Source organism: Nuphar pumila, chromosome 3 (assembly GCF_984573655.1).
Source record: "Nuphar pumila chromosome 3, dmNupPumi1.hap1.1, whole genome shotgun sequence".
Taxonomy (NCBI): Eukaryota; Viridiplantae; Streptophyta; class Magnoliopsida; order Nymphaeales; family Nymphaeaceae; genus Nuphar; species Nuphar pumila.
In genome coordinates, this window is record NC_143251.1 from 109286212 (window position 1) to 109430390 (window position 144179).

The 144179-nt window shown below is 37.8% G+C and overlaps 1 protein-coding gene and 1 long non-coding RNA gene across 4 annotated transcripts; one reads left to right on the forward strand and one right to left on the reverse strand.

Moving 5' to 3' along the window:
• Positions 1-37020: 37020 nt before the first annotated feature.
• LOC149843261 (uncharacterized) lies at positions 37021-45940 on the reverse strand. The gene is made up of 4 exons (XR_016431125.1): positions 45542-45940; positions 37729-37853; positions 37541-37612; positions 37021-37347 (listed from the first exon to the last, which is right to left on the reverse strand). It is a non-coding gene; the product is annotated as an uncharacterized LOC149843261 (long non-coding RNA).
• A 14378-nt stretch (positions 45941-60318) lies between these two features.
• On the forward strand, positions 60319-94650 carry LOC149843262 (BTB/POZ domain-containing protein At5g48800-like). Of its 3 annotated transcripts, none has more exons than XM_090001759.1 (4): positions 60319-60430; positions 65668-65734; positions 92050-93205; positions 94088-94650. In XM_090001759.1, the coding sequence occupies exons 2-4, from the start codon at positions 65709-65711 to the stop codon at positions 94571-94573; spliced, it is 1668 nt and encodes a 555-aa protein (XP_089857885.1). In that variant the 5' UTR covers positions 60319-60430; positions 65668-65708; the 3' UTR covers positions 94574-94650. The 3 variants fall into 3 exon arrangements, with proteins under 3 accessions (XP_089857885.1, XP_089857883.1, XP_089857884.1); XM_090001757.1 differs by having other exon boundaries at positions 60325-60430; positions 92030-93205; XM_090001758.1 differs by having other exon boundaries at positions 60325-60430; positions 92030-93205; positions 94151-94650.
• The last annotated feature ends 49529 nt before the right edge of the window (positions 94651-144179 follow it).

A 144179-nucleotide genomic window follows, 5' to 3' on the forward strand; every position in this document is an offset into this window, starting at 1 on the left:
TTTAGAAAAGTTCAAGAAAAAAGATTTGTAGTGTGGGGGTGTGGCTTCTTTTCATATGTTATCTCCTGCATTTGCATAAAAGTGTAAGTTAGATATGATTAGTTATTAGTTAGGTTCATTGTGCTTTTAGTTTTGATGTTGCTCGAGGGCTAGCAACATTCAAGCAAGGGAGAATATGATAATGCATAAAATGCATTATAATTTGAGCATCATATGCATGCAATTATCCATATTTTTATAATTAAAACCCATGTTTATATTGTTCCAAGTGATACAAAGTTGTGTTTCGAATTTTTTTCGATTTTGAGTTAAAATGGTGAAGTTATGAGCGTTTTCGTGTAACAGAGTAAATCCAGATCCAGACCCACATAAAGCATGGTATACTATGGATTATGGATCAGATTGGATCACAATACTCAACCCAAATCTCCATTACCATTTTTTCAAAAGAGGTGCCCAAGGCTTGTTAGCATTTTCTGAGAAATAGTGAGATTATTTGAAAAGATTTTTTTATATGAGTGTTTTTAAAGATAAAGCAAAGGAGAATAGAAATAGGGGACGCCCCTTAAGCTGAACCTTTTGTCCAAGTTCTAAGAATTCTCCACCAGCACCATTGTCATCTTCTCCAAGCTTTCATTTCCATCTCATCGCACCGAGGAGTTTTTCGGGCGTCTTCCATATCTTTTCCTTTCATGTTCTTTTTTGTTTTCTTTTTATTTTAGTGTTGAATCTTCATCTGAGTTTTGTTTTGTCTGCAGAAAGCAGCATCCTATTGGAGGGCAATCAACGCATCGAGGAGTTTTTGGGGTGTCTTGCGGCCGAGGAGTTTTCTGAGCCTTTTTTTTTATTTCTGTCACATCCTGGTTGTGCACACATCACATATTCAGGTAGAAGACGTGGGAGAACATCAAGCTTCAGACCAGGCTTGGGACCAATCGGTAGATCACTTGCTTCTTTTTAAATTTTTTTCCTTTTTTTCTCATTTTTTTTTATGAATTCGACTAGATTATGTCTATCGATTTTTTAGATTCATCATGTTTTAATTTCTGATTTTTTTCAGCAGTTAGAGGTAGATTAGATACATGTTTTTGACAATCTAAATCGAGTGTTTTTATTAGTATAAAAATTTAAAAAAAAATTTGTTGTTCGGTTAGCATTTAGCATAAATTCAATAGTGTGCATTTTTTTTTTTAAATTGAAGTAAACACAAGGATGTCGTCTTCTATGGAGAACGACAACCATTGTTGAGCAACTGAAGTTTTTTATTTTGGAAGGTCGTATCATTTTTAGTAATTTTGATTATGCACTTAGTTGCATTTAGGTCATAAATCCTTATTAGTTAATATTTAGCTAAAGTAACACGTGCATATTTTTTTAGTCAATTAGCATTTCATGTTTTTAGTCTATTTGATTTTTTTTTGCCCATTCATAAATTAATTTGGATATTACATAGGTTAGAGTAAGTAGTTTATGCTTGTTATAGTCTTAGAATGTCAGTTTTTATGAGGGGTAATTTGGGCATTTAAAGAATAGGCATTTCTGGAATAGACGTGGTTGCTATTTTCGAAGAGTAAAAATAGGCAAGGCATGGGTCTTTCTTAAAGACACCACCCTTGAGAGAAGATTTCCTACTTAAATTTAAATCTCTTGATTTAAGGAAGAAATCCTCTCCTTAAATATAGGATTAACTAAAAACATGTGGGCCCACAAGGGCTGACATTTTTCTTTCTTAAGGAAGGTCTATCCTCAAGGACACGATCTCATGGGCCCCACTCAATTTGAATTTGGCCTAGCATTAATTAACCTACCTCTCTTTTAGTTAAGTAATCTTGCATACACATTTTCTTTTATACCATATTGCATTTAGGAAATAGTAGTGCATGGCATGTTATCTCATTAATTTTTTTTTTGATAATTTTTTTTTCTTTTCTTTTCTCTTTTATTTTAATTAAGACTTAAGTAGGTCCCACATAGGGGATGACTTACATTAGTCATCTTCCATATTAGTTGAAGTTTGTTTACTTAGGGTAAATGACATCAGTGAATAGCGATCAGAGAAGATTGATGCTCAGAAATCGCTACTGATGATCATAAGTAAGTTGTAAGTAAAGTGCAATCGCACAATAGGATGCCGGCCAGCCAAAATCGGTACAATATTGTTCTTTGTCAGAAATCGCTCATTTGTGGGGACACCTTCAATTCAAACCGCGAAATAGGATTTCAATTCATGAGGTCAACAACGCAAACGACAATGGCTTGTCCCTTTGTAAACGTTGTAAGTCAACAAGGATTTGCGGTGTTAAATGATACTAGTATAAAGCGACAATGAACGTTGTTAAAAAACCGACAACAACTAAGATATGTGGCATGAATATATCGCTGTATCCATGTTTGATAATCAATTGAGTAATCGTCAAAGATTATTCATACCTGAAAAACAGGTTTGTTCTGGTCGGGTCAATCTCCCATTCAACCATTGTTATAATATGAAGTCGAAATGATGGTTTTTTAATTATTTAAAACCCAATCATTTAAGTTGCGGGTTGTCTTCGATAAAGGGCGGTATTCGAAACGACGGTTTTTAATTATTTAAAACGAAATCATTTAATTAACAGGTTGTTTTCGAAAAAGAGCGGCATGAGAAAAGACGTATTTTGTATTATTTAAAACGCAATAATTTAATTTGCGGGCGTTTATCGAGTAAGGGCGGCATGTGAAATGACGTATTATTAATTATTTAAAATGCAATCATCTAGTTTGCGGGCGGTTTTCAAAAAAGGGCGGCATGTTAAAGGACGTTTCCTTTATATTTGACTGACGACGTCAATTCCGTATCTGCGTTGCAAAGGTGTCATCGATATCTTCGTCCAGGCATGACGCCAAAGAAGAGGACTATGGGAGCAATACGACCAGGTATGGCGCCGAAGAAGAGGACGATGTGAGCAGTACGACCAGGCATGGCGCCAAAGGACAGGACGATTGGAGCAATACGACCAGTCATGGCGCCAAAGGAGAGCACGATAGGAGCAATACGACCAGCCACGGCGCCGACGAAGAAGAGAACCACTCCCACAGTACCAGCTTTAGCGCTTAAGACGTATATTTTTGCCTTTTCATGTCGTATTTCATCTTTTGTTGTTTACTGTAGAAAATAATTTCAATGGCAAATTCTGAATACTACGCTCATGGTGCACTCAGTGCAACATCCACAGATAAGGGTGGGCGACAACTCCCTAAGGAGGTCCTAGATTACATCGAGGAGATGCAAGATGAATTTGCAGACGGGAACACTATCAGTAATTTTGTACGTACGCAACCACGATCATTTACTAGGTCTTTGGTTTATATGTTCTGAAGTTTGTAAATTTTTGCAACCAGACAATGTGTGATTTTATCAATTATATTCAAAGCAACGCAACGAGCAATGCAGTACGCATCATCACCCCTTATTTCATGGTATGTCTGGCCTGCCAAAGTTTTAATTGCTTTTATGACTTACTCACTTTTCTTGGTGGTTAAACCTTACTATTACGTGCAACAGATGTACGTCCGATGAAATCCATACACCAGTGGATTCGCAGATGCACTACCTTGTTGGAACAATGGTGAAGAGTTCGTAGACTTTGCGAAATTTGATAAGGTAAGTTAACAAACCTCTTCTCCAAGGTTTAGTCGTTACATCCCCATCAAGATCTGTCTATGGAATTATAAATTATTGTATCGATTCGCAGATTTTACTTCCTACGCTGTGGCAATCCAGAACATTGGGTCTTATACGAGATGAATTTTGTGGAAAAACAACTATGGTGATACAACTCATTGGACTGCCACAGTGATGTAGAACGTGACGCTATGCATTTGGTAAGCTTCTGCTCATAGGTGAAGCGTAGCTATTTATGGTGGACCAGACTGTACTATATTTTCCCTTTATCACATGCGGGATTTCTGAAGGACTATTTGGGTGTTGACATTGCCGAGTGGATGTTGCTCTATGCTGACGATGCTCCTGTACAAAGTAATGGGTTTGATTGTGGCATATTTGTAATGAAGCACATTGAAGCAATATACAAAGGAGAAGAAGCTGTTTTCAACGCTGTATGTTCTTTGCATCCGCTGTTACTGGGGATTCCTGTTATATATTGGTTTCACATTACATATTTTTGTTGCGGGAAGATATACCATATTTACGCAAGGAAATATGCGGAAATTTGATTGAGTTCAAAAAGAACGGGAGACAAAATATGTAATATGAAACCTATCGATTACTTTCTCTGTACAACCTAACGAGCTCTGCCATCACCGTTCTCGCCCAACTACGGCGGTGCAGTCGCAACATGGTGAGGAGCGGTCGACGGAGGTAGAGTTGGCTGACGTGGAGCTGCCGGCGGTGCAGTCGCGGGCACTTAATTTGCGGTCGTCAGCGGTGGCGAGGGACACGGTCGCCGCGTCGAGGGTGACCATCAGGAGCTCCACCGCGTCCTCTTCCTCTCGCGAGGAGGAGGTTTCATAGGAGCGGTCGTTCTGGTGATGGGGGTTTATCTAACCCAGTTCCGTTGACGGGGGTTCATCTTCCGGTAGGCAAATTTTGTAGGACTACAAATATTGTAAATCTGTCTCCGTTGAAATATAATTTGAACATTACAACACACTCTTGTAAATCGTTTTACTGCTTTATCTACGAAAACTAAATCGTATAGAGACATAGTTTTGTGCTGTATGCGCTTAACCAATCCTGGTAATGCTGGTCTTCGGTAATTGAAAATACTGTACAACGAAAGATATTTTGTTGTTGTTCTGAAATCGTTGTATAGCTCGCATTCCGTGAACGAAAAGTGCGGAAATGGATTACCGCGATTCCTAGTAACAAAGGCACGTAATGTTCGCTCTGAACAAAGTTGTGGTTTTATATAAGACCAAAAAATATTTCTACAATAAAACCCACCCGCTACGTGCTACCGTGATTTGAACTACCAGGTCTCATCGCATTGATTAGTTTTGAGAATCGCTCTCTGACATGCCATTGTTCAAATTCATTAATGCGGAGGGTATTTTATTTGAGATTTGCTCTTTGTTTATTAAAACTGTCGTATTTATTTGAAAACTGACGGAGGGTGATAGGACATTTCATTAATATTTGAATGACACATCGCACAGGTTAAGAATGTGTTCCATTTTGCTTCGCGAATAAGGAACCGACAAACCGACAATTCCTACAAAAGCGACTTGTTCTTGAATCGAGTGTAAGGCGCTTCAACGCAGTTGTTGTATCCGTGTAGACTTTTTTCATATGTATGCAATATCATAATTAAAGTAAAAGTCATTTCAAATTAAAATTTTTTACAAATTCTTACACAAGATTTCATGGTAGTAGTAGTGAAGCTGACGTTAGACCACCATTTCTGAACAGCAAACCCGTCTTATCGTTGTGTACTATTTGTAATTACGAAATCGACATTATTGGCTCTTGTTCACTGCATTCATCTCGAGTCTCTTCTGCGATTTTCATTCTGTGCGTGTCAGCAATAAGGCGATGTTTACACATCAAACATTTCATAACGATGTTGACTATTATCATTTCGAACATTACAAGGCTTTGTTCATTGCATACATCACAATCTAATTCTGCGACTGTCAATCATGCGTGTTGGGCACCGCTGGTCGCTGCCTTTTACATCCTCGTGGCGGCTCTGTTTGTTTCACCTCCGCAATTAGGAAGGACGTCAATATTTGGCAAAGTTCTTTGCAGAATCCAGGTATATCAACCTACAAAAACAAATTGTAATATGGAACCAATAGACATGCATTTAATCACTAATAACAAAGGACAAGAAAGGGCATACAATGTCAAAACAGGGTTTTGCACTATTATATATCGCTTCAATGTACTTCATTACAAATACTCCTCAATCAACGCCATTATCTTGTAATGGAGCATGGTATGCCGTGCGATAGATCCACTCGCTAACATCGACTCCCAAAATAGCTTTGACGAAACCGATCTGAGAATAATGCGACCCAAAGTAAATTCATGACCCCAGTACAGGACACGATACTCATATAGATGGAATCTTATGAGATGGGAAATGTCTAGCCGTAAACCACTGTCAACTTCCAACGAATTGTAACACCAAAGTTGTTTTTCGTGTAAATCCATCACGTATAAGACCCAATGCTTTTCTGATTGCCAGAGTGTAAGAATCAATATCTGCAAATGGATCGAAAAAATGTTGTTAGCACTGTCATGCTGTAACCTTGCACTCTAGGTTTGTTTGCTTACCTTTTCACTTGACAAAAGGTCTCTGCAATGATTACCGTTACCCCAATAAGGTATGCCGTCTTTAAATCCACTGGAGTATGGCAAATGATGTAAGATCGTCTGCATACCGAAACATTGCTAACAACAACGTTAACATACAAATCAATCAGACTTAATCAATAACCAAAAGCAACATAAAATACAACCGATATACCATGAAATACGAGCTGACGATGCTTATAGTCTGGCTTGGTGTGTTGCTTTTAATATAACTGACGAAATCAGATATAGTCTGTTTGCAGCACATATGGTGTTGTTAACACACGTACACATGGCTTACGTATATAGACAACTCCTATTAGTTTCATACGAACAAAATTACTGATCATGTTGCATTGTGAGAATTCATTGCGCATTCGTTTGATGTCTTCCAGGAGTGATTGACTAAGTTTTTGCCCAACTTTGTCAGTGGATGTTCTACTGAAATGAATAAGGACATTGCAATGAACGATGTGGAAAATACATTATATAGTACATAACACAAATCACAAATGGATGCATGAAAGAGACGGATTTTGTTGAAAATGGAGACGATGTGAAGACAATATACGCATGATTCGCCATTGTTGGTCGTGTAGCTATCTTCGTCTGCCTCACCGACCACAATTTTCTACGTTCGGGGGAGGAAGTCCAGGTTTATGAAAGAACCGTCGGTTTGATTGTTGCTGGTTCACGAAGTAGAAGATAATCACACTGTTGAGTACTTGTGCGACTATTTATGACCCAAAAGATCTACTGCTCAACCAACATGATCAATGAATAATGTACGACAAATCCAAAATTTATGGCCATCGGTTGGAATTGCGTAATTTGACTACATATTCGCTGCATAGCGAGTTGTGGTTATCGCGGAAAGCGATTTGTGCTGTAATACTTGGTCTTTGTAAATGGTGTTACTCAACACCGAATTGCGGTGTATGGCCATCAGTTGGAATTGCGTAATTCGACTACATATTCGCTGCATAGCGAGTTGTGGTTATCGCGGAAAGCGATTTGTGTTGTAATACTTGGTCTTTGTAAACGGTGTTAGTCAACACCGAATTGCGGTGTATGTCCATCAGTTGGAATTGCGTAATTCGACTACATATTCGCTGCATAGCAAGTTGTGGTTATCGCGGAAAGCGATTTGTGTTGTAATACTCAGCCTTTGTAAACGGTGTTAGTCAACACTGAATTGCGATGTTAAACGATACTAGTATAAAGCGATAATGAAGGTTTGTTGATATAAACCCGAGGGATCTGAACGATCCCACGTTAAGAACTCCAAAGCGATTGTGAGAAATTGTGGAGTACCACTCACACTTGCACTTCCACTATTAAAGCGAACAAGGCTCCCCCTGTAACAGATGAAAAAGTTTACTTACCTCTTAAGAAATGAAGTGAGGAAGAGAAAATACACATTGATTAGCCTTTTATTTACAACATATGGCTAAAAGTTTTCACAAGATAACAATTGGAGGTGTTGGGAACATGAAAGAATTGTTGCAGAAGAAGTTGAATCGACGCTACGTCATAGCTTTACCAACTAACGTTGGTAAATTGACCAGAATTCCTTCTTTGTTCCATGGTTGATCTCTCTTCGTCCAGGAATGACGTCGTTGAAATGTAAGCTTCGATTAGTGCTTATCGCTTGGAGCTGCGTAAGTAGACTTCGTATTCGTTGCATAGCCAGTTGTGGTTATCGCGAGAAAGCGATTGTGTTGTCAGCTGAACATGAATCTCGTGTGGGCTATTAGTTTAGTTGTCTTGCCTCTTTGCATGACCTGATTTCAACATTGTCGGATTTGTTACGAGTTTATAGTGATTTGTCATCGACGACTTGCGGTCTGTGCTTGTATTTTTGCTTAAATCGATAGATAGCGATTTGTGGCTTCTGCAGGAAGTCAATTCATGACATCACCGAATGACGATTTTTTGGTTATCGTTGAATAGCGATATTTGGCATCACAACATAATGATTTGGGGGTATTGTTCGATTGTCAATCTAAGCGGGAAGCAAAGGGTTGTTCAATTAAGTTTTATTTGAGCGTTGATCAAGGTTGCACTTTATTTTGTGATCTAAGTAGGATTTCACCTGTGTGGTGATAGCTTACTCATAGCATAAAATGAATCGCAACCTTGATCAATGCCCCATAAAAACTTACTTGAACAACCTTTCTCAGCCCGCTTAGATTGACATTCGAACAATACCCACAAATCACTATGCTGCGATGCCACATATCGCTATTCAACGATAACCACAAATCGTCGGCGGTGCATTCGCTAGCCACAACGATAACCACAAATTGCTATCTATCGATTTAAGCAAAATATAAGCACGGACCGCAAGTCGTCGATGACAAATCACTATAAACTCGTAACAAATCCGACAATGTTGAAATCAGACCATGCAAACCACCTCCGCCGACCGCTACAACGATAGCCACAAATCGCTATCTATCAATTTAAGCAAAAATACAAGCACGGACCGCAAGTCGTCGATGACAAATCACTATAAACTCGTAACAAATCCGACAATGTTGAAATTGGGTCATGCAAAGAGGCATGACAACTAAACTAATAGCCCACACGAGATTCCTACGTCCCATACCCATATGTTGAATGCATCAGAGCCTGACATGATAGAGAAAATATAAGACACTGCATTAAGTTTCACAAGAAATGCATACCTCCTCACCACATTGATTACATACCAATAGACTTGTAAAACTGAAGCGATCCTTGTCGGAAATCTGGTCGGGAGGAATGGAGGTTTCAACGTTTGCTGGTACTTCTGTAGGGTATTGCTGTATGTTGGACATTACACGAGTTAGATATTGGCAAGCTTCACGTAATGGGAAGCAATATAATGTCTTACATACCTGTTCATTAGAAGGGCTTTGTTGTTTTTTATTACAGGTTGGTTGTTTCTTAGTCCTTTTCTTGCCAACCAATTCTAGTGCATCCTTTGCCCTCCGACGACTGCGATCAGAGGCAGGTTTTCTTTTGATACACTGCGCTTCATGAATATGTCCATCATAATCAACAACGTTCACTACTGACTTGTTGAAGATAATGTTTACGCTTTGGCACAACTTCTCGGGAGTGTCAAGCGAAACATGATTTTCACCTACGCTGTTCGATCCCATTATCTTCGGCTGGTATTCATTCGCTGCAACGAACTTAAGGTGAATTGACTCCACGTTTTCAAGTAACTCCATTGCAGCTTTTCTCACAGATACATAGCATTCTTCACTTCTCGATGCCAAATCAACAACATGCATGAATGACCTACATAGTTGTTGGTAACGAGAGGCTATGTGGCACTTCTGGTCAACACCAGATTTACTCGCATTGTTCATAACGAGCATTTCAATCTTTGCGTGTCTCTTACATCTTCGCATTACGTAAGACTCAGGTATTTCTTGTATCTTCTCTTGATTGAGTGCCGTTAATGCATGACAACATAGAATACCTTTGAATTCATACATTTTGCACGAACATCCAACTCTTTCATTGTCAACATTGTACGTGACATGTGCTTCTTGCCTTTCGTGATGGTTTTCGCCCTGCCATAAAATATGGTATTTGTGCATATTCTCGATTTGCACGAGTCCTTCTATTTTGCAATTCATGACATGTAACACATCTTTCTTTATCCATTCAAATACAGTTAGTGTATACAGAGCTGCAGGTCGCATCAATATTTTCATGCCAAGAGTTAGAGGCCATGTATTGAAGCATTTCACGTCTTGTTCAAGCTCACTCTGTCTTAGACCGTCTACAAATAAATCATATTGTTTCATGAAATGAAACATTGTTAAACATGAATACAGGGTTTTCTTCAGCGTGGCATGCATAGATTCAGCTCTTTGTGTGCTTATCATATCTGCATAAAAGTATTGTCTTCCATATGCCAATGCCCACTTCTCTTTTTCTGCATATAAATTTTGTAACCACAGACAGTCAATAAGGTCATATGTCATAATCATTTGCTCCTAATCTGACTTAAAGGTGACCTCGTCTACGCTATGAAGTACACACCTTGTTAACTTTTTGTCAAACCCTGTATTCTGATTAAATATGTGTCCTATGTTCCTTGATGCATTTTGAAAGATATGCCACAAACATAGGCGATGATGTGCATCTGGCCACACATGAAGCACTGCGGCCGCAATTGCGTGATCACCATCTGTAAGTACAGTTTCAGGATGCTTCCCGTTCATTGTCTGTGTAAATACTCTGAACAACCACTCAAAGCTTTCCTTGGTCTGGTCATACAAAAATGCCCCGCCTAATATACAACTCTGTGCGTGATGGTTCACTCCGACAAACTGCGCAAATGGCCACTGTTCAGTATTAATCTTTACTGTAGTATCAAACACAAGCACATCATTGAAGCATTCATAATCCACTCTTGACTTTGAATCTGCCCAAAACATATTCACAGCATATCCATCTTCGTCCATTTGCATTGCACTAAAGATACCATGTTCATTGCTTGATTTATTCTGTAAGTAATGAACCAAAAAACATATTTCTCCGTTCTTCATGTTTTCTGTCATCTTCCTTCTCAAGTAGTTTCTTAGATCCAAAGGTGTGAATGACACATTTTCGCGACCACCATCCATGCGGGTAAACAAATTATATGTCTTCCTTGGTGCAATGTCGGCGCTATCGGCTATTTCAGCCATTGCTGCATGCGCTACAATTACTTTACGATGTGACCTTAGCATAAGAGTCATAAATGATGCAGATAACTCATGATTATGATCACTGATTAAAGTACGCATGACAAATTTCCCATTCGGATGTCTTCTCAAAACCATTCTCGCTTGACATCCACATCTTGATTCTGGCATGCTCCTTGTTGGATTTCCCATTGATTTCTTCCAACCTTGCTTGGAACAAACATATGTCTTTCTAACCATGACACCCTGTGCATTTTTTGACCAGGAAAACCTTCTCACACTGAAGCCAACTTTTAAGGCATAATCATTATAAAATTTATATGCAGCTTCCTCATTATTAAACTGCATTCCATCTACAGGAACAGAGTCAAGTGTAATTTCATGTACATTTCAAGTTCTGACGCTTTTATTGTGTGTACTGACATCAAAATCTGCCTCATTATTGACTTGCATTTCTTCTACTGTAACATTCAAGTCAAGTGTACTTCCATGTACATTCTCGGTGCCTACACTTTTATTATGTGTACTGTCATGATAGTCTACCTCATTATTGAATTGCATTTCTTCTACTGGAACATTCAAGTCAAGAGTGGGTCTAATGACTGCACCCTTCTTTTTATGTGCATCATTAGTGCAGATGTTTAATTCTTCGGTTGCTTCAATAGTATAGATATTCAATTCTCCAGATCTTTCGATTGATTGAGCTACATCATCTTTATTACAACCTGATGATAAGCTCAATAATGTTTTAAGCAATATATCAATCTGTGTTTGCAGCAAAATAGCAAACAAATCGATATTAACTAACAAAAATGTATCTCACAAAAGCGGAAGTATGTTACTAATACAGGGGTTTAAGATACAATGCATATAATGAGTTAATGTAGGATACCTGATGGGGTAGAGGCCCTTCCTAGCATTTGTAAACAAGCATTCTTGTCAACAGGTCCCAACGTCTTACAAATATCGATAAGTTTCCAACCATCGAAAGAATAAGATCTACCTGCAATAAACAAACAATGCCTTAATGGCACACAACACGACATGCCTTCTTCCTCGATAGCATGATGAGATGGAAAGCTACTCACGCCGCCTTAATGGCACTGGTTGGAATGTTTGTGAATCATTGCTTTCTTCCATAATGCCTACCAGCAACGAAAAAGAAGAGAAGATAGTGGAATGTTTTGTAAGCAATATATCAATTTGCGTTAGCAAGCGTATACGTTTACTACGATTTAATCAGGATGCATATAACAACGGATACCGATAAGGTTAAGCAAGTCAAAGCAACGATTTAATGTATGACAATATCAGAGCAAGTGCGGTTTGATGTTTGCTTATACTGAGCATCGAGTTGTCGCTTACCATGCAAATTGTAATACACATGTCGTACATGTGTGTTGACGATAACGCTCTCATTACATCGACTACGCTCAAAAGCGAGTCCAATAGAAGTCACTGAGAGAGCAGCGACATGCCTGCGAAAATCCCCCCCCCCCCCACATGCAAGTAACAATGTGTTTCTGCACGCACACGTTTTCAATGTCTGTGTACAAATATCTTAGAAATACATATTACATAACATATAATATCTTACAAATCGATATACATATCGATTTGTAAGATATTAAAAATCGATACGGCAGTTCAGCATAATAACTTACAACTCGACAATCAAAACCATACTATCTAAAAGGTCGATAAATATATCGCACAATAAATTACAAATTGATAAGAAAGAAATTGAGCATAATAACAAACAAATTGATACAATGCATATAATGAGTTAATGTAGGATACCTGATGGGGTAGAGGCCCTTCCTAACATTTGTAAACAAGCATTCTTGTCAACAGGTCCCAGCGTCTTACAAATATCGATAAGTTTCCAACCATCGTAAGGACATGATCTACCTGCAATAACCAAACAATGCCTTAATGGCACACCAGACGACATGCCTTCTTCATCGATAGCATGATGAGATGAAAAACTACTCACGCTGCCTTAATGGCACTGGTTGGAATGTTTGTGCATCATTGCTTTCTTCCATGATGCCTAACGACAACAAAAATTAAGAGAAGACACAAGAATGTTTTGTAACACAAGACAGGCACGAGAAGGCGACAATGTGTTGTAAAACAAGATAAAAAACAAGGAAGAAAACTCGACTGAAGACGAAGACAAAGTTTGGGTTGATAATGGGAGCTACTGTTACAGCAGATGGTGCAGGAGTTTAATGAATAGGGAACGTCTCCACTTTAAATAGTTAACATCAAACTTTCTGGATGGAGGACTTTTTTGTCCGTTTCTCGAACCGGAGTTTCAGAACTCTTGAATGGAGGATATTTTTGTCATTTCCTCGAACTTTCTGGATGGAGGACTTTTTTGTCCTTTTCTCGAACGATCGTTTCACAACTTTTGAATGGAGGATATTTTTGTCATTTCCTCGAACCGTCATTTCAGGGCAAGAAAAGCAAGTAAGGGTGATTAAGTCTTTGCAACAACACCAGAGTCCGATGCAAAGGTATGTCAACATACACGGGCATACGAGCCCCATGTGCATGAATACGTGGTGCTCATTCGACCCCCCAAACACAGACGTGGGATTCAGTGAATCATCGGGGACGAACATACACCACCCTCCCTCTCCACACACATACAGTGGAATACGCAGAGGTGGGCCCATAACCCAATCTTGGCGTATGCTTCAAAATTAGAACCAGAATGATAATTCAACACATACTGGTGGATGCCATGATCGATGTGATGTGCAGGTGTTCGGCTTTATCTTCAGCCTATGAGCTCAAGCCTTCAAGTCGATAGTCTGCATGACCCTGAACCCAAATGGGAGTTACGAGGACACATGCAATAGACTTCAGCTGCTCTCTCATGCAGCCAAGCCCTATATTTATAGTGTACATTCTCTTAACCTCTACCCTACTAAATCCCACTAATTGCCCACTAACCCCTCATTAGTGTCAAACCGGGTTGCACTATGGGTTAGACCCAAACCCAAATGTTCAACATAGACTCCTGCGCTGCTCTTTCCTTTCTCTCTTCATCTACTTCGATTTGATTTGAATCCACCGATTTGATTTGAATCCACCAATCATTCACCTTTTCCTGGTGTGAGTCACCGATGCTGGTTGAAGGAGCCGCAAGCAGGTGCGGATGACAATGGACTTGATTGAATTCGCACCAGGAGGATTTGCTTGATTCCAAGCTATTTAAGTTTGCGCAATTCTCACACCACCACCCCCGGGTTGACGGACGGAGTTTGGTGGATATCTGCTTCAGCCTGAGGACTTTCGATTCGTCCCTCGCTGGACCTACCTCTGACTGTCGGAGAGGATGAATCTGGATGTAGTGGTGACCAACCCTCCTCAGAATAGACTGAGCCTCTTTCCATGATATCGTACCTGCCTACACACATCTCACAATCGCAGGAACCCTGCGTTTCCTTAAAAATTCGAGGTCTGTTTGGTGGAGGTTCTTCCGGATTTCATCAATGGCCATACTGTTTATATTTTTTGATTGGTGCCAATGCAGACCGCCAACCCTAGCCCCTCCAATGCAGGTCTGCCTTAGATTCCCCTCGAAACATCCAAAAATTGAAAACTTTACCACCCGAGCCCCTCCAACAGACTTTGTGAGCAATCTTTCCTGGGATTTGGACATCAACAGGTTCGATGTCCATGGTTCCTTGACCAACTACATCGGCATATGATCTGTGCTTCTGATCTGAATGCTTCAAAACACCGTCCGTTGTGTAGGATAAATGCACTCTAATAGTGCCTTGGTCCATAGACACCCTACGTATCCATTTTTTCACTCCAGAAGGTTTCACTTCCTGCAACCGGAACGAATCAGTTTCGGAACCTGACTCCGGGAGGCTAACAGCCGTGGGACGATGAGGCGCCGAGGGACGTCGATATTCCATCTCTCCCCCGTTTCACCTGCATAGCATTTTTTAACTCCCCCGTTTCCCCTGCATAACGGTCTTGAGCTTTCCAAAGAAAATTTCACCCAAACCCACTGAGCAGATGCAATGAGTTATCTTACGTGGGTCATTTCAAAATTCTTGTTGCTGGACGTGCTTCCTTCTAGCCATTCTTCTCCTGCCCATTTGGCCAATAACGCATACATCTCAAACAATGCACTCATGCCATGTTAGTCCAATATAGAAACCACTGAACCTGTGAAACAATTTGTTGTTCTTTTATAATTTGATGGAAACTTGGAAATTGACTTTATTGGTCAACTTTTTATTTTTACTAATGGTTATGAAGAATTTTTTATGAGTTCATACACGAGCATTTGAATAGACAAGGCCTTAGGGGATTGCTTAGTATCATATTAAGAGGGTTTCTGAAGTTGGGATTCTCTTTTTCTTTCTGATTTTTGTGGAATCTCTTGGGATTTAAGGGGATCTTGTATCCAATCCTGAGTTTGTTAGAACTATCTTCGTAGGAATCTGCGCAAAATCAATCATTTTATATTTTATCGATGAAGCTGAATTACAGGTTGATCATTGGACTTCAAACTTTTAGTATATGAATAACATTATTTCGGTTTGTTTTCACAACGGTTGGAATGGTTTCCTTATAGAAATTTGGTTATTCTTGTTTGTGTTGCCCGATATTCTGACATTGTGTATATCATTGAAAATTTAGAAAGCCCTGGCCGCAGTAAAATTTGTGATCTTGTAATTCTCTATGATTTTCCTGCACCAAATTACTTTTCCTTGAAAAGCTACAAAATTAGTAACTAGTAACTAGTTTCATTCAAAAAATAAAATGAATACTAGTGGATTGGGGTCTTAGAATGATTCCACTTGTTGTTCTTATAGTTCCTTTCCTGCTAGCTGCTTGTGATGTTCAAGCATCATGCTTTTCAACAACGAAAATTCAGGAAATAGGCAATTTAAAAGTACGATTACAAGCTCACTCAGTCTCTGTATCTGAGGACAGATCAAGTGCAATCACATTACATATTTCTTATGTGTTAATGCACCTAAGGGCCCCTCCATCTGGTATTGGGCTAGACGGCTTACAAGCTGTATTGGAAAGATGTAAACGAATTCGAAAGCCAACGATAAAAAGAAAAATATGATATGATAGAGTGAGAGGAAGAGAGAGAAATGGATACACGAGATATATGTGGTTCGGCAATGGCACCTACATCCATGGGCTATGTGAACTTTCTTATCCTTCCTCAATGTTTTTACATGTTTTTATATGTATTACATTATGATTATGATAAACCTTTCTATAAGATAAGATATGCTTCTTATCGTCTCTACCTTCTTCCTTATTATCCGAATATTCTCTCTCTTCTAGTCTATCTCTTTGGCAAATGTGATTATCCATATCATTGAGAGATTGAACGGACGGTTGTTGTTCACGACAAATGTAGTTAGCATTATCTTGAATATATCGATCATGTGGTTGCCTATCTCTATCTTGAATAGATCAACCATGCTATTCACGACAAATGTGAATATTGGATCTGGATATGTTAGATCCGATAATACCCCCTTCAAATTGGGCGGTGGTGCAGTCCACAGGCCGAGTTTGGGTCTAAGAGAATGGAAGGCGGCCTTCATTAGTGGCTTGGTAAATATATCGACAACTTGGAGATGTGAAGGGATAAAGGTTGTAATAAGCTGACATTGAGTGACCTTCTCGGGCATGAAGTGATAGTCGATCTCGATATGCTTAGAGCGATTGTGAAATACGAGGTTCATAGTCATATGCAAGGCAAGGAGATTATTGCAAAATATTATAGGAGCTTGTGAAATATAAAGACCAAGATGACGAAGAATAAACGTGATCCAAGTGAGTTCAGCAGTGGTGGAGGCTAAAGAGCGATATTCAGCTTCAGTGCTCAAGCAAGCGACCATAGGTTACGTCTTTGCGCTCTATGAAATACAGTTGCCTCCAAGATAGGCACAACAACAGGAGGTACACCGACGAGTGGTGGGACAACCACCCCAGTTAGCATCAGAAAACCCATAGAGAACGAAAAGATTATGAGCAAGGAGGCAGATGCTAAAATGGATGGTGCGTTTAATGTACTGAAGAATGTGCTTGACGAGCTGAAAATGAAACTCATTAGGAGCATGCGTATATTGACAAACATAATTAACACTGTAAGAGATGTTTGATCGTGTGAAACACTACAAGAAACCTGTGGATTAGTGATGACCTAAATCTGTCGCTAAACAGTTTAGCGATGGATTAGCATCGGATTAGAGACGGATAGATTTCATCGTAGAATTTTTTATGCTAAGTAGTGACAGAAGTTATCCATCGCTAATTTGCGATGGACATGATCCGTCGCAAGTCCTTCGCTATTTTAAATTAGTGATGGATAATATCTGTCGCTAATTCGATGCTAAATTTAAAAAAAAATGCTCCCTGCCAGTGCATTCTCCGGCAGGGAGCAATTTTTTTTGCATAGAACCGACGTGGTCTCCGACGCGTTCTCTGGTGCGTTCTTTTGCACAAAACCGGCGAGTTCTCTGGCGTGGTCTTTTGCACAGAACCAACGCATTCTCCGACATGGTCTTTTGCACAGAACCGGTGCATTCTCCCTGTCAGTGTGTTCTCTGGCATGGTCTTTTGCACAGAACTGGTGTGTTCTCTAGTGCGTTCTCCGGCATGTTTTTCGGTGCGCTCTCCAACACCCTCCCGACCCAGTTCTTTGCTTTTCCGATCGAGCCCGCCATTGCAGGGTCTTCTGCGATGCCCACAATGCTTGTCCGTTGACCTGAAACCATAACCCCCAACAAAATCATTAGGCCGAAAACAGAAAACCATGCTCGAAAAAAAAATCACTTACCGGACTGGAGAGGTCGGGCCGACCTCGTCCTCCAGCGCCGGCGGGCGACTCCGACTCCTCTTCTTCCTCGCGTTTCTCCGCCACCAAGTCATCCTCGTTTGAGAAGTCAAGGAGGCCCTCCGGTTTGGTAAGTGGAACAATTTAAATCTCAGTCAGTTTAAATTTCGAACCGAGGGGGGGGGGAGGGAAAATTTCGTGCCTCAGGTGGGACGATTTAAATAAAAAATTAGCGACGGAATTAGCGAGATAATTTTTTCGTCGCTAATCCATCGCTAATTAGCGACAGAAAAATTCACTCGCTAATTTTGTCGCTGATTAGCATTTTTTGTAGTGTTTTGACGATGGAAAAATGTTGTCGCTAATCCATTGCTAATTAGCGACAGATTTAGCGAGGGAGATATTTTTGTCGCTAATTTTATAAATATTTTGAATGTTAGCTACAAATAGTTTTCTCTCGCTAATCCGTCGCAAATTTGCGACAAAAAAAATTTGTCGCAAATTTTCATCGCTAATTAGCATTTTTTTGTAGTGAAAGTAAGGTACTAGAGTCTCCCAACTAAACTCTGGTAATAGTGAATGTCGGCATAGGGAGGAGAAGTAGGAGGCAGTGATGGGAAACCAACTATAGAGGTGAAAATAGGGCGACAGTCCTTCATTTGAGCCTTGTCAAGAATCTTATAAACATAGCGAGTTTGATCAAGGAAAAGACCTGCATCAAACTGTTGGACTAGAACTCCCAAAAAATGGTGAAGATCCCCAAGATCTGTCATGGCAAAATCTTTACTCAACCGCTGAATAACATCGGTCAAGAAAGCAGGATTACTCCTAGTGATAATGATGTCATCAATATATAATAATAAAAAAATACACCCACGTGCATGTCGACATATGAAAAGAGATAAAAATGCAACACTACAAAAGAAACCCATGCCCAACAAAAAAATGTTGAAGAGATCAATCTACGTGCAAGAGGATTGCGTAACCCACATACGACACGGTGAAATTTACACACATGGGTGGGTTTGGAAGGATCACGAAAATTAGGTGGTTGGCCCATAAAGACATGTACATCAAGAGAGCTATGAAGGAAGACATTTTTTATGTTAAGTTGGCGATTGGGCTAAGAAGAAGCTAAGGCAACAGAGAAGATAATGCAAATAGTAGTGGGTTTGGTAACATGAGATAAAGTCTCAAGAAAATTGACTCTAAAAAGTTGGGTGAAACCGTTGACGACCAAGTGAGCTTTGAATCAATCTAAGGAGTCGTCGGTATGAAGCTTGGTCTTGAAGACCCATTTGGAACCGACTATGTTCATGTCAGGGGTCTTAGGAACAAGTTCCCAAGTTTTGGAGTAGGAAAGAGCATTCATTTCTTTCTGCATGATACGAAGCCAACCAAGGTGAGAGAGAGCTGCTTTAACGGTTTTAGGTTAAAGCGGGATGTCTAACTCGGCTAAAAAATATTTTAGGTTGGGTTTGATGACGTCGGCCTTGGCGAGAGTCAACATAGGATCAACATTACTAGGAAGAGCGTACGATAGAATAAGAGGAAACAAAAGAAGTAATCGATGAAAGAGGAGGAGTGGCGGGTGAGACTAAGGTACTAGAGGATCTGGTGTGGGAAGACGCCATGGGCAACGACTGTTTAGACTTATTCGGGTTGAGAGTAATAGCACTGTTCTCCGAATAATTTGGATCGACAACAATGGTGCTTTGATTTCAGTTGTCAATATGTATTGTTGTACTCTTTTTGACTTGCTCCCAATGAGAAAGATCATGACCATTATACAAATTGTCTTTAAAAGGGAAGCAACTTTCATAAAAAATCACATGGAGACTGATGTAAACTTTGTTACGACAATGAAGCCGTACATGATACTTCAAGTACACGGTTTTGATGATGAGCAAGTGAAATCAACTGCATTTCAGCTAAGGCAATGAAGAAATTGAAGAATTCGATAAAGAATCTTTGAAGACTAGTGTGCAAATGTTAAATTCATTAAAAGTCTTTGATTCTTGTAAGAGCCTTACTTAGAGTGTATATTTAGGTTGCATTTCAGCTAAAAAGTCTTTAGAAAAACTTTTCTAAAAGAACCCTTCATGAAAATCTTTTTAGAAAACTCTTTTCTTAAATTTTCGTGTTTATTAGTCGACCAATAGACTCACCAGTCGACTAATCCTTTCGCGCCATATTTTCTAAAAAGTCATTTTTGTCAAATTAGTTGACCGAAGGTATTATCAGTCGACTGAACAAAATGTCTGTTTTCTGGAAATTTTAGCAGCAGTCGACTAATGATTTTATCAATCGACTGGACAGAACATGTGTTTTCTGAAAATTTAGCAGCAGTTGACTAATGCTTTTATCAGTCGACCGGACATAATGTATGTTTTTCAGAAAAGTTTAGCAGCAGTCGATTGAAAGGTTTTTCAGTCTACTGATGATATTATCAGTCGACTAATTTTATCTCTAGTCAACTAAGTTTCAAAAGTTCAGATTTTCAAACGGCTCGATAAACAGATCAGTCGGCCGACAATAGCTGTCAGTCTACTAATAGCTAATTATTAGTCGACTAACTACTATTCCAGTCGACTAATTTTGTCATTTTTCCTGAAACTTTAAAAAGGCGTGTCTTTTCATTTTTCAAACGTTTTGATCGTTCAAAATGGACTGTTTTGACACCCTTTTATACCCTCAATGTATGGAAACTTTCAACTATAAATAAGAGTGCATTTTACACTCAAAAGCGCTGCAATTCAATCAATTTGAATCAATTACTCTTTGTTTCTCACTCATATTCATTTTCTCACTCACGTGATATTTTTTACTTCAGTTTTTCACTCAAATTCCTTTGAGAGATAGTGAATTCGTGAGTAGAGTATTTCAACAACCTCAAAAGCCAATTGCATCTCATTTGCATTCATAGGAAGGGCTCATAGGTTGTATTGTTAGTTATTACTTGTTTTAATTTTCTGTAAAAGAAAGGACTCCTTGGTTTAAAGGAGTTGTTTGCTTTCAGTAGGTGTGTTACTGAAAGTGGGACCAAATTTGGTCTGTGTATGATCTTGTAGTTACACAAGGTTGATAGTGGAAATCTCAAGCTGGTTTTGCTTGGGGACTGGATGTAGGTCGGGAAAGACCGAACCAGGATAAATTATTGTGTTCTTTGTGTGTTTGCTTTACGAATTGCAAAATCCGTCAATATTCCGCAGACAATTTTTAAAAGCACTATTCACCCACCCTCTAGTGCTCGTTGCCTCGATCCTACTGCACTTTCAAACTCGACCAGTATCAACATGAAGGCAGCAATATCCCTTATAATTATCGCTATAACTTAAAAATACTTATGGTAGAGACTCGAAGAAAATTTATTCCTAGCATAATCATGCAAATGCAAAATACACCTTGACTCGAAAACACGAAGATATCCATATTGAGGCATCTTGTGAAATAGCTTCTCATATGAGGATGCCATTTTTAATGTCGAGCTAAGTAAGAGTGTTGATTAACCAAACTGCTGTGAGAAATGCTTCCATCCAAAATTTTGTAGGCAAAATAGTATAAAACATCATGGCAAGACTTAGTTCAACAATACTATGACATTTCCTTTCTGCACATCCATTTTGTTTGGGCGTGTAGGGACATAAAACATTATGATGAATTCCATTGTCTCTTAAGTATTGTTGAAATTCATGCCCCATGAATTTTCTGCCACCATTAGATTGAAAAATGTTAACAGAGGCATTGAATAACTTATAAAACTCACAAAATTGATTACGAAAATCAAATTTTAATTTTAATGGGTATATCCAAATATATCTGGAGAAGTTTTCGACCATAATGACATAATATTTGAAGCCTTGGTGAGAAACTTCGGGTGTTGGCCACAAAATGTTGCAATGTATCTTTTCAAATGGTTTACTAGAAGATACTTCAGAACTATTAAATAGGAGTCAACTTGACTTGGCCATGATGCAAATTTCACAAATGGTTTTTTTTTTATTTGCTGAAAATGAAATCAATCTTTTATTTTGCAAAAATTCGACTATCGCTATACTCGAGTGTCTCAACCAGCGATGCCATTATTCCTTGCTCACATTGCATTGTCTATTTGAAAAGAAAGCCTCTTTCTTTGTAGATTTCAGGATATAGAGGTTGCCGCTTCTAAGCCCCAAAGCTATCTATCTCTTGGCCACCCTATCCTTTATAAAAAAAACGATCATTATAGAACTTAAAAAATAAAGGTTTATCATATGTTAATTGGCTAACAAAATTCATTTTTTTTTTCATATCAGGAACAAGTAGAACATTATCAAGTCTAAGTTTTTCTTGACCTATTTGAAGGTCAACTCAGCAAACATAGGTTATAGGGAGTTTTTTTCTATTTCTCATCATTATTTCTTTTGCATACTTGGGTCGGCTGTGACATGAGAGATTGCACCCATGTCAGGGAACCAAACATGATCTTGATTATCTGAAACTGTCATAACTGCCAATGCTTGAGGAATGTTGCCAACTTGGTATATTTGATTGGACCTATAGTAACACTTTAATGAATTGTGATTTGGTTTTGAACAAATTTGGCAGACTACATGCTTATCCTTCTGCTGTTTGCCTTGCTTATTTTGGCGATTTTGATTATTTTGAAATTGTTGATTCATTTGGCATGATAATTAATTTCCTATTTGAGAGAAACCTTGACCTCGAGACAAAAAATGGTTTTAAAAACCTTCTCTCTTGTTGTTTTGATTTTTATCTTAGTGCTGGCTTATAAATGCCACATTTTGATTAGGGCGATAATCCTGATAAGGCGTCTGGAGAGTTTTAAAAGTCTCATGGGACTGAAGCAATGAAATTAGATTTTTATATGTAGAAACCAGCGGCTTCATCATGGATATGACGAATGCTTCATCTTCATGTCCAAGACCGTTCAAAAAGGGAGAACACTTTGTTCCTATCATCGACAAGTTTGCCAACAACAACAAGCTCATCATAGGTATTTTTGCAAGAAGCTATATATTTAGAGAGAGAAAGACTACCTTTCCGAAATGTTTGAAGCTTCTGTAGCAAATAGCATTCACACTCTTAAAAGTCAAGAGCAAATGCCTCTTCAAGGGTCGACCACACTTGTGCAGCAGTGTCAAACCCAACGATGAATCTGAGAACTTTCTTGGATAAGGTGCCGATTATTCACTCGCGTAGTAGCCGATTTGATTTCCTCCATGTAATGAAATCTGGATTTTTGTCATGAGCTCCATTATCATCAACTAAAAAATGCTTTGCGACGTGAGATTCATGGCTTATGAATCCCTGGAGATCTTGACTTTTTATCAACCCCAACAGTTGTGTCCTTTAGAGTAGATAGTTAGTGTGTGTCAATTTTAGTGACACAAAATTAACAACATTCAATGTTGCTGGATATGAGAATTTTGTTGACGAAGAAATAGCAGCCATGAAAATGAATTGTATGAAGTCTCGGTTCTAGCTATGATCTATAAAAGAATTTGAAAGCCAGTGATAAAAAAAAATATGATATGATAGAGAGGGAGGGAGAGAGAGAAATAGATACATGAGATATACATTGTTTGGCAATGGCACCTACGTCCATGGGATAATAATATGAACTTCCTTATCCTTCCTCAACATTTTTACACATTTTTATACGTATTACATTTTGATCCTGGTAAGCCTTTCTATAAGATAAGATATGCTTCTTATCTTCTCTAAATTCTTCCTTATTATCTGAATATTCTCTTTCTTCTAGTCTATCTCTTTGGCAAATGTGATTATCAATATCATTGAGAGATTGAATGAACTATTGATGTTCACGACAAATGTGGTTAGCATTATCTTGAATATATTGACCTTGCAGTTGCAGATCTCTATCTTGAATAGATTGACCATGTTGTTCATGATAAATATGGATATCGGTTCTAGAGCTGCTAGATCCGATAATAAGATAGAGGGCGCTCAAGTACAGGAGCACATAAAAATATGCAATTGATTGCACCTGATCTAACCTCCAGTAGCTCAGGCAAGTGGCAGTTCTGATATAGTTTATTCAACAATTGCCACAGGGACTGCTCCTCTGCTTGTTGTACCTCCTCATCTCTTGTCCTTTGATCCTTGACCCCTTGCTCTCATTCACAACTCTTTGGAAGACTAGGGTTGTGTACCCAGTTCTCTGTCTCTGCTTTTGTCATTCCTTGTGGAACAAACAACTTATTGACATGGACGAGGAAATATGTAGGGTTTCTAACTGTAACATGTCCTTAAAATCGACTTACTTTTTTATCTGTGATACGGAATAGCCCTCATCCATTTAAACATGATCTTAGCGTTGATGGCTCGAAGTCTCAAATACAATGGAATTATGCTGCCTCTTCTTCCATGCCCCATATTAATGCTTAAGATTTCATTGTTAATATGCAATTTTAGTTTAATCATGTCCAAAGAGAATTATAGGGGGAGAAAAAGAGATTTTCAGAACTTGAATAACATTTATTTACTTGAACGGTATTACATGTAAATAAATTATGAGACTACAAACTAAATAGTAATCATGAGACAATAAAATATTAAAGTAACCATAAAAGGCATGCACTTAGCTGCCTTATCTCCTCTACGAATACATCAGAGTAGTGAGAAGAAGACAAAACTAAAAAAGATAGAGGCCAAGGAGTAGAAGTGCAAGGTTCAAAGAATTTGTATAAGTAATGAGAGCAAGCATGAATTTCATATTCATGGTGCTCTTTTAGGGGTGGCTCAAGAGAAGTTGAGGCCCTAAGAAACATATTTCTCTATAAAATTTTTTTCATTGGAGGCCATCAGCATGAGGCACATGCATGTGCCATGTTTCATTGGAGGTTCTCAACATGTGAAATATAAGGTTATATTATTTTTTATAATTTGAGGCCTTAGGTGGTAGCCTCAAATATCAAAGAGGCTAGCCGGCATGACCCTTCTCCCCAATAGAGAATAGAGAAGATGCAGAACACACAAAGCACACTCAATTTATATGGTTCAGTTCATGAAGAACCTACATCCACAAGAAACCTCTCTCTCTCTTTCAATGAATTGATCATGAGAAGAGATAGGTAGATGACTTTATTAAGTAATGCCTAAAGAGGTTTCACATTCCATATGAGAATTACAATTGCCTTGATAAGTAAAATTTTCGTCAATCCTCATCTTATTAAATTCATGTTCTTGAGATGGTAGACCTCTTTGCTTAAGGCGCAAATCTACCAACTTCTTTTCTTTGAGAATGATCTCTCTTGAAGTTGCCTTATCATACATAGCTTCTTCGAGTTGGTTATGTTCTTTGTGAATACCTCCATCCTTCTTAGCTATATCCATGGATTTATCATCTTCATTTGGAAACTTAGCTTGCCCACCAACATTAAGAAACTAAACAACTACTGGGTCCACAAGATCCATATCCTTCTTGGGCTCTCTAAAAGCCTCCCTCAAGACCAATGGAGTGGTTGCCACATTGAGCTTGTCACGATGTTCTTTAAACTAGGCAGAAGAAAAAAACTTAGTGAGCATGTCGACAACTTGAACCTTGGATGAAATATATTTTACTTTGAGCTCATTTTTTGGACCTTGTCATGAATGAAGTGAATGTCGATTTGTCAATCAAGACATTCATGACGTTCATTTGTCATTCTGTGAAAGAAATACATGACATTCATTTGGCAATCGAGGTACATGCATATCAAAATTATCATATCAAATGAACATGTTGATCTAATTTATAAATATAGACTTAGATCCAAATATTTGAATATGGGTCAAGATCCAAAAAAGAACTAAAAAAGGGGTGTAAACAAAACTACCTCAAAAAAAGTAAAATTCAATAGCATATACATATAACATTATTAGAACCCCAACAATAATAGGATCTAGAGAAATGAATCAAATAAATATGAGTTTGGATCTAAACACATAACTCGATAAATATAAAATAGACCCAATGCAAGATTCAATTTCAACTTTAAAAACATAAGATCCAAAGCATGAAAGTTGATATAAGTATGAATCCATAATTAAGAACTTATGAACCATGCTACTAATATGACCGCTCTAAAAATTATTAATGATCTTAGATAAGCACAACAAATAATATTGAACTTGCATGGTTAATAAGTGCAAATAAATGAACACTAATCTCAAATGGATCCAAAACATGAAAGTGAATATGGATAAAAAAACCAAGATCTTGAGAAACATGCTACATATAGAAAAGACCCAATACAAGACCTTAAGTAAACACTAAAATTCAGCTCGCAACTATAAAATAACTAAATTGATCTAATTAAATAAAAAACCTAAAGTAGATTAGGACAAGAAATTGGATCTAAGAGTAGATCTAAAAATTCAAATTTGGATCCAAAACAAGGACAAAAAACTAAAAGCATGCATGCATCAATTTTATACATTTTAAATAAAAAACAACCAATATAATCCATCTATATAAAAATGGTTTCAAAAGATTAGAGAAAACTCACTAAAAATCACATAGATCATCTAGAGTTAAGCTCAAGAATGCATGAACATGCATCCACCCAGTAAAAAAAGCATAGACTATAGTGTCTTGCCAAGAGGACAAAACAAAAAATTATATATAGGATTAACAACGTACCTTACTCCATTTAGTTTTCTACGATCGATCAACTATCTCCCTACGTGGTCTCCATAGAGCATGTTGCTTTTAAATTGTTGGAATTTCTGCATGATCTAGATGATGATCATAGTGATGACAAAAACCAAATTGACTTGGAGGCATGCACTATGACGCTCTCTTAAAAGTGATAGTTGTTCCTTCGGGTAATAACCGGGTGCAAAAGGGTGAAGTGCAACTTCACTTCTGGGATACAACCAAGCCCGCACATTCATGCTTTTCTCAATCACCTTTCATACTAAGGTAATCGACTACCATGACACGATTATCCTAAGAAGCCTCGTAGAAAATGAAAACAACTTTTGATACAAGTGTGAAAAGAAAAATGAAGTCTACACCAACAAAGTCGCTACTTGTAGACTAAGGGACCTTCCAACGTATATATAGACATGGGTTAGATGGTTGGTCAACAAGTCCTCAGAGATCCATTGACCAAAATATTTAACATGCTTCGTAATGACTCTTAAATCCATGCATGCACTCACTAATAGCTCTTAATACCCACTGACCTCTAGAACGTAAGGCTAGCCATTAACACTACAAGAAAAATGCGTATTAGCGACAGATGTTATCTATCGTTAATCCATCATTAATCCGTCGCTAAACACATTAGCGACAGATTTTGCGATGGATAGCGTCCGTCGCATAACCCTAGTCGCTAAACTGCGATAAAAATTATTTATCGCTAAGTAGCAACAGATTAGCGGTGGATCATGTCTGTCGCTAAATAGAGACTGATTTGGTTATGCAACAGAATTTAATCCATCGCTATTCTTTAACAAGGGATACGTATTCATCGCTAATGTCCGTCGCCAAATTGGCGATGGCCATTAGCGATAGTTTAAATTCTATCGCAAACCAACGACTGCTTTAAATTGGCGACGGAGTAGCGACGGATCATATTCATCGCTAATTTAAAAAAAAAAAAAAATTAAAATATTTTGAAACTCGGGAAAAATTTCTTGTTATACAATTCATATAACCTGCTTATTAAAAACAAAGTACACATAAAAAATACATATACAGGTGAAACAAATTTAACACAAGTTCTAAGTTAAACAAACTTTAACAACCAAATACAGTCCTTGCCAAGTTATAATTAGTTACAAGTACGTCAAACAAATTAAACAAATGAATCTAATCCTCGTCAAGATTTTGGGCATCATCCTCTTTATTTTCTCGATCTACCCCTCCCTCCATGCCTCCATCAGCTCCTCTACGCTGATCATCTTCAACATCCTACAAGAGAACCAAAATGTTAGTATTTATAAACAAAATATAATGAAATAAAGTATATGCAATGCACCTAATCTAATGCAACAAAGTAAATGGCTGAATGACACAGTTGAGGAGATCAAGATCCCGCAGCAAGTGTAAGTTGGTGTTTATCTTATATGCTTTGTTAATGTGAACAAGTATCTTCTTATTCATAATCTTTTCTGGCTCTTTTTAATGCTTGTACAATTGTATTATTATTGTTATCTGTACAAGATGTATTTAAATTATACTTTCCAGAATGGAGAGAAACTAGACTGGCGAATGTGACTCCACATATTTGGCATAAAGCTTCTTGATGATGATGATGAAGAATTATGAGTTATCGTTACCTTTGTGCAACTTCCTGTTTTTTACAATTCAAGCTTGCAGAGGGCCAATTTAGCCAATTTAGCAAGCATAGATATTAGTTGACTTTTAAGCTAAGTAAATGCGACAGTTCTTTTTCTTATTTATTTGGTAAGGAAGAAAATAAATGTATGTTTAAAACACCAATTATAGTTCTTAGAACCCATGGAGGAAATTCCAGGTTCTATTCTGCTCTGATGTGCAATTTCAGTGTCGTGAGGTAATGGGATCAAGGGATAAGCAGCAGCAACAATAGCTAGAATTGCATAAGATGGTCTCATATATCCGCAGCACTGAAGTCATTAATGAGCAAATATGCAAAACAGTGTTGTTTTTCCAATAATATATGCAAGGCAAGAAACAGACATTATCTTCCTACTGTATGGGGAAGATGTTCTTTAATTAACTTAGCATATAATTACTGTCACATCTGGATCTCTTTAGATAACCACAGAATGTGACATCATTTTGTGCGGTTTTCCTATTTGCTAACTTTTGCAAACTGTAACATCCATTTATTTGTTCTCTATTATTTTTGTTTTTCATCAAATGTTCCACGGAAAGTTATACTTTTCACTTGCTATACTAAAATAATCATATACTCTGCAATTGTTTTCAGAGTTGTGATGATTCTAGCAGAAATTTCGATCTTCATGCTGAGTGAAGTAAAGAGCCCTTCTAAGTGAGTCTAGGTTTGATTAGTTAATCCAAACCTTCTCAAGTGTTCCGAATAGATGCATGTCAATTTTATTACAGGGTATAAACTTGTATATGGCTTTCAGTTTGAAGGCTTTTATGGTTGCTTTGAATGAGATCAGACTATATCTCTTGGCATTCCAGTAGTTCTGACAATGGGAAAATGGATTTCTCAGATACATAGATATAATTACTTTTGAGGGGAACAAATCTCATTCACGTTTTTCCAGTATACATGGATTTGTTGATGGATTGTCTAGGACTGTGATAAAACATTTTCATTGTTTTCAATTGGTTCTCATACATATGACCATTCATTCTATGTGGATGGGTGAATGTCATACAAGTGTTGCGGCTTTATTAGTTCATGAATATTATGTTTCCACGGGGTACCCTAGACTACCATTCTGACAAATATCATAGGTTGGGCCACCTTTTGGGAACTTTATGGGATAATCTTAGTCATAGATTCAATTTTTCAATACTTCGACTACCTGGATGAGCAGTTATTAGTTATAACTCGGTATCTTCTGTTAGTCTAGATGGTGACAACACCACCATGTGGGAGTTGCTGTTGGCACAGAGGAAGTATGAAAGTAAAGGTGCTCTATTGCAGTGGTTTCTACTACCTCTTCTTACTAAACATTGTGCTTCATAAGATGTTGGATAGCTTTGTGTAGGATTTTGTTGTTTAGGAAATAAGTGATTGTAGCTGAGATGCGGATGTTTAGATGGATGTGTGGAAATACAATAAAAGATAAGATTCGGAACGAGGAGATATGTAAGAAGGTAGGTGTTGCACCCATTGAAAATAAGATGCGCGAGAATCGTTTACGGTGGTTTGGACATATTCGGCGAAAGCCTAATGATGCTCCAGTTAGAAGGTTGGAGAAATGGGAAAATATATTAGTTAAAAGAGGTCGGGGTAAGCCTAGAAAGACTTGGATGGAGATGATAGGAAAGGATATGAATGCTTTGAACCTCACCGAGGACATGGCATTGGATAGAAATGATTGAAGGAAAAGGATTCATGTGAAAGACCCAAAATGAATTTATTTTTTGGTTCATATCGCTGACCCCAATTGTTTTGAGATGAAGGTGTAGTTGTTGTTGTTGTAGGAAATAAGTGATTGTTCTTGCATGATGAGATATTGATATATGTTGCGTGCTTAAGTGAGGAGTTTGCTCCTGCAGAGTGAAGCAATATGTAGAACAGAGTCAAATAACACATCATCACATCTTTATTGTTTTGTTTGTTTCTTATCGAAAAAGGGTTCCTTTCATCATATAGTAGGAGGATCCATTGGACATGAGAATACACTAAAAGAGGAGTCGTTCGTGAAACAGTCCTAGAAATAAATGTTGGACATTTCGAGTCTGGATCAAACCCATAAAGGTGACTCAGTTTGACACTGTTAGTGGGCTGTTTAGTGGGTAGTTAATAGGGTTTAGTGGGGTGGAAGTTACGTGAACTTGGAGACGTTCAGGTACCCTATCTCCTATCATAAAAGGAGGGATGCCAACAGCCAGAGCCGTACCTGTGTTTTATGGGGCCTGAGGCCGAGGGGAAAAATGGGCCCCCTAGGAGGGGGGCAGCGCCTCAGAATTTTTTTTTAAAGAATCAAAATAACAATAAAATTTGCATTCACATTAAACAAATATAATATTACAAATATTTATATTATATTAAATAAAAATAAGGGAGCTCGGGCCTTAAAAATGGGCCTCTAATTTTTTTTGGGCCCAGGGGGCCAAGCCTCATTGGCCTCTTTACAGGTCCGGCTCTGCCAACAGCTAAACGCCAACCCTATTGCTCACATTCAGGTTATTTCCATCTGGGCTCATTGTGGGCATTGATAGACTGAGGAGAACGTCGGTCACCCGCATGTCACATCCATGGCATCTACTGGTATGCATTTGCATTCCGGTTTTGTTTTTGCGAATACGCCCACGCATCGCACAATGTCGCTGCGCATATGGGTGCATTGGGAGCGTTCAACTTACGCTCGTCGATGTCAGCGTATTTGTCTCAGCCCTGTTGTCACATTCTCATGCCGCTGACGGTTGCGGTCACCGAGTGGGTAGCAGAATCGGGGCTGGCATGTGAGTATGCCTGTTCTGCTACTGGTGACCGACAACATTTTGGATTCGGTCGCCGGCGATATTAGTGTCGCACCCTCTGTTATTGTTCTTTTTCTGAATAGCAGAGGACATCCGACCTCCCCACGGCTTTCGCCGGGAAAGAAGGGGGAAGGGCTTTGTCAATGGTTAGGGATCCAGTCGGTCCCAACCTTGCCAGCAACGCCGATCGGCTGGTCACCTGCAACGGCAGATGATGCCACCGACAACTCTATATTAAAAAAAAATCAGAGTTTACCCTTTTCGCCGATGGTGTTTCGCTGAGGAGTTGAGGGGCTTCGATCGCTGGCGGCCTCGCCGATGCCGCTGGCAGCTCTGATTCATCGTCGTAGTGCCACCATTGCCGAACCACTGTGCTGGCCAAAATCATAAATCCCTTCGTTGGATGGGGTTTTACAGAGAGGTTTCTGCCATATGTCGTCGTCGAAATAAGGGGGGTTGCCTTTCACCTATGGTCGAACATTCACCGTCGGCCTCACTGGCCGATCAGGGTTTTCGTTTTATAAAAAATCGAAAGCCCTTTCAGTTTTTTCTAGTTTCTCAAAAAAATCATCATCGGAGAGATGAATCGCCGAGGGGATCCGGTGGTTTTCATTGGCCGGCTATCGACGTCGGTCATCGTACGACGACATGGGAGACACCGTTTTCACTAGCGATTTAACGGCGACCTTCGATTTTTGAGAAAAATCAAAGTTTCAGTTTTCTCATAAACTGACTTATTTCCTTTTTATCAAGTTTTCATTATAGCTTTTAAGCTATAGTGAACAACCGTTTCGGCTGGACCCGGTCCAGCTGACTCGATGGCGGACCTGATTCACACCTTTAATGGGTGGATCGGGTCTACCCGGATCCTGCTGTGATGACTCGACCCTAAATTTGACCTGGACCGACCCTAAATTTCGGCTGGACCCGGTCCAGCTTTCGGGTATGTGTCTGATCCGAAGGGTCTTGATCAGATACGGATCCCAATCCACCGGATCAAAATCAAACCCATTTGGGTTTTGGGTTTGGTCTGATCTAGATGTATTGGGTCATGATCCATAACCAATTGGACTGGGTCAACCCGGGTCCTGTTTGGATCGGGCCTAATCCGGATCCTGTTTGGATCGGGCCTGACCCATATCTTGTTTGGACCAGACCTGACTCGTATATTGTTCAGATCAGGTTCGACTCAGGTCCAATTCTGATCGGGTTCGACCCGAATCTTGTTTGGATCAGGTCAGATCTAGGTTCTATTATGGATTAGATTTAGATTCGAAGTGGATCGAATATGATCCAGACACTATTTACACCTAAACTGGATCAGTGATTGATACGACCCTTTTCAGGACCAGTTTAGAACCATTTTTTGATCGATTCTTTTCAGTTTTTCACCGATTTTGAGATGTAAAGAACTTGTTTTCATGAATCCACATTATGGGTCTTGGTATTGTGGACTCTATTGAAAAACCACTAAAGATCTTTTATGATAATGAAGTAGTCATGTCCTTTTTAAATAACAATAAGAGCTCAACCTCGTGTCGATACATGAAGTTAAAATATTTTGTTATTAAATAAATAACTGAGAATCATATGATATGCATTGATACAATTGGTTCGAAGGAAATGATAGCGGATCTCCTTACTAAAGGGATAACACCGAGATTGTATTCCTAACATATAAAAGGGATAGTTTTTTTTTTATTCTTTTTTATATATGACAATACATTATGTGATCACATTTGTGAAAATCAATTGATTCTCTATGGCTTTATGTATTGTTGATTTTGCATAAATGATCTCTCGTTTAGTTAGAGAGAATAACATAATAACAATATGAAAGGATTAATAAAATGGATTAAATACCAACATATTCATAAAAGTAATCTTAACATGCTAAAGCACTGGAAATAAATTATATTGTAGTACATAAAAATATGACATTTCATGAAGAGGTGTTCATCTTCATGACTCATATGATTCATTTTTGTAATACAGGATAGCATGTGAACCCACATGAAGAATTAAATCGAGATAACGGTATAAACCTCGATTTAGTATATTTTTAGTGTCAATGGGTAAAGTGAGAGAATGTTGAACATTTCGGGTTTGGGTCCAACCCATAAAAATGACCCAGTTTAACACTATTAGTGGGTTGTTTAGTGGGTAGGTAATAAAGGTTAGTGGGGTGGAAGTTACATTCACGTAACCACCCCTATCTCCTATTATAAAAGGAGGGATTAGGTTGTATGTATGATGAGAGCCAACAGCCAAAAGCCAACCCTATTGCCCACATTCATGTTATTCCCATTGGGTTCAGGGTTCTGCTCACCATCAACTTAAGGCCTGGGCTCATCATGGGTGTCGATAGGCTGAGGAGAATGCCGAGCACCCACACGTTGAATCCATGGCCTCTACACATATTTGCGCATAATCCATGGCATCTACACGTCGAATCCACGCCAACAATAAATTCTTTTGAGCATAATCAGGCTTCAGGCGTGATTTCTAAAAAGAATAAATCTTCTTTTTTAGTTAGCCTTGTCCCTTATTTCTAATCCATGGTGAGATAGAAGAGTGTTGGATTACTTTTTGCCTAAAGACTTCTTTGTTAGTTTATTCACGGCAGTGGCAATATTCACCGTATTCATTCATTTAGGTGAAAGCTTATGAGAGCTGTGACGATTACGTGGACAGGTAATTTTTGAATTGGTTATAATTAAATTTCTACAACAACAAACAACAACAACAACAACAACAACTACGCCTTCATCCCAAAACAATTGGGGTCCGTGATATGAACCAAAAAAAAATCATTATGGGTCTTCCACATGAATCCTTCTCCTCCAATCATTTCTATCCAATGTTATAATTAAATTTCTAAGTGATATTAAAACAAATGATGCATTAGAGACAAATACACCGGTTATTAACTTGAGTATGCTGCTTGAATATTATAAGTTGATGATATGAATTGTTTTCCCAAAGTTTTGTTATTTTTTGTGCCTTCAGTTTTTCAGGCACTATAGAGGACCATATTTCTTGGATATAATTACAGTAGTTTTACTGCCTGGAATGTCCAGGTATGACATGCTCTTATAATTTTGATGGCCTATCTCTATTTTTGTCCTTGATGTGGCGAAGGATGTAATGAGTTTGGAAAGCAAAATGAAAGCAACTTAAGCTTAGTTTTGGAGCCATGAAATGGAGGTGCATTGCAGTTTCCCCAACACTTTCTGCTGTTTGGGAGTGGTATGATGCAGTTTCCTGAAAACCCTCTGTTGCTTAGGTATCAGAGCATTGTGGTACCTCCCAACACCCTCTGTTGTTTAGAGCTGTGATATTGCCAGCATATTGCGTTGGGGATGGAGTTGGCAAATCCGGCACTCCATTTCGACACCATTTGGGAAAGGATGGTTTTGGCTACTCCATCCCCAACACCGCAATTTGGCAACACGTGAAAACCATGCTTCCATCCTCAACGTCATAGTGTGGCATCAGGTTGGTGGTCTGCAATTTGCAAGTAGCCAAACATCAAGGCTACCAAATTCCAAAGAGTCTGCTAATCAAAATCCGGCCAGCTTAAGTAGGGGTTCAAAAAAGATGTCTGAATTAAAGCCCGGGAGGAACTACAGTAGACCCATGAGTTGGTTCATGGTTGGATCATACATTTTATTGAATGATGATTCAACTAAATCCTAACAGACACCCAAAACAATCTGGTTGGATGAGCACTTGTGGATCCGGGACTTGGACGTCTAAGGCCATTTTAAAGTGTCTGTATGCAAACATGCACGTACTCTCCCACACACAGACATATAATCTGATCCAAGTCTTGTGATTCAACACGATCTGAATCCAGGTTCAAGAACCTTGATGATTAGATGAGCCAGATTTGGTTTGATGATCACTAGGACGATTAAAGTAAGTCCTAGAAAGAATCTACTTTCTCATGTGAGATCCTACAAAGTAGTAGTCCTTGAGCGCTTACCGGACACTGTTGATCTACCATGGAAAACAGCTACTATAAGCTCTTCATTAGATGTCAGAAATCCCAATTAATCATCATTGTGCATATCTGGCCGAGTGTTTTCCTTGAATTCAGTATCATCTCCTAGGCCCTTTGCATGGGAGGTGTAGATTGATTGGGTTTGGACAGACCTCCCACATCTAATACTTTATTATTCTTGGATACTGGTTTTTGAAAATAAGATTCAAAAGTGTATTCGAATTGGATCAACTTTGAAGGAAAGATTCGAACTAATGTTTTCAATATCTTCAGATTTGGATCTTTGGATCTACTCCCAATCTTGCAACTTTTACACGTAAAACACTTGGTTTCAGTTCACATTATTTAAGAAATGGAAGCTCCTACAGTGGTAATGAATCGCCATAACATATGGTGGAAAAAATTCATTTATATGGATATTGCATTCAATGCGTCAAAGAAAGAGGAATGATACTCTTTATCATTTTTTTTTGGGAGTGCTTATGGAGATCTATACCGTTGACATTGAAGTAAGGGCACACAGTCAATGTGTCTGCTCTCAGGCTAGAACATGATATCCAAACCAAAGCATTAGTTTCTTCCCATTATCGAAAAAAGAAAAGAAAAGAAAAGAAAATTCCAGTTGAAAGGAAGCAATACTAGCCTAAGGGCTCCTTCAAAAATGACCTATTTTTGAACAAACACTTCTCACAGAAAAAATGAAAGGGTCTCTTTCTTAATGGGCATGCTTTCATAAGAAAGACCTCCTGCGAAACAAATGGGCCCTTGTGTTTAATTCCCATGGAAGGGAACTCTTTCATCGGAAGTAGCATGACTTTGTAAAAAGTCCTGCCATCATAGCTTTCTACCAAACTTCTTTCATATGCAAGGAAGTTTTGAAGGACTTTTCATGTGAAATGGAGGAGGTGGGCACAACTCGCGTTCACTTTTTTCAACATTGACACTTTCCTACCATGATGATTACATGTCTGTTTAATCCACAGAGGGAAATCGATGCATGCAGCTCAGCATTTTCCCATGATAATTATATGAAACAAACGGGCCCTAAGCACTCTGTAAGTTCTCTCTCTCGATGTAAGTACTGGGATCTGAATTTTCTGAGGCGTGGTTAGGTGGTTGGCCTGAGTACTTTACAAAATACTCGGACTACACAAAACACAGAATCGCTAACTGGTGTAGCGATTAGCTGTTGCTACGTGTGCAGCAAATTTTTTTTGTATAACATAAAACACAGAAAATCACTACATGCATAGCGATTTTCTGTGTAAAGTACTCTGGCCGAATCACTGGATCTGCACCACAATTTGTTAAAGTAAAAGACGGCTTTACCTAAAAAATATGCATATAAAAAAGCTTCCATACAAGCTCCCATTGCATATGCCAATAAGACTTTCATAGAGGTCTACTCCACAACTACTAATTTTTTTTTCGAAAGGCAAGTTGGGGTTAGGCAGACTCCACCAGTTATTCAACGTACCACTGGATTTTGAACCTGCAACGTCCCACCACAAGGAGACGTGCACTGACAGCTCCTACCGACCATGCAGAGCCTCCATGACCTACACCACCTTAGGCTCCATGCATGCGCCCACTCTGTATATTGTCAAAGTGCAGGTTACGTGCTTGATCTGCAACCAGGGCTGGTAAATCCCGTTGTTCATAACTGAAGTAAACATATTGGAAAGCATATCAACATTACAACAAAATAGGAAGGTCTGTCACTAAAAAAAACCAAGAACCATCACTGAACGTCAATGTTTCAGTGACAGGTCAAACTGTCACTAAGTAAAATCTTTAGTGACAGTTACTTCCGTCAAAAGAAAGTACCTACAGTGATGGCTTTGGCCGTCACTATAAGTTTTTATTTTGGAAAACAATCAATAGTGACGATTTCAACCGTCACTAATATTTTTTTTTGCAAAAATTAGATGTTATTTATATATTTTATAATTATGTTTAAATATATTTATATTTTTGTATTTACATAAATAGATATTTAAATATATTTACATAAATAGCATGCATGCTCACACCCACAGACCCACGAGGACTTTCATCTTAAAAGAAAATGAATTGATCAGTCAATGTTACACATATGAACACACGCATGCGCACACGCACACCACAAAAAAAAAACAATTTTATTCCAATCCTTACAAACTCGTTCTAATGAAGCCTGACGGTTGCTGATACGGTTGTTGATACATGTACAGGCCTGACGGTGGCTATCAATCGTATTTGAATGCGTAGATGACGAATTCTGAAAGATGATCCCGTTGTTGAGGTAGCCACTGCTTTTCTACTGGAAACCAGATGTTAAGGAGAAGTCAACGGTCAAAGGGGCTTCAACGGCAGAGTTGTTGAGGAAAGTAGATGCAATATGACTCTGATCTGCTCATGTCAAAGTTTGTTACAAAATTCAGACCTCTAAATTTAATAGCTGCAATATAATAAGCCTCAGCTGAAAGACTGGCAATTCAATTGATTAGGTGTCTCTCTTTGAGTGGCAAAGGTCATACTTTAGCTACATTACAAGTGTACAGATGATATCTTTTCCAAACACACATTCATAAAACTTGCTTACTGGTTTCTTGGGGCACTCCCTTGCGCCAAATATGGTAGATCTGATTCTGACATTTGTATTGCCCATGTTAATCTGTAAAGAGAAATGCAGACATCATCAGTTTATGTATGATCAACATATGAATAAGTTTATGCATTTAAACTCTAATTGGTCCAGCATGAATCTTCAGACAATTAAAGTTTCATTACCGATTGCAGATGTAGGTTCACTTGAAAAAGCTCCAGAAGAATCTCCAATACCACTGAAGAACCACTTGAAGAAGCTCCAGAACAAGCTTATACGCAGATATTTGTTAAGGCACGGAACTTGTTTCCTGCAACCAAAAGGATCAAAGTCAAATATATGTATTATTAGGAGAATATGACAAAGAAAAAGATTTTACTCAAATTGAAAATGAATTTGATGAGCATGTGTTAACTTCTACATTTGTTTGAGGTCTGCTTTCTATTTAGTCCTTTTCCTGGTCATAAGTTTGATTGCAATAACTGTGATATTTGTAGATTTGCCAAATTATCTCCTTTTCTAACATCAGAGACTGTTTCTACTTGCATGTTTGATTCGATTCATTCTGATGTGCCAGCCCTTATTGACTCTTATTCTGGTTTTCGATATTATGTGGCTTTTATAGATGATTTATATTATGTGACTTTTATAGAGGATTTCTTCAAAGTTACTTGGGTAGATATGTTGAAAACCAAGAATGAAGTTCTTTTAAAATTCAAAGAGCTTTACAGTTTGTTGAGACCCAATATGGAGCCAAAATTAAGGCTATTCAATCTGACAATGGAACTGAATTTAAAAATTTGGTCTTTGAGTTTTTTAAAAAAGAAAATGTCATTGATCATCAATTTACCTGTGTTGGAATTCCTCAACAAAATAGAGTCACAAAACAAAAAAATAGGCATCTATTGGAAAAGATTTGTGCCTTACTTTTTCATATGAATGTCTCTCAATATTTTTGGAGTGATGTTGTTCTTATTGTCTGCTATCTTATTAACATGCTTTTCAGTAAACGTCTTGATGAAAAGCCTCTGTTGAAAATTCTCAAAGGAAGAAAATTGAGTCTCAATCATCTTAAGATGTTTGGATGCTCTATTTTTGTATCCACCAATTCTTATGAAAGGTACAAATTGACTCCTCGAGTCGTTAAAGTATCTTTTCTTAGGATATTCTTCATCCCAATAAGGGTATAAATGCTACGATGTCATTCACAACCATTTATATGTTTTTAGAGATGTTAGCTTTGATGAAGCTAAACCATACTTCTCAGAAATTTTTGATGAATCCAAAAATCTTTGTCAGGAGGAGAAAAATATATTTGATACTGTTGTGCTTCCTAATGTCAGTCATTTTGATGATGTGATACCAGTCATTTATAATCATGAAGCTGGCAACACCGAAGCTATAACTCAAATTCAGCCAAGTGATACTCTAAATCAGCTCGATGAGCGATCTATAAGAAGATCAGAGAGAACAATTAGGCCACCTAGTTATATCAGAGATTTTGTCACTTACATGACAGTTGAGCATCCTATTGAGAAATGCATTGACTGTACAAACACCTCTCAAAAAGGTATGTTTCCTTTCTTGGTTCCATTATGAAAGAACCAACTACTTTTAATGAGGCAAAAAGGCAAGATATTTGGGTTAAAGCTATGGAAGAATTAGATGCCTTAAATAAAAATAAAACTTGAGAAATTTACAAGCTACCCAAAGATAAAAAGGCACTAGGATGTCGATGGGTTTATAAGACAAAATATAAGAGTGACAGAACTATAGAACATTTTAAGGCTCGTCTGGTTGCTAAGGGTTTTACTCAAACTTATGGTGTTGATTATGAAAAAACATTTGCGCCAGTGGTTAAAATGAATAATCTTTGTATACTTTTGTTTGTTGCCTGCAATTACAATTGAAAAATGCTTCAACTAGATGTTAAAAATGCTTTTCTTCAAGGAGATTTAGAAGAAGAAGTTCACGTGCAGTTACCTCCTAGATACCCACAAGAGGAAAATCCTGAATTAGCTTGTAAATTGAAGAAGGTCATTTATGGCTTAAAACAATCTCTGTGAGTCTGGTATCTTAAACTCTGTCTTGCCCTTAAGAAAAAATGTTTTAAAAGATGTATTATTGACAACTCTCTTTTTGTCCATAAAAATCATCATAATCTCACTGTTGTGTTAGTATATGTGGATGATATTATAATAATAGGAAATGATAATGGTGAAATTCTCAATACCAAGAAGTATCTTCATAAAGCTTTTGATATTAAGGATTTAGGGAATCTAAGGTATTTTCTTGGAATAGAGGTTGCCTACTCTAAGAATAGTATTTTCATATCTCAAAGGAAATATACTTTAGATCTTATCAAGAAAGAAGGAAAAATAGGATCCAAACTTGTGGATGCCCCTATCGAGACTAATGTCAAGTTTGATATTGATGAAGAATGCCTTCCAAAAAAAGATGTAGAATAGTTTCAGAGATTGGTTAGAAAACTTATATATCTAACTATGACGAGACCTGATCTTGCTTATGTTGTAAGTGTTATTAGTCAATATATGCATGCCCCCCAAGCCATGTCATGTCAAAGCTATCGACCGTATTCTCAAATACATCAAAAGTAGTCATGGACAAAGCATTCTCTACACAAGAAATGACCATCATAAAGTAGAAGGCTACTCTGACGCAGACTGGGCAGGATGTTCAGACATAAAGTCTACCACAGGGTATTGTATTTTTGTTGGAGAAAATATTACTTGTTGAAAAAGCAAAAAACAAAACACAGTTTTAAGATCAAGTGTTGAATCAGAATATCTAGTTCTTGTGAACTGATATGGATCAGTCTCTTCTCACTGAATTGGGATTGACCGTTAAATTGCCAATGAATATGTATTGTGATAACAAGTCTGCTATTCATATTCATTGGCAATTCAACGGCTAACCCCAATTCAGTGAGAAGAGACTTGATCCATATCAGTTCACAAGAAGTAGCAGCCATCACATGATATTCTGACTCAGCATTTGATCTTGAAACTGTGTTCGGTTTTTTGCTTTTTCAACAAGTAATATTTCCTCTAAAAAAATACAATACCTTGTGGTAGACTTTCTGTTTGAACATCTTGCCCAGTCTGCATCAGAGTAGCCTTCTACTTTATGATGGTCATTTCTTGCGTAGAGAATGCCTTGCCCAGGATGAACCATGCTAATTCCATGGTCATTGAATAGATCGATGATAAAAGTCCAAAAGAAAACAAAACACTTCTGAATAACATTAGAAGCAATACCTTTATCAAATTAATGTCTCTTAAAGCAAACACAACAAAAGCTTTAAAAAGCATTCCAAGACCTTACAAAGTACATACAATACTTGTCTATCATGGAAAAGCAAAAAACATCATAATTAGGAAAATCGAAGAAATATTGATTGATGGATAATAAAATGAGACATATTTACCTTAAAAGGTCTATCTGTTCTAGGAATTATAGGTTCTTAGGCTAGTATTAGAAGTGAGTAATGTTATCCAAATCATCCTGTAAAGAGCTAAACGATTAAGAACATCAAGTCCATATAAGTCATAGGTTATTGAAAAAATAAGCCAAAAAGATTCAGAACCTGTGGATGAGTGAATACAACAGAAACATGAAAGACGTATTAATCATCCGAAATACAGGAGCACATGGCCATTCTGGTCATGCTCGTGAGCTATCTGACAATTATATTTACAAGTTGCGTGCTTGACACTCAAGTTGCATGATGAGTGCATACAGTAAACTAAAAGTTGCCTGAATCTTAAGATAAAGCCTGCAACTGCAGAAGTCCTCAAGACCCAAGCAAACGGGTGCATATCCCTGCTCAAAAGCATATCACAGTAAGAGTGAATGACCATAATATGCTGCAAAATGTAAGCATGTTCTGTCATCTAACAAATCAACCTTCATGACCCAAAGGTAAATCTAGAGAAAAGAAAAGAAAATCTATCTGAGACATCATTATACCATCACAAAATTCAAATTGAAAACTTACCATGCAAATGGTTGCGAACACTACAATTTGGTAAATACTCGCCGACTAACAATAAAAACTTAGTACATCAAATATGTACCTATTTATTAAGCAATTCCTAGGGGATAGACAGTTGTCAATGCCAATATACATAAATTATCAACAAAGCACCAAATTCATGAAGTTCATTCATTATAAGAAAACTCACACTAAGAACTAGATTTAAAAGAAAAAGCAAACACAAATTTCATGAAACAGTACACTAAAAGATATAAATTTAAAAACATTTATTCAGGAAAACATTATTCACAACAAAATCGACATGAAACTGAAATAGGCCATCTATCAAAAATCAGAATTTAAAATGAAAAATCATATCGAACTTAATTGAAAATCAGCAATGACAAGACTGCACAATATCTATATTGCCCTAAAAAAATTCAACTCATCATCACGTGGAAGTAATCAATAGAAAAGATTAAATAAGAAAACATGAGAACTCCATCTAACACCCTCATATGAGAGCCACTCAGTTGTATCAAGCTAGAACACCAACAACATCAATGATCTGCAAAAGCAACAATCCAATGGAAGCTCAAAAAATGACGCATAAAGACAAATCCAATAAGACTCACAAAAAATAAGTTACACAGTAACTACAACCTAAATACATGTAACAACAAAGAGAAAAAGAAAAAATGGACAACACATGATAGATTAAACACCTTTACAAAAACTATGGTAATCATCAACCAAAAGATATATCCATAAATCAACCACACAATGAAAAGGAAGAAAGGAGATCAGAACAAGCAAGCACCAAGCAATAAACCAACAGGGCAAGCTTAAACTAAAAAATAAACAGGAGAAAAAGCACACCACTTCACAGGGCAGCCTATGTAGCAACAGGAATTAGCTAAATAGTCTCTCACCAAGCACATATACATGGTGAACATCAGAATCAAATATCAAAAGCATGTGCAAAAAAATATAAGTGCCAGAAGAAACTAAAAAAATGATGAAAACACACGTGATCTGATAGAAAATGGAGTTGTTTTTCCTCCCTTCACCATCTTTTCATTGTTTTACAAGGTAAGCATAGAAGCACACAGAAAACATGTGTAGACCAAAGGGACTCTCGGCTGGTTCTTCCATGATGGGTCCCCCAACTTCGAGAACTGGGATCACCGAGTCGCTTTATGCTTGAAACCAAAACACATATCCCCGGAGTTTTGTACCACCTACCATCTCCAAGGTAAGCCCAAGAATTGAGTGAGTTAATCTTTTCATTTAATTAACTTCCCAGGGTATAAGGGCATTTTTCCCAAACCTTCTACTACCATAGTAATAGATTCCCAACCTTAGTCATTTTACCAAGGTGTATAAACCAACCCAATCCTTTTTCATATTGATTGCATAAACCCACTCAGAGTGCTCCGGTGCCTTTAAACCAGTCAAACACATAAGCTCTGATACCTTTAAGCCACTCAGGCCATAGAAATTAAATTTAAGTTTCTTATCGGTGTCATGATTATTACCCAGAATGCTTCGGTACCTTTAAACCGTCAAACACCAATGCCCCGGTACTTTTAAACCAGTCAGACACACAACATTTAAGATTAAGTTTTTATCAGTTTTATTGTCATAGCACACAAGCTAATAGCCCAAGTACCCGCATCGGGTATTCAATCCCATATTGCCCATTAGGCAAAAGTTCCCAAACACCCTCTCATAGTGCTCTGGTGTCTTTATTAGCATTTGATAATTTCAGAAAGTATGTAGTGTGCTAGGCCATTGATCATTAGAAAGTTTATACACCTTAACATAAAGTTAAACATTATAGAATAAGCAACTCAATAGACATTTTAACATAAGCAAGGGTGCAGCTTAATCCGAACCTTCCAAAAAGTATGCACTTCGAATATCAGAATTTATGCAGTTTAATATGCACTTGGACCCAAGTAACTATGCTCATGCATACAACTTGTATAAGATTATACATGATCACATGTACTCAGATCTGATCACAACCAACATAACTACTTGAAGTCAATAAAATAACTTTGAACTCAAGTCTGATAATAGGTAATAAAAGAACTCAAAATTAAGCATGATAATAGGTAACGAAAACATATGTATTCAGATTTGATATCAGTTATTAAACCAACATTGAAACAGATTTGATATAGTCAGCAAAATGACATATAGTTATCTCAGATATCAATCAATATAATAATATAAAAAAATCAGATTTGGTGATAGAACACAACAAGATATCATATAATCAACTCTAATCATTGTCAACAAACTAATAGGAAATCAGATTTGATACAATCCATAAAATAACATATTACTCAAGTATTTAAACTGTCAACAAAACATCATATAAACCATATGTTTACATTGTTTTTATGTTCATGGCATTTGCCATATCTGAATCTCCAAGTCAGATATGCATCCTCCTTCAGGATTTTCCATTATTAACTATTTAGCATGGTGTATAAACTTTACTGTCATAAAGAGAGCTTAATTATGAGATTGTGGCATTGATAAAGTAGAGATTCAATGTAAAAGCAACATCAGAACCTAAATTAGCACATATTTGTAATTGGAACGGATAGCATGCTCTATTGTAAAGAAAATTAATATGAGGAATGGGTTCATGCACAAATAAAACAAATAAAGTTCATTCCTATTGTCATTAGTTCTGAGGTTAATCATGTATAACTAAAACCTAAAAAGAAATTGACTTGGTAGGAGGGTCAACTGGGTTGAGTCAGATAAGTCATCAGATCAACCCCTTGTCACACCAGATATTTAAACCATAAATTGCAGCATGCTACATATAGATAAGGTTGTATGCATACAACCAAAGAGTCAAATGCAAAAGATAATGGCTGATGAGGATATGGACAAGGAAGTGGCAAGGTTGACGAGGGTCTCCACGAACAAGCATCAATTGTAAGAAATTATGCTTATGTTTTCCTAAAACAGATAAGATCCAAACGGATTGTGTAATGTATTGCATCCCCTCATCTCAATCATCAGAATGTGCTATTGCACAACCTCAATCAGAAGGTTGTACATCCATTGCAACAATAGATCCTGGGAATCTTTTTGTTCCAAGATAACTAGACACCAAATCCATACTATATTTGTAATGACAAAAAATGTAACGCTTATGTTGGCTATAGAAGTTCTTGCACCATAGAATTGCATCAGTTACCGAGGAAAATAAAAGGGGGACACAAGGTAGAATGCGCGGCAATTTGAAAAATCCGCACAATATGATCAGAATGTTTATTTTCTCGCTAGACAGGCTGCTTGGCAATGCCATCACTACATTGACCTCAAAATCAAGAATAAGAGGCATATCATGGTCAAGTTTTACTCTATACAACAGATCTCATAACCTAACATAAACTAAAGATTGAACGATCTAAGATTCCAATCTCTTACCCTTGCAGGCATTCCAATTAGTGAAAAAAAAAACATAGAACTGCCTTCTATTGTGGATCTTATTCAATTGTTTAACATATCCCCATCTTTTAACCATTCCCAAGTAAAGACGAAATAAAGCATGACCAACTTCACTTTATGGTCAAATTCAACCATAAGTTCATATTGCCAACCTTTACCTCAAAGAATCTAGACTACCCAACAAAATTAACACAAAATACAATACACCCAGATGGAGAGAAAAACTCCAAGAATGTTGAAATGAAGAAAATCAAAAACGCCAACCAAGTCGTTTCATAAATACTTTAGCTATATCAGACGAAGGAAAATCAAGAACACCAACAAACCCCTTTTTCCTTAACCTCATTCTGTGTTCAATAAACAATCCTATGAATCTAAAACAAGAAACCCCCCAATCCAAGAAATTGGGTTCTCGGTTTAGGTTATCAGTGGCCTTCATCATTCGAATATTTTTTTTCCTTGACCAACCCAAGCACACCCAGACCCAGTCAATAACCCACAAGAAAAGTTATCGATCCTACCTTTCTTCGACGATCGGAGGTTGTTGCGGTGCAATGGATGCTCGGACGAACCCCGATGCTGCTATGACTATCAAGATTGGGAGGGCAGGGATGTTGCAGAGGTCTGCCAAGATGCAACAGAGGAAGAGATGGCTAATGCTGCTGCGAGAAGGAGGTCACCAGCGACATTGGTTGCTGGCGACGGCGGTAGCAGGTGGTCGGAGTCGTGGACCGGGAAGAGAGTGAGAGATAAGGCCGCAGGAGGAAAAGGAAGATGAGAGACGATGGGTGTGAAGCAGAGAGGGAGGCGAGAGCAGGAGGAAGAGAGGTGAGGTCCTCTCCCCCTTTTTAATGAGAGGGGACCCTCGACGACTGAGCTCCGTCCCACCCCCTCCCATGCGATATCAGTTAGGGTTCACATTGAACCCTAACTTTCTTTTTTTCTTTTTTTCTGTTTTTATTGGGCAACCCATATCGGGTTGCCTTCTCTTTCTTTTTTTTTCTCATTACACAGGGTGCGGGCTGGGTTTGGGTCCGAACCCCGACCGGCGATGATGGATCCGATCGTAATTTGGATTCGGGTCTCGCAAATAACAGTGGATCCATGGGTTGGATCCATTTGGGTCCAACTGTGGATTCGACAAATTTATTTATTATTATTTCCTTATAACAATTAATCTTAGTTATTTATTTATTTAGTATTATTATTATATATATACTTTTAATACCCATTTATATATTTCTTTTGAATCCGAGTAACGAATCCTAGGCCCAAATCACGTTAATTATGAAATATATATGTAAAATTTCTATATAACTGCATAAAATTTGCGGTTATTATATATATATATATATATATATATATATATATATATATATATATATATATATATATATATATAATCAAAATCCATGTTTTGTGGTTCAGAGCTGCATTGGGCAAACATATGGTCCTGCACTAATGAGCAGTCTGAATCTAACTCTGAACAGAAGTCTCCAACCTACTTCAGTCCATATCAGATTAGGATTAGCCCTGATCCCATCTGGATCCTACCTGTCCATTTCCCCTACTTTAGCAAGCATGCACCTTGTTTAAATTATTAACATAGTGCTGAGCTACATTCACTGGATATTTGTTGGTCCCACTGAAATTTTTGTTCCCTTTTTTTTCCAAATTTTGATTGCCAATAGAAAACTAAAATGGGTATGAAAGCCTATGGTTTTTCAGCCAACATTTAAGAATGTATGGAACTGTGCATGCATGATGCATATGTAGTCACAAGCATAAGACATCAACATTCCTTGTCTCCAAAAGATGAAATAAGGACTCAAAGGAATGTGGGCCTTCTCTGTTAAAAGACATCAACGCCCAAACAAGTTTGCCTGAATATCCCCAAAGGGGTTTGGCGTAGGGGGGCCTAGCCGCAAGGCAAGCAGTCTAGGTTCAAATCTCATGGGCGTCACTTCTTGCTCAAGCCAAAGCATGGTGACTCCATAGGAGAAAGGGGTAAGCTCAAGGAATTTTATGTTGTTAGGACAACAGCATGGCTAGGTCTCTGGTCCTATTGGCGGTTTCTCTATGTAAATATCAAAAAAAAAGTTTGCCTGAATATATTAAAGGAGAGATTCACCAGTAAATTGCCTTTAAAACCTTAACTTAGAAGTCTGTCTTTTCTTATTTTTTCGGTTAGGCAAAGAAAACCACCTTTACCATCCACCAGTTGGTAAAACCCTTGAGGTAGCACTACCGATGTGGTAAGCCGGGTCCTGTGTCAAGCTGAAGGTTCATGATTGAATCCCTCTGCCACATGGGGCGGCTGTTGTTCTTGTAGGGGTCCGCCTAACCCCAACTTGCCTTTCAAAAAAAAAAAACCCTTGAGGCAGACCTACCTGCACCCAGCTTCCACCTCGCGGCAAGCAAGGATATAATCTGACATTTGACCCAGATCTGAATTCGATTAGATGAATCTGGTAGCCAAAGTAAGATCCTATTAATAACAGGATCTGGATTCAGTATTTGATTTTTCATCCCAATCAGAGTCTGGATCTGACTAAAATCGGAATCTGACTAGAATCCAAATTCTAATGCATGTAATTGTGGGAATTTTAAGTTGGATGGGATCTGGATTCAGCTTTGGCTGATCCGATCCGACTTTATAATCTGAATTCAAGTCCTCTTAAGTCAGATCCAATTATGTTGGACTCGGTATTGCCTAGATCAGACACTAATCCAAACCATTTACATCCTTAGCGTGAAGTGGCCTGTCTTGGGTCCTTTGCAAAAGATGTAGATATAGAAAGAACGATAACCACAAATCTCACTCCTAAGAAGATCCAAGGGGTTTGGCGTAGTGGGATGGGGCCTAGACTTATTGATGGGCAATCTAGGCTCAAATCCCATGGGTGTCACCCCCCTGTAAGGCGAAGCATAACGACTTTTAGGGTTCGAGCTTGTAAGCCCTTGGAGTTTTACACCGACATGGACAAATACCATTAGTATGGCAGGCTGAGTCAGCATGGCATAGTTCTATGCGCCTGGGGTGGTTTCTCTGAGTAAAAATTAAAAAAAAATCTCACTCCTACGAAAATCTCCCGTTATTTTAGAAAACTGTTTTTTCTTAGGAAATTAACATGAAAACATAGCATATATAAGTATTTAAAATACATAAATATTAAGTAATATAAAAATATTTTTATTGCCTTAATATCACAAAAAACAAGGTTAATGGATATTTTGAAATGATCACAATTTTTTTAGCATTGTATCAACTTTTGAAAATGTCCATGATGTTTGTAAGATAGGGAAAGAACACCAAAGAGTGAACTTTTTATCTATGTCACAGGGACACGTACTTTGAGGTCCCCTATGTAAGGGATACGACATGGCAAGCTAACACCCTGCTACACGTTTTTAATGTTTTAATACATTTTAATAAATATCAAAAGATGCATATTTTTATTATTGATAAATATATTTCTATATTTTATATGTTTTAATGCATATTATAGTTTTTATAAATTAAAAAAATGTGTCCATGCATGCTACCCTCATAACAAACATGCATTTTCATCTCAAATCCACATCTTACAATGTCTTGTATCCATATCCTTATGACAGCTTTTTTTATCTTAACAGAGAGGATCAGGTCAGAGGCACATCTGGACACCGTCAGAGGTCAAACAGGGAATAAGGTTCACCGTGAACCGTTCATTTTAAACCATTCAGATGCTGTCCATCCCAAACACAAGCAACATCAGGAAAAAAACTGAGGTCAATCCCAGTGATGGGCATCTTATTCGCAGGTTTGGATGCTGTTCATCTTGAGATCAATGGCATCCAAAGGTGTGCTGACCTTATCCCATCTTTTTTATTTTTGTTTTGATAGCTTTTAATCACTTGTTCTCGAGGGAGCGTTTGAAAGCAAGAAAACCGCTCATAGGAAAATAAAATTTTGTCTATGAGAAGTTTTGATACGATATATTTTTTTAAAATAAGGAATTTTTACTTGTTTAGGTAGCATAAGAAAAATAAAATAGAAAAACTTTAAAAAAATGAGAGAGGACGAGGTGGTGGTGGAGCTAGATTGTGGGTGGTTGCAGGGGGGTAGCTAGGATTCATGTGGGGGGGGGGGGTGCAAACAGGGGTGTAGCAAAAAAAAAATGGTGTGATAGTCTGGGAAAAAAAATTTGAGATAAAATAAAAAATGGCTACAATTATTAATAAAAATCTATTTCATATGGACAAATCAAACTATTTGGTGCAGTCAGGGCTGGGCTAGGACTGGGCTACAAAAATGGATAAAAATTTATTTCATATGGAATCTGGGCTAAGACTGGGCTTTTAATTTTTTTTTTCTTTTAAATGGGCCGGGAGGCAGGACTGGGCTACAGCCCAGTGGTTGTGGTAGAGCTTCTCCGATGCCGTTTTTCAGGATGTGAGTGATGGCGGGTAGTAATGGATGATGGGGATGATGGTTTTCTCTGTGGTAGGTGGGTGGTGGTGAATAGTGGTGATGGTGGTGGTGAGAAACTATCGTGAGTGGTGGTGGAGCTTCTTCAATGCTAGTTATTGAGAGGTAGTTGGTAGTGGTGAGAATAGTTTTTGAGAGGTAGGTGATGTTGGGTGGTGGTGGCGGTGAGATCAATGGTGGTCGCATGGATGGTGAGATGATGGGTGGTGGAGAGTGGATCTCACCTTTTTCTCTTGGTTGGAAACATTTCTCCACCTCTCCCAGTGGAGAAATGTTTGGTATCAAAAAGTGTACTTTTTAGAAAAACTCTGTCTCATAGATTTTTTCTCTCGTTTGGAAGGATAAAAAAGCAGTTTTTTTTTCATTTTTTATCACTTTTTTTATATCTTTCTAACTCCCAAACTTGCCCTTGGTCTTTTCTTTTAGTAGAGAACACTAATGTTGGTATTTGTGTCCTTACCGACATTACCAGGTGAGATCGTATGAGTAATGGATCGCATCTGAGCTCCAACTCATGCAATGCAAGGATGTCAAAGAATCAGATTTAGGACGGATATCTGACTGAATTCTTTTTCTTGTCTTTCGATTAAGGTTTAGGTCGAACCAAATAACATTTGGGCTGGTGTTTTTAGGTGCATACCCAAATATCCGAGTTCACATGGGATCAATATCCAAGACAGACCCAACCCATTGACAACGCTATTTTGTCACTCACATAGTGCTCATGCCCATTATGATGCGCCAATGTTACCTCTGTGCCATGATTATTGGTGTGCCCTTGCTACATGTGGACTGGCTGGACCAGTGTTGTCATTATCGGTGAGTATTCGTATCGCCACAAAATGGATACGATACTGACCTGAATCGGCTATTTTTTAATAAATGTTAAAAATAAGTTAAAAGTAATTATTTAATATTGTTTTAATGGTTTTAACATGTGTAACGATTCTGATTGACCGTAATATTTTTTAAAATTATTTTTTGGCCGATTCAGAACGATACTGCAGTTCCAAAAATGATACTGACAACATTGGGCTGGACCCTCCACTGGAAATGTTTTTGAGTGTTGGAGCGCTCTACATGTGAAGTAGATTTTTTTGAAAAGGTAAAATGAAGTTGATGGGACCAAGTTGAGGGGCCATCACAAGTTCAAAAACTATGGGTGCACATCCTTTGTGCTATTAAGCAGTGTTGTGAGAGGCGAACGCCTCAGTACCTGAAGCCTACGCTCAAAGTACTTCTGTAGTGAGGCGTTTGAGTCTCAAAGCGCACACTTCACATGGGTGAAGCACACGCCTCGCGTTGAGACGTGCTTTGCTTCTAAGGCGTACACATCATGTTTGAGGCCTACTCCTCTGTGCATGAAACAAAAATATGTGGAACGAGAAGGAAAGTTTGACCTTGGAACGCACTGTTTCCGCTGTTGCCAGCCTTGCAAAACCCTAGCTTCGCTACGCCAGTGTCAGAGTAGAGCGCATCGTCGAGCCGCACCAATACGTGACACCGTCAATGCCGCAGACAGGATCGATGATGAAGCAGGTCACCGGGCAAGAGACTGACGATCGACGATGATCGGAGGAGTGCTCGCCAAAACTTTATTCCAGTAAACGGATCGCCGCAAAGGAAAGGTCGAGCTCACACATGGACAGCCGGAAAACGAGGGAGATAAGCAAGAGGGGAATGATCAGAAGCCGAATGTGGTCCGCCATATTACCGGAAAATATCCTGGCATGATTTATTTTCAGGCAGGCAACGAAATCGCTAACCCGAAAGGAACAAGAGAAAGAAGAGGAAAACATACATCGATCGCTTTCTGTCTGAAGAAACGACCATTGCTTTTTTTCATGATGAATATACACTTGTCATTTTTTGAGAAAAATTGTTTCTTTTTTACTCGGAATGGTGAACCAGGTCTTGTGTATATGGACTTGGGATGTCCTATGACGTTTGGAACCTTTGTATGAATCCATCTTATATCCGGGAAAAGAAAACAGGATAAGTTGGCATCTTGTGTCCCCCACATGGCTAGCAGGGTGGCCATGAAGGGTTGAGGTAATGGCGCTCTTGAAGCGTAGGCTTCAACACCTTGAGGCTTACGCCTCGCTTCGTAAGAGGCTCAACGCCTCGCTTCGCCTCATCGCATTTAACAACCTTGCTATTAAGGCTAAAGCTGAGGGTATTCTCCGATGGACAAATGATATATAGGATTTTGCGCCAATGAAGTTGGTGAGCAAGAGAGGATGGTGTATGTTCGCCCCCGATGATTCACTGAATCCCACGTCTGTGTTCGGGGCTTTGAATGAGCACCACGTATACAAGCACATGGGGCTCGTATTCCCGTGTATGTTGACATAACTTTGCATCGGACTCTGGTGTTGTTGCAAAGACTTAAGTACCCTTTATTGCTATTCTTCTCATAAAGTGATGGTTTGAGAAAATGACAAAAATGCCTTTCATTCAAAAAAGAAAAAACAAATAGTTCAAAAAAAGGACAAACATGTCCTCCATCCAGAAAGTCGAGGATGATGTTGACTCTTCAAAGTCTTCTTCTTTTTCTGTTCAAAAAAAGGACAAACATGTTTTCTTCTTCTTTCTCCGTAAAACACTGTAAAACCCTTTCTCTCTTTAGAGAAGAAATCAAGGGAAACAAAGAGTTCTTCCTAGAGAAGGCCATGAACATCAACCCTCTCACTCTCTCTCCCTTCTCTCTCTACTTCTGTGCACATCCAACAGACGATCCTACATTGCTGCATCGTCATCTTCTTCTTCTTCCTTCTTCGTAAAACACTGTAAAACCCTCTCTCTCTGTAGAGAAGAAATCAAGAGAGGTAAAGGGTTCCTCCTGGAGAAGGCCATGAACACCAACCCTCTCACTCTCTCTCCCTTCTCTCTCTACTTATGTGCCTGATTTAGAGTTTTTGCCCTTACAGGAGGGGGGTCCGGGGGCTCCCCCCCGGCGCGGATCCCGCTGCGCGGTCAGCGGGCGGGGGTCCAGGGGGGGCCGCCCCTGGCGGGGGGGGGCTCGGGGGGCAGCGCCCTCCGGACCAAATTTTTTTTGGGCCTTCCAACAATGATTTGTAGTATTATCGGGCTTTCCTACAACAATTTATAGTATTTGTAGTGTCTTCCGTAAATCGCGAAACGCTATAGCGATTTGTAGTGTCTTCCGTAAATCGCTATAGCGATTTATAGTGTCTTCTGCAAATCGCTATAGCGATTCGCAAATCGCTATAGCGATTCGCAAATCGCTATAGCGATTTGTAGTGTCTTCCGCAAATCGCTACAGCGATTCACAAATCGCTATAGCGATTTGTAGTGTCTTCCGCAAATCGCTATAGCGATTTGTAGTGTCTTCCGCAAATCGCTATAGTGATTTGTAGTGTCTTCCGCAAATTAGGACCAACTTGTCAGAGTCATATCTCCCTAATCGGAGGTCATATTCCAAATCCGTAAAAAGTGGTGTCTTCGTTATTGAGTCTAGTTTATTTCTGTAAATTTTCAGCAATTTCTATTGTCATTTCATTCTCCATTTTAACTTCAACGATACATTACAACCACAATCATCAAAAAAAAGATTGCCCAAGTTAAGAGTCACCGTTCTCGCCCTCCTCCTCGACAGCAACCCAGTCGGTGCAGTCGCGCTGAGGATGGCCAGCAGAAGCTCCACCACGTCGTCTTCCTCTCCCTAGCGAGGAGGTCTCAGCGGAGCCGTCGTTCCGGTGACGGGTGTTCATCTCGTTCCGATGACGGGTGTTCTACGAAATGTAAATCCCCCCTTCTGTAAGGGCAAAAGGCCATGAACACACTGGGAGGAGCCCTCAGACCTCCCTTCTGTAAGGGTAAAAGCTCTTGAATCAGACTCCATAACTCTTCAAGTTGAATGATGCTACCCACACTGGAAGGAGCTCTCAGACCCCCCTTTCTGTAAGGGTAAAAACTCTAAATCAGACTCCACAACTCTTCAAGTTGAATGATGCTACCCACGCTGGGAGGAGCCCCCAGACCCTCCTCCTGTAAGGGTAAAAACTTTGAATCAGGCTCCACAACAGTAAATGTGTAGGTCAGTCGGTGCTTGATGGAGCAATGTATGATCTTCTAATGGATGTGCACAGAAGCAGAAATAGAAGGGAGAGAGAGAGAGACTGAGAGTTGAATGATGCTACCCACGCTGGGATGAGCCCCCAAACCCTCCTCCTGTAAGGGTAAAAACTTTGAATCAGGCTCCACAACAATCAATGTGCAGGTCATTCGGTGCTTAATGGAGCAATGTATGATCTTCTAATGGATGTGCACAAAAGCAGAAATAGAAGGGAGAGAGAGAGAGTAAGAGGGTTGATGTTCATGGCCTCCTCCAGGGAAGATTTCTTTCTCGGATAATCCTGCAGTGCAGAGACTGGGTCTTAAATAATCATCTTCGGGGCACTTAAGTCTTTACAACCACTCCTTTTCAAGAACCGTCATTTTTTTTTGCACCAATGGAGGAGAGGGTACTTAAGTCTTTGCAATCGCATCAAACTCCAATGCTAATTAATGCTGACAAACATGGGGATACGAGATGCACATGCTTACATACGTGGTGCTCTTTGGGACCCCCGATCATGAGATGTAGCTAACTGCCCTGGGGGGGACATATAACCTGCTTTGGGTGAGCAAAACGATTTTTCTTTAATCATCAAAAAGCAAGTGGTGTCAAATGAAATAGCTGGATGGTTCTTACTATCATAACTGAGGGCCTTGGGTTTGCTTCTCATGGAGTTATTCTACAGCTTGCCTAGCAAGACAAAAAAACAGTGGCCCATGATTGCATCTTGGTATCTGCGGCAGTGGGGTAAGTTGGGAGTGCATGAGATTTCCCATGCAACTTAACCTTGGCAACTGTTCTAGTTGTCTAATATTCCCCATATGAGATCTCATTTATGGATGGCAGATCAGGTGTGTCTGCCACTGCGCCTGATCTTCCCTCCATCGTCTGTTGGGTCTCACAGCTAATATGTTGTACCCCAGAGATGGAGGGCAGTCAAGTGCAGCGGCACACTCAAAGTGTGCAATGTGATTGCACCCAATCTGCCCTCCCATTTAAAGGAGACAAGTCAAATTCTCCTTTGAAGGTAAACTCATGATAATTTCCATCTTTAACACCCAACACTTGTTAAAACCTAAATTTTTCTTTGGCTCCTTTTTTTCATCTATTACATAGGGAAACCGACAAATTCAGAGACTGGTTGCACTGGAAAGTCTTGTCGATCTGTGATTACTCATTCGGTGATGTAAAACCCCAAGACCATCATCCCACTCGCTCAGTAGGGAGTGCACTGCTTCGGCCTTGTAGCAAAGGATGTCATGTGTCCCAGTATCAAACTATCGACGTCCTTCAACTTGAATGCCTTAAGCCTACACACTTAGTCAGGTGTGTGAACCCCTTGTGTTTGTCTCCCTTGTTGATCTTCTGCTCTGCGAATGGCATCTAAGTTTGATTTGATCCTGCATAATTCTACAGTGCTAGTTTATCAAACCCAGGATAGCCAGCTCCATGGAGAGTCAAGACGCTTCAACTAAGATGGAACTGACTTTGCCAATCTAGCCAACCTCATGGATCACCATTTTAGGTCTCAATATTAATATTGCAATGCAAATCAATAAATTGCATGTATTAGTATCCTAAATTTTATAAAAGCAGAAGCAAGAGTAATAAGTACAAAAAATTGGATGCTTTATAACTTTTTATTAATTGACAGTGTTATCATGTAGGTTGAGAATGTAATTAAAATTTTGTATGAGTATTTGCATTGAGTTTTTATAAAAAAATGTGTTACTTACATGGCACATTGTATTTTTTTGACAAATTAATTATCATTTATAACTGTGCTCTCTTTCTCTCCAAAACGTTTTTCTCCCTCTTTTCAATAGTCATAAAATGAAAATAATTTATAATATTTTAAGTTTATCAATATATTTATGATTTCATTATTTTTTACTTTCGAACTTGATAAACTTATATGATGTAAACCTTTGTTTACTATTTGAGTTATCATATAGGGCCCGGCCATAAGGGCAGGCCGATTAGCTAGTTTTTTTAAGAACTAATTATGTGTGAAAAATATCAGAGTGCATCAAGTCTTAGGTGGACCAACATCCAAGTGTGTATGAGTGGATTAAGACCATGAGCTATCAGATAGGAGCAAGCCAAGATCCAGGCTGTTAACTGACCTAATTTCAAGATCCTAGATGGCACATTTTTTAATCCATCACCTTATTTTAAATTCATGTAAAAATTGACCACAGTGCTAGTAGCTCTTTTTCAAGATTCTCCCCTTCCACTAGCAAACAAAGTTGGGAGTGCACTAAAAAAGGTGAAAGGCACAGAACGCAAAGCAGATAAAAGTTACCAAGACAAAAGAAGCATCAGTTAAAGTTGCAAACCTATTTCATAATGATGTGAACAATCAGTGGGCCCGTTTAATGGCAAAAAAAAAAGATCTGTCCAATCATGGAGTCCAAGGTCACGCTGGGCCCTGCCACAAACTATCACCACCGTGCGGAATCCCGGGATGTCCAAAACTAAATGGTGATTTTCTGTATTAAATAATCAAAAAAGAAACAAAAAATTGTGCAAACTCTTCAATTATGGGGCCATTTAAGGCCATGTTTGGATGATAGAGTTTTGCGTCAAAACCTGGTTTTTAACTTGTTTGGGTGGCATTCATATTTTTGGTCATTAAAAATAAAATTAAAACAAAATTTAAAAAAATAAGATTGGGCATTTGTCGGCCAGCCACTGGCTGGAAAATAGTTGGGATGGTGTTCTTAGTAAGGTCGGGAACTAGGGATGCACACAAGTCGAGTTCAAGCCAAGCCTCGGCTGTTCGAACTTGCTCAGTTCCGAGCTTGAGTTGAGCCAAGCTTAAAAGGGACTTACCATTAAGCCAAATACATGTCTTTTGAAAAATCTCTATACATACTAAAAATTCGCATCTAAAAAAGGCACGCAGGAATTGAACCCAACACGTTCTTAATAAAGACTAACGTCCTGCCCAGTACAGTAACAATGCAGTTTTAATTTTTTTTACAAAGATATTATATATATATATATATGGAGTTTGCAATGAACCGAGCCTTATCGGGCTCGACAGGTCGTCCAAACTCAGCTCGATAGCTCGTTCGAGCTTCATACAATGGTTCAAGCTCGACTAATTTGCGAAGTGGATGAGCCCGAGCCGAGCCAGCTCTGTTCGGTGTGCATCCCTAGTCAGCACCATATTTTCTGGCAGGTGGCTGGCTGAAAAATAATTGAAATATCAAAAACTAAAAAAAACTAAGTCCAGCCTTTTTTGGATCACCCACCAAACGATAGCGCCCTAGCTGGGCAATACAAGTCCGACCACTTTCTGGTAGCGATCAGCTGGAAATGGCTGGACTAAAATTAGGTTGGAGGAGCTCTCCAAAATCCAAAAAGCCTCGACCAATAAACCAGGTTGGAAAACTTCTCTTTTATCATTTAGCCAGGTTTTGGTCAAAGCCTGGTTTACAACCAAAACCCAGTTTTACAGTACTACATGAATTCACTTATTATCAAATAAATGAATTAATGCAAGATACTCTGTGTTTCTACACAATGAGATTCCTAAGCCTAATTTCTCCTTTGTCTAGATAACTGGTTGCATTCAAGTCATTATGATGCATTTGATTGCCTTGAATTTGAGATCCAAAAAAAATTGAGATCCTAGAATTTTAAAAGCGTCTTTTTTCGGTCTCTCCTTTCCCCCTCCAAAAGTCGTACCGGAAAACCATGCAATATTTCAGTGTTTTTTTTTTGGATATTTTAGACGAGATTTCAATTTGCATGACTAGAAGATCTAGCTTGGGCCTTAAAACAGGATCCTGTCCTTGGATCTCGAACCCTGTGCATTTAAACGTGCCTCTAGAATGACTGTGCATACGTAGTTAAACCTTTCATGTGAGGCATGCCCCATCTTAATCTTAGTTGAGTGATATGTGATATGTGATCATGTTACAGAGCATAGCAAGAAAATTCAAGACTAGCGCGCCAGTAAAAATGCTTTTACTGCCTCGCCAGGGGGGCACGCGTCAGTAAAACAGTTTTTTTTTTTTTGTCGTGTGACTTCCATGGAGGTGGTGGCTTAATGACATAGATTTTAGGGATGTAAACAGTTCGGATTCAGGTTGGATGCACCCAATACCATATCCGACTAATCGGATGTTGGCTAAAGGGATCCAAGTTCAGATTCAGTTTCGCAGGGAAAAGCTCACACCAAGAATACTTTTTTACATTTAAAAGATTCGGATATCCATCAAATTCGAATATTTCATCACATCACATGTAATTATAATCGAAACATGATTTTGGCTTACCAAATGTAACTAATCAGAGGCGCGGATTCAGTCAGATGTTGGATAAAATTCAATCCATTGACATCCCTAGAGATATTATTTTGACTAAACAGCTCGAAAGGACTATCTAGCCAAAGTATCATGCTTCATCTCACTGGGATGGAGAGAGGATCGGTGCAATGTGATTGCACACTTTTACTGTGCTGCTGCACCTGATCATTTTTCATTTTCGGGATACAGCGCCAGCTGAGGTGCACCAGCAATGATGAACGGTGATCAAGCGCAGCAGAACGCTAAAAGTGTACAATTACATTGCACCTGGTCCTCCATGAGAGGGGACCTGTCAGTGTTTGCCCATGCACCTTTCTCTCATTCATTTGTTTTATTCACTAGTACAATTCATGACAGCTAATTAATCAAAATAATTAGATAAATAATTATTATAAATCTATGAAATCCAGGGACCACAAGACAACAAGTGGCCATATAATCAACTTGAACTCAGCCAAAGCAAATACATGTCTGCCTTATGCATGAATATCAATGAACAGCTATGTTCTAGAGGAAAAAAAATTTCTTTCAACGCCACTAATTATATGCCTTGTCACAGCGACACTTCAAGTTAATTAAGTCCGTGCCTTGTCATTTTATATACAGACTTATCTTGCATCTTTTATGGCGGCGTCAAAGATACAATTCTATTCAATAAGGTTACTCCAAATTATCTGTGGTGGCTTCTTGAATACTATGAGCCTTTGTTTGGGAGATGGTATTTAATGAGGGTGTAATTAATACGTACCCTATGTGAGTTAAAATTGTTTGAATCTATAACAATATGGAAGGTTTTATCTAAAATCTGAAAAAGATTTGTAGTTCCAGCTTTTTCAAGATTTAATGGATTAGATAAACTTTAATCCATCATTGTTTTATCTTAACGAGTTACCATATGAGTTGTAGATAAAGTTTCTTGTTTGGTTCTTTTAACTCGTATAATATATAACTGAAATATTGAATAAATGAGAAAGAAAGAGGGTCTGAGAGCTTTTTCCCGTGAATATAACTTATTATTTTATTTGTATTCAATTTCTATTTTATTTTTCAACAAAAATATGCCATTTTCAATTACATCTTCCTAAGGATATTGTTGACAATTTTAGCCTCATTTTCATCTTCATCTTCACTCCCCCCTTTCATCTCCTCACCAACAACGGTCCCAAACAAAGGCTTATTAATTAACACTTGCACTGTGTTGACGGTGCTCACTTCCCAAGATGAATAGTGCGTTAGTATACCAGTTTATACCACAAAATGTTGCTGATGTTTTTAAACTATCGTGTTTTTTCATCATAGATGTTTTTAAAATATCGTGTTTTTTCTTGATATTAATGTGATAAAAGCAATTTTTGCAAATTTTTATATTATAATTTGTGATGGGTTTAATCACATTCAATATCCTGTAAGATTCAATTTTAAAAAACATAAAAGATTTGATGATTCACAGTTCATGAAAACAAAGATGGCTTTAAAGTGACCTGAAAAATGACGTGGGTGTCAACTTTAACACATGAAAATAGTAAATAGGATATGATAACCATGATCCAAAAAACAAAAATTACTTTTTGCTTTTAGACTTAATTTATGTTAATCAAGAGTTTACAACCCCCACCGTTATGGGGTTTCAGTGCCCTGATAGATGCAAATGATACAAAAGTGTTCAGTTGGAATAATAGGTGGAAGCTGTATCAACTTAACCTGATCATATGGATGTATTCCACATGGTTTGTTTGTTAAGGATCACACCTTGGATAATTTATTTTCAATGTAATAGTAACATTTTTTTTATTCGTCAAGATTTGGTAGGCTGTTGATTTATTATGTCCTTAAATAACGTGCTTAACTATCACCATCATATGATTCAAAATCCTTTTTCTATTAGACAAACCATTGGACTATGAACTAAACAAAAAAAAGGTGACTTCCACTCAATATTTATGTACCCTTATTGTTACCTCCATCAAAATATCAGGAAAAAACTAGTAGTTGGCTAACCGGATGCCAAAATCCTACTTTTTCTAGAAAAGATCATTTCTTGTCTATGACTAAGAAACTAAGGCCACTTTGTGGTAATTCCTCCCAAAATCAACTGCCCCCACTTACCAACCCATACTATTCCCTTTTTTATTTCATCCCAACCGTTAGTGTAGTGGTGCAGTGAACTCCCGGGAATTCCTGATGCTTGTCTTTTTGGTGGGCATTTGAAGTTCCACTATTCTCCCGCTTTTGCTAGTGATTCTTTGTGATTCATCATCATCTGCTGCTGCCTTCTTTTGTGCTCTACCCCCCACAGACATGACCCACTATTTCTACCACTTGCCACCACCGCCACCATCCTCCTTGATCTCCTCCCTTGGCTTGCACACCAACCATTCGACCATTTACCTCAACCAACTCTTGGTTCAGCACCCCAACTCTGTTTGGTTTTTGAGGAATCTGGGTATCTCTGTTTATCAGCGCAAATGGATTACGACTGGTCTTTGTCGAAATTCCTCTCCCAGCAGGCCCTTTCCAGTCAGTGTGGAGCAAATAAATGGTATCATACTGAATTTTGATCCTTGTTTGTGGGTTTGATTGATGCTTGTGCGATTTTGAGATTTGTAAAAAGTTTATGAAAGTTGGTCTCTGATAGTTGGTATCACTATTTGCTAGAGTAGCTGGTAGGAAAAACCAATCGCTGGCTTGCTAGAGTTCTTTATTTTATGTCAGAGTGGTGACGCTCTTGAAGGTGGCTTTTCTTAGTGCATATCCTGTCTGCTTTTCTGGTTGGTAATTGAAATTTTAAGTTCTCACCATTATGTTCATGTGAAGTCCAGAATTAAAAATTTAGTTGTGATGTAGCTTAGCTTGCTTATACAACTTCCTCTACTTAGCCCCCTTGCATCCCCACTTCATGAATGAGTTCTGAGGTGAGGAGAGATTATTAAAGAATTTCCAGCTGATAATTGAAAGATAAAAATAATATCTAATGCGATAATAGTTTTGAAGGAGGCTGTTACTGAATGTAATGCAGATTCTCAATCCCCACATCTTGATACAAGTTTAGACCTTTTGTTTTTGAGAAATTTTTTGGGTATTTTGAAATGCTTATCTGTACCGTACTGAATTTTTTGAGGTGATTTTTTTAGATGTTTCCCCATAGATGTGATCCTTATTAAGGCACCACACCTAAGTAATCATTCAGATTTCACAATATTTGACTTCTATCTTATGAGATCCGCTTGATTTTTTCATTACCAGAAAAATCCTTCCTACTTCTTTAGGAATTTCTGATGTCTTCTGAATCATCACTCTGACTGCTTTAGATTATCCCATATGTTGACCATTTGACTCTTAGATGTGCCTATAGGGGCACCTCTAGATACTAGGGATGCACACGAGCCGAGTTCGAGCCGAGTATGGGCTGTTCGAACTCAGCTCAGTTCAAAATGTCTTTGTCCAAGCTCACCTCGAGCTCGGAGCCGAGATTGTATGGCATTGTCCAGACTCGGTTCGGTTATGAGCTCGAGCCGAGTTGAGCTTCAATGGTATTTCATAAAAGGATCTTGTAAAAAAAATTTGAGAAGGTGAGATTCGATCCCCAACCTCTTTACCGTTAACCAAGTGACCCACCACTAAGGCAGAGCATGTCTTTTGAATATTATGACTGAAAAAATTATATACATACTAAAAAATCTCTAGATTAACGTACAACAAAAAAGGCAAAAGATGAGATTCGAACCCAAAACCTTTTGAGGAAAAATCTAACGTCCTACCCATTGCAGTAACAATGACCTTTTGATTTTATTTGCAAACATATATATATATATATATATATATATATATATATATATATATATATATATATATATATATATATATATATATATTATCCGAGCCTACCGAGCTTTATTGAGCTTAGAAGGCCGATCAAGCTCGGCTTGTTTGCTTGTCCGAGGCTTTGAGCTCATGTACAAGCTCGGCTCGGTTCGTTGTGCAAACCTACTAGACACTATCCATCCATTTGTTACTCTTTTTTTTTGGATTTAAATCTTGGACAGAGCGTTTATTCCATGATAATACCAACTTCTATGTGGTCATTGGAATTCCTACGACAGTCTTGAACATTGGATTCTTTTGTCTAAAAGGGTGTCAATGTAAGAAGATGCAACCCACAATCCGAATCCTCAAATGATTCTCACAAAAGTTCTTCCACAAGAACCATAAAGGTTCATAAGCAAAGCTCACTCACAAGAATCAATATTCATAAAAACACTATCCAAGAAAGAATGCAAATATAATTTCATTAAAGTAAGAAATGATGCTTTATGCTTTTTGACTTAGTCAAAAAGGCATAAAGCCTATTACATGTCCAAAACTGAAAAAAAGAAAAGCTAACTAAACTAAAAAGAAAAGCTAACTAAACTAAAAAGATAAACTAAACTAAACAGATAAGATTACATATGATAGTGGTATATTACATATGAGATTAACTATGAGATTACAATTTTAACAGTCAATTATTGTTATATGAATTGAAAATTTAGCATATCAATGATTTTGGCAACAAGAGGGAAATCAGACAATGGGCTAGTGGTATCAAGTTCAGAAAACTCAGTCTAAGGGTGCTTTTCACACTGAAGACTAAAGCAATGCTTAAAGTGTTCACTATAGAAGATTTTGGGACATTTTCTTGAGAGTAATTCATCTCAATCTTCTAATGCCATTGTGAGATTTCATCAAAGAATATATAATTGATATTGTAAAGAGGACTTGAATGTTAGTGCATAAGCTTATTGATACACCTATGTAGCAATATTACAAACTTTGTGAAGTAGAGAACTCTTTAAAGACAAAGATATGAAAAATCTTATATCAAAACCATTAAGCATATGTTATGAGTGTCTTAAGACGACACTTGCATGCTCCAATTATCATTCATGTGCAAGCCATGTTTACTTGGAGAGAAATCAAGTAAAGGAAGTTCAAGTTTTAAACTTGCATTGTTGCAGATTGGGATGACCCGTTTCAATGATAGAAGACCTATTGTTCATTTATTAGAGGAAATTTAGTTTTTCAAATAAGGAAAAATTGTAGTATTAAGTTCAAGTTTAAAAAACAGAGCATGGAGCAACGGTACTTGAAGCTTATGAAGAGCCATAGCTTTTAGTGAATTAGGTGTTAAAGTATCACTAACAGTTGCTCTTTATTATAATAATAATGCAGCCATATATGCTGTCTCTAATATTGAATTTATAAGCACATATAACACATTGATATTAACTCCCATTTTGTTTACGAGAAAGTTGACAAGGGTATATTCTAGCCATCATGTTCAGACTTGAATTTAATTTTCTAATATTATTAAAAAATCAGTTAATAGATCATAGTGTATGGATCTCTTGAGAATGATGGAGGTGATGACATCTTTTTCCCACAATGATATTTTGTCCTTTTTCAGTTGGCAGCTGTATAGTGGGGTTGATGTGCATATTTTATTTTGTAAGGGTGTTACAAAAGGTTATAAATCAAGGGTCGAAGACCAAATTTTGTTGCAAGAGAAGAGCAAGTGAATATACTTCTACTAAATCTTTCCACATACATGCTCGTGTTTAAATATCAAGTATGGCTTTATTATAGCATTGGAGCATTTTAGTGAATTTCTACAATATGTGTGTTCATTGATGAAGAGGGGTGACCATCGGGCCAGCCTGGCCTGGCCCAATAAGAACCTGACATGCCCGATCCACATTTTGGTTAGAGCCTGGCCTGACCTGATTATAATCGGGCTCGGGCCAGGCTCTGGTCGCTGGACTCAGGCCGGGCCTGTTGGGCCCCATGTATTTTACACATGGGCCTGGCCCAGCCTGAATGGGGCCCGATTATTTAACCGGGCTAGTCTCACTCTTTCATTCGGGCCTGGGCTGCTTTTGCAGCCTAAGCCCGACCCGTTACAGGCCGGGTACCCGACAGCCCGTCGGGCACCCAGGCCGATCACCCCTATTGATGAATTGTCATCCTTTATGTAATGATAATGGATTGGCCTTTCTGTCCAAAGCTTACTGCTTCTCTTCTTCAATATTGCATTTGCAAAATGCAAATCAAGATTTTCTAATTTCTTTTAGTAGGATTCAGATCCTTAGTGTTTCTTCTCAAATGGGTGTATAATTGGCAATTCGTGATTGGTCAAAGGTGAATTTCAAGAAAATAAAAATGCATCCTTAAATGAATGCCGTTTTTTTTTTCCTACCATCTGTGCCTTTTTAGAGACATTCTTTGTTGAATAGACCTGCCATTCAAATCAAAGGGAAACCAGGTTCTTTGTGACATGTTTACAAATGGTGGACAAAACCCATATCAGTTAATCTTGTGGTAGTTGTGTATTCAATAATAATTGCTCACTCCTTATAACAAGGTTTCCATCCTTGGCAAGTACTCCAAAATTGTTACAGTTCTGTCTTTACATATCTTTTAAGTCATGATTTACTGTTTGCTATTCATGGAACAAGCCTCTAAGATCCGTGATCATGCAGAAGTTACTCAGCTTAGCAAATAAACAATTGCTAAGTCAAGTCTTGCTCAATAGCAATATAATTGCAGAAAGCCTAGTAAACCTATGGATTAGGACCTGTTCCACTTCTAATTTTCTAATGAATAATTTCTTCTTTTCATTTTCTCTTTTCTCCTTGGTGATGACAACTATACTAAATAAAATCAACAAAGGGAAAAGTGCAGAAACACTCAATTGGATTACAGGGGAGTGTGGTTCAGATTGCTGAGGAAAAAATCCTACATCCAAAATCCAGTTCTGCTGTCCTATTAAATGTTAAGAGACTGAATGATGCATGATTTTCCAGTAAACTGCATTCTTTAATCTCAACTGTCCTACGTGAAAACCAAAATCAAGTGACAACAAATACTTTAACAGATAGATATAATGTGAAGGACCACCTTTTACATTTTAGTTATGGTAGAAGAGTTTGTGAGGATAATCTTCTCTTATTGAAGTTTATTGAGTAACACTATTTCTTGTGGATCATATATGATGTCATTCTCAGCGTAATGACCCTCCCTTTGGGATGACAATCACTCTCCTGCATCTTAGACCCATAGATCAGGAGCAGTTTTTTCAGTACATTTCCTTAAGATATTGTGATGTTAAATTATGCTCCCACTGAAACATGACCATGTCCTCAGCTCAATTCTCCCCAGTGATCACTTATTTCATGCATGCTTGATGTACAAAGCCCCAAGAGTCTTGACTTAGTTCACTAATGTTAAAGCTCCTCATGATGCATATATCTGTGAGCATTTTGTGCAAATGGGAACTTTATATATGGGTGTGTGTATATGTGTGTGTGTGTGTGTGTGTGTGTGTGTGTGTGTGTGTGTGTGTTGCCATGACCAAGACAATCAGGAAACATAAGTTCATTTTTGCTTTCAAGGAAGAATTTTCACGTATTTTTGAAAATTAAACATTGTGGATTCTGATGTAAGAAGTGCATATAAACCTCCAAAATGCTGCAGCTGTGTACATGGTTTATACTCTGCATTCATGGATAGACTCTTTCTAATTGTTTGATTTAGCTTTTGTTGCCTTTTATGGATGAGTGCCTTAACCACAATAGATTTAATATTTTTTGGTTGTTTACTTTTAGTGGAATTAAACTTCTGAAACCGTTTTTGCCCTTTAATGTGATCCTTTTTCTAGCTGAGTCTGCATATGTGGCACACAATATGATTATAAAACTCCATTTTATTTGGTTAACATTATTATCCGGAAATGGTTTACAGGATATTTCCTGATATGCCAAGTGATATCATTGTTGAAGTGAATGGAGGAAGCTTTGCCTTGCACAAGGTAAATGTCTTGATTTTTAAATTTTATTATTTGTACTGATTTGTATGGTGTATATTGGTGTATTTTTTTCCTTTGAGTGAAGTATATATTTCCACTTGATTGCATTTCTGCCAAATCCCAATCATTCAAAAATATACAAATAAATTAATTCACAAAGAATACAAATCAGGATAGTGACACCACTAATAAACAAATGTTAAAAACATTCTAATTACCACTACCTCAGTTAACTATTAATCGGATACAGTTAACAGTGAAAAAACATGTACATGGTTGAGCACAAAATTTTCAAGCATTATGTATGCCAGGGAAAGAATTGACAAATCAAGCTGACAAGTTTATGAGAACTCTGTGGCATCAAATTTGATTGAGAAGTCATCGTTTCAAACTAATATGTGTTAACTTGATGAAGACATATTGCATTAAGTTGCATTAGTTTATAATTTGAAAAAATGTATAAAGTGATTATGATGGTTTGATGTAAATCTGCTCCATCTTAGCCATAGGCCCGCATGTTCCTGTGCTCTAGCTTTAATAGTGTGTTATGTGTTATGAAAGCATGAAACTAGGGTAGCCACAAAGAGAAGGAAGAGAAAAGAGTGAAGATGTAACACTTCATTGAGAGCAAATAGAGTTACAACAAATAAAAAAGGGGATTGACCACCATAAAGCCCACTACAAGACAAAAGCTAGTGGAGTAGTGGTATAAGCTACTTTACAAAAATACCCTTAATCTGGAATGTATGTACAAATAGCTACATTGGAGGGTATTACACACAAAGGAAATATGGCATTTCCTCAGCACTCCCCCTCGAGCTTGAGGTGATTAGAACACAATCAACCCAAGCTTGAACAAGAATGATTCAAAAGTCTTCAACAATAATTTTTTTGTAAAACAATCAGCTATCTAATTATGAGTTTCAATGTATGCCAAAGATATAACTGCATCCAGATATGCCTGACAAGTAAAGTGATAATCTATCTCAATGTGCTTAGTCCTCTCATGAAATTCTGGATTTTTGGTGACATGAATAGCACTTTGATTGTCATAATACAAAGTAGTTGTCGTGTCTATGTTTACTCTCGTATCTTGCAATAACCACCTCAACCAAATGATTTCTAGAGTCGCTTTAGCCATTGCATGGTATTATGCCTCAGTAGTGGACAAAGCAATCCTTTATTGCTTCTTACTCTTCCATGTCATTAATGATTCTCCTAGAAACATACATAACCCTGAGGTAGAATTTATATCCTGAGAAGCTCCCCCAAAATCTGCATCACAGTATGTTTTCAACTCCAACGATGATGTAGCAGAAAAGAACAATCCTATGTCACCGTGACATGACAGTTTGCTCAGCGTACCTACGATGACATGGGCGCAGTACCGGTATGCCACGGTCGGGTCGGGTTGGGTCTGGTTTCAGATCAATTTTTGTTCAAAATTTTGCCTTGGTCAAACCAAGGTCAAAGGGCTGGGACAAAAATGGTCCCTCCCCACCCGATAAACCCCCCTCTCCTCTACTGAAACCCTCCTCTCTTTCTCTCTCTCTCTCTCTCTCTCCTGAGACCCTCGGCTCTCTGTCCAGAGGAGAAAGGGCGCCTGTTCGTGCGCGCGCGCTCGCGCGCGCGCGCGCGCGCGAGAGAGAGAGAGAGAGAGAGAGAGAGAGAGAGAGAGAGAGAGAGAGATGGATATATACTTTGGTGTGTATACATATACGTATTGTTAAGTTGTACATGTATATATATATATATATTAGTTCATATTGTATATATATATACATATATAAATATATATATTCATATATATATATATATGTATATATATTTTATTTATAATGATATAATAGTTAAATACCCATTAGGGGTATTTTGGTCATTTCAATCCTTGTAATAGGTTGTGCCCATTAGGGGTACATTAGTACTTTTATTTTATTATTTTTTTTTGTCCTTTTTTGTTTTTGTAGGGACTATTTGGTCAAATACCAAATAGAGTTGTTGGGTTTTTTTTCGACTAGTCAACATAGAATTGATTTTGACTAATCAACATAGAGTTGACTAGTCAATACAACTGTTAGAACAGTTCAACACATATATTTATAGCTGGAACAGTCCAACAACTATATGTATAGTTGTTGGAATAATCCAACAACTCTATTGAAGCCTCCCTCTCTCTTGTATGTGTATAAATAGGGACTTTTATCCCCTTTTATTTCTTAATGCTTCTCTTAAGCATTCATGCTCAATAAGATGAATATTTTTTATGTTTTGTGTTCTTCTCTTTAGTTTTTTAATGTCTTTAATGCACTTAGTGTTTGTGTTGTGCCTTTATGCTCTTGTATTGTCTCTTAGTTGGACTTATGTATGTGTATATGCACTTTGTGTTTATGATCTTCTAAGTCCTTAAAGGCCTTCATTTTGTATTTTTGCATATTTCACTTTTGGGTCTTAGGATTCTTTGCTTCGAGTTCATGGTTCGTAAAGGATTCATGATCGTTGTGTGGCTTGAATTTAAGAAAAATCTTGACCCAGTATGTATCTTATATCTTTAAGTGTTACTTGTGTTATCTATCTCATACAGTATGCACGAGAAAACACTCATTTTTTATCTCTGAAAAATTATTTTTATTTTTATAAAAAACTAAAATCTTTAAATGTTTTTTAAAAAAGTTACCATTGGATTTATTTTTATTAAATATTTTATAAGGTTTATAATATTTGTTTGATCTTGTGAAATTATATATGTATGTGCTTTTATGAGATCGGGTTTGAATCTTAGTTTTTCAAAACTTTCTTTATTTGATATGCACATATATGATCTAGTATTCTTGAGTATGTATTGTTGGCATTTAGCTTTATTTGAACAATTCATGGTTATAAATGTCAAATCATGTTTGTATTTATTATTGAACTTTGTTTTGTTTCTTTTTGAAAAATTGACATATATTTTAAAATTATTTGAAATGGTGTTGTGTGTCTTTCACAAGTATGATCTTATGAAATTTTGCTTAACTTGTGTTTAATTTTTCTCTATTTACTCTTGGTGTATTCTTATGAGAAACTTAAACTAACCTATGAAGTATTAAAAATCATGATCTAGCTTATGAATAAGTAATTTTTATATTGATATTTGATCCTTGTGCACTTGTGATTACCTTACATGATGAATGAGATTGTCTATTCGTGCATAAGGTATTGAGCATGATTTTTTATGGGAGTCATTCACTTTAATAAATGCCTTTTGTGGGACAATAGTTATGTTATTGGGTATTTCTTTTATTGGTCATTTTGTGGTCCTTATGATTGTGTTATTTTCTTAGTCTCATGGCTCTTTAATGAAAATTATCTTACATATTTTGCATGAGTTTTATTGCATACTTAGCTTTTTAATAACATATTAAATTGAGAATTATGAGAAACTTCTTTGTGTTTTTCCTTTTTAAGTGTTATAAGTGTTTCCCTCATGGTTCACTTTAGTACTTATCCATTATTGAGGGACGTGCTTGTCCACTTATATCTTTGGTGGACGTGTGTTCTTGATTAAAGACTCTTGATTTATTGCATATTTTTTTTTATAAAATATTATTTTTTATATTGTGGTTTCTTTGGTATATACCATTAGTACCTTAAACTATCACTTGCATATATGCTTAAATGTATTCCTATGAATATTTTATGTGATTATTTATAGCTTTTATATAAGATATGTAGCTTTAAGTTTTTAAGATTATTGCATATACATGAGTTTTTGATCTCTTTATGAGTATCCAATATTAGTTGTACTTGTATATGCACTTGGTTTTCTATATGGTTCTTTGAGAATCTCTATATATGTTTTAACCCTCTTTAATGTTATATGCCATTGTTGTTTCATAGTAAACTTGTAATCTAAATTGAGTTATCTCTCTATATAACTTGCTTATATTGACTATGCATATGATTACATCAATTGATATTTTGTTGTGCATATGATTGCAATATATTCATTTTAAGTTTTCATCTACCGTTATTGGATTTGATTTGAAACTTTGTTTTTTCAAATCAGTTATTATATATGAACTCACTTATTTGAAAATTGATTTTCGTAAGTATTTATTGCCTTCTTATGACATTTGTTTTGTCCATCACAGATTTTATATGATGCATCTTTTGTTTTTGGCCTTATTGCTTTTGTTGAATCAGAGTTGTTTGATAGGGTGAGTTGTGTGCACCTTAGTTTTGTCGGTTTAGATTGTCGGCTTATAGTTTGGTTCTAACTGGCGTTTGTTTGATCTCTGGTTTCGTGTGTGTATTGTATCACTCATTTGGACATTTGGCCATTTGTATTATAGATGCTTATAATTATGTTTATTTATGATGACTATCTATTTTTGAAATCATGGTGTTTTAAAAGGTTGTGAAATTTAATATTTCTATCTTAATTTGTAAATCTAGTAGCTGATACACTTATTTTGAGTATCATTATATGTAGACAAGAGATGTTTATTCACACTTTTTGTATGATTATTAAGCCCATAAGTGACATTGAAATGACACTCTTATTCTAGTAGTTAATGTTAAAATGTATGTATTTACGTATTCTTATATGCTATTATATATATTTTATAATATATATATGTATATAGTTGTATATTAGCATAACCCTTAGGGGTATTTTTGTCCTTTTATCATATGCACTTAGCACAATCCGTTAGGGACTTTTCTCCTTTTTTTAATTTTACTAAATTGTCCAATTGTTAGGACTGTTGGGACTCTCCCCAATGGTCACATTTGTGACCGTTGGGGAGCTCCCAATAGCTCTATTGAGCTCCCCTTTGTGCATAAATAAGGGACATTGTCCCCTCTTGTATGCATGGATCTTTAGAGCTTTTTCTCAATAAAATACATTATTTTTATTATATTCTTTTATGTTCTCTTGTGCTATTGTGCCTAGACACCTTGTGACCTTATGTATCTTGCCCATTAGTGGCTTGTTATTGCGTGTTTAGGGATATCTCTTGTGATCCCTCATTTTATTACATGGTATCAAACCCAATTGGGTTCTCTTGATCTTGGAGGTCTTGCTTGTGGTGATTGAAGATCGTGACAAAGGTGTGTTGACCTTTCTTCCTTTTTACCTTTCTATTTTTCATCAGAGCATGAATCAAGAGTGGAGCTCTCCTTCAAACTCAATGGATTCAACTACATGATGTGGGCTTCAGCTATGGAAAATCATTTTAGAGGAAAGAAACTTTGGGGCTTTTTTATGGGAACTTATTTTGAACCATCGTCAAAGCTTACTAAGATCGAAGGTGTTAAGAAAGCTCTTGTTAGAGATGATCGTGTTGAAGCCATCAATGAACATCAAATAAACATCAAATAAAGGTAGAGGATTGGGAAAGCAACCATGCAAAATTTTTGGCATGGTTTATGAACAATGTCAATATAAAAATTTGTGCCAACATTGCTAAATTTATAAAAGAGTTAATGAAGCTTGGTTCTTTCTTAAGGGTATGTATACCCAAAAGGATCTTGCTAGACAATGTTTTTGTCAAGACAAGATTAGATCCACTAAGCAAGGAAAAATGTGTGTTCGGGATTATTTTAGTATTTTGTCTCCTCTTTGGGATGAATTAGCACTTCTTGAGCCTAAATGGGTGGCTCCCGAAAATGTTGAGATTAGAAGAGAGCAAATTGAGAATGAACACTTTTTTCAATTCCTTCATGGTCTAAGACCTAAATTTGAACAAGTGAGGTCTTTTCTCCTTCGTAAAACTAAAGCTATACCTCTTGAAGATGCTCTTGTCGAGGTATGTCAAAAAAAAACTCGTCTTGGCATGACCAATAAGAATGATAATGTTTTGGCCGTTACTAGGCCGGGTTCCAATGTAAGGGCCTATAAGCCCCTCCACTTTGTAAAACAAAATAACTATAATAATGATTCCAACTATAATAGTGGATATAGGAAAGGTGTTATTTGCCACTATTGTAATGACCTGAGACACATTAGACAGGTATGCCTAAAGCTTAAAGGCAAAATCACTTCCGTTGAAAAAATCACACCCAAAAAAGAAGCAATAAGCAAAAATGGAGGAGATATTAAAGACATACTTAGCCAAATATCGGAGGTACTTTAACAACTTAGATCTGATGCTTCCTTTCATATGACACCTCATAAGAATACTCTCTCCGAAGTTTACACTAATTCTACTTTATCCTATGTTTCAACGGCCGATGATACTTTTTTAAAAAATAAATAGTATTGGAACACTTGACTAAAACAATTCTCAAAAATTTATTGTTCCAAGAATAACGGTGGTTCTAAAATTAAATTTAAACAATTTTTCTGCCTCCCAAATTTTCGATCATGGTTGCAATTTTTTTTTCTCATCTAAAGATTGCACCGTGCATGATCTTCAATCAGGGAAGTTGATTGGGGAAGGGCATAGGAAAGGCGATCTTTACTTTATAGATTTTTTATCCCTTCCACCCAAGTCATTTTGTAATTATGTACAAGACAAAAGTATTGATACTTGACATAAGAGACTTGGGAATCCTAATTTTTTTAAGATGCATCTCTTTCCTTTTTTGGAAAATATATGTAATGAAAAATATATATCTTGTAAAGATTGCATTTTTGAAAAATGAAAGTCATTCTCTATCCTCATAAAACCTTTATTTCTACTCAGCCTTTTGAATTAGTGCATTCGGATGTATGGGTTCCTTCACAAGTCATATAAAAAAGGAGGTTACCCTTATTATGTTATTTTTATTGATAATTTTACTAGATACACAGATTTATTTTCTAAATCACAAATCTGATGTTTTCTCTTTTTTTAAAGAATTTTATATAATGGTTAAAACTCAATTTCTTAGCAACTTATCTATTCTTAGATCGGATTCGGGAGGGGAGTACTTGTCAAATAATTTTTAAAGCTACTTGAAGCAAAATAGATTTTGTCTTCAAAGATCTTGTCCTAGAACTCTGCAACAAAATGGGTTAAGAGGAAAGAAAGTATAGACATATAATAGAAACCACTAGCACTCTTTTAATTTCAAGGGTCATTCTAAATAAATTTTGGGCCGAAGCAGTTTTAACCTCAACTTACTTAATAAATAGAACTCCTTCGTCTTCGTTACAAAATGTTTCTCTATTTGAAAAACTTTTTAAAATGACTCCCAATTTTAAAAGACTAAGAATCTTTGGTTGTAAGTGTCATGTACTTACTCATAAAAATGATAAATTAACTCCAAAAGCCATTAAATGTGTTTTCTTGGGCTATGTTGAAAATTCAAAAGGTACAGATGTTTTGATCCAATAAATAATAAACTCTATGTTTCAAAAGTTGTCACCTTTTTTTAAAATGAAAATGGGTTTGATAGCAAAGGATCTAAATAAGAAATCGATTACTCATTTTTATTTGATCTATTACCAAGACATGATGAGTCTAACTCTATTGAGGTGTTTGATTCTTTTGACAATAACTCTAGTATTGATCATCCGATTGTTGATGAAGTTACTTGTCAACATGAAAGTTTGAATGAAAATGTATTAAATGATATGCATGGGTATACTAGATGGGGGAAAGGTAATCACCCATGTGCCCTTGACAAGGTATCTCAAAACATACATTTAGAAGAATTTCAACTTAGGAGATCAAATCCAATCTCTAATGCTCCATGTCGATTTGTATCATATGACTCATTTTCTCCAAGCTTTAGAAGATGTTTAATAACTCTCCATTCTTATTATGAACCATCTCATTATAATGATGTCAAACAATACCCTCACTGAAACGAAGCAATGAAAATAGAACTTAATGCTCTTAGAAAAGTCAATACATGGAAAATAGTTGATCCTCCTTTAGGCAAGAAACTTATAGGATGTAGATGGGTGTTTAAAATCAAAACGAAAAGTGACGGATCATTAGAAAGATATAAAGCAAGGTTAGTCGTCAAAGGGTATGCCAAAGAATATGGAATAAATTATGAGAAAACCTTTGCTCCCGTCGCAAGAATGACTAGTGTTCGAACTTTCATTGCCATTGTCTCTATTAAAAAATAGTTTATTTTCCAACTAGATATTAAAAATATCTTTTTAAACAGAGAACTTGGTGAGGAAGTTTATATGGAACTCCCTCCAGGTTTTAATTTAAATGAAAAAATTTTAAAACTTAAAAAGGCTTTTATGGTCTTAAACAAACTCTTAAGGCTTGGTATGATAAATTTAGTAATGTTTTGATTAATTTAGGATTTATCTCTTGTTATACTGACATTGTTCTCTTTGTCAAGAAAATAGGTACTATAATTATGATTCTTCTTCTATCAGTTGTTGATATGATCATCTAGGACCGTAGTTAAATTTGTTATGGAACGTAGATCTCATAGAAGATCTGTTTTATCAAATTCGGATATAGGTTAGTTTAGAAAATGCATTTTTCAAATTTAACCGACCTCTATTTGGGTCATTTTAGATTTAGATCAGGTTCGACCCACTCCATTTACATTTGGGTTGACATCAATATGGACCTGGATTTAGTCCAGGATCCATATTGACTAGTACCCATGGATGGGCTGAAATCCAAATGGATTTGGGTCATGGGTCTAGCCCAGACCCATAACCCATTTAAAGACCTTTAAAAATGAATGATTTAATTTAAACTTTAGGATATATATATATATATATATATATATATATATATATATATATATATATATATATATATATGAAAAGAAGTCATATGGTATGTGGGTTTGGATCTAAGTCGGGTCTGAACGCAGGACCGAATGTCGTTTGACGCATTATTTGTTGTTATGTTGTAATTCTGTTTTTTATAAGAGAGTATTTTTGTACCCTAATTATTGTAACCTCTTAATATATATTTCATAATACAATCTGTCACGTTAAGACTGTTCTGAACATGACTTTCTGAAGCCCCTTCTCTCTCTATTGTTCTTCTTCCTTGCGCAAGTGAATCTGGATGGCAGATTTTAATATGGTATCAGAGCAGTGTTAAAGTTGGGCCTGAGATTGCTTCTCCAAAAATTATGTCCAAGGAGGTGATCTGAGATTCCAAGTCAAGATTGTTTTTCGATCCTTGATTCTCTCTCTCTACTTTCTCTTGTTTCTTTCAGATCTAGTCCTCTTCTTCTCTAAAGAAACTGTTTAAAATTGTTTTCTTCATAATCGTCTTTTCTTGCTGTCAATCTGAAACTCCTTTGTCTTGAATTATCATTTCTTACTCTGATTTCTTGCCATCAATGTGAAACCTCCTTTTGTCTTGAAATAACGTTAATCTGATATTTATCTAAAATCTTTCTTCTCTATATTCAATATCTTTGTTGTTTCAAACTGCAAAGTCCTTTGATGTCTTTGCAATCTAAGCTTTTTAATCCAGTCCCTTGACGTCTTTGTCTTCTTGACCTAATATTATTTTCTCTGTTCAACGAGGGATTTATCAATATTAGGGACTGTTTCTGTTTCGATAAGATCAAACCTCTCGTGCTCTCTGATCACGTCTGGATATAACATATTTGTCGTGATTCTTACTGCAAAAAAAAAGGGCAGAATATTAGTGTGGTTGATTCCCTCGGTGAATTAAGTCTGGTCCAGAATTCCCTTTTCTTTGTTCTTTTTATTCAATGTCATTCTTTTCCTTTGCGTTCTTTCAAATGGATCCATCTCTTTTGCAGACAAGTCTTTCTTCTAACTTCCTTAGTCAACTGGTCTCTGAAAAGTTAAATAATTCCAATTTTTTGACTTGGAAAAGACAATTTGTTCCTTTTATAAGGGCCCAAGATCTCTCTAGACATCTAGATGGATTAATTCCGGCCCCTCCAGAGTTCATTTCACATGAAAAGAAGGATGATAAAAGGGGGTCCTCTACTGTGCTTGTTAGAAATCCAGATTATGTTGCTTGGATAAAAATTGACCAAGCATTGGTAGCATATATCACCTCTATGCTCTCACAAGAAGTACTTGTGGCTATTCCTGATGATTGTTTAGCCAAGGAGTTGTGGGAGAAGCTAGTTCAGACATATTCACAGATCTCTTAGGCAAGAGTTGTATTCCTCAAGCAAGAATTTCAGCTGTTAAAGAAAAATTTGATGTCTATCATGGAGTACTTGAATAAAATAAAAAGCATCACGGATCAGCTGGGGATGTGCAGTTAGTGATAAAGATAAAGTGCAATAGACTTTAAGCGGATTGGGGCCAGATTATCATGTTCTAGCAACATCCTTGTTGTGTCTCTAAGAGCTTTCAAAATTCGAAGATCTACGTGCAAAGTTGTTGCTGTATGAGATGACCTTAAAGGGATTTTCTGAGAAGACTTATGTGCAGTCAGGGACTCAAAATGTGCTTGCTACAAGGCTAACTTATGGAAGAGGTGTAAAAATGTCTACAAAGAGACAATACGCATATAAGCACAAATGCTTTGAAAAAGATGTGCATAAAGGCACAACACTTGAATAAATATGCACAAAGGTGTAAAAATAAGCAAACATGCACAAAGGCATGTATCTATTGAAAGAGGGCAATGCTTGAGACTCTCAAGCTTAGGAATACAATGGGGAAATACCCCTATTTATACAAGAGCTAAAGGAACCACCTTGGGGCTCCCAAAGGAGTCGTTGGGAGCCCCTAATGGTCACAATTGTGACTGTTGGGGGCCCCAAACGATTCTATTGGGAGGCCCCCAAGGTGATGACAGGCATAAAAAAATTAAAAAAATGAAATAGAAAAAGAAAAGGAAAAAATAAAAAATGAAAATACAAGCATATTCCAAGTGGAATATGCGTAAAACTGGAAATTACAAAAATACCCTTTTTGGGTATTATGATAAAAGTATATATATATATATATATATATATATATATATACAATGGGATCTTTGGGTTTACATTTTAACACCCCCCCTCAAACTTATGGTGTAATGACCACAAGTTTGCCAAGAAGGAAGTGAAATCTGGGCGAACAAAGTGCTTTAGTGAAAAAGTCCGCCAATTGGTATTCAGACGTCACATACAGGAGATCAATGACCCTCTTCAAGTATTCCTCCCTGACATAATGGCAATCTATCTCTATATGTTTTGTTCTTTCATGAAAAGTGTGATTCTTGGCAATATAAATTGCACTTTTGTTATCGCACCATAACTTTGTTGGTTCTCCAATGTAAACTCCCATATCTTCTAGAAGACGTCCAATCCATACAATTTCCATGGTGGTAGATGCCATGACTCTATATTCTGCTTCGGTAGAGGACAGAGAGACCTTCTGTTGCTTTTTACATTTCCAAGAAATCAATGACTCACCTAAGAAAACACAAAACTAGTGGTGGAGTGGCGATTATTAGGGTCACCTCCCCAATCTGAGTCAGTATAAGCAATTAACTTTAATTCAAAAGAGGAAGACAAAAATACTCTTTTATTTATAGTTCCCTTTAGATATCTGATGATACGAAGAACAACACTCATGTGAACTGTTGTGGGAGCATGCTGAAACTGACTGACAATGTGGATTGTATGAATCAAATCAGGTCGAGTGATGCTGAGATACATCAACGAGCCTACCAGTTGCCTGTAAGGAGTAGGATCGGTCAGGGGAATCCCATAATCAATTTTTATTTTTTAGCCCACTATTTAAGGGGTTTCGCAAATTTTGTCATCGGATATTCTTGACCTATCAATAATCTTACAAGCAAGTTTAGTCTAAGATAGAAAATAACCACATTGAAAATAAGCAACCTCAATTCTAAGAAAATATGTCAGAAAACCTAAGTCTGACATTTCAAATTTTGAAGTCGAAACGGATTTAATACCCTTAATTCCTTCGACATCATCACCTGTGATTAACATATCATCAACATAAAGTAATAATATCACAATCCCTGCATCATATTTTCTAATGAATAATGCAGTATCAGTATAACAAGAAGAAAATCCATTTTCTAACATTACATTGTTAAATCTGTCATATCAGGCTTTGGGAGCCTGTTTCAACCCATAGAGAGCTTTTCGAAGGTGAAGAACTTTATCTTTAGGAATTTTTATACCTGGTGGGGCATCCATATACACTTCTTTATTAAGATCACCATTTAGAAAAACATTTTTTACATCTATTTGAAAAATGTTTCATTTTTTAATAGATGCAATAGTGATAAGACATCTGACTGTAACCATTCGGGCTACGGGAGCAAATGTCTCTTCATAGTCAATACCATATTTTTGCCCATACCCTTTCACGACTAAGCGAGCTTTATACCTCTCCAAAGATCCATCGCTCTTAGTCTTAACTTTAAATACCCAATGACAACCTATAGTTTTCTTTCCAATAGGTAGAGTTTGAAATTCCCATATCTCAGCTTTCCTAAGAGCTTTGAATTCATTTTTCATAGTTTCTTGCCATTCTGCACATTTTTTGGCTTCTTCGAAGTTTCTAGGTTCAAAATAAGAATGGATGGCACTAAGAGAAGCCCTATATTTAGGTGAAAAAGAATTAAATGAGACAAATCGAGATGGAGGTCTCCTATTTCTTTCAGATCGTCTGTGATCATAAGTGGGATGGGAACAGGCTCACCATACTGCTCAATAGCACTTCTGATAGTATCTTGATTTCTACAAGAGTAGGTTATTGGGTCATTTAAGGTTTCATCTCCTTGAACATTGGGTGAGTTAGGTTCATTAATATCTATATCACTATCATGATTTGATGATATTTTGTCATCACTAGATAAATCATCATTACTAGACAATAGGTCAAATAAGAAAGAATAGTCCACATTTTCATGGTGAGAAGCTATGTAACAGGGTTTTGGCTAGCAGGGTGCCGCACCCGTGTCAACGCGACTCGACGCAGGTGTGGTCAACCCGACCCTGGGTGCGTTGACTGCACCCAGGGTCATTTTGGTCCATTTTTTTTGGATTTAAAAAAAAAAATTGCCCTATGAAATGGGCTGCGGACCCCCCTTCCTGCAAGGGCAAAAACAATGAATCAGGCTCCACAACTCATCACTTTCATCTTTGGGGACAACCATATAAGATAAAAAAATGGTAAAAAGCAAGTTGGGCACACACATTCAGATATACATCTAAAAAAAATCAATGCCTCTGCAAACATAAAACAAAAGGCTTCTCATGAAGAGGGATCAATCTAGGAAGTTAATAAGTGTGTTGACTTACATAGCCATCTGCAGGTGTTAACACATGACCATAAAATACACCCTTGAAGTTTAAAAATGACTTGGCGGTTCCATGCATTAATGGACACCAGTAGCTATTTTTGCAATTTTGTGTAAAAATAAGTTACACACTTATTAGCTGTGCATTCAAAATGCACAATTATTGATATGTTTTCCTAATAAAAATTACTAAAATGTCCATAATTGTGACAATTAATACACCTAATCACCATATCAATTTTTTAATTTGTTAGGGGCATAAAATTGTGGTGAACGTGCTAACATGCATAAATGTCATGGACCTTAACAGCTACCATACATTCATACATATACACTATACATGATATATATATATATATATATATATATATATATATATATATATATATATATATATATATATATATATACATTTTTGCCCCTGCTGCACCCCTGCACTCGGGTTTTTTGGAAGTGCCAAATCCCCGCTCCCGCACTCGCACTCGCACCCATGTGACATAGGTGATAAGTATTTTTTTCAAAGCCATTTTTATTTTCCAAAAATGATACATTTCTTGAAACATATAATTTATCATTCCTAGAATCGTAACATCGAAACCCTTTTTGAGTCTCCGAATATCCAAGAAAAACACAAGTAATAGCTTTAGGAGAAAGTTTATCATTTTTATCTATAAGAACAAAACACTTACAACCAAAGACCCTTAATCTGCTATAATCAGGATCCCTTTTATTTAACACTTCAAAAGGAGAGATTTTACCCAAGCTCCTAGATGGTAAATGATTGATAAGGTAAACAGAAGCAAGGGCCGCCTTGGCCCAAAAGTTTTTTGGAATATTTTGAAATATGAGGAGAGTTCGGGTGGTTTTAATGATATGCCTATGTTTTCTTTCGGCTAATCCATTTTGTTGAGGAGTTTTAGGACATGACCTTTGATGAACAATACCATTATCCTCAAGGTACATCTTGAATTCGTTGGAGAGATATTCTCCTCCGGAGTCACTTTTAAATATCTTTAGGTTACAATTAAATTGATTCTTAACCATCACATGAAACAATTTAAAACATGAAAAAACTTCATGTTTATGTCTAAGGAAATATATCCAAGAGTACTTAGAAAAATCATCTACAAAAAGTACATAATAGGAGAACCCTCCTTTTGAAACAACTGGTGCCGGTCCCCAAACATCTGAATGAATAATTTCGAAAGGTTTAGAAGTAACCATGGATCTTTGTTCAAAATGCATACTTCTCATTTTTCCAAGAATACAATCATTACAGGAGAAAGTATTTTTACAAAGATTTTTAGCAAAATACAAATAAGATAACTTGGTGATGTTAGGATGACCAAGTCTTTTGTACCAAACATTTATATCCTTATGTCGGGCAACATTACAAAAAGAATTTTTAGGAACTTGAAGAGAGTCCATATAATATAAGTCTCCTTTTCTAGAGCCTTCCCCAATCAATTTCCCAGACCGGTAATCCTGTATTAAACATTTATCAGAGGAAAATTTAATATCATATACATGGTCCGAGGGTTGAGAAACGGTGAGAAGGTTCAAGTTTAATTTTGGTATAAATCTAATTTTGGGAATGGAAAAATCTTGAGTTTCAAAATTACCAATACTTTTTATTTCGAGAGAAGTTTCATCCGCAGTAGAAACGAAAGATGGGGAAATATTTTTCGAATAATCGGAAAGAGAATACATGTTTGGGGACATATGAAAAGATGCACCCGAATCCAAAAGCCAAGAAATTTTACTTGGAGGGGAGAAGGTAGATACGGTGGCTCTGGAGGTTGCTCCCTTGAGGAGAGATTGGAGAGCTTCCACTATTTGGTTTAGTGAAGGAGATCCACTTGAAGACGTCTCCTCCTTTTGCAGTTGAGCAGTGATAGCCATGGCTAGTAATTTCTTCCATTTGGGACATATGAGTTTGATATGTCCCGGTTCTTTACAAAAATGGCAAACAATCTTGCTATAATCCTTCCTTCCTCCTTGTCCACTATTTCCTCCTTGATTTTGAGTTTTAAAGTGAGGAGGACGATAGGTTCTTACATTATTTCCGGGCCTAGATACCGCATTGACTGCATCATTGTCTTTGGAGTTGGAGGGAACCACAAGCACATTTGGCCCTTGCTTACTTATACCCATACGGGTTTCTTCACCACTTAATTTGGTGAGAACATCCTCAAGAGAAAGAGGAGTGAAAGATGACAAAAGAGAAGACCTTATTTGCTCAAATTCGGGTCTTAGCCTATTTAAAAAAATGAAGAATCGATCTTCGTCTAGTTGTTTGTGACGAAGTTCAATTGCCTCTCCACTCCATTTTGGTTCGAGCATAGCAAGCTCATCCCAAATGGAAAAAAGATCGGCGAAATATTCTCTAATGGTCATGTCACCTTGACAAAGAGTAAGCGCCTTCTTTTGAAGGTAGTATTTATGGGATAAATCTCTTGACGTATACATTTTCTCAAGATAATGCCAAGCTTTCAAAGCTTTCTTAAATTTAATAATGTTGGCATTAATCTTAGTTTCAACTGATGAAAAAATCCAAGAAAAAATCTTGAAATTCTTCATTTCCCATTCATTGTGTTTCTTAGAATAATCCTCAAGGGCTTTGGTTTTTTCGTCCCCATCAACGATCTTGATTTCACCTTCGTTTATCACGGTGATTTTTTGTTCTGGTTCCGGGATTGTGCCTTGCATATAACCTCAAAGACCTTTCCCTTTAATATGAGCCTCCATGTTCCTGGCCCAAACGTGATAGTTGGAGTCATTTAGTTTAAAACCGAGAGCGAAATGAGACTCTTTTTCACCCATTAGAGAGGAAAGATTAAGAAAAAATATGTACCACAATAAGATTTTTAAGCCTTGTCGCAAAGCCCTTCTAAAATATTGAAGGAAGAGAATCCACCACTTCAATCTTCAAAAATTCAAAGGCATGCTTTTCGAGGCACCAACAAAGCGAAGAATCACACGATCTTCAGTCTTCAACCTTGCTCTGATACCATGTAAAAATGTCTACAAAGAGACAATATGCATACAAGCACAAATACTTTGAAAAAGATGTGCACAAAGGCACAACACTTGAATAAATACGCACAAAGGAGTAAAAATAAACAAACATGCACAAAGGCATGTATCTATAGAAAGAGGGCAATGCTTGAGACTCTCAAGCTTAGGAATACAATGGGGAAACACCCCTATTTATACAAGAGCTAAAGGAACCACCTTGGGGCTCCCAAAGGAGTCGTTGGGGGCCCCCAATGGTCACAATTGTGACTGTGGGAGTTGTGCCATCATCTTCTGAAATTGAGTACGTTTGAAGCCGATCCCCGCATTGCATCAAGTGGTATCAAAGCACCATTCCTCCTCTTTGGTCAACGGCATGACGCAAGAAGCGAGGAACGATCCTACGAGTGGGAGGACACCGACAATGAGAATCCGATGATGTGGATGATTGACATGATGACCAAGATCCAAGAAAATCTGCTACGCGTAAGCAAAGACGTAGCCGACATGTCAAAATGTATGGGCGGGATCGAAGGTCGGATTGTCGCCCTTGAGTTGACGGTGGAGCAACGCATGACGTCAATGCAAAGAATGGGAGCGGAGCTGGATGACGGTGCAGCCGATCGTGTGAATGTAATACTCGCAGAATCAATCCAGCCGACACACCCTCATTGTATCCGCGCCACCATTTCGCATCCGATACCCTCTCTCCATCCAGAATCAGTAGCGGTTGTGAATCACACAGCCGGTACCTTCCAGCCGAACCAGGGGATCACGGCAAGACCCCCCCACATCTCGGGTGTGCTACAGCCCTGGCCTTGAGCCACGATGGTTGTGTCGCAGGCCAGGCCTGGTCTGTAGGACCACGATGCCTCTAAAGTGGGAATTGATGCCGTCTTGAGTCAGAACCGCAAGCCCATTGCTTTCTTTAGTGAAAAGCTGACTCAGGCGAGGTGCCAATACTCCACTTATGATGTCGAGTTCTATGCTGTTGTGCAAGCCCTTCGTTACTGGAGGCATTATCTCATTTATAAAGAGTTCGTCTTGTACACGGATCATGAGGCGTTGATGTATTTAAATAGCCAAAAGAAGTTGAGTTCTAGACATGACAAGTGGGTCAGTTTCTTGCAAGAATACACTTTTACGATTCGCCATCAATCAGGTACTCTGAACAAGGTAGCTGACGCACTTAGCAGAAAAAATAGTATTTTAATGACTATGTCCATGCAGGTCATTGGGTTTGAGCAATGCAAGGAGTTGTTGTAAGAATGTGCCCACCATCGTTAGGTTGGTGCTAAGGAGGGAGAAGACGCCTGTGAGAGAGAGGGAGGCTGCAACAACAAGTGGTACGATCCTCAACAACCAGATCGTGCCCTATATGTTATATTTATATTGAAATTAGATTGGGTCTGGATATTACATTATGTTACATTAGATCCAGACCCAATACAAACAGTTGGATAAATACATGGATTTCGGGTCTAGACCCAAACCCATAATGGGTACAAAGATACAATGATCCAGTCAGTCTTAATATCCTCCCTCAAGTTGTGCATGGTCATGCACCATAGACAACTTGCTCTTCAAGAACCAAAATTGTATGCTGGTAAGACCTTTAGTGAACAAATCCGCCACCTGATCAGCCATCCGAATATAAGCAGGTTCAACTTCCCTGTCTTCTACTTTTTGCCGAATAAAATGTTGATCAATCTTTATATGCTTTGTACGGTTGTGATGAATGGGATTGAAGGAAATCTAGATGGCACTCTGATTATCACACAAAAGAGTAGTGGGTAGAATGGTTTCTCCTAATTCTACCAAAAGATGTCTCAGCCATGTAACCTCTGCTGTAGCTGCTGTCATAGACCTATACTCAGCCTTTGTACTGGATCGTGCAACTGCACGCTGTTTTTTGCTACTCCATGCTATTAAGTTTCCATTAATAAAAACACAATAGCTGAACACTGACCTTCTGTCATCTAGATCTCCAGCCCAATCAATAAGTCTATGTTGCTCTCCTTTAGTCTTAGATTGATGATAAACTAAGCCATCCCCAAGTGTTCCCTTTAAGTACCGAAGAATTCTCTTGACAACATTCATATGTTCTGTGCGTGGATCATGCATGAATTGCGAGACTTGATTCACTGCATACACAATATCTGGTCTAGTGAAAGTGAGATATTGAAGCATACCCACGAGGCTGCGATATTGTCTGGGATCTCCATATGCCTCCCCATCTAGAGCACTGAGCTTATGATTTAATACACTAGGAGTGGACAGAGGTTTACAATCCTTCATACATGCCTTATCCAGTAAATCCAATGTATATTTGTGTTGAGTTAGCGAAAGATATTTATTCCGCCGGTCTACTTCAACACCCAAGAAATAACGCAGAACTCCTAAATCTTTCATCTTAAACTTTTGACTCAAGAGAGCCTTTGTAGCTTCTATATGTTCATCAGAATTCCCGGTGATAATAATATCATCTACATATATGAGAAGTAAAGTACTGACCTGACAATCTCGAAAAATAAATAAGGAATGATGAGGTAAGATTGAATGAATCCATGTCGTTGAACTTCGACAGAGAAGCTATCGAACCAAGAACGAGAGGCATGCTTTAGCCCATAGATGGCTCTTCGTAATTTACAAACATGAGTGTTGGGGCTGCATTCTGCATAACCAGGGGGCTGCTCCATATACACTTCTTCTTTCAGACTACCATGCAAAAATGCATTTTTGACATCGAGCTGACTGAGAGTCCAACCATACTGAACCGACAAAGATAAAATTAATAGAATTGTTCCCATCTTAACCACAGGGCTAAAGGTCTCATCATAGTCTTGCCCGTATTCTTGAGTAAAGCCTTTGGCTACAAGTCTCGCCTTGTAGCGTTCAATGGATCCATCAAGTTTGTACTTTATCTTATAGACCCACTTAGAACCTACAACATTTTTGTATGAGGGTCTAGGGACAATTTCCCAAGTTCCACATTCATGCAAGGCTTTCATCTCCTCGTTTATGGCCTCAATCCACTTGGTTGACATGTATGCATCCGAGAGGCTGACGAGTTCATCTTGCTTTTCAATCTGAGAAACAAATAATTACAGATTTGTAGAGAAGTTGTTATAACTGACCCATCTCTCAATAGGATGGCGAATTCTTCCAATTCGTCTAGGCTGCACATCAATTGGCTGATCATTATTCTTGTTTCGTCGTACATAGACGATTCCTTGAAATTTTACGGCATCTGAAGTGGATATGCTAGGAACCTGCACATTTCTCAATTCTTCCATCTGAGGTTCAATGCCGGTCTCACTCAGTTCAACAGGTGACGTGTGACACGAGGAAGCATCATATGTCTCTATCTGGTTAAGCAACTCAGTGGCAAGCCATGGTTGATACCACTCAATGGCCTCGTTGTGTCCATCTACACTTCCTGAGTGTTGAACAATGGTTTCATCAAACACAACATTTTGTGAGGCTCTGATGCGATGAGTGATGGGATCATAGCATCGATACCCTTTGTATTGGTCAACATATCCCACAAACTTGCACACACATGCCTTGTCCTAAAACTTATTTCGTTGAGAGCTATCAATATGAACGTAACATATACAGCCAAACACTCACAATTCATTATAATCGGGTTGAATCTCGAAAAAAGCAAAATAAAGGGATTGGTTCTTTAGCAATGTCATGGGTAGACGATTTATGATATACACAGTTGAGTGGAAGGCCTCAGTCCACAAACTCACGGGAATGTGAGTGTCATGCAATATACTCAAGGCACTTTCTACAATGTGCCGATGTTTTCTTTCTGCCACACCATTTTGTTGTGGTGTATGTGGACAAGATATACGACGACTTATTCCATTATCTTGAAGAAATTCAGTAAATTCCTTTGATAGATACTCACCTCCTCCATCACATTGAAAATGTTGAATTTTAGACGAGAATTGATTACAGACTGAAGCGAAAAATGAATGAAAGAGATTGAACACTTCAGATTTATGTTTCATAAAATAAATCCAAGTATATCTGGAGTAGCTATCAATAAAGGTTACATAATAGCGACTTCCGAATAAAGAAGATTGTGGGGCAGGACCCCAAACATCAGAATACACAATTTCAAAAGGTACTGAAGCTCTTTGATTTATTGAATTAAAAGGAAGAACATGACTCTTGCATATTTGACAACTGGAACAAAGTGAAGTATCAGACTCAACACTCAGACTAGACTCTAGAACAAGTCCACTCGACACAAGTTTCTTAATGAAGGAACCATTACAATGACCTAAACAATGATGCCAAATCTTCGGCTTATTACACTGAGATAAACTAAAACAATCTTTGGACGACACTGGCTGGACTGGCTGAATGACAGATGAATTTGATGAAGCACCATGAACAGAAGAAGAAGAAAGTTACTTGAGGATATACATGTTTCCTTGTCGTTCTCCTTCAACGAGCGTCTTCTTCGTGAGAAGATCCTTGACACATACAGGAGTGAATTTAACGGAAGAATTAGTATCATCAACAAGTTTAGAGACAGAGACAATATTCTTGACAATACTTGGAGAATGATAGATATTGGACAAATTTAGAGAAGAATTAGGGAGGGAAAGGTTAACATTTCCAGTATGAGATATAGAGTGAAAAGTTCCATCTCCAGTTTTAATATAAAATTTTCCACGATAAGGAACAAGTTTTAAAATCTTACCGACATCACCTGTCACATATGCTGCAGCCCCAGAATCAATGTACCAGGTTCCTTGCTCATTCTGCTTGAAGCTTAAATTTGAAAGAGCAAATATCAGAAGATTCTTCACATTATCCTTCAAGTCTTCTCCTATTCTTCCTCTGTGAGAGGATCTTGCACTATTGAATTTTCCCTTGTTCTGTGGATTGAACCAACAATTAGCTTTGATGTCCCCCCTTTTGTTGCATTGAAAACATGTTGGTATGTTTCTAGAGCTCTGATTCCCTGGAAAAGAATTAGGTGACACGTTGGGCATGGGCAACAATCCTTGTCCTCCTTGACTATTCCTTCCCTATCCATGTCCACCTCGAAAGCCTCCATGTCCTCGTCCTGACATCATCCCTGTAACCAATACATCATGGTGGCTGGAGTGCATATCTTCTCCTCGAATAGTAACTTCATACTGTAATAGCTTCGCGCTAAGATCCTCAAAACTTGGTAAAGAAGGAAGGCATAAGAGGGATGTAACCAACATGTGATAATCAGATCCAAGACCATTTAGTGTTTGTTGAACTTTTTCTTTGTCAGGAATTTCACAGCCCACCATGGCGAGTTGATCAGTGATGGTCTTGACTTTATTCATGTACTCTGTGACTGACAAGTTTTCCTTCTTTAAGAGCTGAAATTCTTTCTTCAAATGTAGGATTCTGGCCTCTAAAATATGTGAATAGGATTGCACCAACCTCTGCCATAGCTCCATAGCGGAGCATTCGTCGGGAATGCCCACTAATACCTCTTGGGAAAGAGTAAAAGTAATATATGCCACAATCGCCTGGTCCTTTCTCCTCCATGCTGTGAATTCTGGATTACGAACCAATTTGTTGGAAACCTCCCCTTTATCATCTCTTTCCTATTGCAAAACAAACTCTGGTGGTGTAGGGACAGATCCATTAAGATATCCAGAGATCCAAACTCCTAATAAAAGGCAATATTTGCCTCTTCCAAGTTAAGTAATTCGAGTGGGTGAGTTTCTCGGAAATAAGTTGACCAAAGAAGCTAGATGGAAGAGAAGGAGAATCCATGAAAGGAATAAGAATAAATGGAATTGAAGAAGAGAACAGGAAATATATCAACAAGACAGTCCCACAAGTTAGAGAAACAATTGGTGTTCACGACCTTTTTTTTTTTAGATACGGGTCACTGCTTCTCAAATACCTTTAGTGGACTGCTCGATTGGTACTGGTTAGAATCTCCACAGATCTATCGCAGACTCCAAAAATGTAATGTCAGGTCTGACGAAAATGGGTATACAAGTTTGAAACCCAATAAATTTTGTAAGATGAGAGTTCTGACGTAAAGAGTCAGAATTGATGTTAATGCGAGGTAGATGGGGCAAGTCACGAATATATCTAATGCACCAATCAGATTCGGAATCAACGATGATGGTGGGTAATTTTTTTTTTTTTTTTGCAATAGGAAGAGACAAACTTAGATCTGGAACGAAATCAGGTCTAAAAACCCAAATATTGAATGGAAATAAAGAATCGATAAGAAGAGAAGCAAATCTGAAAAATCAGATATAAGAATCGCTAAAAAAGATTTTTTTTTGCAATAGGAAGAGATGAACTCAGATTTGGAACGAAATCAGATTTGGAACGAAATCAGATCTGGGGCAAAATCAGATCTGGAACGAAAACAGATCTGAAAACCCAAAGATTGAATAAAGAATCGATGAAAGAAAAAATTTGGGGTTTTACTAACCTGGAACAGAAGATGAATCTCTCGAGTTACTTTCTGGAATCGGATTCACGTCCTTGAACTGAAGTTAGATGCGATCCCGCTCTGATACCATGTAAGAATGTGCCCACCGTCGTTAGGTTGGTGCTAAGGAGGGAGAAGACGCCTGTGAGAGAGAGGGAGACTGCAACAACAAGTGGTACGATCCTCAACAACCGGATCGTGCCCTATATGTTATATTTATATTGAAATTAGATTGGGTCTGGATATTATATTATGTTACATTAGATCCAGACCCAATACAAACAATAGGATAAATACATGGATTTCGGGTCCAGACCCAAACCCAGGTACAGAGATACAACGATCCAGTCAGTCTTAATAGTTGTACCCAACAGACCTTAATTTTCAGCAGGTCTGGGAAGGGTGCCTCTCCTCTACCAGCACAACAGACCCACGGTTCGTTATACATAACGGTTACCTCTTTCGAGGTAATAAGTTATGTGTGCCAGCATTCTCTATTAGGCTACAATTGATTTCCGAGTTACATGAAGGGGGACTAGCTGTGCATTTTGGACATGATAAGACGTTCGCTCTGTTAGATGAACGCTACTTTTGGCCCAAAATGCGCAAAAATGTTGTCAAGTTTGTCCAGAGTTGTCGAGTATGTCAAGTGTCTAAGGGTCGACGTCAGAATAGTGGTTTGTATACTCCTTTGTCCATCCCTGAGCGGCCTTGGGAACACATTTCCATGGACTTTATTGTGGGCCTTCCCAGAACCTCACGTCGTTTTGATTCCATCTTAGTTGTGGTTGACCGATTTTTCAAAATGGCTATCTTTGTCCCGTGTAAGCGAACCACCGACGCCTCGTTAGTAGCCTCGTACTACTTCAAGGATGTGGCCCGCTTTCATGGATTGCCTCACACGATCACTTCAGATCGTGACACTCGCTTCATGAGCCATTTTTGGAAATCATTATGGGCCTTATTAAAAACAAAACTCCAGTTTAGCAGTGCATACCACCCACAAACCGATGGCCAAACCGAAGTTGTGAATCGTACCTTAAGGAACCTACTAAGGAGTCTAGTTGGTGAAAATGTAAAAACTTGGGATCTAGTCTTGCCGCAAGCCGAGTTCGCCTACAATAGTTCCATCAACCAGTCCACGACCAAGTCTCATTTTCAAGTGGTGTATGGGCGGTCACCAACGCATGTAGTAGATCTAGCACCTGTGTCGAGTCTTTCAGACTTAACTCCGGACACGTTTGATGCAGTTGAGTACATGTGTGATATACATAGGCAGGTTCGAGCCAAACTTGTTGAGAGTTATGAAGCTTACAAAGCTTTCGTGGATCAGGGTCGTCAAGATGTCCAGATTCAAGTTGGTCAATTAGTTTGGGCTTACCTGCGTCCAGAGTGTTTCCTAGTGGGTAGTTATGGTAAATTGAGTCCTAGGAAATATGGTCCTTTCAAGATCCTTCAGCGATTGGGTCCAAATGCCTACCTCCTTGAACTGCCCGAAGATTGACACATTTCGCCTATCTTTAATGTGTTTGATCTATATGCTTACTGTGGAGACAACAAGTCGTCAGAGCCGACTTTTTCCCAACCAGGGGAGAATGACGCAGAGCAGGATCGAATTGGGCCTGTACCGCGTGACCCAGGCATGACCAAGGAACCTGATCCAAAGGGGATGGACGATCGGACCCAGGAGTTGGATCCGATCGCGGGCAAGGTGCCTCGATGCAGGGACGTGACCATGCGTACCTACTCCAGACGAGGGAAGGCCCAGGATGTCCCAGATCCATCAGCAGAATAAAGATGTCTCGAGTCCAGGACCGGACTCGAGACCCGGGTCCACTTGCATTCTTTAAATACCCTATTCTAGGGTTGCGTGGGTAGACGTGATGGAAGTTTCAGCAACCACCTCTGATATTTTTTCTGCAGTTTTTCCTTTGGATTCTAGTCTCCTTTTATTATTATTTCCCTTTCATTGGTGTCATTCTATTGTTGCTTAAAGTGTTACGGAAATAAAGCAAGCACCGTCGTTTTATGGTGATTATTCTTTTGGTTTTTTGCACTTCGCACGACTGTGGGAGTTGTGCCATCATCTTCTGAAATCGAGTACGTTTGAAGTTGATCCCCGCGCTGCATCACTGTCTTAATGCTCTCAATTCCTGCATTAACTAGTACTGCCTTGCTCAGTTCTCCTGCATGTACACTTGCTTAAGATAGCTCCAAACATCCTTAGCTTCATCAAACTTAGTGATATTCATGGCAATTCTTGGTTCTATAGAGCCAAGAATCCATGCATTGACCTTCACATTGTTCATCTTCCATTCTTTGACCGCCTTCTTATAATTTACATCTCCAAGTTTGGGCTTCACTGAAGTCTCATCAAGAAAGCCTCTTAATCCTTTGCCATCAATGATAGCTACCATAAAATCAGACCAAAAGGAATAATTGTTTTCATCGGATAAAGTTTCCTTTCTCCTTTTTCACCCAACCCCCAAACTATAAATTATAACTTGCTGCACAAGAAACCAGCAGTTACAAAATTCCAAAATAAAAAGTGCAAAACAAAACAAAAGCACTCCACTAGAGTATAGTGCAAAATCACAAACAGGCTATGAACACTAGAAGCTTCAAACAATCTTCATGCACGAGCCTTCACACAAACACATCTAGAAATCATGCATTCATTTCCCCAAACCAGTTCTGCACGTAGAACTTCAGCTATACCAATACCCAATAGTCATGTGTGAACTGTCCAAACAAACCATTATTGCCTTCTGGTCACACCCACAAACTTCAATAGAAACACCAAGAAACCAAAGATTTTCCCAAACTAACGATTGTATTAGCCTTCCAACTCAAAAATGATGCAAGCACAAACAATCAGTGCCCCAAACAGCCAAAAATATGATCAGAAATCTCAGATTTCTGAAATCTGGACAGATTACCTCTATTGACAAAAAAATTATGAGAAAATTCATATAAAATCCAATATTCTACCAAATTAGGTACGGTTTGATTCCATAAACTTCTAAAATCAAACCCTAATAGACCCTTAAATCAGAACAAGGAACAAGGCAACTGACTGTACACTCGTTCCTCTCCTTGATGACATCAGCAATGGTGGAAATCTCGAAACCAGAACAAAGCTACCTCTTCTGCACGAGACACTGCCTCTTCTCTCCTTCAACCAAGCTCTGATACCATGTTATGAAAGCATGGAACTAGGGCAACCACAAAGAGAAGGAAGAGAAAAGAGTGAAAATGTAAAACTTCATTGGGAGCAAATAGAGTTACAACAAATAAAAAAGGGGGTCGACTCCCATAAAGCCCACTACAAGACAAAAGCTAGTGGAGTAGTGGGTATAAGCTAGTTTACAAAAATACTCCTAATCTGGAATGTATGTACAAATAGATACATTGGAGGGTATTACACACAAAGGAAATATGGCATTTCCTCAACATTATGCACTTACTATCACATCTGCAGATATCCATTGACACTATTACTGCTGGATCCTACTTTTCACCATATCCAATATCATTATGCACTCATAATCTGTTACATCCACCAATCCATTTTTCTTCTTTATTTCCTTCTTTTGTTTTGTTTCCCTTTTGGTTTCTGTTGAATTTTACTGTTATCTGATGCTTCTTCTTTGGAAATTGGAGTTCCCTCTTGTCTCTCGAAGTGGCAGATTCCGAAAGTTAGCTTCAGAGCTCAAGGATTCTGATATTTCGAGGCTGGAGTTGCTTAATTTACCAGGAGGAACTGAGTCTTTTGAGTTGGCAGCAAAATTTTGCTACAGCATTAACTTTGAGATCACACCATCCAATGTAGCACAGTTATGTTGTGTGTCCGAGTACCTTGAAATGACTGAAGAGTACGCTAAGGAAAATCTTGCATCTCGTGCAGAAGCTTACTTGGATGGAGTGGTTTGCAAAAGCCTCGAGAAGTCTGTTGAAGTTTTACGACAATGTGAGAACCTGCTTCCACTAGCTGAGGAGTTGAGAATTGTCAGCAAATGCACCGATGCTATCGCATCCATAGCATGCACAGAAGAGATAGCTTCTAGCTTCTCCAGATTAGAGTATAGCAGCTCCGGGCGGCTGCATACTAATAAACAGGCTAAAAATGGTTCCGGAGATTGGTGGATTGAAGATCTTTCTGTACTATGTCTTGACATGTATCAGAAAGTTATATCGGCAATGCGGTATCGAGGTCTTCATGCTGACAGTATTGGTGCATCTCTTGTGAACTATGCTCAGAAAGTGTTGACTAAAAAGACCAACTTTTGGAATGTATGCAGACAACCAAAGATTGATTTTATGGGTTCAATTGAATGTGAACAGATAATATTAGTGGAGACAATCACAAGTCTGCTACCTGTGGAGAAACAAGCTGTTCCAATAAGCTTTCTTTTTGGGCTTCTGCGAACTGCAGTCATGTTAGAATGCTCAATAGCTTGCAGGCTCGACCTTGAGAGGAGGATTGCATCACAACTGGATATGGTCACTCTAGATGATCTCCTTATCCCATTGTTTAGGCATGCTGGAGATACACTGTTTGATGTTGACACTGTGCATAGGATTGTGGTGAATTTTTTGCAGCAAGATAACAGTGATAATGATTTGGATGATGGCTCTTTTTGTGGATCTGATGGGCCACATTCTCCCTCTCAAACTGCAGTTTTCAAAGTATCAAAGCTAGTGGACAGTTACCTTGCAGAGATTGCTCCAGATGCAAACCTCAAGCTTCTCAAATTTATGGCAATTGCAGAGGCCTTACCATCACATACACGTTTAGTAGATGATGGACTGTATCGAGCCATTGATATCTACCTTAAAGTAAGTAAAATCTGTTTGTTACCCTTTCCCTTTTCTTCATGAATTGAATTAAAAACTGTCGTATAATAGCAGTTTAGGTTTATAAATTTTCCATCTTAGCTATGTCTAGTGATATATATTAAGCATGGTACTTGTCTATGAAGCCATATTTAAGAAACATGAACATGTAAAAAATACCATTTGTGTTGTAACATAAGTGCTCTGCAGAAACAACAATGGTCATGTTTCCTGTCTTATAAATGGTCAGAAACACAACAATGGCCATGTTTCTTCTGTTTTATTCATGCACGCATATTGGTTACGCCTTACTATCTTGCCATGCAAAAATATACTAGTCCACATTCCCACTTCCAACTATGAAAGGCTTCTATTATACTTTTAAATGGCTGTGGCAAATATGCATGTTTACCTTACAGTTTTTTATCATCCCACTAGTTTGTAAGGTGATCTTTCTTCCTAAGTTGGTTTTCAATCTATGTAACACGGACACTCCTAAAAAGGAAACACACCCATGTCGCACCCACGTCGGTGCAAGCACGGGACTTGGACATGGCTTCTACAGTGTCAGGTACGGCCAACTACACGGATACATTTCTGTCCGAAACTGGACTCCGTCATCCTTAACCAAGTCCAGTTTTTTTATCTATATTATATACATAAATACGCACACACACACACACACACACACACACACACACACACACACACACACACACACACACACACACACACACACATATATATATATATATATACACGCCCCCGTACCCAAGATTTTTTAAACTTCCGTATCACACCCATACCCGCGCCTGCACTTATGTGACATAGTTTTCAATCTGCAGTATTATCTATACAGTAGCAAACTCATGTTTCCTGCTGCAGGCTCACCCAGCATTGTCTGACTTGGAGATGAAAAATCTCTGTAAACTGATTGATTTCAAGAAGTTATCACCTGAAGCAGGTGCACATGCAGCACAGAATGAGCGCCTTCCTGTGCAATCAGTTGTTCAAGTCCTTTACTTTGAGCAGTTGAGACTCCGCAATGCCTTATATGCTGCTCAGCCAGATGAAGACCAGAGCATGTTGTATCAGTCTCAACGAATTAGTGGCAGTGCCCTTAGTGCTGCAATGTCTCCTCGTGATAACTATGCATCATTAAGAAGAGAAAACCAGGAGCTAAAACTAGAGCTTGCACGCATGAGAATGAGATTAAATGACTTAGAAAGGGAACATGCTTGCATGAGACAAGATCTTGAGAGATCAAGCCCTCACAAGTTTTTGAGCTCTTTATCATGGAAGTTTGGCAAATTAAGCGCATTTGGAAACAGTAGCTCGACTAGATCAACATCACCTTTGAAGCACTCATAACAAACTGAACTTATGCACTCTTGTAGAATACGAAGAAACTGATCCTCTTAATTCTAGTAAGTTTTGTTTTTCTTTCTTACCTGTGGTTGAAACACCAAGTGTACCAGTCTTTTTCAGCTTTTACAGGAGTTTTATGGACTTCGTCTGGCTTCTCATCTAATGTCTGTTATTCTTGTATATATACATGAAAATCTTTTTCCAGCAATATGCCGACTCTTTGTTTTGCTCTGAATGCTGTTGCTACAAACATTTGCAACTTTGTTTTTCACCATTTTCTGCTCACAATTTTTTTTACACTTTGCAGTTCCTTTTACTGATTTGAACCATCAAAAGTATTTTGATTAATTTTCAAAAGATCATTTTTCCAGCGAGTGCTTTCAACTGAAAATTCAGGTTATATGAATTTTCTTATATATTGCATTTCATTATAAAGCATGATCATGTCATTTTAGAGTTTTTCAGGAGCCAAAGAATCTTGTTTATATCTACTACAAGTGGGCTGCAATCTCTACATATATAGAATATTTCAATTGGTTTCCAATGCCTGGAAGGCCACTGTCTGGTTAGTGGAGCTTATCCCAGCAAAACTGCAAGTTCTAATCTAAAGCAGTCAATGCAAAAGTTACAATTAGGAACCTGCAAGATCCAGTGGTTCATGTTTCTCTCCAGAGAGTTTTTTATCATCCCATTGTTTTGCAAGAGGTTTTCCCTCTATATGAATGCTAATATATGTTTGTTACTAAAATAAACAGCCACTGGTTTTCCATTACTAGCAGATAATGCCCATGTCCTGATCAGTTGCTTGCACAGGGTGTTCATTTGTTTTCTACCTGGGAGCCAACCTAACACAACCTAACTGAACCCTGACAAATAGCAATACCTTTTGTACGACATTAGGGGTATGTTTGAATGAATTTTTCTTCTTTGAAGTGTCATTAGTTTGCACCATTTTCAGTCACAAATTTCTGTTGAAATGTATGGCCGTCATAAATTTGTTTTATTGGGACATTTAAGATATGCTTGGATTAATGTAGAAAATCTTGCGGACGTGTCAATTTTCACACCAAGTTGTGGGCATGTGTGTGTATTGTGCTGAATACTAGCCAAACTAAATAAGACGCAAAACAAAAAAAATATAGAATTTGAGTATTGTATTTGGAAACATAAAAGGCAAAGACAATAATGCACTAAAGTTGAATATATATATATATATATATATATATATATATATATATATATATAGAGAGAGAGAGAGAGAGAGAGAGAGAGAGAGAGAGAGAGAGAGAGACGAAAGAAGATCAACATTAATACTCATGAAGATCAACAAAATGTTGAACCCATGAACCGAACAAGTAGAAAACAAAATTAAAATATAGAAAAAACAAAGCTAAAGAAAAAGAAACTACAGACAGCAAGCAACAAAACAACAAAGCCAACTCAACCAGGATCCGCAGGATTAGAAGAAACCACCGCTGAGTGAATGTCGTTCAGATGAGAGGAGAGGTCTCTAAGATGCATACGTAATATTGCATACACATCAACCAGGATTTTATGGACAAGATGATTAAAGATGACCGGAATTTGACGGAAAGTAGCATCATTGCGTGCCATCCAAACAAACCACCAAGTAGTAAGCAACCATGTCTTCCAGATCAGTCTCCACCGCTTGCATCGTCTAATTTCAATAGGGCCCAGGAGAAGATCAAGCGCAAAAGACTCCTCTTTGACAATTACGTTCAGAGATCTTCACGTCCTATTAAATAGGGCCATAAAGATTGGGCAGGACCAAAATAAATAAAAAGTAGTTTCTTCAGCAGCTTGACACAACACGCACCAACTTGGAAATTGAAAGCCCAACTTCTTTAAATAACTGTGAGTCTGAACCCTATCATGCAAAATTAACCAAGCCAAGAACCGAGATCTTAGAGAAGGGCTCTTACCCCATAATGCACACTCAGGGAACCAATCTGCCCCTGGGGGGAGCAACGATCTATACACTTTGTGGGTGTGGAACGCTCCATTTGGCGTAATCGCCCATTGCAACCACTAATCATAATTTCCAGCATCCCCAGTTTGATCTCTGAAGGACGATAAGGCTCTCAGCCACATGCTTCGCAAGTGCGAGATCGCCAGACCTCGGGTTCCATGGCGAAAATGAGATAAATCAGGAGCACCATATTTAGCATGAAGCAAGCGAGCACATGGAGAGCCTGATTGATGGGCCATCCAACATTGCTTGGCTACGAGAGCAATACTCCTTTGTCTTGGAGCAAAAACACCTAAGCCAGCCATACGCCTAGGTAACACCACCATTCGCCAACCAACCAAATGGCGCTTACTCTTAAGTTGACACCCAGACCAAAGAAAATCCGACATTAAACGACAAATTTGCTTCTGCACGCCCACAGGCATCACGAACATTGACATGAAGAATTCGGGGATAGAAGAAAGAACATGTCTGATTAAAGTCAGACGGCCAACAATGGAGAGATAAGAAGCCTGGCACGAAAGAAGCTTGTTTTTTACTTTTTGAATAGTTGGAGCCCAAGCAGCGGATGAGAGACGCTTCACTTATAACGGCAGACCCAAATATGTCATCGGCAACTTAGATATTGCACAATTAAAAATTTGTTGGCCCACTGCAAGCATAGGAGACTGAACATTGAACATAGTAAGAGAGCATTTGCTATCATTTAGGGAAAGCCCAGAAAGAGAAAGAAAGAACTGGAGAATAAGCTTGAATCTAAGCATCTGTTGCATGTTTGCTCGCCCAAAAATAATCATATCATCAGCATAAATAAGGATATGGTCCGAAAAATCTGGAACATCTAGAGGATCTATCAGGCGTTTCTCCGCAACACGCTTGAGCAACACCACGAGACCCTCAGCAATGACATTGAACAACAAAGGCGATAGAGGGCAGCCTTGCCTTAATCCATGCCCCAACTTGATCTGGCCACCTCTAGTGCCGTTAATCTTAATCATGGCATGAGCATTAAAGACCAATTCTCTCACCCATCCAGAAAAACGATGACCAATGCCAAAATTGGATAACATTTGAAATAAGAAGGGCCAATGCACAAAATCAAAGGCTTTATGAAAATCCAATTTAAGAGAAAAATAGGGCTGGCCATTAAGATGTAAAGAGTGAATGACTTCAGAGAGAGAGAGAGAGAGAGAGAGGTAGCTGCCTGACCACTTTTGAGCCTGACCGAATGGATGCCCGATGAGTGTCCATCATTTAAAAAGAGCCTTTAGTGCCACTAAAGGTCTAATTTCTGCCCAGTAGACTACAGCGCGTTGAGCGTCAGGCTTCTGTTTTGGTCAGGCAGCTACCACTATATATATATATATATATATATATATATATATATATATATATATAGAGAGAGAGAGAGAGAGAGAGAGAGAGAGAGAGAGAGAGAGAGAGAGAATGTTTTAGAGATACGGCTAGTAAGCAGTAAAAATAAAAGATCTTTTGGTGAATCTAGAACAAGTTCAAACATCATGGATTTATCATCCAACCACATGGTGGATCTGTTTGAACAAAGTCACGTACCGCTAGTTGGATTATTACTAGGTCAATGAAGTGATAAAAGCAGTATTGTAAAAGTTATAGCGATCACATTACAAAATTGGCCATAAAGAAAACCCTTTAACTGGCATGATACACCTTTTAAAAAGAGTGAATGACGGTTATACCTTACATTTCATATGATGCAGCGTACATGAAGGTGGCATTTTAATATCCTGATTCTCAAAATAAAAGCATGATATGAAAACCAAGGTTTTCAGATTGAGAATCTCTAACCCGCTTCGAAGAATCTCTAATCATGGAAGTGATTTGAGAAGCAAGTGGAAGTGTGATTCCCACTAAATCGAAGCAATATTTCTCACGCTTCCCTTTCTTCTGGCAAAGCTTGGAGCTTTTCACTTCTAAAGCGTGTTTCTCATCTTAGAAAGGTGTTTCCAGTAAATATGGTTTTACAAAGGTTTTTCAGGATTTCTCGATCTCCTTCCATTCTTCAGTTAAACTATTTACACAAAATGTACAGAGGCACCAAAAAATCTATACACCTAAAAAAAAAAGAACCCACTCCCCACCAAAAAATAAATAAATAATCTATAACTCCTTAACCATACCTAGAACTGGGAAAACTCTCAGCCCAAACATTTCAATCATATGGCATCCTTTAATGAATGTCTTTCACTCCATCTCATCCTTGTGAAGCTTCCACAAGTCAACTTAATGTTAGGGAACGACTCTTCGAAGTACCAATGGATCGAAGAAACAAACACGAGAAAAAGCAAAAGGAAAACACAGCCCCACATGAAGAATAAAGATTTTATATGGTTCGACAAGAATTGTCTAGGTCCACGATTACACTGAGCCTTCTTTTTTTATTGAGATACAATACAAGAGTCAGATTGCCTCCTTTAAATAGGAGTATACCAGTTTTACAATGAGTCTACTAGTATCGTTGAATACAACAAGGAGTCTAAGGTAAAATTATATAAATACCCTTCAAAATTAAAGATTTATATCCAAGTATTTAACAAATTCCACACTCCAACAATAAGCATGCCACACCAAATTCTTTACATTGCCAATGGATAGGCATGTTTCTAAGTGTTAGAAAGTTATGCAACAGAATAGATACAACAAAGAGATCAAAGAGATTCGAGAAGAAAACAAGCATGCCTCGGATTTTCAAAACAAAACTTTGTCCAAATTTTATGATTTTTTTTCTTTGCAGTAGAATTTGGAAAAGACTTTAACAACAAAAATAGATGATAGTTAGTTGTCAGTTTTAGAAGATGCCAAGCAAGTCACAAGTATGTGGCCAATCCCTTATTGTCCACTAAAATATTTCATTTAAGCAAACCAAAATGAATTATTTATTACAAACAGTACTGCTTGGTAAAGTGGTACTAGATAAACTGGGTTTATAAACAAAATGTTCAACCAAAGTTTGGAGAAACTCTGAATTTTGATGTCGCCTTGCTCCATATATCACATCGTAGGTTTAGTATATGTATCATCCATAAAATGAGATCATAACCATTTCTGGTTTGACAAAAAGTATTTCAATTCTAACCAATATAATATATTCAAAATATAAAAATCACTTCAAGGACGCAATTGAAAACATCATAGCTCAAGTCTATACTACTTAGCATATGGGTATCCCATAAATTAAAGTGAGAGCTCCTTGAGCCTAGCTTAGCCATGCAGATACAATTTAGGTCCTTCGCCCGATTGGTCCAACAGTGTATTGAGATCAGTACCTTGCATAAGGTGATGCATGAGTAACACTAAAGTACATTCATTCATTTATCAATATACCTATAACTAATGCACAGTTTCAATAATTACAAGTTCACCCTCTGGTATGCAGGAGAACTTAACTTCAGCACCAAATAAAGTCGTCTGAGTGTTTATTATGCTATGTATTTTTGTGTGTCCAAAAGCCTGAATGACTTTGTCCATAGAAGGTCAACAATTATATATTAGGATAAACCCTGTTAGGCTCAATTTGGATGCATCCTACTACTGTAGTAGTGGGGTTAAATCCATAGATCTTAAGGATAACCCGACCTCTTAACCTCCAAGTGATATAGAGACTGACCAAACTCTTTAGTTCATCAGATATAGTATATCACTCGAGGTGGTACCATCATCATCTGCCTCAATAAGCTTAAGTCCTGAAGGGGTTCGACGACATACTTTTTTTTTATAAGAATGTCGAGTGCCACATAGGCAATCCAGTGCATTTTGTACAAAGAGAATATGAACCCAACTCTAATCAGTTTTTTGAAGTACAAGCTGGTTTCCATATTTATAGGAACTATCATTATGTTTTGTTTATATACATGCAAACATCGCTCTTGGCATCTATGGACTTCACTAGCATTTCACCCCTTGTGGGTGGATAACTAACTCTGGCACAACGGCGCTTACAAGTATTATTCTTGTACAGTAGTTTATAGAGGCATGCATAATCAATGATCACTTTTGAATGACTGCTCGACGTATCTAGCCGCAACAAGCACTGGTCTAACAAGGCACAACAACTAGTCTGGCGCAACGGCCCATACAAATACGATGCCTTTGAAGGCAAAAATGGAACAAGTCATTCAAGTAGGGTTCTAACAACAAAGGCATCATTGTGCCATCCATACTAGCTTAGGTGAGTATTTTGCCAAAAATTTTGGCAGCTTCTCCTTTGTTTAACAAAAAAAAATGTGACATTCCTTTTTAGCTCAAAGAGCATCTTGTTAGAAATTTCGACAACATCTCCCCTATTTAACAGAAAAATTGTTATGTTCATTTTTGGATAGATACGCACCATTGTATGTACATTGCATCTCTCATGGTTTATTAAAAACTTAGGTCTTAGTTAGGCCTCTCACATTGGTGACTTAGATGTTTATGTAAATGCAATTTTTGCGCAAATTTGAAACCTTTCTAATAGGGTTTTTTTGCCAAACAATGTTTTGAACGAGGCAAGGCTTTTGAATCACTTTGAGCGATAAAGATCAGTCACCATTTGTATGCATATTACAACATAATTATATTTATTAAAAGCAGGAGCTTGTGTACATAACAACACGATGACAAAGTGCATAAAGCAAGGCCTGGTGAATGAAACTATGTATCAGGCTAAGTAGAATGTCTAAGCAGGGTCCGTTGAATGAAACCACGCATCGGGCTAAGTAAAATGCGTAAGTAGGTGCTAGTAAATGAAACCACGCATCGGGCTAAGTAAAATGCGTAAGTAGGTGCTGGTAAATGAAACCACGCATCGAGCTAAGTAAAATGCATAAGCAAAACCCGGTGAATGAAATCATGCATCAGGCTAAGTAAAATGCGTAAGCAACGTATATATACACACACACACACACACATATATATATATATATATATATATATATATATATATATATATATATATATATATATATATATATATATATATATATATATAATAGAGAAGTAGTCACAAGGATACACACATGAACACCGAAGCAAGTTTGTGGTGGCTTAGAGGGTGTAAACCAAGAACTAGGATCCTATGACACACAATTCACCATAAATATCGAGAGATAGTCACAACGGCACACGCATGAACACAGAAGCAAGCTTGAAGTGCTTTAGAGGGTGTGAACCAAGGACTAGGACCAAATATTGTTTGACAAAAGTGTACGGTAAGAAAAATCCCACGATACACGACAGTTATTCTAACAAAATAACTTTAAATAGAGAGAACAAAATGCAAACCTACAAAAAATCTGACAGAGGTGGCTCGGTGCAATGTAGAGACACTCCTAGATCATGGTCGGCACGTCCTTACATTTGGTATGATTACAACCAAGAGTGTCTCGTGTATAACTCATCGGCATGACGCAACAAAGTAGTATAGGCTAAAAATGGATCAGACCTAGTTTAGGTTATTCAAACCTACTTCAAGTGGGCTAGTTTAGGTCAGATGGATTAGACCTAGTCAATAAAAAGATAGAGGAGGTCAAGGGGTCTTCACTCAACTGGGCCCAGTCTCGGTCAGGTAGGTCCAAATTCATCTCAAGTTGGTGTGACCCAGGCTAAGACTACAAACAAAAGAAGAGAGAGAAAATCTAATCTGGTCGGCCAAGTACGCTTGACCCAAGTGAGCTCAGCCTGGGTTAGGCAGGTCCAAGCTCACCTCCAGTGTGCTTGGTCTAGGCTAGAACCAAGAGAGAGAAAGGAGAGAGGGAGAGGGGGGGGGGGCAATTTCTAAAAGGGAGGGGTCTCCTCTTTTTTATTGCTAGAGTTTATGGATCTTGGGTGTGGGTAGGCATTGGATCCGATCCATCCAAATCATCTAATCCAAATTCAAATTTAAGGTTAAAGTAATAAAATAACATGCATATCCCTATGGGGCCCACTAGATATTTTTATGAGATATTTATATCGATCCCACAAGATATTTTTGTGAGATATTCATGTAGGGCCGCACATTTTCGAGGTTTCGCTGATATTTTTTGTAAAAAAAAGTGAGTATGCTATTCTCTTCATCTTAATGAGACAAAGCAGATTGACTTGGTAAAATTCTCTCATTTTGTCAAATGAGTGCGATATGGCTTCTTAAGTGTTTGAGCATTGCATCCTAAGTATAATTGGCTATGCAAAATTTCTTTGTTTCATATTCCAGGTCAATACGATAAAATTACATAAAAATACCTCTTATTTTTATTAATAAATTTACTAAAAAATTATGGATCTTACACACAGTGACACAATTTACGTGGTTCAGCTAAAAGCCTATGTCCACGGGTGACGGAGGAGCAGAGTCTTTTACTATGTCAAAAAAGAGATTACAAAGGTAAATGACAACTCTCTATCACAGAAAACCTAAAGCCACACAAGAAAACCCGAAAAGAGTATTTATATGACCTTGTTACAAATGGATCAGATCCATACCGTGGGGACTTCTCCCCCGCAACCCCACGAAGTTAGTGGTGGGATATGGTCTCGAGCCTAAGCCCCTCCGCTATCACCACAAACTTCCAAAAAAAATCCTTAATATGGTTTTCTTCAAATGACATGTGTTGGGGTTGTAACATGAAATTCAAGACACATCTCAACCAATCTCCACCTTGACTTGAATTATATCAAGTCTCCCTGCATGAACGCATAGTAAAAAAAATCATCAAATTTGCTCCACCTCCAACAAAGCCTCTATGGGCTATCAAGTGTTGAACAAGCCAACTCAGTTCAAGCAACGCTCAAACTTGGTCACTGGAAGATACTTCATCATCATGTCAGCTAGGTTAAACTTCATATCAATCTTCCTCATCTAAATGTCGCCTTTAGAGAGTACATCTCGAACAAAGTGATACTTAGATATCAATATGCTTTGTTCTCTCATGAAATATCTAGTCCTTGGTTAAATGAATAGCACTCTGGCTATCACAATAGAGAATTATAGCATCCTGTCTCGGACTGACTTTCCTAGAAAAATTATCAATAAAGGTAAGCATATAACTGCATCACCTTTGAAAGGAATACAAGATGACCCCCGAAGATCAGAATGAATGTAATCTAGAGTCCCCTTAGTTCTATGAGTAGCCTTTGAGAAGTGAACTCTTTTCTGTTTTTCAAACACACAGTGCTCATAGAAAGCTAATTTGCAAGTTCTTTGGCCACAAAGAAGACCTCTCTTGTTTAAGATTGTCAAGCCCTTTTCACTCATGTACCACATTCTCATATGCCACAAATGGGTAAGTTCTGACTATGATGAACTGGATGAAGTTAAAATTGTAGCACTTGTAACTGTACTACCTTCAAGCACATAAAGGTTTCCAGCCTTCTTTGCTTTATAACGACAATGGCATCACTACTGACTTTTAACACTCCACCTAAAGTTGTGTACTTGCACCCATTTGAATCAAGAGTGACCAAAGAGATTAAAATTTTCTTCAATTTTGGAACATGCCTACATCTGTTGGAATTCTCACAATGCCATCTTGCATTCTGATTTTTATTGTCTCCTTACCAACTATCATGCAGGAAGAATTGTTGCCCATCAAAACGACTCTACCATTGACTGGATCATATATGGAGAACCAATCCTCATTGAGGACACATATGATAAGAACAACTTGAATCAAGAACCCACTCATCCTCCAGTCTTGAATTTGCAGTAACAGACAAAACAATATAAAGGTCCACATAATTCATCTATGTTATAATAGCCTCAACTGACTTTGAATTTTGTTGATCTTTCTTTTTAGTCATCTTTTCGTTGTTTTTTAATTTATAATATTCATCTTTAATGTGCCCTTTCTTCTTGCAATAATTGCAGGACAAATGGCTATGTCTAGTCTTCGATCTAGATTTCTATCTACTAGTAGGTCCTTTTTTCTTTGCCCTTTCCCTGACAAATAAACCTTCAAGCTTACTATCTTCGCCTTTAGTCAATTGATTCTCAATCAACTCTTTGGACAACAACGAAGATCTCACTTTTTCAACAGAGATTGTATCTTCACCATACAACAAGGTATGACATAGATGTTTATAAGAGGGAGGTAAGGAGCATAATAACAATAGAGCCAAATCCTCATCTTCAAACTTAATATCAATATTAGTCAGATCCATAAGTATGAAATTAAATTCTTCAAGATGAGATTGAATAGGAGTACGTTCTGACATATGAAACATGAAAAAACTCAGTTTCAGATACAACTTACTGATGAGGGACTTCACCATATAAAGTGACTCCATCCTGAGCCACAAAGAAGAAGTAGTCTTCTCATTTGCTACTTCTCGCAAAACCTCATTAGACAAACAAAGTTGTATCGTCATCAAGGTCATGTCATCCACCTCCTCCTTCTAATTATCGGTCAATGTAGTTGGCATCTTTTCATGACCCAACAATGCCTTCTTCAATCCTTGTTGAGTAAGGATGACTCACATCTTTACTTATCATAAACTGAAACTGGTGGTATGATTAAACTTTTGAATCTTGAATTCAGTCATCATCATGCTTTCCATAACAAACCAGTGCTTTGATACTAGTTTGTTAGAAAGTTACACAATGAAATAAACATGACAGAGGGAGACAGATTTGAGAAGAAAATGAGCACACACAATGACACACGATTTACGTGGTTTGGCCAAAGGCCTATGTCCATGGGCGACAGAGGAGCAGAGATTTTTACTATGTCAAAAAGGGGATTATAAATGTAGTTGATGACTCTTTGTCATAGAAAACATAAAGCCACACATGAAAACCCTAAAAGAGTATTTATAGAACCTTCTTACAAATAGATCAGGTACATACTACAATGACTTCGCCCTCGCACCCCCACAAAGTCAGTGGTGGGCTATGGTCCCGAGCCTAACTGTGCGGTCCCTCCACTATCACCATAGACTTTTAAAAAAAAATCTTCAATATGATTTTCTTCAAATGACGTGTCGGTGTTGTAACATGAAATTTAAGGCGTGTCTCAACACCAAGTAACAAACCTGGTTTCTCAAGTCCCAGATCTTCCAAATAAGAAATATGAAATATGAAATATTTGCTCCCCACATTTAGCCAACCATTTCCTGTTCATCTTGCAGAAGAACCACTATTGAACTGCTTAAGCTCCTCTTGCACTTGAATTTGGCCACGATGAAACACCAGCTAGCGGCTACTATAGGGCATAGGACAAATAAGTGTTGGATCGTTTCTTCTACTTTCCTGCAAAGATAACATCAACTAGCTAAGGCAACCCCAAATCTCTCCAATCATTGTTTGTGTTAATAATTTTCCTTCACACGCCAAAAATAGGGTCTAAACTACTGGTAGAAGTTTATTGTGTCCCCATATCAAGGATCACCATCGAAGGGATGGGCTTTTAGACCTCACCTCCTACCATCTGAGCTTCCTAGTGATCGTCACTCTGTTTCGCTCCTTGCAATGAAGAACATCACGATTGCATCCCAACTCCACTGCTTCTATCTTGTACAAGCCTGGGATACAGTGGATCCCAGTTAGTGTTGAATTGCCAACAATTAAGACTTGACTCAAAGTGAGCTTCATTTGGTATTTGAACGGCCCCACATCCTTCTCCATTGACATGTTGAATTAGAATGCCATGTCTCTGTTCAAAATCGAGCCTTGGCCAGTGCTTGTACTACAAGAATGAAGGTCAATAGCGGTGACATTTCTCACCGCTATTGGCATATTTATCGCCACTATAGGTCTATAATGGCGAAAAATAATGACCACTAATTTTTTACCTTAGTTGAGTAATAATGGAGACATTTATAGGTCGTCATTAATGTGTAACCCAATATCAGGAATGAATCTCGTTAGAACTAAGAACACCACTAGCGGTGACCCATCCTATAACATTGACTTATCTATAACGGTGACAATTTTGTGAAATCGTTATAGCCTATAATGGGGAGAATTATCTCGTTGTTATAGTCTATAACAGTGAGAAGTAAGTCACTGTTTTAGGCTATGACAATGACAATTACGTTGTCGTTATAGGTTGTAGTGACAACATAGTGTTAAGGCCTATAATGATGACACAAAAATGTTGTCATTATAGATCTTAAACCTGCAAAAATAAATTTTTATATTAGATTTAAATCTTTTTTATATTACATTAAACAAAACGGAAAATACAATTCAAATATACACTTCAAACATCCTCAAACATACATCTATTCAAATATAAACATACACTTCTCCAACCTTCTCAAACATTCAACTTCAAACATATGTTTAAAAAAACACACTTCTCTAACCTCCTCAAATATTCAACTTTAAACATACATTCAAATATAAACATACACTTCAAAAAATAAATACATTTCTCCAACTCTCAAACATTCAACTTTAAACATGCATTCAAATATAAACATACACTTCAAAAAACACACTTCTTTAACCTTCTTAGACATTCATCCTCTCCAACCCCCTCAAACAATCAACTTCATACATACATTCAAATACAAACATACACTTCAAAAAATAAACACATTTTTCAACCTCCTCAAGCATCATTTTCTTCAACTTCTTCAAACATTCAACTTCTAACAACATTCACATATAAACATACACTTCAAAAAACAAACATATATCCTCTTCAAATATTCAACTTTAAATATAAATATACACTTAAAAAATAAACATATATCATCTTCAAACTCCTCCCTTGCATCCTCTCTAAACCTGCAACAAACACACTTCAAGAATGACTACAATTTTACAATTCAATTATGAAAATGTTAATAATGATGATAGCAATATAAGAATTTCGTCTAATAACTTACTAATATTTTAATCACATTACGATTAAAGGCTCGATAATGCTTTCGCCTTTTCCTACAGTTACATGAGAATCTGGAAAAGCATAAAGATAACATTAACAAACTATGACATGTTCATCCAACAAATATATATCTGGTTGTCTTATCTATGAGAAAATAAGAGAGATCTAGGATTGAGGGTTCTGTCTAAGAGAATCTATGAAAGTCTACATATGCTATCTGAACTTTATATTTTCTTTTATGTTTTGCAACTGCTCTTCTTTCTCTCGCTACAGTTGTTCTCTTAATTATTGAAGCTTCAACTTCATCGTCTTTAGCTGAGAAGATAACTCTGAAATATAGGTTTTTCTTTTGGATGGAATAACAAATGCACCAATCTCTCTCACTTGTTCAGACTGCTATCTGAGAACTTTGGCAACGACATCTCATTACGACATCGAGAGGCCTCCTTATAAAAAACATGTTTTATCACTTTTAATCTCCACAAAGTGCAGCTTGTTCGACATGACGTTAATATTTGGTTATCAATAACTAATGATCATGTACAAAAAGTAGAATGAATGAATGTGGATTTTGGTTCGCTACTATAAAGTGTGAGTTACTTACAAAGGTGTCTTCCGCTTTGCTGCAGATGAATGTTGTGCGATTTGAATGGGTATTGCATGTTAATTGATTTATTTTGAAAATAAAATACTATTATTTAAATGTTACTTTTACCCTTTATAAATCAATTTAAGTTTGTTGTGTGTTACTTTATCGATATTCATTATAATAGTACATATGATATATTCCGCCTTGTGTGATTTACAATCATATGACCTCAAATCACTTTCAATCGTGTGCTTACAAGTGAAAGAGAGAGAATAGAAGAAGAAGTCTGCAAGATTGGTTGGATCCTTGTGTTTTCAATTCCCTTGCATGCAAAACACTTTAACAAACTTTGTCCATTTTTAACTTACATTTCCTTGTTGATGTTTTCATAGTCTCCTTATTTTTAGAATTATAAGAGACTTGTCCCCTAACAACACAAGTCTGTTATGCTATATTTATTTTCCTTTATTGTCATAGATTTTAGACCTTGTAATTGATAAAATCTCACAAATTTAGACAACTTGATTCTTTTGGATGGTGATTGGGTTTTTTATGAACTAGTTTACATGAAACAACAAAATAAATTGATTTGTTTGCTTAACTTAACTCTATAAAAGAAAAAATTAATTGTTAGATGACAAACTCCAGTACTTATTAAGGAAATTTAGTGTGTATTATATTTTTAAATAGGATCCCAAAAAATGGTGGCTTTTCATATATATAGTTGTTTAGTTGTTTGCACATTGTAACAATTTTAATTCTATAGTTTTATCTCATGATAAAGTTGGTTGTTGGATACTGTTTTGAAAGACTTCTTTTTTCTATGTTTCTATTTTTTGGTATGTATTGTAATATTGTGCTCATGCAAGTTGTGTAGCAATCGAACTTTGTTCTTACTAAGCTGATCATATTTGCAGGCACTATATTATGAGAATATGACCATTAAAGCATGAATACAAATACACTGACAAACATTTAAAATGAGAAAGCAACATCTAGTTTCAAAGTGAAAGAAAAGTATCACTATTAGTTTCAAAGCCAAAATAAGTAGAACTGAATAGGTCTTATATCATTAGGGTAGAATTCATCCATGGTATTTGGGATGCGTTCATCCCATGAATGAGCAAGCTTGACAGTAACCCTATAGTGCTTCCTCTGACCTGATACGCACTCCAAGAGTGTCGCCTTTGGAATCTAGTCATCATAGGGCTATCATATGAGAGATGTTTATCCTGAGTGAACTTCGGCCATAATGAGCTTCGAGATAAGATCACACAGTTAAGGTAAAGCCATGTTGGCTTGATTCCACTCTTTGAGATTTGTAACACCCACCCCCTTCCTCTGTGGTTCTGCACAAGTCCTATTTAATTGAGGACTCATCTCATTCCCCACCCCTCTCCAAAGGAAATTTGCAATTGCTTTCTCTGCAGCCTGAATAATCGAAGGTGGTAACTGGAAAGCCAATAGCTAGAACATGGGAGTACTGGTGAGGGTGTGTTTGATTATACATATCCAGCCCGTAAAGGACAGGTTTGTGTGATTTCCAGCTTTACAACTTTCAACTTTAACCATAATGTTCTAACATACGCTGCTTCCAAGCTTCCCATGGAACAACAGGAGCCCTAAATACTTGAAGTCTAGTTGTCCTCTCATCATTTATATTCATATGAATATAAATAGATTTACCTGAGTTCACCTACATACCAACGTGCCTCCTCCCAAATTCAGCCAGCACCAGTGGCGGAGCCAGAAGTTTTTCCTTGGGTGGGCAGACTTCGGGTTTCGGAGACAATGCTATGGTCTTGAAGGACGATCCATTTATTCGGACCAGTGGCGGAGCCAAAAAAATTTCGCTGGAGGAACAGTCATTCGTGGAGAGATAAAACTTAAATAAGCCTTTGAATTAAAATAACAATTGTTACAAACACAAACCACTAAATTTATGAACATAATAAGATAAAACCTTAAATTGTACTTTTAAACTAAAATAAAAATTGTTCACTTAAGAAATACAAACAACTAAATTCATGAAAATTTTACAATTGGCATTTTCTATTTTTCATATTTTGAAAGCAATTCATAATTGCATCATCACTGATGGTATCAAATGTCTCCTTCTCTATGTAAGTAACCAAAGCATCATTGATCCATTCATCTCCCATTCTATTACGTAGACGACTTTTGATATTGTTCATAGCTGAAAATGCTCTTTCAACACTTGCTGTTGCAACTGGCAAAGTTAATGCCAACTTAATCAATAGATAGACATGAGAAAATACAATGTGCTTTTGAGTTGCTACCATCATCTCTGCTAGCTCTGCTAAAGATTTTAAATTTGAAAACTGATCACTGTTTCGCATGTCTGCAATATATATATTCAATTGATTTTCCAGTCTAATTATGTTTACTTTAGAAAAGTCCTTAGGGTAAAGCTCAGCAAGACGAATCAACTTATCTTTATCAAAAGCAGAAAAAGAATTCTTTGGACTCAAGCATACCATTGAAAGGAGGAGCTCTGTATTTGCTTCAGTGAAACGATCATTCAACTCTTGAAGTTGCAAATCAATAATAACATAAACACATCAATACAATAATGATGCAATGTGGTGATCTTTTCAACCTTACGTCTTGGTCGTCCTTGAGGTGTATATGAGTCCCCTAGATCAGGAATCAGAATATCAAATCTCTTACAAAATATGAACACTTTGTTTATGAGAGAGTCCCATCCATTGTCTCTCAGACCTTGAAGGCACTGTTTTGATATAGTGACTAAACTCATAGCATTCATAATGTCTTGATCTTTTTGCTGAAGTGCTTGTGAAAGATCATCAGTTATTCCCAAAACTTTAGACATCAAATGTAAGCAAAACACAAATTCAAAATCTTGCAACTGATGATATAAAATAATTGCATCTGAACTTTTTCCTGAATATGTATCTTCTGCAATGAAATCTAACACTTGAATAACAGAAGAATACATACTAAGTAAATTAACCAAAGCATCGTAATGAGAACCCCACCGAGTATCACCAGGTCGTTTGGAACTTATTTCTTGATTTAATCCTCGTCCTGTTTCAAGTTCACCCAATGCAAGTGCTTCAGCAATTCACATAAATTCTGCTTCTCGAATAAGCTCAGATCTCTTGCATGAAGTGGAGAAAAAAGTTGACAACCTGCCTAATATATTGAAAAACACATCAAGCAATAAATTTTTTTTAGCAACACCAACTAATGCCAATTGAAGTTGATGTGCAAAACAATGAATATAATATGCAGATGCATTTTCATGTAATATAAGACTTTTCAATCCATTAAACTCCCCTCTCATATTACTTGCTTCATCATAACCCTGTCCACGCAAACTTGATATGCTTAATTTATTCTTACAGAATGCTTCTTCAACTGCTTGTTTGAGTGACAGAGAACTTGTTTCAAGAACATGCACAAGAGTAAGAAATCGCTCAACCACTCGACCTTTTTCATTAACAAACCGTAAAACAATAGCCATTTGTTCTTTAGTTGATACATCACGAGAATCATCAAGTAAAATAGAAAAAAAAGTATCTCCAAGTTCCATGATAATAGCATTTGTGGTTTGTATAGAAGCAGCCTTGATAATATCCTTTTGTATATCAGGAGATATCAATTTGTTATTTTCTGGAGCACTTTTCAGTACAACTTTATTTATGTCATCATTGATCTTTACAAATATCTTCAACAACTCAATAAAATTTCCTCTATTAAGAGATTCTTCAGCTTCATCATGCCCTCGAAATGCCAATCCTTGACTTAACAAGTATCTGATTGCATTAACAGTTGCCCAAAGGCGAAGTCTATATTCATCTTTTTGTCGAAAACTTTGTTGATAAAGTATAGAATCAATATGTTGTTTTTGTTGCATCAAATTTTGACACTTCATTTGTGCTGAATTGTGAAAACTGCCAGAGCTTCCAACATGTTTATCAAACCGCTTCTTGTCTTTCCAGTTATCAAAGCCTTCAGATACGAATGCCTCTACACTAATCTTCTCTGTGCTTTTTGGCCTGAAAAGATAACACTGCAAACAATATGCTTTATGCTTACTTGTACTATACTCCAACCAATCCTTATACTCATCATACCAAGCTGGAATGAACCTTCATTTTTGATGGTTTAGTTGAAACATATAATCTCGAGGTTGACAAGGACCTCGGATCATATATGCTCTACGAACATTATCTTGGATATTAGGATGATAACTAGAAATAGAAGGACGAAGTGCAGGGTCTGCAGGTAACTCTGATTCATCATTTTCTATTTTGCATATTTTCTGACTTGGTTCTCCTTCTCGAGTTACAGAAGATTTATCAAAGATTGACCTTTTCGTTATAAACTTATCCATTCCAATGCAACAAAAAAAAATATGACAATGTTATATAAGCCAAATCTCATTGCAAAAAAGGATCGAGTAAAATGAAATGACAACAAGAACAAGAACAAAAACAAGGCAGGTGGGGAAGCCCCCTGTTGACAATCAGAGGAGGCAGTGGAAGCAAAGTCCAGTGTCAGTCTAAAAAATCAAGTTCTTGATGAATGATAATTCATTTAGCCAACTCATAACACATAAAATTGGCCATTGAAATCAAGATAAATAGGTTTAACCTTCTTTCATAACAAGCTTTCAGAATGCCTACAACCTATGTCACATGGATACGACTGCAGATACAAGAATACAACCATTTTTATGAAGTTTCCAGTATGACTTGTATATAAAGGGATATGGATGACTTTTCTTGAAAGTTTAGGATAGCATCCTACAAGTTTCTATAAATTTACCATACACAATCTAAATCACTTAAACATTTATATACTATCAGACTTTCCGTACTAACCAAAGTCCTTGTCAGAAAACAACCTCCGTAGTATGAGATACCTATAGATAAGCACCATGCTCCCACCTCTATACCTCATAAAAACAGTTGACCGCACCCAGGGTTGTGTTGACCGCACCGGGTGCCACACCCGCATCGCGTCGACGCGGGTGCGACACCTGCTTTGCTGAGTCCCTGTGACTTAGGTACCATGAGTAGAAATACCATCATCAGTGGTGGTCTATCTTGACATAATTAAGAAGCCACCAGGCGTTCAAGACCAAGTCATCGTCCAATCCCCCAAGTAAGGACTATGTTGCACTTTTAAATTAGGTGTTGTACTAGACTGATGATACTCCTCACAACTTTGTGTCCATGATCTTCACTTTCTTTCCAACATAAATCACAGAGCATTGTATTCAAAGGAAACAAGTAAACAAGAAGCTGACACATTTTCAGAGAGTCAACTTTCAATGAGTCAGTTACATATGTGGGAAGGAACATACTGGAAATGATGCATGTAATGTACCCTTTTCCGTTAGTATGGATTCAATACATGCAAAATGTAAGATTATGATTGTCTGTTTATAGGAAAAATTGCAAAAGACAATTGATCCATGGTTGCAGACAAGCCCCACTACAAGTTAATTCTTGTTTTATCTAGCATTGACTGTTCTATCGATGCAATTGCCTTTTGCTGAAAAAAAAAATGTCATAAAATTCTTAAATGCAGCATTTGGATGGCCTGTATTATGGAAATAACCTAAGATAAAATGCATCTCCAAATTCTTGACGAACTGCACACCTTCTGGATGGCCATTTTTGGGCATGTCATGCAAATAAATCTGGTGATTTCCAAAGGCGACTTCTGTTAATGCAAACAGAAGAAATTGATCGAAAGAATGCATTACCTAAAAATTAAGGGCGCCTACTTTGGCAGAGATTCGTTTTTCTTCAATTATATTGTATACCATTTTTTTTACAGGTATCAAATATCAACTAGTAGATTCAGCAGAGGAGAAGAAAGCTTGTACCATTAGAGAAGTTGCAAGGTTATTCCACATGAAGAAATATATTACCGTCATATCCATTTGAGCTGATTACCATCAAAATGCACCATAAATCCAAAACCCCCACAAAACCTATCACCATCGTCAAAAACGAGAAAACAAACCCAACCAACAAAAGGAAACACGAGAAAAAGGAGAGAAACTCAAACTAGAGAATCATTAGAAGCATCACAAACGATTTAGATGGATTGAAAGCAAGGATGAGAAAGAGAAAAGGAGGAAAAAGGTGTGCTTCAGGAGAAAAACGTTGACACTCACCTCATATGCGCCCAAATAGAAATTCTTCCAGAAGAAATTGTGAGCAATGGGAGCCCCAACAAAGGGAACAAAGTCGACCTTTTTGCGCAATAGGAGAAAGGAATTGTTTCTGACTTTAGGCTTACCGATTCATTGCTCAGAATCTGGGCGACAGAGAGAGGGGGCGGGTGTGTGTGTGTGTTTTCCAGCATGTATTGTGCTGCAGAGCACAGGGGTTGCCGGCGAATGGGGTTGCCGCCTTGCCTGTGACAGAAGGGGAACGCCGGAACAGAGGGGCAGAGCTTTAGAAAACTGGCGAGGGTTTTACCCCTCGCCCCTTTTGGCAGGCTCTAGACTCATCGAGAGCCCGGGTCCCGGTCGACTCGTTTTCACGAGTCCCGATTCGACTCGGTTTCCCGAGTCATGAGTCGACGACTCGGTTTCAAAGTTTAGGGTGGGCGGCTGCCACTGGACTCAAGTAGGGGGAAGGGGAGAACCAAAACTCACCTGAGTTCTGAAGGAGAGAGCTCCCTCGGTCATGTGCGGTACGGTGACGACCAATTGGGAAGGCTCTAAGGGAATTAGCTCTTAATATGGAGCATCAGGGTAGATCAGCCAGGATATCGACCATGAGGAGAGGCAGCAATGATGGTTATAGGCTTATATCTGATTGTCTTAACGATCGAGGAGCCCTCCTAGAGGAAAGAGAAATCAGAGAAGACAATAGAAGGGTGGGTGCAACCCTTAATTAGAAGATAAAGATCGGGAGGGTTCCTTACGAAGATCCTTAGTTGGAATGTGAGAGACCTGGTGCACAGTGTAGGCCAGCAAGATTTCAGAATCATAGGCCAGCCATCATTTTTCTTGATTGATTCAATGTTAAGTGATGACAAGGTCAACCTTCTTCTGAGAAGGTTTGGCGCCAATTACGATGTGGCATCCAACCATAACCAGGCCAATAGGTTAGGGAGGGTGATATACATTCTTATGGGCATCTTGTTAATATGTGCATGCACGTAATGCTAGATCTTAGGGAAATTTGCAAATCAATAGAGCGGGAAGTTTTTTGGAGCTGCATGTATCTAAGGGTGGCAATCGGGTCGGGTTGGCGGGTCGGGTTGGCGGGTCGGGTTGGCATGTCAGCATACCTCAACCTGAACCCGACCCGTTTATTAAACGGGTCGGCTGTGGCAAACACTAACCCGACCCATTTAATAAACGTGTAACCCGACATGACCCGCCAACCTGTTTAATAAATGGGTTGGGACGGGAAAACGGGTTGGCGGGTCTGGTTGGTGGGTTGTCGGGTCGGGTTGGAGGGTTGGCAGGTCGGGTTGGTGGGTTGACCCGCCCGCCTAACCCGTTTATTAAACGGGTCAACCGGGTTGGCATACCCCCAACCCGAACTCGACCCGTTTAATAAACGGGTTAGGTGGGTCAACCCGTTTATTAAATGGGTTGGCTTAAGCCCAACCCAAACCCGCCTAAGAGGCGGGTTGGCGGGTCGTGTCAGGTTTTGCCACCCCTTGATGTATCTATCTATCTCCCACCTCATTTCATGGTTGGCAAACTCGGCGAGTCAACTCCTTGCCCGAATTGTCTTGTATGGCAACTTAATGGAATAAAAAATATATAGTAAAACTCGGTTAGAACTAGACTGAGACAATGCTTTGACTTGGCTAAGTCACTTGAGAATCAGCTGAGTCAGCCAGGTTTTGTTAAGACTCACCCTAGTCAACCGAGTCTCATATACTTTTTTCTTAATAATGACTAATTAAATTCATCTAAGATGTTTAATCAGGTTCTGCCCCTTACACCCAATTAAACACCTCCTTTTAATGACTTCACTTTTTTAATCACGTCCTCATTTTTCTAGAAAGATTATTATTATTAATTATAATGCATTCCTTTTAAGAAGTTTAGGCACCGGTCGTGACATCCAATAGATCACGGGTTCTTTAATGACTTTACCTTTTTTACTGCGTGCATTTCACACCAAATGGAGCAATCAGCATGACTTCTTTAAGTAGTTTTACTTTTTTATTAAGTTTAATTAGGAGGTCTACTGTTTTTTTAAAAATAATTTTACATACCTCATCTCTTAGGAGTTAGGACCGTTACATACAATTAGGCATTCCCTTTTAATGACCTATTTAAATACAAGTTGCTTTATCATTTTCTTTTTCTATCAAAGTGATACTTTAAAACTAAAAGTTTGAAGTTTACATTGGCTGACACATGTACACACAATATATATATATATATATATATATATATATATATATATGTGTGTGTGTGTGTGTTTGTAAAGGTTTTTACATTTACCAAATACATATTTATTAGTTATTTTTAATAAATTAAATTAAAAATCATGACTCATCCGAGTCATTAAGTTGACTCGCCCGAGTTACCGAGTCAAGCATGATGATCCAAGACCCCGATAATGCCAACCAAGCCTCATTTTTCATTGAAACTGTTAGCCTTCATGAAATTTCAGTGGTGGGTGGATGCAGATCGAGATCTCTTGATGCTTATAGGGGATTTCAATGCCATGCAATAGGGCGCAGATCAGGTCATGCTGAACATGAGCGTTTTTGTTCATGCTGACATCGTGGCCGTCTGTTTGCATTTTGGATGAATGCCACGTGGTTTGTTTGACTTTTGAACTTTTTAAAATGCAAATCGGATGGCCACGATGTCAGCATGAGCAAAAACGCTCATGTTCAGCATGACCTGATCCGCTTCCTATGCAATATGAGTCGGACAAAACGGGTTTCCCTCCAATTATGCAGTCATGCATCTAGTTTTCAACAGTTTTGTAGCAAGTTGCAATCTAGTGGAGATTCGGGACCCAGATAACTATTACACTTGGACCAACAGTATGGTTGGAAGGACAACAGGATATGCAAATTGGAGTCGTGCTTCATCAACATTCATTGGATGGAACAGTTAGGGTCTTCCTGCCGACTGTTAGTTCTCCCTAGAACAACCGCATAACATAATATATAGTCTCTTGGTGGTGGTGTTTTTTGCCGGGGCCCAAGAAAAGCCATTCAAGTTTTATCAGATGTACGGTAATCACGCGGTGTGCAAGGCGATTATAAAAAATAGTTGGAACATCATAACTAGGGGGTGAGGTGTGTTTTAACCTGAAGTTATGGAACAAGTAGGTGTTTGGTAACGTGACTAAGAGAGTGAATGTGCTCTTGATTAGACTTGCGGAGGTTCAAAAAGAGGGTGATAGAGGATGTTTGAATGTGGTTGAGGTTGAAAATGAGCTAAGGGGACAACTTCCACAAGCATTAGAGGATGGTAAACTAATTTGGAGACAAAATTTGTGTGTGAAATGGCTCCAAGCAAGTGATGCGAATACTTCATATTTTTTCATGCCTCAGTCAAGGACCAATTTCATCCAAATGCTATGCTGATCATCCACAGTCAAGGTGAAGTTATAGAGGATTTCAAAGGAATCCAAAAGGCTTGCTTGGATTTTTTCAAACAGTTGTTATAAAAAGGGATGCAAATGGTGAAATGTTTGATTCACTAAGTGATGGAGACAGTATCCAATAGCGAGAACAAAATATTTCTTAGGAAATGTGACAAGGGAGGTAGTTAAATGTGTAGTCTTCTAATCCAATGGAAGCTAAGCTCGAAGACCAAATGGGTTTCCAAGGTTCTTCCAAAAGTATTGGGAAATTATCGGTGAGGATATTGTTGGCGTTCATGTAAAACCAGAATGTTAAAGCAAATCATATGTACCAGTAGACGCCATGTATGAGACGAGCATTGGTGCAGGTATACGACATCTATCAGTATGTATGATTTGCTTTAACATTCCAATTATGGTTTTACATGAACACCAACATTGGGTTATGGGCCCATAATGAGAAAAGAGGACACCTTGGTTGCTCTCATCAAACAACCATGCCTTAATTTATAGTGGGAGGAAAGTGTGGGTTACATACATGACATTCATGTATGTGAATCCTTCACATGCCATATTGAATGTGATCATTCACGTAACCCCTTCCCCACTAATTCTCTACTAAAGCCTTCATTAGTGTCAAATCGGGTCACACTTAGGGTTAGACCCGATCGAAAATGTCCAACGGATATCACTAGGGCAGTTTGTGACTTCTTTGTTAAGTGTAAAATTGTGCAGTCAGTGAATAGCACACATCGTTCTCATCCCTAAGTTTGTGGGGGCAATCAAGCTGGCTCGAAGATTTCATATCCATAGTATTATGGAATTTCTTGTACAAGATCATATCTAAGGTCATAATCAGCCCTATGAGGCCCATCTTGACAAAGGTCATCTCTGTTAACAAAGGGGCCTTCCTCCATGATCGTTGCACCTAGAAAAGCATTTTATTGGTGCATTAGTTGGTGGATTCTATGCATAGACATCAATCCTCAGCTGTGTTTTTTGAAATTGGATCTTTTAAAAACATATGACCGGGGCGATTGGGAATTCTTGAAGTATGCACATTTTCTATTGGGTTTTCATCCATGGTGGGTGTATCATATTATGTTGTGTTACTGTAGTTTCTTTCTCAGTTTTGGTGAATGGGTATCCTGGAAATGATTTCAGAAGCTCTAGGAGCATTCGGCAGGGTGACCCTATGTCCCCGTACTTGTTTTCGATGACCATGAAGTGTCTCACAAGGTCTATGCTAGCGGCAGTGGAATTAAGTGACATCCAACTGCCTAAATTTCAAAATCACCAGATCTTTGGTGCCTTGTTGTTTGCTGACGATGCACTGATTATTAGTAAAGCATCCAATAGGTTAGTGTTTTCCATTTCCAAGGTGCTGGCCAGTGGCGGAGCCAGGGGTGGGCATGGGTGGGCAGCCGCCCACCCTAAACTTTGAAACCGAGTCGACTCATGACTCGGGAAACCGAGTCGAATCGGGACTCGTGAAACTGAGTCGACCGGGACCCGGGCTCTCGATGAGTCTAGAGCCTGCCAAAAGGGGCGAGGGGTAAAACCCTCGCCAGTTTTCTAAAGCTCTGCCCCTCTGTTCCGGCGTTCCCCTTCTGTCACAGGCAAGGCGGCAACCCCATTCGCCGGCAACCCCTGTGCTCTGCAGCACAATACATGCTGGAAAACACACACACACCCGCCCCCTCTCTCTGTCACCCCGATTCTAAGCAATGAATCGGTAAGCCTAAAGTCAGAAACAATTCCTTTCTCCTATTGCGCAAAAAGGTCGACTTTGTTCCCTTTGTTGGGGCTCCCATTGCTCACAATTTCTTCTGGAAGAATTTCTATTGGGGCGCATATGAGGTGAGTGTCAACATTTTTCTCCTGAAGCACACCTTTTTCCTCCTTTTCTCTTTCTCATCCTTGCTTTCAATCCATCTAAATCGTTTGTGATGCTTCTAATGATTCTCTAGTTTGAGTTTCTCTCCTTTTTCTCGTGTTTCCTTTTGTTGGTTGGGTTTGTTTTCTCGTTTTTGACGATGGTGATAGGTTTTGTGGGGGTTTTGGATTTATGGTGCATTTTGATGGTAATCAGCTCAAATGGATATGACGGTAATATATTTCTTCATGTGGAATAACCTTGCAACTTCTCTAATGGTACAAGCTTTCTTCTCCTCTGCTGAATCTACTAGTTGATATTTGATACCTGTAAAAAAAATGGTATACAATATAATTGAAGAAAAACGAATCTCTGCCAAAGTAGGCGCCCTTAATTTTTAGGTAATGCATTCTTTCGATCAATTTCTTCTGTTTGCATTAACAGAAGTCGCCTTTGGAAATCACCAGATTTATTTGCATGACATGCCCAAAAATGGCCATCCAGAAGGTGTGCAGTTCGTCAAGAATTTGGATATGCATTTTATCTTAGGTTATTTCCATAATACAGACCATCCAAATGCTGCATTTAAGAATTTTATGACATTTTTTTTTCCAGCAAAAGGCAATTGCATCGATAGAACAGTCAATGCTAGATAAAACAAGAATTAACTTGTAGTGGGGCTTGTCTGCAACCATGGATCAATTGTCTTTTGCAATTTGTCCTACAAATAGACAATCATAATCTTACATTTTGCATGTATTGAATCCATACTAACGGAAAAGGGTACATTACATGCATCATTTCCAGTATGTTCCTTCCCACATATGTAACTGACTCATTGAAAGTTGACTCTCTGAAAATGTGTCAGCTTCTTGTTTACTTGTTTCCTTTGAATACAATGCTCTGTGATTTATGTTGGAAAGAAAGTGAAGATCATGGACACAAAGTTGTGAGGAGTATCATCAGTCTAGTACAACACCTAATTTAACAGTGCAACATAGTCCTTACTTGGGGGATTGGACGATGACTTGGTCTTGAACGCCTGGTGGCTTCTTAATTATGTCAAGATAGACCGCCACTGATGATGGTATTTCTACTCATGGTACCTAAGTCACAGGGACTCAGCAAAGCAGGTGTCGCACCCGCGTCGACGCGATGCGGGTGTGGCACCCGGTGCGGTCAACACAACCCTGGGTGCGGTCAACTGTTTTTATGAGGTATAGAGGTGGGAGCATGGTGCTTATCTATAGGTATCTCATACTACGGAGGTTGTTTTCTGACAAGGACTTTGGTTAGTACGGAAAGTCTTATAGTATATAAATGTTTAAGTGATTTAGATTGTGTATGGTAAATTTATAGAAACTTGTAGGATGCTATCCTAAACTTTCAAGAAAAGTCATCCATATCCCTTTATATACAAGTCATACTGGAAACTTCATAAAAATGGTTGTATTCTTGTATCTGCAGTCGTATCCATGTGACATAGGTTGTAGGCATTCTGAAAGCTTGTTATGAAAGAAGGTTAAACCTATTTATCTTGATTTCAATGGCCAATTTTATGTGTTATGAGTTGGCTAAATGAATTATCATTCATCAAGAACTTGATTTTTTAGACTGACACTGGACTTTGCTTCCACTGCCTCCTCTGATTGTCAACAGGGGGCTTCGCCCCCTGCCTTGTTTTTGTTCTTGTTCTTGTTGTCATTTCATTTTACTCGATCCTTTTTTGCAATGAGATTTGGCTTATATAACATTGTCATATTTTTTTTTTGTTGCGTAGGAATGGATAAGTTTATAACGAAAAGGTCAATCTTTGATAAATCTTCTGTAACTCGAGAAGGAGAACCAAGTCAGAAAATATGCAAAATAGAAAATGATGAATCAGAGTTACCTGCAGACCCTGCACTTCGTCCTTCTATTTCTAGTTATCATCCTAATATCCAAGATAATGTTCGTAGAGCATATATGATCCGAGGTCCTTGTCAACCTCGAGATTATATGTTTCAACTAAACCATCAAAAATGAAGGTTCATTCCAGCTTGGTATGATGAGTATAAGGATTGGTTGGAGTATAGTACAAGTAAGCATAAAGCATATTGTTTGCAGTGTTATCTTTTCAGGCCAAAAAGCACAGAGAAGATTAGTGTAGAGGCATTCGTATCTGAAGGCTTTGATAACTGGAAAGACAAGAAGCGGTTTGATAAACATGTTGGAAGCTCTGGCAGTTTTCACAATTCAGCACGAATGAAGTGTCAAAATTTGATGCAACAAAAACAACATATTGATTCTATACTTTATCAACAAAGTGTTCGACAGAAAGATGAATATAGACTTCGCCTTTGGGCAACTGTTAATGCAATCAGATACTTGTTAAGTCAAGGATTGGCATTTCGAGGGCATGATGAAGCTGAAGAATCTCTTAATAGAGGAAATTTTATTGAGTTGTTGAAGATATTTGCAAAGATCAATGATGACATAAATAAAGTTGTACTGAAAAGTGCTCCAGAAAATAACAAATTGATATCTCCTGATATACAAAAGGATATTGTCAAGGCTGCTTCTATACAAACCACAAATGCTATTATCATGGAACTTGGAGATACTTTTTTTTCTATTTTACTTGATGATTCTCGTGATGTATCAACTAAAGAACAAATGGCTATTGTTTTACGGTTTGTTAATGAAAAATGTCGAGTGGTTGATCGATTTCTTACTCTTGTGCATGTTCTTGAAACAAGTTCTCTGTCACTCAAACAAGCAGTTGAAGAAGCATTCTGTAAGAATAAATTAAGCATATCAAGTTTGCGTGGACAGGGTTATGATAGAGCAAGTAATATGAGAGAGGAGTTTAATGGATTGAAAAGTCTTATATTACATGAAAATGCATCTGCATATTATATTCATTGTTTTGCACATCAACTTCAATTGGCATTAGTTGGTGTTGCTAAAAAAAATTTATTGCTTGATGTGTTTTTCAATATATTAGGCAGGTTGTCAACTTTTTTCTCCACTTCATGCAAGAGATCTGAGCTTTTTCGAGAAGCAGAATTTATGTGAATTGTTGATGCACTTGCATTGGGTGAACTTGAAACAGGACGAGGATTAAATCAAGAAATAAGTTCCAAACGACCTGGTGATACTCGGTGGGGTTCTCATTACGATGCTTTGGTTAATTTACTTAGTATGTATTCTTCTGTTATTCAAGTGTTAGATTTCATTGCAGAAGATACATATTCAGGAAAAAGTTCAGATGCAATTATTTTATATCATCAGTTGCAAGATTTTGAATTTGTGTTTTGCTTACATTTGATGTCTAAAGTTTTGGGAATAACTGATGATCTTTCACAAGCACTTCAGCGAAAAGATCAAGACATTGTGAATGCTATGAGTTTAGTCACTATATCAAAACAGTGCCTTCAAGGTCTGAGAGACAATGGATGGGACTCTCTCATAAACAAAGTGTTCATATTTTGTAAGAGATTTGATATTCTGATTCCTGATCTAGGGGACTCATATACACCTCAAGGACGACCAAGACGTAAGGTTGAAAAGATCACCACATTGCATCATTATTGTATTGATGTGTTTATGTTATTATTGATTTGCAACTTCAAGAGTTGAATGATCGTTTCACTGAAGCAAATACAGAGCTCCTCCTTTCAATGGTATGCTTGAGTCCAAAGAATTCTTTTTCTGCTTTTGATAAAGATAAGTTGATTCGTCTTGCTGAGCTTTACCCTAAGGACTTTTCTAAAGTAAACATAATTAGACTGGAAAATCAATTGAATATATATATTGCAGACATGCGAAACAGTGATCAGTTTTCAAATTTAAAATCTTTAGCAGAGCTAGCAGAGATGATGGTAGCAACTCAAAAGCACATTGTATTTTCTCATGTCTATCTATTGATTAAGTTGGCATTAACTTTGCCAGTTGCAACAGCAAGTGTTGAAAGAGCATTTTCAGCTATGAACAATATCAAAAGTCGTCTACGTAATAGAATGGGAGATGAATGGATCAATGATGCTTTGGTTACTTACATAGAGAAGGAGACATTTGATACCATCAGTGATGATGCAATTATGAATTGCTTTCAAAATATGAAAAATAGAAAATGCCAATTGTAAAATTTTCATGAATTTAGTTGTTTGTATTTCTTAAGTGAACAATTTTTATTTTAGTTTAAAAGTACAATTTAAGGTTTTATCTTATTATGTTCATAAATTTAGTGGTTTGTGTTTGTAACAATTGTTATTTTAATTCAAAGGCTTATTTAAGTTTTATCTCTCCACGAATGACTGTTCCTCCAGCGAAATTTTTTTGGCTCCGCCACTGGTCCGAATAAATGGATCGTCCTTCAAGACCATAGCATTGTCTCCGAAACCCGAAGTCTGCCCACCCAAGGAAAAACTTCTGGCTCCGCCACTGCTTGAGTCTTCCAGCTTCCTTTCCCCTACTTGGATGTGAGCCGAGGGCCTGTCCCCAATCTCCTGAGTTCCACTCTCTGCAAAGGCAAACCCGAGGAGAAACTCCATCTATTCTACTAGCTCAATGGTAGGTTTGGTAGTTAATTTGGCTACCTACAAATCTAGGAAGAATAGTATGGATATTGTAGTTAAGCAGTAGAGCCGAGAAATTTGGCCCAACTGGGCACGTACCTCCTTGCTACTCCAGGTTGATACTGAAAAAATTCACTGGCTGAACCACACGAATAGCAGGAACACACGCACAAGCAAAGAAACACACGATTTTTAACGTGGTTAGATCAAGGAGATGTACGTCCACGATATTGGTTTTTCCCTCTTTTTTCTATTATCTTCACTCATGAGAGAGGACCAGGCTTTTATTTATAGAGGAGATTTAATGGGGCGTCCCATACAGAAACCCACTTCATGTGATTCAGAACCAGACCTCCTAGTTACATAAAGACTCTTTGCTAATTACAAGTTCTTTAATCACAGAGTCTTCTTGAACCTTCTTTATGGAGTCTTCTTCTTGAACCTTCTTTCTAGTCTTCTTGAATCTTCTTTATTATTCTTGCAGGACTCTTAAGAAGTCTTTCAATGTGGGGTGTGTGGAAGAGTCCAGCTTGTTTTAAACCATTATCTCTAGCATCCCCCTTCAAGCTCAACATCTTACACGTGACATTGAGCTTGAACATGAAATATTGAAATTTGAACACTTGCAACAGCTTTGTCAAAATGTTGGCAATTTGAGTCTGGGAAGATAAATTCTTGACACAAATCTGTTTCTTGGCTACCATTTTATGGACAAAGTGCACATCAATTTCAATATGATTGCTTCGATTATGAAACATAAGATAGGCTATAAGATACGAGGCACTAGCACTGTCTCACCAACTACAGGAGGAGAGACCATATGAATGCAGTGTTGGATCGAATTTCGGATCACACAGTTTCACAATCATAATCATGATATAAAACATGATATAAATCATAATATGCAGCAGAATATCAATCATGATTTTCAGCAAATCGAAATATAAACAGGGAGCAGGCATGTCGGGTTCCACCATATACCAAAATCCAGAAAGCAACATATGAACAAGCAGATGCACAGAACACAATAAACACAAGAGAAGCATGTTAATATTGTGTAAAAGGCTAAGACGTACGAAAGTACTCCCCTTAGAGAAGATTCGCCCCCACATACAGTGCAAAACAGGGTCCAGCGTCCTTCCCCCAGGATACAATAACCTCGACGATCAGAACGGTGCACTCCGATGGATCGTCCTTCGAAAACAACCCCTACGAACCGAAGTTGCAGAAAAACCTCTTTCAGAATAACTCAGGAGAGAGAGAGAGAGAGCAACAGGGAAATGGAAAATCACAGTTCTTCTTTAGAGATTAGTCTGTCTCAAATTTGTTGTAACCCCAGCCCTAACCACGCTTTTATAACCCACGAAAGGTTACAAAGCGTGGAAGGAACCCATTACGGAATCCGAGGAGACGTGACCCGTTAACGGAAATCGAAGAGTCGAGATCCGTTAAAGATATCTGAAGAGTCATAACAGGCACGGACTACGAGGAGTCATGACTCGTTATCATTTCTCATAACCCGTTATAGAATCCAAATATCCACAGAAACTTTAGGCAAAAAGGTACTTTGGTCTTGATTGGATATGGCCCTAAAGGGCTAATTACCCGAACCCGAGCCCGACCCGGCTCGGCTCGGCATGGCGGGTGGGCACACGCACGTGTGTGTGTGTGTGGTAGTCATCCCAACCTCTTGTTCTCAGGAACAAATGTAAGAGTTTACATGCGGCTTATAAAGCCCACAACAAACTCAAACACAATCAATATGGGACTATTCCATGTCATCAAAACCACTTTTCCCAAAACAGCCCACTTTCATATTTGAATTCTTTCTTCCCTTCCTTCTTACACCTAACATTCCCCCACAAATTCAAAGAATGAAATAGGAGGAAACCAAGATGCAAGATAAGACAATCTGCAACAGGACATATCATGCTTTCAGCAATGATACCTTTCGGTTTGAACCACTACCTTAGTTGACTAACTTTACCCCCACAGGAACGAAGTGAACTGAAGTCTTGAACTTAAACCTTAGGTGTAGGAGTGTCTATTAGCAACAACACGATAAAGGTTCTGGTTGTAATCTTTAGGGACGGCGCGTTAAAGGTCATGTGCCTGAATCCTGTTTCATGAGTGACTTCAGGAATAACCCAATTCCTTATATTGCGGTCACACAGTCACACTCACATAGGTGGGCTTCTCTAGAGATGCACTGCTAACATCTCTCCTAGAAGGCTTTGAACCCATTCAGAGTTTTAACTCTTCCTTAACTAGCAGCTAACAACACCTTTCCAGAGTAATCAGGGGAATAGACACAAATATATAGTATCTCATAAATAAGGTGCTATCCAGTTCACCCTACAGCTTGTTATTACCATATTGAACCTACTTTGTGAAATCTCCACTTAGATAGGTTGGGTTGCTACTACAGATGAACTACTGATGGGTTTCAGTCCTATCCCATCTCTGAATTTTAGGACTAAAGACTTATCTAGTCCTTTCGTTAATGGATCAATTGTGTTCTCTTTAGATCCAACATAGTCCACAACAACCACTAACTGAGACACCAGTTCCCTTACAAACTTTATTCTTACTTGGATGTGTCTCCTCTGCTTTTGGTTATATTTTGTGCTTTTAATCTTTGCTATTATTGCCATATTGTCACAATGCACAGATATCACAGGAATTGGTTTGCACATTAAAGGAAGTTCCTCAAGAAGTCCATTTAACCATTCAGTTTCCAATCCTGTGACATCTAAAGCACAGAGTTCAGCCTCAAAAGTAGACCGAGACAAGATGATCTGCTTTACTGATCTTCAGGCGACCGCGCCGCCACCCAAGGTAAATACATACCCTGTCACACCATAACTACCAGAGTTCATGGCTATCCAGCTCGCATCACTATATCCCTCAAGAATTGCAGGGAATCTCTTGTAGTGCAAACTCAAGAAAATAGTTCCTTTCAGGTATCTAAGTACCCTGTCTAATGCCTTCCAATGAGTGCGATTTGGACAACTTGTGTATCTACTTAATTTTGTCACATAAAACAAAATATCCAGTGTCGTGCAATTTGCAAGATACATCAAACTTCCAATAATCTGAGAATACCTCAATTGAGACACAGGAACACCAGTCGTATTCTTATGAAGAGGGATAGAAGGGTCATATGGAGTTGCTACATATCTTCCTTAATTATAGTCAAATTTCTCAAGAACTTTCTCAACAAAGTGATATTGAGAAATGACTATCCCCTCAGTCGAATGAGTCAGCTTTAAGCCTAAGATCACATTTGCAACACCCATATCCTTCATATCAAACTTACTACTAAGAAACGACTTTGTCTCATTTACAATTCTCATATTGGAACCAAACAATAGAATATCATCTACATACAGGCATACAATAATACAACCATCACTTTTAACTTTGCAATAAACACATTTAACAGATTCATTGACAACAAAGCCAAATGATAAAATAATATTATCAAACTTTTCATGCCATTGTTTAGGGGCTTGTTTTAGTCCATATAATGACTTAACAAGTCTACAAACTTTGTTTTCATTATCAGGAGTCATATAACCCTCAGGTTAATCCATATAGATCTCTTCTTTAAGATCGTTATGCAAGAAAGCGGTCTTCACGTCCATTTGATGGACCGAGAGATCATAAATGGAAGCCAGTGCAATAAGCACTCTAATTGTGGTCATCCGGGTAACCGGAGATTAGGTATCAAAATAGTCTATTCCCTCTTTTTATTTGAACCCCTTGGCAACCAGTTTCACCTTATACTTGTCAATGGATCCATCTGGTTTCAACTTCTTCTTAAAGATCCATTTGCACTCAATTGTGGAACTACCACGAGGGAGGTCAACCAGTTTCCAAGTGTCATTAGAGACAATGGAGTCCATTTCACTCTTATGGCTTTTTTCCAATGTCTTGCTTCAGGTGAAGCCATTGCATCTTGGAAAGTAGGAGAATCATCCTCGATAAGGTAAGTGATAAAATCACTTCCCAAATTCTTGGTAATTCGTGGTCTCTTGCTTCTTCTAGGTTCAGCCACTTCCTCAGACTCAATGGGTCTAGGATGGAAACAAGATGGTTTTACCCCCACATCTGTCATCCTTTCCACATGTTCGGGAATGGAACCAGAAGTTGAAGGTATATCTAAAAAAAAAAGATTCTGAGGTACACCAACTTTCATGGGAAATACATCCTCAAAGAATGTAGCTTCTCGAAGCTCAACAATAGAGTTTACATCTATATCAGATATCTTAGACTTAATTACTAAGAACTTATAGGCATAGCTGTTCTCTACATAACCCAAAAAGACAACATCTACTGTTTTAAGACCCAGCTTCTTCCTACTGTGCTCTGGGACAAGTATCTTAGCAAGGCACCCCCACATTTTAAGGTATTTCAAGTTAGATTTCTTATTTCTCCAGAGTTCAAAAGGGCTACTGTCCTTATGCTTCTGAGGAACTCTATTCAGAATATGGCAAGCCGTATTCAGAGCATCCCCCCATATATAGGTAGGTAATCCAGAACTCCCAAGTAGAGTATTTATCATGTCAGTTAGGGTTCTATTCTTCATTTCTGCAATCCCATTAGATTGAGGAGAATATGGAGCAGTAAACTCATAAATTATGCCAACAGATTTGCAATATTCATCAAGTTTATTATAGGTATATTCTCCCCCTCTATTAGACCTCAATCTTTTAAGTTTTCTACCAGTTTGTGTTTCTGCTTCATTCTTAAAAATAAGAAACTTATCAAAAGATTCATCTTTTGATTTTAGCCGATACACATAACAGTATTTAGTGTCATCATCTATAAAAGTGATAAAATACTTTTTATGATTTCTGGTTAACACTCCATTAAACTCATAGATATCTGTGTGCACTAGATCCAATATTTCAGAATCTTTAATAATCGTATGGAATGGTTTCCTACATTGTTTTGCTTGCACACAAATTTCATATTTCTTAGTTTTATCAATGGAATGCTCAAGAATCATTTTCAAGTTCATCATGCGTTTCACAAAATTGAAATTCACTTGACCTAATCTATTATGCCATAAATCAGATAATTCTATGTTATATGCAACATTAGACAATGAATCAAAAGAAACATCATTTTCTAATTTATCACTGCAAACATGTTCAACACGAAGTTTAAACAAACCATCATCTAAATACCCCTTGCCAATAAATGTTCGAGAATGTAAAATAACAACTTTATTACATTTAAAGTTAAATTCATAACCCTTTCTAACAAGACATGAATCACTTAGAATGTTCCTTCTAACTACAGGCACATGGTGCACTCTGTGTAAAGATAGAACTCGTCTTGAAAGAAACTTCAGATCCATGTGTCTAATACCTAACACCTTTGTAACTGTTGAATTGCCCATAGTCACTGATCTGCCTGCAACAGCCTGGTATGAGACAAAGACAGACTTATCAGCACAAACGTGCACATTAGCCCCAGTGTCAACCAGCCACTCTATTGGCTCATAAACGTGATAGATTTGTGGGTTAACAAAAATATACCCAGTACTGGACCCAAGGACTTCAGTCACCATGTTGACTTGAGGTGTTTCATCTGTGGTCCCATGAGCTTTGGCCTTCTTGGAAGGACATTCCTTAGCCCAATGCCCAACCTGCCCACAGTTCCAGCACGGTTTGTTTTTTGCCTTTTCTGGATTTTAGCCTTAGGTTTAAACTGGTTTTTCATTGCAGATTTCAGTTTTTGTCCCTTGCCCTTAAAAGATTTGGTCATCATGTTCACCTTAGGCTGTTCAGTTGGCATCATGACCTGTTTCTGGCTCCTATGCTCTTCTTCAATGATGATGGCTATCATAAGATCATCCAGAGAAATCTTCCCTCTATGGTGCTTGAGAGACATACCAAAGTCTACCCAAGACTTAGGAAATTTCTTCACGATGGTCATAACTTGAAACTTCTCAGGAAGTTTCATATCAGCCTCAGCCAAACTATGGAGCAACAACAGAAACTCGTGTGCCTTCTCAGTGACCGACTTGCCCTCAACCATCTGATATTTCAGGAACTTGGCAACCGAGTATTTTTCAAGACCTTGGTCTTTGGTATTATATTTTTTGTCAAATTATTCCCATAGGCCCTTAATAGTGGTAGACGAGGAACAGTACACATCAAACAACGTGTTGGACAGAGCCAACAATATGCAACCACGACATATACTGTCTTTTTCTTTTCACTCTATAGCCGCAGTGACCGCAGCAGGGTCAGGGTCAGTATCAGAAATCGAAGGGCAGTCGAGTTCCAAAACAGACAACAGCCCTATCGTAGTGAACCAAATTTTCATGCGTTGCTGCCAACGCTTGAAATTCTGACCGGCAAACTTTTTCGGCATCCCAGACATGTCCGATTTTGGTATAAAAGCAGAAGAGGTCGACATGCTTAGAATCTTCTCTAAGACTGTTGGATCAAATTTTGGATCACACAATTTCACAATCATAATCATGATATAAAACATGATATAAATCATAATATGCAGCAGAATACCAATCATGATTTTCAGCAAATCGAAACATAAATAGGGAGCAGGCATGTCGGGTTTCACCATATACCAAAATCCAGAAAGCAACATATGAACAAGCAGATGCACAAAACACAATAAACACAAGAGAAGCATTTTAATACTGTGTAAAAGGATAAGGCATACGAAAGTACTCTCCTTAGAGAAGATTCGCCCCCACATACAGTGCAAAACTGGGTCTGGTGTCCTTCCCCCAGGATACAATAGCCTCGACGATCAGAACGGTGCACTCCGATGGATCGTCCTTCGAAAACAACCTCTACGAACCGAAGTTGCAAAAAAAACCCTTTTAGAATAACTCAGAAGAGAGAGAGAGCAACAAAGAAATGGAAAATCACAGCTCTTCTTCAGAGATTAGTCCATCTTAGATCTGTTGTAACCCCAGCCCTAACCACGCTTTTATAACCCACGAAAGGTTACAAAGCATGGAAGGAACCCATTACAGAATCCGAGGAGACGTGACCCGTTAACAGAAATCGAAAAGTCAAGATCCGTTAAAGGAATCTGAAGAGTCATAATAGGCACGGACTACGAGAAGTCATGACCAGTTATCATTTCTCATAACCCGTTAAAGAATCCAAATATGCACAAAAACTTTGGGCAAAAAGGTACCATGGTCTTGATTGGATATGGCCCTAAAGGGCCAATTACCCGAACCCGAGCTCAGCTTGGCTCGGCTCGGCACGGCACGGCAGGCGAGCACGCGCGCGTGTGTGTGTGTGTGTGGTAGTCATCCCAACCTCTTGTTCTCAGGAACAAATGCAAGAGTTTACATGTGGCTTATAAAGCCCACAACAAACTCAAACACAATCAATATGAGACTATTCCACGTCATCAAAACCACTTTTCCCAAAACAACCCAGTTTCATATTTGAATTCTCTCTTCCCTTCCTTCTTACACCTAACATGCACAACTCACGAAGAAGATACTGAACCCATGTTATTTCTACAACAACATTGGCGACAGCTCTATACTCTGCTTTTGTGCTAGAGCGAGAGATAGTGTTTATTTTTTAGAACTCCAGGACACAAGATTTGGTCCTAAATAAACTGCATAACTTAAAGTAGACTTGCGATCATCTGGATAGTTTGTCGATCAACATTAGAATAAATCAAAATACCAAGGGCTTTGGACAGTTTCAGTAACAAACCATATTAAATAGTAAACTTCAAGTATCTTGGGATACGTTTAACAACTGCCCAGTGTTCAACAGTTGAAAGATGCATAAACTGGCGAACTTTGTTCATACTAAATGAAATTTTTGGCTGCATCAAAGTAACATATTACAGTGCCTCGATAATACTCCTATAAAGAGTAGGATCATCAAACTCAACACCATTGTTAACAGTGAGTTTGAGAGAAGCATACATAGGCATGGAAATTGGTTTTGCTTCTTGTGAAGGTCCAAAATATATTTCTTATGTAACACTCTGTTGGGTATATGTTATCCATATACCAAGAAAATAGTGTAGCTCGCCAAGATCCTTAAGAGCAAATTGTTTTTCAATAGAGAAAATCAAATCATGAATAAAAGATGAATAGTTGTCAAAAACCAATATATCATCAACTTATACCAAGATAAAGCACTACAAGAAAAATTGCCATTAGCGACAGAAGTTTGCGATGGATTTTTTTCATTGCAACTTTGCGACAGATTAACGAGAGAAATAAATTCATCGCTAAAATCTATAATATTTACTAAAATAGCGACAGAAAAACTTCTGTTGCCAAATTCGTCGCTAATTAGCGATGGCTTAGTGATGTCAGGTTTTTGTCGCAATACCCATGGTATTTAGCGACGGATTTGGCGACAGAGGTTTTTTCGTTGCTACGTAGCGACGACGTTAGCGACAGAAATATTTCATCGCTAACTGGTCATGTAAATTTGTGACGGAGTTGCGATGGAAGTAGGCCATCGTCAAATCCGTCGCTAAGTTTCCCATAAATCCTTAATCAGAACCCTTCTTTCTCTTTCTTGTCTCGTCTCTCCCGCCTGATGCACTCCCCCGGCCACCGCCCTCTCCCGCCCGCCGCCCGTCACTCCCTGGTTTGCCGCTCGTCCCTCCCCCGGCCCATCACCCCCCATTCTGTCGCTCGTCCCTCCCCTGACCCATCTCCCCCATTTCCACCGCTCATCGTCGCCCGACCCATCGTCCCCCGTTTCGCCGCTCGTCGCCCGCCGCCCGACGTCTCCCAGGTAAGTGGGTCATTTTTTTTTCAGCAGGGGGTCGCCCCCCCTGCCTCGTTCTTTTTTCCCAACAAGGGGGGCGCCTACCTCATTTTTTTTCGGCAGGGGGTCGCCCCCTGCCTTTTTTTTTTGGCAGGGGGGGGGGGGCGCCCCCCTGCCTCATTTTTTTTTTTGGCAAGGGGTAGCCCCCCCCCCGCTGCCTCATTTTTTTATTCGGGAAGGGGGTCGCCCCCTGCCTCATTTTGTTTTTTCAGCAGTGGGGGGCGACCCCCTGTCTCGTTTTTTTTTTTCGGCAGAGGGTCGCCCCCTGCCTCTTTTTTTTTCGGCACGGAGAGGGGGGGAGGAGGGTGGGAGGGGTTGCCCCTCCTGCCTCTTTTTTTTGGCAGGGGGGGCGACGGGCTGAGGGGCAATGTGTGACAAGTGGGCTGAGGATGCATTTCGAAACCGCTCAGCGAAGGCTGCACAAAATCAAGCGAAAATGCCTGAAGCCCATCTACACACAGGTGGATGTATGACTTTTGAGAGACACCTGGACAAAATGGTAACTCATCAATATATAAACAAATCAATTTTATAAGTATTGTTGCAAACCTGTTAACTAAATCTTTTATCATTTCACTTCGTAGGAAGCAGAAAAAGGAGGCATTATGCCATACAAGGATGTGTTTGTTCAAACACATAAATGTAAGACCACAGGAGAGTTCGTATCGGAGAAGGCGAGAACGACAACAGTATGTATTTATTGTATTAATAATCATTGTAATATACAAGTTATCATAAACATTGTAATTCTTAATTATTAATTCATATTGTAAACATTATTTTGTAGGAGTCATATGAGCAACAGATGGTAGAGCGATATGGCGATGACTCTACTCAGCATCCATCATTTGATCCTGCAGCATGAGTGACTGCAGCAGGTGAACCCAAAAAGGGTCGTGTGTTCGAGTTTGGGAGTAGTATGAAGACCTCACCAGTCGTTGCTTCCTTCAGTCATGGCTCAGAGACTTCTCTCGTCAACATCAGCTCCAAGCATCTGACTGATTCTTGGGATGATGTATGCTAGATCGTTAAGGACACAATGCGTGACTACTTTCATGAAACAATTATTGACGTTCTCTGGAATGAGTTCAACAGTTTTTTGCATAACAGAAGAGCTTTGTTTGTAGGTGCCTCTTAGGTATGAAAGTTTCATGTGATGTATTGCATGTCGTTAGATTTCATATAACTTTGATTGCCTTAACTTAGGTGCATTATATATAATTTATTTCAGTATATTTTGTTTATTAATACTGACCTTATATATAATATTTTAGTATAATATTTTTACTGCCTTAGAACACATATGAGCATGATAGAATCACATATACAGTTTTTTTACTGCCTTTGAACATATATGAACATGATAGAATCACATATACATTTTTTTTACTGCCTTAGAACACATATGAGCATGGTAGAATCACATATACAGTTTTTTGACTGCCTTAGAGCACATATGAGCATGGTAGAATCACATATACAGTTTTTTTTACTGCCTTAGAGCACATGAGCATGATATAATCACATATACAGTTCTTTGTCTGCCTTAGAACACATATGAGCATGATAGAATCACATATACAGTTTTTTGCCTGCCTTAGAGCACATATGGGCATGATAGAATCACATATACAGTTTTTTTTACTATCTTAGAACACATATGAGCATGATATAATCACATACACAGTTTTTTGCCTGCCTTAGAACACATATGAGCATGATAGAATCACATATACAGTTTTTTGACTGCCTTAGAGCACATATGAGCATGATAGAATCACATATACAGTTTTTTTGACTGCCTTAGAACACATATGAGCATGATATAATCACATATACAGTTTTTTGACTGCCTTAGAACACATATGAGCATGATAGAATCACATATAAAGTTTTTTTGACTGCCTTAGAACACATATGAGCATGATAGAATCACATATAAAGTTTTTTTGACTGCCTTAGAACACATATGAGCATGATATAATCACATATAGAGTTTTTTGCCTGCCTTAGAACACATATAAGCATGATAGAATCACATATACAATTTTTTGACTTCCTTAGAGCACATATGAGGATGGTAGAATCACATATACAGTTTTTTTGACTACCTTAGAACACATATGACCATGATATAATCACATATACAGTTTTTTGCCTGCCTTAGAACACATATGAGCATGATAGAATCACATATAAAGTTTTTTGACTACCTTAGAGCACATATGAGCATGATAGAATCACATATATAGTTTTTTTGACTGCCTTAGAACACATATGAGCATGATATAATCACATATATAATTTTTTGTCTGCCTTAGAACACATATGAGCATGATAGAATCACATATAAAGTTTTTTTACTACCTTAGAACACATATGAGTATGGTAGAATCACATATATAATTTTTTTACTGCCTTAGAGCACATATAAGCATGGTAGAATCACATATAAAGTTTTTTTACTGCCTTTAGAACACATATGAGCATGATTGAATTAAATATAAAGTTTTTTAACTGCCTTAGAACACATATGAGCATGATATAATCACATATACAGTTTTTTGCCTGCCTTATAACACATATGAGCATGATAGAACCACATATACAGTTTTTTTACTGCCTTAGAGCACATATATATAAGTACGATAGAATCACAAAAACAGTTTTTTTACTGCCTTTAGAACACATATGAGCATGATTGAATCACATATAAAGTTTTTTTACTGCCTTAGAACACATATGAGCATGATTGAATCACATATACATTTTTTTATTGCCTTAGAACACATATGAGCATGATAGAATCACATATACAGTTTTTTACTGCCTTAGAACACATATGAGCATGATAGAATCACATATAGAGTATAATTTATTTCAGTATATTTTGTTTATCAATATTGACCTTTCTTTTCTCATGTAGGTTGCTGGCGATAATCAGCGTAGTGGAGCTGAAGAGACAGATCAAGGCAATAAACAAGAGGATGCACAAAATCTTGGCGATGATTAGATTCATGTGTTGAATTTGTTCTACCTTCTTTTTGTTTCAAAAATGTAAATGTTGAATTGTAAATAATTAGAACTTGCGAATTTTACAGTGGATCGATTAATTGGTTTAGTTTCCTTTTATATGTATTTTGATGTGTACTTTGTTTTTTATTCACACAAAATATAAATTATGCAGGAAATATAAATTGTATCACGATAAATTTTTTCTCGGTATTTAATTTTTAAATATATTTTTTTATTTTTTTTTCCTTGTTTGTAATAGATTAGCGATAGATATATCCATTGCTAATTACTATTAGCATTGAATGTAGTGACGGATTAGCGACGACTATAAATCCGTTGCAACACCAAAATCGCCGTATAGTAACGACGACCTTGCGACGGATGTTGGCATTCGTTATTTCGTCACAACTTAGCGACGAAACTGGCGATAGATACATTCAGTCGCTACTTAGAGACGGAATGGGTGACAGATATATTTTTTCGTTAATTAGCGTCGAAAAATTCTTGATGGAAGCTATCCGACGCTAATCCATCGCTAAGCTGTCTAGCGACGGATTAACGTCAGATTAGCGATGGATTTAGGTCGTCTCTAATCCACAGGTTTCTTGTAGTGAAGCTTTTCCACTGACAAACCTTTGTTTAATGAGAGCATTACTCAACTCTTAGAACCATGCCCTAGGAGCTTGTTTTAGCCCGTATAGCATTTTCTTAAGTTTATAGACATGCCCAGGAGATTATATATTTTTAAAACCCGATGGTTGGACCATATATACCTCATCTTCCAATATTCTATTTAGGAACACAGTATTCACATCCAGTGGTCTTGCCTCCCAGCTCACACTGAGAGCAATAGATAACATAATATTAATAGTAGTTGGCTTCATAACTAGACTAAAGGTTTTAGAGAAGTCAATACCTTCTTTTTGGTGAAAATTCTTAGCTACCAGACGAACTTTGTACTACTCAAGGGTTTTATCAGCTCTTCTTTTGACCTTATAGACCCACTTGCATCCTATAAGGTTACATGTTTCACTCGGAGGAACAAGTTTCCAAGTTTTATTTCTAATGAGAGCAACATAATTTTCTTGCATAGCATATTGCTACTTAGGGTCTTTTACAACATGTTTGGAACTAGAAGGTTCTTGATTATAAGAAAACTCACTCACCAAGGCTAGGGGAAGAGAATATTTTGGGACATGATAAGCCTTAATTCCAAGTGTTCCATCTTGAGCACGTGTCACCATGTGATGAGTTTGTTGAGGAGTTGTGGTAGGAACGATTTCAAGGTTTTGTTCAGGGACAAGAGATGAATCATACACATATTCAACATTAGGTATACTAAGGACAAACTCTTGGATGACTTCTTCTTTTGTATTGTTATAAGTCATAGGATTGAGATGAGGACTAGTCATTGGTATAATGGACTATGGATTCACTGGAATACAAATTTGAGAACTGGGTTGATTGGATAACTTTTCATTTTCTCAAGTTTTATCCAATGAAAACTTAGCTTCATTAAAGCTAACATCTTTGGATATAATAACTTTATGAGATTAGGGTTCAAAACAGAATACCCATGATGACTATTGTTGTATCTCAGTAACACATGAGTCTTTGACCTAAAATCATGTTTTTTTTAGTAAGGCTTCATATTAGGATAAAATATGTTTCTTTTTAAACAGGACCTCAAGGGCACACTTACATTTTAGGTTTGGAGTAGGGAGTCCATTATTGAGATACACAACAATAGAGATAGGTTTAGGTCCATAATTTTTGAGGGACACTAGCATGTGCCATAAAAGTTAGGGCTCTATTGTAATACCCATAATTTTTCAGTAATTATTTTAATAAATAAAGAAGAATTTTTATGTCTTATTATAGATTTTTAGGTATTCAAATGGGCATTGAGATTAAAATTGATTATGTTTATTAACTCATAAATTAATCTTAAGTGAGTTTTAATTTTAACTAACACTTAAAATAAAATTCAAATTTAACTTAGGGCTAATTTCATGTAAATTAAAATTTAAAGGAAATTTGAATTTGAATTTAGATTTGGAATTAAGTGAATTCAGATATGGTATGTAGAGTTGGATCCAAATTATGGTTGAAAACCATTTGGATGTGGCTTTGGTAAAAAATCCAAGATTTGAAATAAATCTAGAATTCAAATTAGAAATTTAATAAATAAAATAAAAAACTTAATTAATTAGTTAAGCTAATCCAAGAGGGTGGGATGCCCCCTAGGCAGGCCCACATGTTTCTTTCAAAAACTTAAAAACCATTTTTTTGTGAAATCTCATAAGAAGGGATAAAAATAGAAAGAAGGAAAAAAATTGTTTGGGAAAAAAGGAGGATTGAGGAAGAGTTTTGAAAATACAAGGAGAAATAAGAGGGGACATACAACCCTCTCTCTCTGTCTCTCTTTTTTGTTTCTAATATCAACACTCTCTCTCTTCTCAAATTTTATTCTTTTATTTTCTTCTTCTTGGTGGAGGTTGATCCATCAGTCATTAGAGTGTCAGCCAAAGCTTGGAGGTGTTCTTTCGAATCCAAGATGGGAGACAAAGGATTTTGCTGACTCAAAAACTCGAACGATGTAGGTACATCAATCATATAGATATTGATTGATCCAAATGTATGAGGTATGTGTAGGATCAATTTTCAGATCTGAACCAATAGGGATCAGACCTGGAAACACTTTTTTTAAAAATGATTCACTCTGAAAAATCATTTTTGGTGAATCCATGTGACCACAAGATCATTGAAAAAAATGGGTTTGCAAAACTAGACTTATTTTGGCTTCTAAAACAAAAATCGATTAGAGGAGGCTTAGATTTTATTTATTTTATTAGAACTTGATTAATTTCAGCATGTTTAATGTTGATTATTAGATTAGAATGATGCAATATAAGTCCTAAAATTTTAGAATTTGAATATGCCTAGATCTATGATCAATTATGTAAAATTGTTTTGTAGAAAGGATTAGGCAAAATCGATGTAGGAGTTTGATGTTTTATGATTATGTTAGATTAATATGAGCATGATCCGTTAATTTAATTCATGTTAGTATGATTAATCATCATATTAGTACATATGTAAATCATGATTTAATGTATTGATTATGTTCCATGTGGTTAATGAAAAGAGGCAAATTTGTATGAATAACTACATAAATGAAATATGATTTTGGATGATGGATGCTAATGTTTTAATGTTGTTCAGCACAAACATGCTTAAATATGTGTTGTAAGGTGTTGTAAATATGCTTAGAACATTGATAATCATGATTGATCATGTTTTAATATCAACCTTAATCTTGCTTAATGAATGCCTTAAGAGTTTGAAATCTCTGATATGCTGTTCTCATTTTTTACTTGATTAGTTTCAGAAAAAAATCTATATCTTTGGGAGCACTTGAAATTAATGAGTGTAATGTTAAATAACACATAATGACCCATTCAAACCTAGGACCATCTTGGAGTGGGTGGTGATACATTCGATCAATCGACCATTGTTGCTTTGTAGAGCTAGGCGTCTTTGTTGTTTTCCGGTCATCAGTCGTAGGGGGTGGATTACTGTATGACCTATATGCTATGTACCAAATCTATGCAGAGTAGGAATCGATTTTGTATGAACCAATGTAAGTTCTTTCAGTCATAGGTCACTCTAGTGAAAACTCTGAAGGGAGTTGACAGATTCTTCTAATCAATGAGACTAATAAATTACATGGCATAATAGACACTTCATTGGATTGGTTGAATCGGGGTTAAGAATTCTGAGTATGTACCCTTCAGGGCTAGAAAAGATAAACAAAATATTAAGTATGGAATCACTAGCACTAATTCAGTCTATGTATGATTGTAGGGTTTAAAATGAATTGTTCGTTTACTTTGGATTTATTAATTATAGAATAATTATTCTAAAATTTGACTGCAAGTATGATTGATTGTAAAAATGTAAATTATGTTTATCCTAATATATTGTGTTGCATGATTTAGTCATTTATCTAAAAATGTGTTGATGCTTATATGTTGTATTTGGATTATATTTGTGTTTGTGTTTTGGTGTAACTTACTATAGCTATGGATTAATATCCCCGACTTTAACACTTTTCAAATAATGCATAAGCTGGTGTGATGGCGGGTTGCTCGACGACGTCAGATGGATCATCATCATTCTTTTTTTCTTTGGAATCTAGCTTTTTTTTGAAATATTTTTTATTAAGTTGAATTTAGATAAGATTTGTAAACTCTGAATTTAATTGAGTATTGATTTTCATTAATTCCTTTAATTAAGTTTTTTAAACCCAATAGTAGATGCAGTTGTGTTATTGTAACCCACCCAAAGTTGCATCAATTTTCAATTATACTATTCTGCTGTGTTTAAAAGAAAATTCTTCAAAATTTCTAATAAAATTTTGGGGGGTTACATATATCTACAACATGTTTGTGTTTTCTCTCAGAAACACCATTTTGTTCCTGCATGTGAGGGCAAGACACATGATGCCTAGTGCCATACTCCTTTAGGAAAGAGTCAATGACTCTATACTCAGCACCACAGTATGAAGATATTTAATCTTTTTCAGTTAAATTTTCAATAAAAAACTTTGAATCTTTAAAAAATATTGGCAACATCAAACTTATATTCATCAAATAAGGCCAAGAATATTCAAAGAAGGCATCAACAAAAATAATATACTACTTATATCCATTTTCACTTTAAACAAGAGTTAGACCCCAAACATCTGGAAAGACTATATGCAATGGTTTAAGATTATCATAAGAAATACGAGCAAAAAGGTAACTTATTACCCATCTGGCATGCAAAACTAACACAAACATCTATATTAAAATAAGGTAAATCAAATCCTTAAATCTTTCTAGGCAACTTTTGATCTAGCATGTCCAGGCCTATTATGTTAAATATCAAAAGCAACTTTTGCTCCTACATACGCACTTTAATTATCAATACAACTAAAAGAAACTATAAAGTAAAGACCATCATTTGTTTTTCCTTGATCACAAAAACTCTAACCAAATAACTAACTATGGAGTCCATTGGGGGGGGGGGCATCCCACCCTCTCTAAAACCCTATATTGATTAATTAATTAGAGATCATCTTTATGAGGTCTCTAAAAAAAAAAAGTGGGCCCCACCTAGATGGCTCCTCACTAGGGTCCAATTCAAATAATTTGAATCCAAAAACCCTGGACTGTCCAAACCAGTTGGATTAAATCTAGGTACCAAACATTAATTTCAGATCTAATACTTAAATTAAAGTCCATATCGATAAACGAAATCCAAATCACTGTTGGATCCAAATACTAAGATTTGGATATGAAAATAACTCATCCATAAAATCCATTGGCCACCCCTAAACTCATGTGGGCTACCACGTAGGCATATGGCACCCCATCGGGCTGGGTGTGACTCTCTGGGTATCATAAGGAACCTGATTTGAATAAAAAACATAGCTCAGTCAGTTTTAAAGAACAAAATTTTGAACCTTATCCAAGTTGGAAAACCCAAAATGGAGGTCAGTCAATTTTAAAAATTGCATTTTCTGAATCAACCCATAACCAAAATCACCAGATCTAATCTCCTATAAGATCTACAACTCGTAACGGACCTAACTAAAGTCCTAGTTCAATTTAAACTCTCGAATTCTGCCTGAATTTAACCTGATTTTAAATTAAATTTCACTCAAATTTAAAAGTTTAAATAAATTAAATTTGTAGGTGTTACATCTAAACCTAACTCGGTTTGGGTTCAAACTCAATTGAATTCTCAAAAATCTATAATGGATCTGATTGCTAACAAGTGCGGATCTATATACAGTTTGGTGTAACTAGACTGGACCAAACTGTCCCAATTGAGTTCAGTTCTGTCTTAGTTAGTGTTGGACTAATTCAATTATATCACATTCAGAAATAAACTGAACTAGATCCAGTTCATTTTTAAACTAGATCCATATCCAGTTTTGATATGGATCTAGCACTGCCAGACTGGATCAAGACTCAGTTCTAATCTAGATTCAAAATGGATCCATTCAACTATGGACTAGATTTAGATCTAGTTATATATTGGATTCAGAACTAATCCAAATAATCTTGAATTGGATCCAGATCTAGTTCTGATCTGGATTCAGGATTGATCCATCCAGCTCCATACTAGATGTCGACCCAGTTATATCTGGATCTGGTTCTACTTTGATTAGTCTAGGTCAACTGGATCGAACTGAACCTAGACCTGGTCTAGACCAGTTTAATCCAAACCCAAACAGAGAACGGAGACCCTATCAGACCCGACTCGATCCAGTTTGGTCAAAGTTGGTTCGATCGACCGAGTCAAGTTTGAGACTCGTTGACCAAACTAGGTTTGGACTAACCCAAACCGAGCCAGTCTTGGTTAGACCTTACCCAATCGGGGTTCACACCCAAACCTATTCGGTTGACTGAGATACCTTTTTTTTCTTGGTTTCATCTAGGTTACACCCAGACCGACCTAAGACACGACTCGGTCTAGTTTACCCCTTCTGCCGACTTCTGGGTTGGGGGTTAAGGTGAAAGGGGCACAACCCCTTCCTGACCTCTCTCTCTCTCTCTCTCTCTCTCTCTCTCTCTCTCTCTCTCTCTCTCTCTCTCTCTCTCTCTCTCTCTCTCTCTCTCTCTCTGCAACGATGCAGGCAACCATGGTTGCCGGCCTCCAAAGAAAAACCAAGAAAGAAGGAGAACGGGAAAAGGCATTGCCCAAACCGATGGCAGCTCCTCCGGTCGGCGATGCTCCAGTAACTCTCGTCCTACTCTCTTTGTCACTCTCAAACTCTTTGTTGATTCTCTCTTTTGGTGGGCAATGAAATTCACCGTGAAGCCCCCTCACTATGGATGAGGATAAGCCTCACCTTCCCACTCGACAATTAGGGATGGCAGTGGGGCGGGGCGGGGGACAAGGTCTCCACCCCCGCCCCGCCTCAAGATTTTATCCTCCACCCCCGCCCCGCCTCCCTGGCGGGGATGAATTTTATCCTCCACCCCCGCCTTCATCCTCGTTTCATGTCCTCCATCCCCGGTTCAAACGGGGATGAGGCGGAGCGGGGCGGGGATATTGCGGGAAAAAGTGGTCGGGGCGGGGATCGTGGCGGGGACGGGGCGGGACGGGGAAAAGTGCACGTCCATCCCCGCCTCCACCCCCGAACGGGGATAGATTTTAACCTTCGTCCCCGCCTCCATCCCCTGTCCAAACGGGGCGAGGCGGGGCGGGGCCCCGCTTTCCCCCGGTCCACTGCCATCCCTATCGACAATCGTGTACCAACAGGGGCTCTGCACTGTATGTGCAAGTCTCCTTGTGGTGAGACGTTGCAGGTTCACCTAGTGGTACGTTGAATAATAACGGGTGGGGTCTGCCTAACCCCAGCTTGCCTTTCAAAATAGAAAAAAATCTTTTATTCGTGTGCTACAACATTGCACATCCCTAACCATTGACAGTTTCTAGCTAGCCACCTTTCTCGTTATATATATATATATATATATATATATATATATATATATATATATATATATATATATATATATATAGAGAGAGAGAGAGAGAGAGAGAGAGATTGGTTTTTTAATATTTTTGCAAACACGTCTTAGATTTGAACTTTTGTAGTTTCCATTTAATAAGCAAACTGGTTGCAGTGATTCGAACCATAGCCACAAATCCCAGTTTCGAGATTTTCTCGGCAAGAGATAATCTTGGGATATTTAAAAAATTATTCTTCTCAGGAAAATGTTGGTACCTCTAAATTGTAAAAATATAAGGAGAAAACATGAAAACTAAAAAAATGGCAATATTGTGTTAATATCGCAATAAAATAATGCTAATAAATATTTTGAAAAATTGGCTTTTGAAAATTTCACAATAGAGACAATATTTTCAAAATATGGCAGATATTTGTTACTATGATTCGAACTGGTGATAAAGTTTTATTGCTTTGTACTGTTGAAACTATCTGCCTCTAGCTGGTGTAGAACAAAAGCCTGACGTTGTTTTCCAGGTAAGGTGGGGTGGTAGTGGACGGGGTGCAAAACGGGTCAGATTCGGGGTGGATCCTTTCAGATCCGAATCTGAAATGTAAACAATGGATCCAAATCTGAATCAGATCCGAGAAGGTTAGATTGAATAAAATCCAGAATGGGAAAAACTAGAACAAAACAAGCTTTTTACATGTAAAAAATAAAATTGGGCTGGATTTTGATTCAGATCAACTCTAGATCTGACTTAAAATGCTGATCCGAATCCAAAAGTGATTCGATTGAACACATCCGAATCCACAATCAGATTTTATTTAAAGGATCCATATCTGAAAAAATATGTCAAAT

Coding starts and splice junctions, on each gene's coding strand:
- LOC149843262 (XM_090001757.1), top strand. CDS start 60,357: ATGGATTACGACTGGTCTTTGTCGAAATTCCTCTCCCAGCAGGCCCTT. Junction 60,431..65,667: donor CAGTGTGGAGCAAATAAATG/GTATCATACTGA, acceptor AATGGTTTACAG/GATATTTCCTGATATGCCAA. Junction 65,735..92,029: donor GAAGCTTTGCCTTGCACAAG/GTAAATGTCTTG, acceptor TGGAAATTGGAG/TTCCCTCTTGTCTCTCGAAG.